Raw genomic sequence first — 111,783 nt, forward strand, 5'->3', positions numbered from 1 at the left:
ATGCAATTGTATTACAACTTTGAACTGTTTTATTTTTTTTTAAAGTGTTTTCTTTTCCATTGCTGTTGCAAAATTAGTAGTTGTATTAGTGTAGTTTTAGTTTGTAAATAAGTTTTGTAATAGCGTCGAGTCAGATTTTATGTCATTATCTCAAATATGTTTTATTTTCGTTTCAGTTTTTATTTTTCATTGTGTTTGTATTGAATTTTGTAATTGGTATGGACGCACCATCTACGCATGTGTGCCACTGTTAAAAAAGTGTTGTTCCAAATAAATATTATTATTATTATTAGTATTATTATATCGACCGCAGTCGACCATCTTCATCAATCAGACATCAGCATAGCTAGATTTCCAAGTTTTGCGGTCCTCCACACAAGCAAGTTCAGATGTATTTCTTAGCTGGTATCCTCAAGAAGGACCAGGACGTATGTTTTGTTTCGTGCACCTGGTGATCCATGTTTGGGTTCCCCCACAGCAGAAATCTGCTTGCTGCTTCTTCTGTGTGACGATAAAAATGGCCGGCAGCACCCAATCTGCGGTGTCTTATTTTAAAGGTGACTTTTGGAATGTTACCATACAGCTCCGAGTTTGGTACTTTGTCCATCCAACTGATATTTAGTGCAGCTCTGAGTAATCTGGTGTAGCATCCGTTCAGACTTCTTTCCAATTGTTTTGTCAATGTCCATGTTTCTGAACCATAAAGAAGTACTGGTTCGGCCAGTGTTTGGAAGACGTTGACTTTGGGCTGTCTAGGTAAGTCAGATCTTTTGCAGTTTATTAATGGATTTTCAAGCAAGTCCCTTTCTGACATGAATATCCTGGCTTGTCAATGCAATCCATGCACCGAGATATTTAAAAGTCATGGACTTGTTAAAGTTTACTGCCATTCAGGGTGGATACTGGCACATCAGATGACTGGTTAAAACTAATATACTGGCCTCTTAGTATTAGGATAGGAGGCGTTTTAGCCTTGCTTATGCCTAGGATTGTTTGGTCGTTTGTTGACATAATTAACACCACATGTGTGTTTATAAAATCCATATAAATATAATATTTAATTTATTATTAAAAACCAAATGTTACTGTTTTAATCAATGTGAATCAAATGTAGGGCTTAGGCTAGGCCTACCTTTTATTTGATTCAAATGACAGGAATCTATTTAGATGTTATATAAAACAAATAATGAATGTTTTATATTCGTGTAATTGTACAAATAATGGCATTTGGTGAATGATGAAAGGTTATCATCATTCACCTCATGCCAATATTTGTACCATTACACTTATAAACATTCATTATGGGTATACTATTTGTAGACGAATATCGTATCGTATCGATGTTGATGGGTAGGCCTATATTGATATAAATCGACCTTTTTTTTCAAGTGGAATAACACTAAATATTCTTAGATGAATATGGCGTCAACCCGTATTATATTAAGTGGTACTGTATTTTGATGGACTTGGTTACAAGCCTGTAATGATAATTCCAATGAAATCTGGCTACAAGAGTCTGTTTTTGATCCTAATAGTATTCTTCTAATAATCTTCTGGTTTGTGAAGGAGGCATGCAGAATCCAAACGCGTAACAGCCAGGGGAGCATAAATCAAAATATAAAGTTAACACATTTTCTATATAAATAATTTAAGTATGGAAGAATTAATAATACTACACATGGTATCTTTATGCATAATCTGACAATAGCTGAAGTAGGCCTAAATTATTTATTAATGAATCCGTAACTTTATTTTCTGTTAACATTATTGTGTTACCTCAATGTGAAAATAGATAACAAGAAAATAACACTTCAAATAAGCGATAACAGTAAGAAACATTAATCTTCGAAAGTTCAATGTGTTATCTAAATCCACTGTTTACTCACCTCACTATAGAACAACGTTCAAAGTACACAGCGTAAACATATAACTACGCGTCTGTCTGTGGTCTATACAGTTGGTATTCAGTTAATGGTATTCGCCATGGCAGTTACAACAAACGAGGAAGGCAATAACTACCTCCACGAATTATTGAGAAGTGCTAATTGTGAGGATCAAATCGAGATAGAAAATAAACTGACAGAATATGTTGTCGATTCTCCAAAGGAACGTATAATATCCCTAATAAACCAACGAAATGTATATGGAAACACACCATTGATGGAACTCTTGTTGTGCGAAAACCCCAGCTGTAGGCTTGTTTTACATACCATCAAGTTTGGTTGTGATGTTAATATTGCAAATCATCTTGGCCTGACACCTATTCATTTAATAGTCAGTAAGCAATATAAACCTAAAAGATTACTAGACGACGAGTACATTGGAGTAGCCGAGAGAAATATTGTTAGTGAAATAAGTCAAAACGAAAGGGCTGTTTTGAAAGTTATCATTGATGCAGGTGGTGATGTCAACAAGAAAGACGTGTTCAGGAGAAGTCCTTTGTTTTTAGCAAACAATTTAGAAGTTATTCACATGTTAATTCAAAGTGGCGCAGACGTAAATATAACTGACAGGTGGGAAAGGACACTGCTTCATGCTGCCTTATCCATGCCAAATTACAAACATCTGGCACGTTTTTACATAGAGAAACTGAATTCAAAATGTTTACGGCAAGTTGACGTATTTGATTCCACGCCACTTCACTACTGTGCTATCTTTAATGGAGAAGACATGTTTCGTGAGTTGAAGGAACTAAATTTACCATGCCTTAGTTTAGAAGACAACCAAGGAAACGCAGCAATGGATATTTTACAACGTAGGATGCAGTATACACGCGAGGCATCATCATCATACAAGAGCAGGGAAGACACTAAAGACGTGAGTGAAGTTCTTCACTACAACGACGTTATCGACAAAGAGGATGCACTGACCGGTGTCAAACAAATAAAAGAATCTTCGATAGAAAGTTTATTGAATTGTCCTAGTTATGGAGCACCTTGGGATAAAGGAGAAAGTTCTTTAATCATAAAAACGGTTGTAGACTTTGCACAGTGTTTATGCAGACGTATAGGTGAAATGGATGAACGGTTTAAATGCTCTCTTTTTCGAACTGGAAGTTCAGAGGAAGGAACTAAAGTTTCTGATCCAACAGAATTTGACTTCGTATTTTGTCTTACAAATTTTGCAAAACTTTGTCGAATCGTAGAAGTAGAAGACAAACGCAGTTTTGCTGAACTACAAGCTGATGGTATTCCAGAGAACTATACAAGCTTTTTTTGTTCTAATAACAAATGTAACGTTCCAGAAATTCGATGTGCATTTTTAATCAATTTGAAGCAATTATTACTTTCAGATGTCAATACATGGAACAGTCCACATCTGTCTTTTGATGGCATTGTGCATCATTCAGAAGAATACGATAGACCTGTGTTGACATTAAAACTTCGGTGGCTTGGTTGCTTGTACAAAGATGAAGAAATAAGTCTTGATATTGTTCCAGCTATACAAATAAAAGGTTGGTGGCCCTCTGATACTGAATTCGGAAAGCTTACTTTGATGACAAAAGAAATAAAAGATGAAGGTTGTTTACTACTACTCCAGAATCCATACTTCCAATCCGATACGTTATTAAGGATATCATGTTCGCCAGCGGAGATATGTTTGATGAAATCTCTACCCCTCTATATAAAAGAAAGTTATAGGCTGTGCAAACTACTCAAACACAAATGTATTTGTCCACGACTAGATCCTGATTCAGAATCAGACGAGTTTCCAATATTTGATCCAGATGATAGCATTACCAGTTACATGCTCAAGAACAGCTTATTCTACGTTTTAAGTACAAAATCCATTTTTCCACCAACCAAAGACGTAGTCGACTTTAAATTGGTAACTAAAATGGCTGCAGATGTGTTAACCTTTTTAGATCATTCTACAACGAACCAACACCTACCTGTTTATTTCATACCTAACCGTGAAGATGTCTTCAGTTTTGAATTTGAAAACTTAGAAGAACCTTCCGTTGAAGTTGAAAGATTAAATACGTTTCATTGTCAGCGTCGCCATGCTTTATTGAAGGTAATGTTGCATATCCTTGGACTGAAAAATAAATCGTTTAAATCTGAGTGAAGTACTCGGGCAAATACAGAGTGGTCAGGGTGCGCTATTCCGGCCTATATTGAAGATACATTACATAACTCAATATGTCAACATTAAGCTTTCATGACGTCACCAATATGATTATATTTTTTCATGATCTGTTTATATTATGAGGGGAAAACAATCAGAACGACAATTAGAAAATTTTTGACGTTATACGTGCACGCAAGAATATGAATACTAAGAAACAAATGAAACAATTTGCCTTTAAATTTATTTTCTAATACTGTTAACTTTTTTTCTTCATTCTTCTTAAATAATTAGATATTTTTTTGTTTGTCGTTTATATACATTCTATGTTCTGTTGGTTTGTTTTGTAAATATTTTGACCTTTAGTTTTGTTTCAACTTCAAGTTCATCGTATCAAAGATTTTTTGTCTTCAAGTAAAGCGAGTCTATATTTACGTAATTATAGTATAGCAAAAAACGGTTAATTCATTAAAGGGTTAATTCGAACCCTTAAAAATATATATTAGTTAAGATACCATGTTACTTCTTGTTAATTAAAAAAGCGAAATAAGAATTAATTAAATCTACTTTACAAATGCAATTTGAATTCATGTGGTTCTGGCACAACTTTCTCGAAAACAATTTTTCAAACAAATTAATAATTACATTTTTGCATAAACATCCGTCCTTTGTTTTCCAATGCACATGTGAAATAAAGATATCCATTTTACTTTTCGTATGAACGAATGAAGGCCTGGGACCTATGCAAATGTAAATTCATGCGATTTGAGTTATTTAATTTCTGCTCTAGCTATGTAGATATTGGATCACAGAATATGTTTAAATGGATATAGATATAAAGAAATCAATCTTGTTTTAATGCTGTTAAAAACATACAATAGTAACTTTATTTTCTTACAACAATCTTTTCTGTTATATAACACGATCTTTGAAATAAGACATTTGCCGTTTACACAACCTTTTGAAGAAAGAAAAAACACAATTATATACGTACATTCGAATTCACTGTATTGGAATCGGTATCATTATGTTTGTTTACATTTTATTGATATTAATCGACTGGCAAAAGTGAAATAACACTATTTTTTTCAAGTGAAATAACACTAATGACTGTAGAAGAATGTGACATTTATGTTGACATGTACGGTATATTGAAAAAATTGACTATATTTATGTAGGAAAGACTTGAATATAACATGAACAGGTACATATGTTAATGGGTATGATATAAATCGACTTTAAACAGTTAAATAAACACTACGATTTGTAGATGAATATTACGTAGACGTGACACGTTTAGAAATATACTATCGTATCGATGTTTCTGGGTATATTGATATAAAGCGACTTTTAAAGTGGAATAACACTAAATAGTCTAGATGAATATGGCGTCAACACGTATTATATTGAGTGGTACTGTATTTTGATGGACTTTGGTTACAAGCCTGTAATGATAATGCCAATAAAATATGGCAATAAGAGTCAGCTTTTATCCTATAATAGTTTAATAATCTTCTGGGTTTGTGAAGGAGGCATGCAGAATCCAAACGCATAACAGCCATGGGAGCATACATTAAAATATAAAATAAGATTAGAAGAATGAATAATACTACACATAGCATCGTTATGCATAATCTGACAATAAGCTGAAGTAGGCCTAAATTAATGAATCCGTAACTTCATTTCTGTTAACATTACTGTGTTACCTCAATAACAAGTAAACACTTCAAATAAGCGAGGTAAAGTACTGATTCATGAAACATTAATCTTCGAAATGTCAATATGTTATCTAAATTCACTGTTTACACACCCCACTATAAAACAGCGTTTTTTTTGTTCTAATAACAAATGTAACGTGCCAGAAATTCGATGTGCATTTTCAAGCAATTTGAAGCAATTATTACTTTTAGATGATTTGGTTGCTTGTACAAAGATGAAGAAATAATTCTTATACTAATTTAGGTATTTCTATAGCGCCAGAATAAACTAAACCGAAGTAAAAATCAAAGTCGCTTAATATTGGATGTTAAAAAGATGCGTTCTAAGTTCTTTAAAAAAAATAGCAATAGAAATTGATTTAGTAAAATGACAAGAGAGAGAATTTCAAAGAGAAGCAGCAGAGAACATAAAAGACCTTTGTCCAAAAGAGTTGGTGTTAATTCTAGGAACAAGTAGTAAGTTTTGATCAGCCGAACAAAGACAAGCAAGAGGGGTGTCTTGATATTGTTCCAGCTATACAAATAAAGGGTTGGTGGCCCTCTGATACATAATTCAGAAAGCTTACTTTGATGACAAAAGAAATAAAAGATGAAGGTTATTTACTACTACTCCAGAATCCATACTTCCAATCCGATACGTTATTAAGGATATCATGTTCGCCAGCGGAGATATGTTTGATGAAATCTCTACCGCTCTATATAAAAGAAAGTTATAGGCTGTGCAAACTACTCAAACACAGATGTATTTGTCCACGACTAGATCCTGATTCAGAATCAGACGAGTTTCTAATATTTGATCCAGATGATAGTTACATGATGAAGAACAGCTTATTTCACGTTTTAAGTACAAAATCAATTTTTACACAAACTAAAGACGCAGTAACTAAAATGCCTGCTGATGTGTTAACCTTATTAGATCATTCTACAACGAACCAACACCTACCTGTTTATTTCATACCTAACCGTGAAGATGTCTTCAGGTGAGTTTTGAAATTGACAACTTTTAGAAGAGCCATTCCGTTCAAAGATTAAATACGTTTTATTGTCTGCGTCGCCATGCTTTCTTCTTAAAGGTAATGTTGCATATCCTAAATAAATCGTTTAAAACTGAATGAAGTAGACCACTAGGGCAAAATACTGAGTGGTCAGGGTATGCTTTTTCGGCCTATATTGAAGATACATATAACTCAATATGTCAACATTAAGCTTTTATGACGACGTCACCAATATGATTATATTTTTGCATGATCTGTTTATATTATGAGGGGAAAACAATCAGAACGACAATTAGAAAATTGTTGAAGTTATACATGCAAACATACGATAAAAAGAATATTTTTTGCAAGTGCTTTTCAAGCAAGAATATAAATACTGCCAAACAAATGAAACAACTGGCCTTTAAATTGCTTTTTAACTTAAATTCTTAAATAATTAGATATTTTCTTGTTTGTAGTCTATAGATATACATTCTGTAGCTTTTTTTATAAATATTTTTTGACCTTTAGTTTAGTTAATTCAACTTCAAGAACAATAAAGAGCACAGCAGAAAAGCCAACGACTATGTTTTAAATGACCTTATGAAAGAGGGATCACATGCGATTGGACCATCACTTTCTTGAAAAAAGGCGGATCAAAAACACATTTAAAAAAAAATTTAAATCAGACTGATTGATTAGAAAATCAATTTATTTGATGCTCAACAATAAAATTCCATAGAGACAAAAGACAAAATAACGAGCATCAGGAACACCCATTAGGCCGGAAAAAAACAGCCCATTTCCAATGGGGTCTAAATTGCACATAACAAACAATAACAAATACAACATTTATAAAATATATATATATATATATATATATATATATATATATATATATATATATATATATATATATATATATATATATATATATATAAATCAAAGAGCTGCATAGGCAGGATATATAAAAAAATCAAGATCAAATAAGTTAAAACTGCCTCAATATAGATTTATTTTAACGACATGTTTCGGGCATAGCCCATCATCAGGTGAAAAGAATTGTAACAAAGGATAACATATGTTATCCTTTGTTACAATTCTTTTCACCTGATGATGGGCTATGCCCGAAACATGTCGTTAAAATAAATCTATATTGAGGCAGTTTTAACTTATTTGATCTTGATTTTTATATATATATATATATATATATATATATATATATACATTAAAATAAAGCCCAGTAAAACAGAAAAATATAAAGAGATGGCAAAAAAGTCATGAGTAAGATTGCCGTTGTCAAGACTATTATAGTTATCATAATTATCATAAATATTAAATATTGCGTTCAAAATGTTTTTTAATATGTGATTTGAAAGTAGTTAGGCCTATGTTTGAAATTAATTTTAATTTGTTGGAAGAGCGTTCCAGTCTTTGATAGCAGAGAAGAAAAAAGTAGAATGAGACTGTTTACGGTTTGATACAGTAGAAAATCCGACTGAAAAGTATATATTCTTGAGTAATTCGAACTGAATATGACGATTACTCGTTATTCATCAAAAAATATTTTATTCATAGAGGATATGATGTATAGGAACGACTCGACTGTACTGAAAATATCCACTTCCTTTTAACTTGTCATTGCTTTCCTTAGAAATTGTCTTGTATTGTCTTGTATTTTATTTGTATATTTTGACTGACATGTTTTTGACAATAAATTAAATTGAAAACAGTAATTAAAATGACAGGTGGCACACCGTTTCTATAGAAAAACAAAAAGCTATGATAAAATCATCGTGTGAATAGATGTCGTTCTATATTGACCAGTGATGCGTATCAACGTTCCGACGTAGTTGTTGTGGTACCATAGTTGCCATTTCTGGCATTATTATGCTTTTTGGCATTATTTAGAGGCCCACGGCATCTGGCATAATGCCGCGGCATTATTTAGCCGTTTTTAGCATAATCTGGCATAATTTTGTGGTTTTTGAACAACCAAAAAAATAATATACCACAGAACAAAAATAAAATATTTTGTTTAATCTTGCAATTTAATACATATCACCTTACACAAAATCATATTGTACAAAACAGATTTGTTCGGGTTTTCCGTACAATAGTTCTTCCATCCTTTTGTTTCGGACTTAAATAGACTCTTCGGATAGGAAGACTGCTCGAAAACTACCGTGTGTGCGATATAGGCAGCACAACAAATCTGAAGAGGCTGAGCTATTGGTCAATTATGTTGCTCTATTTCAGAGACCATGCATGTTATTGGATCCCCAGATATAGAGACAATTGAACGAAAACATTAAGAAAGGGGTTTTGTTGTTTCAGTTCATAATTATAAGTGGCCGCACCTCTACCCCAACCCTTGAAATGGCAATTTCCAGTAACTAATTAGAAGCTCTAATTTTAAAAAGAATTTCTTCTGGAGAATTTGTTTTCCATATTTCAAATTATGTTCCATTTGCATCGTCGTAGCAACCCTATTTTTCCAAATGTTCTTCACCTCTCAGCCCCAGTAGTAGTGACCATGTGGGCGAGGTAATTTTTATTTAATATTAAAGATGTATTGTCCCTTTGACTAATTCCAAAAAAAATAAAAAATAATAGATTTCGAAAAAAGGTGGGTCATTTTGAAGTATCATAATAGTTATTAACTATCACCAAAAATTTTTCCGAAAAAAAAAAATTTAACTGAAATACAAACGTTTTTTTGTTTCAAAAATAACTTTGACTTCCAGTCAAAGTTTTCAATCAAAACATATCCCATAATGAAACGCGCTTGTTTGGCTACTCTGTATGCATAATCATAAAACTTCCTCATGATCTGTGTGAAAATACCTTCTTAACTGTGACGAGTTGTAAACAATCCTAATTTAGCATGCATAATGCGTACTCATGGTTTTATTTTTAAATCTTTGTTTACTTTCGCTCGTGACGATTTTCCAGATGAAATGTAATCAAACTAATATACCTGTTAATTACGTAAACTTGTTGTTTTTGGCTCAAATTTTCGACTTAAAGTGAATAACTTTAATATTACTTTGATATGGCCACTTTAAATTTAGAATATTTTGACCTTCATTTTTTTGTGTTTCAAGGGACAATACATCCATACAGCCATTTCCGCCCATCGAGCAGCTCTATTTTTCCATTTTTTTTACCTCACCCCCACCAACCATGGTGGGGCTGAGGTCATGGAGACACTTAATATTTTTATTTCCTATTTTAAATTATAATTGCCATTTTCAAAACTATGATGGGCTAAGATCCTGGAGGTACTACTAAATATATTTTTATTTCAAGGGTTCGTGGGTTGGTGTTTGTTTCATTTGCAATTACCATTTTCGCACCCCAGATATTTTTAGAATTATTAGTTATTACTCACAAAACTAAAAATACAATTTTTGAACGACATAGGGATACAATTTAGGCCCTATTTTGTGTCAGTTGGGGTTTTACAAACGTTTATTAGACATACAACCGTTGGTGGCGCTGTTTAGGGCCAAATTTTGGGGATCTGGCATTATTTTTCCCAATCTGGCATTATTTGAGACAGGATACGGCATAATTTAAATTTTATCGCTGGCAACGCTGTGTGGTACGGTGTGTTCGTGGCGCTTTAGGGCCTTTTACTCTCTAGCCTAGGTACAGTAGGATAGTAAGGGCCTACCTATTTTAAATAAGTTATTATGGATGAGGCAGAAGATGAAAGTACAATTTTGTATGATTTATTTGTGTTGGCAGATTGGCCGCAAGAACCCGAGATTTTGGTGTCTCAAACTGTAAGTAGTAAAGTCAGTCCGGCAAACCAGCCACCATCCACCATGCATGAAAATAAGGCTGGTGGTAAACAGACTATCGGGCCCACCATGGACGATCGGACCCACCATGGACGATCGGGCCCATCGTATAGACAGTCTTATGCATTGGGCCCGATATAGGCCTAGTCTTAGATTTGTCTTGCCTGTGTTTAAAATTGGCCGCGTTTAGGCCTATCCTAGGCTAGTTTTGTTTTTATTTAACCGTAAACCATGTTGATATTTTTTACATTACGACCTGGCTGCCTCTCTACTACGCCGCCTAGGCCTACCTACAGTAGCCTAGGCCTATCTAGTAGTAGGCCTAGTCGTAGATCCAAGCTAGATTCTATATCTAGAACGTAACGCCCCCTATGACTTTTGATAAATAATGTGTTATGATGGTGCATTTTGTAAGCAGGTTGGATGGCTGAATGGTAGTGCCTGTGTTTCGCAATGTGATGCTGTAGCGTCAGGCTAGGGTTCGAAACTCATTGTTATTGTTGGTATATTTTTTTCGCTGTGGCTAAAGATACGGTACCGTACTCTAACTTCTGTTTACTAAAGGTACGGTAAAATTGCATTACGTCATAATCAGCCAATGGGGTGCTGGTACGTGTGTGACGTCATCGTATAAGGACTTGGGATTTTTTTTCATATCGCGTCTGTACAGTAGAGAATGCCTATCGGCGGCGCCACGCTGCATGAATGTGTGTGCGCTGATGAAGGTTTTATTTTGATTCGGCCTATTTAGGCCTAGGTCTATATTTTTTATTAAATTTTATAGATGGTGACCATAAACAACAAGCAAATGCGGACAATAAAGGGGCCCTCAAATACTATGATTTAGACAGTAGCCCCAGGGCTGAGTAACAGAAGTCAGCGCACACATGCAGCTGGCCCCAGCCTGGCACAGCTTTCCCTACACAAACAAACTCATATAATGAGGTTATAGTACGTAGTAAGTAGGCCTGGCCTCTTTTGAAACGGTTTTCTGTATTCTAGAATTAAAATCAACCTGTTTTGGCTTTTCAATAATAACAGACGTAGGCTACATTTAGTTTTTGACACACACGACGGCGATAATAGCGATAAATGAAGCATAATGAAAATGCGGTTGATCACTGTTTTCGCGATATGAAAAAAAATCCTAAGTCTTTATACGATGACGTCACACACGTACCAGCACCCCATTGGCTGGTTATGACGTAATGCAATTTTACCGTACCTTTAGCAAATGGAAGTTAGGATACAGTACCGTATCTTTAGCCACGGCGTATTTTTTTACTCACCATCTTCTTTATTGACCATCGTCTTTTCTCACCATTTTCCTAGAAGAGGGATGTTTACAAGGGCCGGATGCCCGATCGGGTCAATAGGCGTAGATATCTATCTATCTATGATTAGGCGTAGATGCAGCCACTGCATATTTTTTATTTGGTGGTCAATGAATATTTATTATTAATAATATAAATGTTGAGTTTTTTTACAATACAATATCTTGATTTATTAAATTACTTTAAAAATTAAATTGAAAACCAAAATTTACAAATACAAATTGAATTCAATTCATTCATGACCCTAAGTCATATTTTGATAATGTCAGTTGTTTTTCTACTTAGTGTTCAACTAACTATCTAAAATTAAATGTTAACTAGACATGTAACTCGTCACTTTGACGAGTTAGTTTTCCGCACGACAAACGCCACGTGTACGTCATACGTTGGAATATTGCACACAGAAAAAGATTATGGCATTTTATGACCTGAACTGAAGAATATGATATGTTGTTATTGCTGAATTTTATTATTTTGATTTATATACAGTATACACAGTATAATCTGTATCCATTTCACATACAGTGTAGAATAGGTGAAATTACGGGACCCGCTATTTATTGCAATTTTTAACATGTTGACGGTTTTAAAATGAAAGGTGTTTTATTTACGTGTAGAAGAAATTTTAATACGTGAAATATTGATGCGCGCTCTTTTAAATGTAATGAATTATGACACAAAAGATGAAAATACGACTTTTTTTATTTAACTGGCCATATGATGACGTCACAACATCCGATTGGCAAAATGTTCACATGATTTCGTATCTACAATCCAATAGCTTCCAGAAAACGTTTTAATTGTGATTATCACATTTTATTCTTACGAGCTATAACAGATTAAAATTTACTTTAAAGATGAAATTAATGCCACACGTAATTTAAATTTTTAGGTATGATGATGTCATAAAAATTAAAATATTTTTAACTCATGAGAAAGACAGTTGATTGACCTACCGGTAGACAATATCAAAATCGGGGTGAAAATGAAAAACGGATAAGTGGAAGTGCGCTCTATTAAATGTGATGAGCTATGACGAAAGATACAAAAATCCTAAATTTTATATTTACGATAATGTCACAATGTCCGGTTAGCCATATTAATGCATGATCCGATATCTACAACTCATCAACTTCCAGACTATGTAATGAAAATAACTTTCATCGTTTAGTTTAGAAATTACGACTGTTTGAAAAAAGGCATAATTTTGACAAATTTTTGAACTTTTTCATCAAAAACACGCGCAAATTGTCCAATTCAATGTGTTCGTATGGCGTTATTTAAAGTGGAAAAGGTCTAAATTATTTTTCATACTCCGTGCGCACTTTACGCGTAAATAATTTTGCCCGCGTGGGAATTTTTTGACATGCGCAAAATGTCATAAAACGTGTAAAAATGTGATTAGAAATTAATTTTGCGCATTTTGAAATTTTAAATGCACGTGCGCATGTAACTTTGTGTAAAACACACAATTTTTTTTCAACAGAAAGAAAGTTAGCGCATGATATAAATTAAACTTTTGCAAAATTTCAATTTAAAATGTTTTTTGACCTATGTTAAATAGGCGAAATTCATAAAATCGTGCGTAAGTCACGTTGCGCAATTGTAAACATCCTGAAAAGGTTTGCTGCACAACTTCATATGAATGACGATATGTTGGGAAAGTTACGAAATGTTATGTTTGCAAGTTTTACAGATACGCGTGACACAAAAATTACAGAAAGAAAGAATAATAATACAGAAACAAAAAGATGATGAAACAGGACAGTTATACAAGGAGTTATCCGCCATGAGCGGATAACTCCTAATAATAATAACTCCTAACAAGACTAAAGAAATGATCATTGATTTTAGAAAAGGTATCAAACCACATGATAAGCTATGTATATTAAACGATGAAGTGGAAGTTGTTTAGTAGCTTAAGTATCTAGGCACAGTAATCGAGGATAAACTTAATTGGAAGGAAAACACTAAGTTAGTTACCACAAATTGTTATAAACTAGATGGCACGCTCGCTTCGCTCGCGTACCATCTAGGTCGTGCCCACAGATGGTTCTCGAATACACAGTATTTCCAGCGAGAAAAAAAATGGAGATTTCAAATGTACGTACCGCAGGACTATAATACATTGTCGTTTACAGAAACGAATAAATATACACAATGATTTATGTAGTCAACCAAAATTAGCACCCTGGGAATTACTTCCGAGAGAGAAACAAAATGAGTCAAATTTTTTTATTTGGACTCATTTAAACAAACCCAATTTGTGTTTTGTATGTAACATTAAGAGTTGAGGGATGGGGGAAGAAGATAGGTACAAAGAGGAAACATTTTAAAATATATTCTTCCACTCAGTAACGAAATATTGTTTTAAATGTGTTATAGGCCTATAAATAATATACCACTAAATACAGTAAAACATTTACAATTTAATACGGTACTTTGTTAAAACTCTCACTGTCATAGTCGATTGAAATAGTAAAGTACATGTAACGATACACCACTACGACGTTTATATATTTTTAAATTATTAATTAATAGTAATACAAACGTTGAGAAGCAACTGTCAGTAATAACGTTAATTTATTTGTATATTATATGTTTATAATCTAACAGTAGGGCCTACCCACACTCACAGTAATAAAGTTTATTTGTATATATTTTTATATTACATCTAACAGTACCAACACTCACAGTAAGAAATTTGCGATTCAAATTGCGATCAAAAGTGGTTAATACCTTAACAGTATTGTACAGCATTGCAATACTATTTATGTTTATTCTCCAAGGGGGCCCATAAATCTAAATCTATACCTCTATGGTTAAACCAAATAATTTGGAATGTTTATTTGTATATTATATGTTTATAATCTAACAGTAGGGCCTACCCACACTCACAGTAATAAAGTTTATTTTTATATATTTTTATATTACATCTAACAGTACCAACACTCACAGTAAGAAATTTGCGATTCAAATTGCGATCAAAAGTGGTTAATACCTTAACAGTATTGTACAGCATTGCAATACTATTTATGTTTATTCTCCAAGGGGGCCCATAAATCTAAACCTCTATGGTTAAACCAAATAATTTGGAATGTTCCATTCATCACAAATCAATACATTTGTAAAAACGTATATTAAATGTATCAAAATAGTATTTTTTTTTAAAAATCGGCCTGTCTTCAACATTATGATGCTGTACTCGAACTGTTCAACCGGTTTTCAGCTATTAAAAACAATTATCGTAGGAGGAGATAGGAAAATGCGAAGCCTCCTCGCATTTTTGTGGCGGGTATTTTTCAAGATGAACATCCATTAGACAGTGTATACCACGATCGGAAAACACCCCTATTTGGGGCAAATCGTTGAACCTAAATTCGTTTTAATCGTCAATAAATAATTATCTAACTTAATTTAATTAGTAAACAGGGTTACATCAGGTGGTTAAAATCAGTACCGAAAGTACGAACCAACTTTATATACCATCGAGTAAAAATTCTAGAAGTAAGGCGCGATTTACCGAATTTTGCCCTTACGTAAATTTATATATAGATGACTGTACTTTTTGAGAAGATTAAAGAAATGTCATGTGTGCAATAGAATCTTGATTTTATTTTATGAATCTGTTATTTTATCTATTTTAACTTTTAATGCAATAGGTTGGTTCAACAATTTAAACCAGCAATTCATGAAAAAAGTACAAAGAATAAGTAAATCTGCCAAAAAGATAATAGGAAACGATATTAAGAAATCAGATGAAGTTGTTAACATTCAACGTACTTACAAATAAACTTAAAGTTATTATGTCAGATGTTAGCCACCCCCTTAACCAGTACATTACGTTAAGCCGGTCTGGGCGCATTACATATCCTCGCTGCTGGAACACTGAACGCCTACGTAGATCCTTTCTCCCATCTGCTATGAGGCATTTTAATTTAATGTTGAAAAGATAACCACAATAAGTATCTTAGCTGTATTTTTAACTCAATTTGTATTTTTTGTGTCCTCTTTTAACTTTTTTATATGACATCTTGTTCTCAGTTTTATGTGATTTTATTCTTTTTTACTGTTTGTGCGACAATGTTTTTAGACAATTTTAATGTGTGTACTTTCAGCCAAAGTTTCAAGCCATTCATGAGTTTGACAATAAAGTTTATTGAATTGAATTGAATTTGAAAAAAACCCCAACTTGCTGAGCAAAATACACTCCAATAAAAGTCAGTTATGTTTGCAGTTACAGTATAAGCATGACACAAATTATTATTTCACATACAGCAGCTTTACACTGCTATCACACAATTTATTTTCGAATGCCAACTGATACTGTTATTATTTTATTGTTCATAATATCAATGGAAGTACATTTAAAACTAGCATGAAAATATAAAAAAAAGTTATACTATACAAATTCAGTCTATTACAACAAATTACACAAATATACATTAAAAGCTAGGTTATGTATAATACGTAATACAGATTAATAGCTTTTATCATAAAATTATTAAAACTATTAAAAATACAATATTAAAAAGGAAGAATTGCACAATGATACGTTAACAGAACACTACAGTTTCCTATCTTTTTACTGTTGTATTGTGTGTTTTTACTTTTGAAAGCATGCGTATTTTCACAGTAATTTCATAAAAAATTTAAATACATACTTGCTTTTGTTTGCAAGTTATCTTGTATCGACTGGGAGAGGAATACAAGTTGAACTCATAGACAATTTCCATTTACACTAGCCAAAAAGAGGAGATGAACCCGAGTTGCGCCCATTTACTCTACATCAATCAACTCAGTGACTAATAATAACCTTTAGCAGCACGGTGTTCGACCACAGAAACTGTTTACACTTTGAGAAGATACACTGGAAAACATTCAACTTTGTTTTACCCCACATAGAGCACATCAGAGTGGTTTGATTTACACCAGTCAATAAAAACCACAACACCAGCGTTTAACTGCCCAGTATACTCGGCGGAGTTACATTGCTGTGGCGGTGATAGTGTAAAAGGGATATGGTGAGCAGTTGAGTTCTTTGGTCAAAATGTAACCACATACATTTTATTATGTCACATGCATTTATTTTCTATTTTGTTTTCACAGAGTAGAAGTCCTGATGTTTCTATAAAAGATGGAGAGCAAGAAAAACCAAGTAATTAATTAAAAATGTTAAATGTTTTACTATAGCTTTCTTTGTTACCAATAGCGATATTAGATGAATGAAAACATTATATTTAGCTCAATCAATATTCTAGTTAAGCCAACTTTAAACATTAAACATTACGAACGTCAGATTAAAAACATTATTTTATCTTCTTATTTATACAGAGTCCATGTGGTCATGGGTCAGAGGCCAAGCATTAAGGTATTGGATATTAACAACTTATTAACCTTTAGTATTTATTGTATCCTATTATTTTAGAGGGTTAGTTTCATAAATTGTTCAATGCCAGTGGTCACTAGTGTCTTCATTTTGATGATCTAAATATAGCTCAAAATCATACATTATGTTAATTTTTTATCATTAAAAACATTTTTTTTTAATATTCCTCATATTCTTGTTAATTTTGTTTAACGTAAGTTCCTGGCAACTATTTAGTGTACTTTTTTCTGGAAACTGTGAATTATGAAATAACCGAAAATCGATATGAAAAAATTTTAAGAAGTTAAACCACTTTTTAGGCTTGTTTATAATAATTATGTTTAGTTTACACTTTACACTTTGTTTTATACTGTAGATCACTTCCATCAATTGCTTCTATTCCTCAATCACTATTAAAGGTTATTAGTTCTCGTCTAGCATGGCAAGTTGCTATTGATAGGTAGGCCTATGTTTTTCTTGGTTGTCTCCTATTGTAATCATACTTTACTAATTAAATAACTCTTAAGCTTTTTATAATAAAACACAAGAACCTAACGCCTGAATTCTTAAATCAAACTTTAGTTCAAACCTCGACTTAAAAAAGGTCTAGTTCGAGCTATTCAAATTTGATTGATAAAAGAATTTTGCAGTTCAACTTAAGGAAATCGGGCTTTTAGTCGAGTTTCACACGTCTGGGTAACAAATGCTATAAATTGGCCAATGATAAGAGAGTATTTGAGGAGCAGACGGATTTTTTCACATTAATATCACTTTCCATTTTGTTACAACAAATCTTTTTACGCATCAGGAATATACATGAAAAAAATATAATCATTTATTATTGGAACAAGACCAGTATAAGTTTAAAAGTAAAGTACTTTTGATTAACAACAAACAAAAACTTCATAATGTGTGTAGAAACCTCTCGCCATTGTGGCGGAGGTAATACATAGGGGGCATTACACTTGGGTCATATGGTACTGTAATTTGTTTACTTACTACTGAATTGTATTTTTTAATCTGGTTCCTGCTCCATTGAGCTCCATGGCCCCTGGGTTTAGCAAGTGATAAACATTACAGTTATACTACTGAAAAATATTTTAAAAGCTTTTGTTGTATATTTTTGTTAAATAGTGTAGGTGAGATGCTAGCAGTATTGCAAGAAACATCAATTGAAATACATGTTGAGAGAGACAACTTTGCTGCAGTCAAAGGAAGAAGTACAGGTAAAAATTTAGCTACAGTACAGCTATTAATAACTGCTTCGTTCCCATACATAACCCTTTATAGCCTATGTGAGGGCATTGTCTTTTTATTGCGAACACACGCAATATTACGAGGGTTTGTCTTGCTATGCCTTCCCGACAGCTATCAAAGAGGATAATCCTAAGGAAGTAGGCACATCCTAAAGCCTTGCGGTTGATATTAAATATTAATAAAAATGCTTATCTTTCCATTTTGTTCTACGAGTGTTTCTCTAACAAACTAGATTAGCCTAAGCTCCTAAGCTATAGGTGTCTGTTTTGGCTACTGCATTGTGTTAGATTACGACCTCAAAGGTGTAGGGTGCGTGGTACTTTTTAATTGTTTATTTTTTTTTTACATTGAAGCTAGACTCTGGGCCTAGGCTAAATAAATATAACGGGTGTAACTGCTGTCCTCTTGATTCATTGATAACATTGGTGTTTACATTGTGATGGATAGTGTGTTGAAACAATGCCTCTCGTAGGATCGCATTAAAAAAATGTATTTTTATCGTGATAAAAAAACAATGCATTTGTAGGTTCGCAATTTAAAACAATATATCTACCGCATAGCAACGAAGCTGGAACATTGCAGTAATTTTTTGCTGTACTGTACATAAAACTGTATAATGATATTATAGAATCTCAATGAAGAACGACTGTGTTTGGTTGATTACGATATTATGGATAGATTTAAACTTAGCAATTATGGCAGTATAATCCCATACTTCAATTACAGTGCTAGCTATAGTCTAGTTTTTATTTATTTATTACACCTTTTTTTTCCTATTACTATATTGTTATTGTTTTTTGTCATCTGTTGAAATGTTGTATTTTTATAAAAAGTATTATTTTGTTTTTGTTTTCTAAACGATAATCACGGATTACCCCAAGGTCCTTAAAATGCTTCAGCAAAACTTTTTGATTTAGATAAACATGTTTTGTTATAATCTTCACCAACAAGCTTTGATCTATCCACATTAGGCCAAGATCAACTAACCAACACCTCATATCAAACTATTGATAATATGTAATATTTCCTAGTTCCCAAAGATACATACCCTCAATTCCGCAAGCTTGCTTGGAGTGCTGATTCTACATTTGTTGCCATGTCAACTAGCTACGGTCACATTATGGGCTTTGATCTTCTTGGAAACAAACTATTCACAATTGAGACGGTAAGGTTTAAGTTTTTGATGCAACTACTTATTACTATACTTATTAATGTTTTGCCAGCTTAGTCTAAAAATAGTTTTCTGAATGAGCATATAAAATAATATTTCATTTTTTTTATGATAATCATTTTAAGATTAAACAATGTTTTTTTACTACAGTACAGTATGTACCTATAAATAAAATACTTTATTTCATATTGCTCATTTAGAAAATGTATTTCTACTAGGATGGTCAATTAATTGATTGCAATGAAAGAATTTGAATTTGAACTAGGAATTAATTGGTACTCTCGATCAAGAGTCTGAATATCACTAAAAAGAGATTTTCAGTTGGTAATGTTTACAAATCAATTGTAATACTCATTTTAGGTTGCGGTTCCTGAAATTGTTGATCTTAGCCAGGCGTTATGTGCACTTGTATTTATTGACTGTAAAGATGATACACAATGGTTAGTACTATTATTTATAATGTTAAGCTCTGTCTACACTATCAAACTAATTTGACAAAAGAAATGTGCCCAAATATGGTAGTGATATGACATCATCATGTCCATTACATTTGTTTGTCACAGAAAGTTTGATGTGTAGACAGAGCTTTAGATGCAAGAATGATTACACCTTATAAAGACAATCAACATTTGGTCATATACCAAAGTATTTAATGGAGTAGCATTATTTAATAAATAAATTGTTCTTTTCTGATCAATATTTAATTTATAACAATTTTCTTCCAGATTAAATACATTTTTATTTAATAAAGTGTAGGAGTAATTTCGGAAATTTAAAACATCAGGTTTTGTGTGAATTTGCTCAATGAAATGAATTCAAGGAAATTTACTCTATGTTTCAACAGGTCCACTGAATTGCTTGCAATTAACTATCAAGGAAGGCTTCAAAGTTACCTTATAAGGTAATTTCATGATTTATTTGTACTTTTTATATGTAATTGATATAGTTTAACATTTTACTTTATTACCTCCGCCAGGGAGGTTATGTAGTCGATCGCATGTGTGTCCGTCAGTTTGTTTGTTAGCAGGATTAATACTCAAAACTTATTGTCATATCTTTACCAAATTGAAAACACAGATAGATATGCTCAAGGACTACTCCATTTTGGGGGCAATCAGGATCCCAATTCTGGAACACTACGAGAACCTGGTTACAAATTGTTACTTTTAGCTGAAACGGATATTATATATAGATATAGATATATATCTTGAATGTGTAATGATTGAATTAATTTAATATATTCTATAGCTTTTAAAAGAATAGTAATTATTGGCTGTTCTTTTATTTTCATAATAAATGAGAATGTACGTTTCTGTTTACTACCATCAGCATTACAGGAGACTATATCAAAAACTACAGCTACTCCTTCATCAGTGGATGTCCACAAGGAGTAGCCACGGCTACCTTTGATAAAAAGCACTCTCTACTAATCCTAGGAAGTTCAAACATACTTGAGACAGATACCAGGGAAGTATCGCAGGCTCAAGCACATGGTATCACGGCATGGAGAAAATTGTCAGGTCATCCGCATTTCCAAGCGTTAACCGATTTCACTACACAAATTAGTACTGTAAGTAACTATTATTACCTCCGCCAAGGAGGTTATATTTTCACCCCTGTATGTTTGTTTGTGTGTCTGTCTGTCAACAGCTTGGAGGCCACAGTTTGTATCCGATTCTCACCAAATTTGGCCACAATGATCTATGCCCCAAAAGCTCGGACGAGTTCGAATTTGAGGGAAAAGGTCATAGGTCAAGGTCACAACTAACAAAAAACTATTTTACTGCCTAGAGACCACAGTTTTTATCCGATTCTCACCAAACTTAGCCACAATGATCAATGACTCATCATACAATTGTGGTTAAATTTTGAAGGGTCACAAAAAAAACAGAAATAAAAAAATAAAAAAAACACAGCAGGCTTGAACCAGCGATCTCAAGTGTGATAGGCTGGATACATAACCATTACACCAACAACTTTGTAGTGTGCAGTTAGCCTATTTACACTTGCAACTAATAAAAAAAAAAATATATTATATATATATTTTCCGGGAACATTTTATGTAGGGGAATTTTACAGTAGGTGGAGGTTTGTACTCTCAGAGTACCCTCTAGTTGTGACCTATGTTAATATTAAATGCCTTCTATATTCAAGTTTTACTAATTTGCTTTTAGCATGTTTTCCTGTCCATGTTCAGTTGCAGTGGAGTTGTTAATTATTAGTATTAATTATACATAAATGTATTTTTTTAGGCAAGAAGAATGTCTCTAGGTATGAAGAATGCAATGAGAACCTCTGGATTACTAGGAGGACAGACAAAACAGGTATTACACAGCACATTTTGTTTGTTACAACTATGCATTTAATTACCTGCTTCAATCAAGTTCTTTTTGGTCTTTTAGCACTGAGAAATTATGAAAAAAAAAACTGCAAATTTACATAAAAAAAGGACAAATTTCAGTGCTTGGTACATACCCTCTAGTTATTAACAAATGATTCTTCTTTGTAGGATGGTATTTGTAAACTAAGTTTATCAGAAAATGAATCGGTTTTAGCAGCTTTACATTGGTCAGGTGCTCTGTCACTATGGCAACTACCATCTCTTAGACGAAAAATATATTGGCCAGTAGAGGAGCAGGTAAGAACGTTTTAAAATACAAAACCATATATACTTTGCCACCATCATCATCATTATCTTTTTTTTTTGTGGATATATAGACCCTATATAACATTTGGAAACATTTGTTTAACATTTTTTCCCAGATTGGCCCTTTTTAGACTACCTATAATTGGGATACTATTAACAAAATTGATAATTATGGGACATAAATTTGTATTAATAGATGTAGTTTATTCATGGACATGTTTAATCTGAGACAATGCTGCGGCCACACACGCCAATTGCCACATACATTGTGAAATACCAACCTGTGTCGTACAAGTACGATGAGAAATTCTCTTCTAAACACGTAACGAAGTGAATTATTAAAAATAAGTTAGATCTCAATGTGTTGTCCATTACTTAAAGCTTCAGAAATTAAAAAAATTAATAAATAAATTATTATTTAAATTTGAGATTTGATAATATTCACTAATTGTTTGTTTTAAATGAAATTGTGTTTAAACATTTGTCTTAGACTGAAAGCATCTCAAGAAGAGAGAGTACTTTTAGTAAAGGTAAGAACATTTTTAGGTTGCTCAGTATTTAAAAGTGTTTTGATGAAATTGCTAGCTCTTGACAAATAATAAAATAAAACTTTTTACAACCTAATTCTGTTTCCTTAAAGCAAGTAAATATATTATACAGGTATTGACTGCTTAGTGGTTTTATAAGACAAGGATTTTGAATTACACAGAAAACATAAGTTGCAAGTCGTGTTTCCATTTATTTCTCACAATACTGAACACATTAAGCCGTCTGTTAATTCAAAGTAGTCCTTCTAATGCATGTTAACAGGATAAAGAACACAGGTAACTAAACTCCTTCACGGCAAACAACAGGCTATATACAGTGCGTGTTAGTGTTATTTAAATTAGGAGATCGTTCAACAATACAATACTACAGTTGCATTACGTAAATACATAGAATCACTAATAGGGATTCTTACATATATAATATTAATATAATAATAAATATAATAATAAAGAATTTTTCTTGCAGAATCAGCTCGACAAGGTCTTTCAGATATCAACTTTTGGTCTAAATCTGTAAGATTATGATTTTTTTTTAATACATAATTGTTACAAAATAAAAGAATACTAGTTATATTTTGGATTCACATTTCAAATAAATAATAACAAAAATGTCACTTCTTTATATCTACTTAAAGGCATTGATTTTAGCCTGGTGTAACGGCAATGTTACAATAACTTCTGCAAATAGTATGAATAACCTGATTGGTGAGTCTCATGAGTGGATGCATCCTATGCCACAAGTCTTGCCAGCATTTAATGAAGCCTTTATTGCACTTGAGGTATAATTCTAGTTTTTCTGCAGATATTCATTTTAATGATTTGTTTCCAAAAACGGACGTTCCTTGTACTAGTTGATGTTCAGTTTCGGGTACAAAATGTATAATAAAAAGATTTCAACTATAATGACAGCAGTCTTTTAATGGCTGTTTATGGTTTTTTTTTTATCTTATCAAAAGTTACAGTCACAATAGAAGCAATTTTCTATTTCAACAACAAGTTTTGATACTGTTGTTAATATTCTTCATTGTAAAGTTGTTTTAATTTTAATGATGTTTAAAATATGGAATCACAGTGTGAAGCAGTGTCTGGTACCAAGAGACCACGAGATGACAGCCTATCTGGTAGGATGGAGTTTGTAGCTGAAGAAGATGAAGCTGAAGATGATGAAGATGAGAATGTTGGTTACATCAAACGGGGTCTCAACCTGTCTAAAAGAGTAAGATAACATTTGTAGTAATAATGTTTATATAACCAGAGAGTTGTTAACAACTCCCTGATAACATTCACAAATATATTTCAAGATTTAAAAAAAATGTATTCTTCCTACAAGAGGAATACAATTTTTTAACATTTAAAAATTTCTCATTGTCTCAACGTCTGAACATTAATTCTATGCTTAATCAAAATAATTAAACTTATTCTTTTTAAAATAAGGATGAAATAAATTGATTTTATATAATTATTTATTATTTTTGTATTTTTTAAATTTAGATGATGTATTTTGTAACTGAAAGTGAAAGATTTCAGCCACCAAGAAAAAAACCAAAGTAAGAAAGCAATAAAGTGCCATTTGTTTAAATGTATTTTGAACCTAATATACTGCCATGACATCAAAGAAGTTTAACTTCAAATTCTAAAACAGTTTGTCAATTTATTTTATTTACAGGTTAGTTACTAGAACCTATCGCCTTCTGCAACTTAAGAAAACAACTCCGGCTGAGTATTTTGCTAGAAAGGTTTGTTTTGTAATTATCATTACTATCTTCATAAATCTCGCACTCTGCTATGTGATCAACAACATTGTTTTCAACACAGTAACAATCCTCATTAATGTGGTTTATCAATGACTGTTTTTTATATTGTCTTTGTTAAATCAACAAATAATGTTGATACATTTGTAGAAATTTCACTCTTCCCTAGTGTAATTAAGTAAAACTTCAACGACAAGATCAGTCGATATGGTTGGCTGCTGCCAATACTAAACACTGTTTTAATATGGCGATCTGTAGATGGCCATGGCAGTTCACAAAAGAGGAGGTTCCGTAGTTGATGTGACGTAACAACTTACGAAACATGGCTGCTGAGATTTATTTTTTGCCTTTTTTCAGTGTTTTTTTTTCACGTACTATTCAGTTGTTTCGGAGGGGATACTTTAAATTACAAGACAAATTTAGTAGCGTTAATATATAGATACTGTGTATAAGGTGTAAAATTGATGTTTTTTTATAGATTGAGAATGAAGAATATGGTGAAGCCTTGATCCTAGGCCGACGATATAACCTAGACACAGACAAGGTTTACCAACATCAGTGGAGGAACAATAGGGTCTCAAAGGCTTCTATCTATGATTACTTAGTAAGCAGTTTTTCAGATGTTTTAACATATATTAAAATATGTTCTCTTTTGTCTTTAAAACAACTAAATTTAAAGACTGATTTAAGACCCTATACGCAGTCCGGTTGGATACTTGCTTGATGTTTATCGGTCGTTTAACAATCTAAATACATTGTATGACCCTTTCTTTCCTTTCTTCTTTTTTAATTACTGTATAGCACACTTGCAGAACACCACTTATTACATCCGGCCATTTACAATATTACAGAGTCCCATTTAACATTACTCGTCTTCTACCCTTTAAAAAATCCTGGATCCAATTATAGACATTTTCAGAAATACCATAAGCTTCAACCTTCCTTAATAGTCTTATGTAAGGTACAGAATCGAAGGCCTTTTGAAGGTCCTAATAATCCACATCAATATCACGCTAAAAGTTTAGACCAATGTTCTACTGTATCTAATAATTGCGTTGTTGTTGATCTCCCAGACCTAAAAAAATCATGTTCGGATAAATCAGTTTCGCATATTTTATTTGTTTTAAAATCAATTTTAATTTATATACAGATAGAACCCCTCCTTGAAATTCTTCCCATAAACCAAACGAAACGCAATAACAATATTTAGAGGAATCCCTATATTAAGTTTATACTAAATTTCATGTTTAACTTATTTCTGTTAAATTCTAGAATAAAGTTCAAAAGCAATCATGGGTTCTGAAGGAGTGCATTACCAGAGTTCCTGACAATTTGGAAGCCGCAGAAGAGCTCTTGCACTATGGTTTAAGTCGCACTAACATCACGACTTTGATAGACATGGATACCAAAGAATATCAAAGGTTTTGCTATCGATTATTTAATTTATTATTCCTTCTTGGAATACCATATTTAAATCTTAAGTAAAAACAAAAAGTTACTACATCACCTTCTTTAAAATCATAGTATAATTTAATGTCCTATGTGACTTGTTATGACCCCATGAAGTTTAGCCACAAAAAGGTGATGAAGTATAGTATTGCTTGAATCTTACATGAAGCATTCATTGTATTTGGTTGTTGACTGTCAGTACTATAAACTGTGCAGAACAGGTTAAGACTGAAAACATTTATTTATCTTTTACTTGACATACTGCAGTTTTCAAGAAGTTGATGAAAATAATGATGATTTGGATAACAGTAGTGACTCGATGGAAGAAAGAATTAAGAGAAAAGAAGAATGTTTACTTGAAAAGATTAATTTTTCCAAGTAAGTAAGATAACTAACAGCCCAACTTCCATCCTGTTTGTTTGTGGTATTCTGTAAAAGTTAAGAAAAATATACAGTAGGGACCATCATTGGAACAGATCTAACGCCATTTTCACTGATTTACATGTATCTTAATAAAAGTTAATAATATTATGAAAGACCCCACCCATCCATTACATTACTTATACAATTTAAATAGATCTGGAATTAGACTATGACCCCAAATGTCAATCTATGTAGAACTAGGAAGTCCTTTGTTGCATAAATAGCATTCATATGTATAATTCAAATGTTCTACGATAACTCTATACTGTAATTGTTTTTACAGAATTTTATCATTGGCCTATAGTATTTGTAGAATTTGATGTATTTTTCTTGTAGTTTTATTGTCTTTTATTGTCTTAATTATGCCAAGCAAAATGAATTGCAATTACTATTTTGATGTAAAGTGATTTCATACAGATTGAAATAATAATGTTTTTACTGTTATAGGTTAACTTTTGAACAACAAGATATTTGTCGTTGTCGCATCAAGCTGCTAGTGTATGTAGACCGCCTTAAAACGTATGAGGTAATAGATCAGCTTCTCTTTTTTTGCACATATTAGTTTTATAGTCAAAAGTAAGGCAAAAAAATGGGTTTGTTAATTAAGTATTTTCAAAGCATGCATCATCTGGCTTTTAAATTGCTGTATCTGCTCCTACTTCTAAATAAATTATAATTGTTTCTATCAAAAGGCTATCCTCGGAGGGGGTGAAACAGCTCTCGGAAAATATGATAAGGATTTTTTTGCTGAGTTTCGAACGAAAAATATAGTACAAGCAGCATTGGACTATGCGCAAGTATGTTATCTAAGAATTTTGTTGTTAATGTTGATTGATATAATACAAAACACACCATACAAAATTCCTGGTTGTTGTGCGATTCTGAGAAAGAGGGTAGTACAAGTTAGTAATATTTTCAGTAATTTTAATGGTGATTGAAGTATACGTTGTGAAGAGGGTTTTTAGTGATTTTTTTTCTTATGATGTGGATTTAAATTGTGATTGTGGCTTTTAGGTAACATTTTATTTTTTTTTTTATTTAATTGGTCATATTTGTTTTACAATAATGTTTCTTTTTCTTGCAATTGCGCCTTTTCAGAATTCTGACTGTGAAGCATTGCATGTCCTCTTCACCTATCATGGCAGTGATCTTCTGCCGCATCGTTTACTTATTCTTGGTAGCATACCAGAGACTACACCCCCACATGACTATCAAAGTCTGTTTCCAGTTATATGGTATACACTCTTAATTATTTTGTTTAACATGTGTGCCTGTGCCAAGGATATGGTTCAATGCATTTTATAAAGTCATAAATTGAACAATGACCTTATCTGAATCAAATGCTTGCCCTACTACTACATAGCAAAGAAATTCTCATGTTGAACTTGAACCAAATAATCCCACTCAAAGCACTGAGAATTCAGGACAGATACATCAGAGTAAAGCAAACAATCTGACTTACTTTCTCCCTGACACAAAGCTACTCTGTATTAGTTAAAATAATGATGCTCTTTATGTAGGTGTGAAGCATAATTTGCCTATTGAACTACATTTTTTTATCTCTGTAAAGTGGAGAGAACAGAGCAGTAGAATGGGAGGAGTACAATCATCGTGAAGAAGACTGGTCCGAGTCAAGTAGATGTCAGTCAATACTTAATCCTAGCCCAATAGATTATGGTGCATTTCTTTATGAAGAAAATGCAAATATGAAGAGGTTCAGATGTATTAGACCATCACATGATCTCCTGAGAGATTGGTATCTGTTGAGGTCACGAGAGATGGAAGAATTGTCTAGCCAGGTAGGATAGTGATCATAATCTTGGTTATAGCGTAGAAGAGGTTGAGCAATTTTAGGCGGTTACCCAATCTGATAATGGGAGTAGAATGGATTTTGTTTTTACTAAAACTGTACAGACTGTATATCTATAATTAGAAGGTTATGAGATATGTTCCTGAATGATAGTAAAATCATAATGGCTTTGGGATTACTCAACTAGCAATCATGTTTCCAACTTATAGGAAGTACTGATGAAAAATATTAGAATGTAGAATTGTTTTTTTTATTTGATTCCAGGTGGACAATGCTCTTGATCTTCTAAACATTGCGATAAGTGGTCAAATTAGGGTAAACATTTATGATTAAGATTTTTAAATGTTGTTTATTTTGAGTTACTAACAATATGAGTGTTTTAATTATTTTTACCCTTTATGTCAACTACATTAAACAACAATATAATGATTAAAAGTAGCAAGCATTTTGTTCATGTTATTTCAGGGATTAGAACGAGTGTATGATGACCTGCAGACTTTATCGATGTTGGTATATGAATGCCAGACAAACACTGCACTGTCATTGTCTTATCTACAAAACATGTCAGATTTAGACAAGATAAAGCTTTTCATGTCAAAGGTTGGAATTTTTTCTCTAAACTATGTATGCTGGTTAAATAAGTGACACCACATTTCTAAACTACAAAATAAATATTAAACTCGAATATATTGATAATATTGAAATTTCATATTATTTCATGTAATATATTTATTTTCCAGTCAACTAATGATATGTTTGTCAAAAATTACCGCAAGTGGATTCTAAGTTTTGTAGACCAATGTGAAAAGCGTCAAAAAGGAAGACGAAATCAACTAACAAAAGAGTACCTGATAGACATTGCCAAAGTTAGTTTTTCCTAAATCACTTAAATCAACTAACAAAAGAGTACCTGATATACATGGCCAAAGTTAGTTTTTGCCAATCACTTAAATCAACTAACAAAAGAGTACTTGCTAGACATGGCCAAAGTTAGTTTTTGCCAATCACTTAAATCAACTAACAAAAGAGTACCTGATAGACATGGCCAAAGTTAGTTTCTGCCAATCACTTAAATCAACTAACAAAAGAGTACCTGATAGACATGGCCAAAGTTAGTTTCTGCCAATCACTTAAATCAACTAACAAAAGAGTACCTGATAGACATGGCCAAAGTTAGTTTCTGCCAATCACTTAAATCAACTAACAAAAGAGTACCTGATAGACATGGCCAAAGTTAGTTTCTGCCAAATCACTTAAATCAATTAACAAAAGAGTACCTGATAGACATGGCCAAAGTTAGTTTCTGCCAAATCACTTAAATCAATTAACAAAAGAGTACCTGATAGACATGGCCAAAGTTAGTTTTTCCCAAATCACTTAAATTTTACATACGGGACAGACCAATAATTTAGGGGTTTTTAGATTTTATCACCTATTATAATTATTATAGAAACCGAGAAAGCAACAGCACTTCTCATTAACACAATACTATGTTTATTCTGCTTAAGTTTACGGACTTCTTTCTAATAAATAAAACTTGTTTGTTTCTAGGAGGATCTAACATTATGCAAATTGATTTTTGAAAATTCAAAACCTGGGGTATGTAGAATTACATTGTTTAGTTAAAATGCAAGTATTCTGTAAACAAAAGATTTTACTATATTATTATTGTAGTGGAAGTCAGAAAGTGGTAATATATTCTTTTTTTTTATTTTTCTAGGTTTCCAATCCAATTATCAGTGATTCAGCATTTTTGATAGAAGCAATTTTATGTACACTGTATGCTTGTGAAAGAACTGACCAGCTGAATATTGCCATACAGATTGCTCACTGTATACCCACCAAGCTAAAGTAAGCATGTTCAAGCCTAACTAAGGAGACATTTTAGAATGTGTCCTGCCAATTGCCCTTTTAATGTTGCAGATGAGCCAAGAACAATACATGCTTTGAACCTATTTAATTCACATATACCACTTCTAACTGCAAAAAAACAATATTCATTTAATCAAATTTAATGTTATCTTTTCATTTTAATCCATATATCCAATCCAATTTACTTCAAATAACAAATAAAATACTAATTATATACACAAGCACAACACACTATGCTTGGATTGGAACTTACACGACTATTCCACTGTGTACTGTGTAAAAATATATATACATTTATATAGCAACTTTTATAATTTTGGGGTAGTAGTAGTAGTATTCATTTAGCTTGATAGAACAATCTTTAAAATTCAATGGTGTCCTTAATTTACAAATCCTCAAATAAAAGATTTTATTATACTTTCATTAGAAGAAGTAAGGGAAGTGACATTGATAAACTTGATAAGCACCTGGAGGCTCAAGAACTCCTCCAAAGACATGAAATTGAGAAGCCGCTACAATTTCTAAAGGAAACTGAAAAGAACAAAGAAGAAGCTAAGCTACTTATGATAAGGATGACAAGACTAGCAGCTAAAAGGTAGGTTACTATCATTAGGTATAAACAAACGTATATGACTAAACACCAAAAATTAGTTTGAATTTTTGATGCAATGTATATTGTATCATACATTAGTGAATTTTTATGTATTGCTCCCTTCATTTACTTTCTAAGTTTAGTACTTTTTTACCATTAAACAGGAGAATTTTACCAGATCAAAAAGAGTGGCATCAGTTGTTGGAAGATCTTCTAAATCTGCAGAGAAATGTTTACAATTGTATAAAACAAGAGACATGCTATGAGGTAAAAAAAAAACCAAATATTAACTAACGATATTAAAATAAATTGACATTTTTTTTGCATGATAATAATAATAATAAAACTTAAATGTCTCACGCTAAAAGGCCAGCAATTGAAAAAGGTGAGATTTTAGTGTGACATAAATTGCTTTTAGATATTTACACCGACGGATGGAAGCATGGTTCCAAACCAATGACGCTTACTGTTTTTGGAATGGATAAAACAAAATGGTCCATTTTGAGAGTGAACCCCTTTTTGTGTTTGGACATGAAATGAGATTAAATCCTGCATATAAATTGGCGCAGATCCAGAAACTAGAATGGATATTTTGTTCCATTTTTCTTATTATTTTAATAATTCTTATATCTTCACTAGATTTATGTGCAGGGTCTACTTGGTTCTAATCATCTACCAGTTATTAGGCTAGCAGGTGAAGTTATTAGTATAACCAGAGAAGGTCCCGAGAGCAGAGGCAGGATTGGTTATGAGCGCTCATCCAAATTGATTGTTGAAGCTGCCAGAGAGTACTTCAACTCATCTGCTAATCTGATGGACCCATCAATGGATTTGGCAAGGTAAAGAACCTTTTTAGCACACGTACCTTCAACTAGGGGATCCTTGAAGAAAAACCTCTCTCACAATAGTTTCTGAGGCTTTTGTAGTGGTATTGTTTCTGCCATAAGAATTAGAATACGAATCTACAGCCACTTCCAGGATTTGAACCAAGAACACTGGGTTTGGCAAGTAAGAATTGGGAAGCTCTAATAATGAGCAAGGAATACATTTCAGTAATAAAAACATGTAATAAATCTTGTATACAAAATATGTGGAAGGTAAAAGGTTTGGTTTAGATTGTATCATTCAAGTAGAATGATGAATGAATCAATGAATCAGTAATTGAATCAGTAATTTGTTATTATTAGGTCTTGTCTACAGTTAATAAAGGATATACCAGACATCATTCAACAAGAACTAGACCTCGTGGCAGCACTCGCTTTACTTGATGATTTCAAAGTACCAATACTTCCATTGCAAGGTATGTACAGGCATGATAACAGAAAAATTGGGCCGGCCATTCCAATCCAGTATTTCACAAGAGAGACACTGTTTTGCTTTTTGCTGTTTTTATTTATTCTGGTTAAAATAAATGCAGGGAGGAATCACCAACTGAAAGGAAAGTGCCTTTTCTAGACCAGAATTTTCCGCAGATTAAAAATATGGTAATTGATCAGGATAGCAAGCGTTTTTGAGATATAAGGGGTCAAATTTCAAAATTGACCAATTAAAACAATTCATTGTATCGGTACCATCCAAAAAACCATGTACCATACCCATGCACAGACGAAATGCGGTTAATTAGGTAACAATAGGGAGGTTTCGCAACCTTACGAATACGATAACGAAAACGGATACATCATACATTTGTGAAACTTTTGAGCTGATCCCCATTTCATATTCATAAAGCGTATTCGTGTTGACGAATATCACCAGTCATATTAAACGAGTATAGTTTTTGATCTATTTTTCACATTTTGCATTTGAATCAGGAATGATTCATGATTATAATATAATTATAGATTTATTGAAAGTAATTTACTAAAGTAATTTACTAAAATGCCAAGTCAATTTTGATAAATAGCAGTTTTTAAAGTCCTCACTCGCTTTGATGTTATGCTAGGCCTAGGCAGCCAAGCACCAAGCAACACGTACCTGCAAAATTTACCACAGTCATATTTTGGAAGCGCCTCAATATTTCGTTGCCATGCGAAACAGATTTTGTTATGGCTTACGAAAACGAATACGTGTGCGTGACGTATCCGTTTTCGTTATCGTATTCGTAAGGTTGCGAAACCTCTCTATTATGACGCTCAACCAATACAGCGCTAAGTAATTCATTTTTCCGATGAACTGTCTATGGGCTTTTATTTTAAACCTCTGGAAGGAAATTTTATCAACAAGACAAAAAAATCGTATAAAACTTATTTTGTTTGCTTTTCAGTGCGTCTTTGTGAAAACTATTTGGACCTGGTAGCTGAGGCTTTACGGTCATCACCTAATGCTTACAAGGATTTAAGAAAGGTATTATCTAATATTATTTAATCTAAATCTTTGGGATACTGGGAAGCTAAGAGCCGAGAGAGCATAATAACTGCACGTCCGCGTATTCTAAAACTGTCCTTGTATACAAATTGTAAGAATTTCCATTTATCATTCTCTCTAAAACTAGTGTTAGTTTTTGACAAAGGGAGGTATGGGAATATGATTGTCTTGGAATCAGAGGGGCTGAAATTGAATATATATAATAAATAATCAGTCAAAAGTAATAATTAATAACTACTACAGTCAACTCTCCCAATACCGGACTCTCCCAAAACCGGAATTCACGGAAAACCGGACTTTTTTGGAGGGCCCAATTTGTCCCTATTCTAAATGTACTGTAATTTATTATGAAAACCGGAATACCCAATTCCGGAATCCGGACAAATTATGAAGTACAAAACACGAAAATTAGCGTCTGAAAACCGGACTGACAGTTAAAAAACTCAAAAAATTTACGAAAACAACGTAACATCGTCGTCGCTGACTCGGATTCAATACATTCGCAATGTACAAAAGCTTTTAACCATACCCTGGACCGGACCATGCATGAAGTGCGCAACGTTTCGCGGTACGATCAAATAATGTTGCCATGGAGCACTACACTGTGATTGACAGGTCAGTTCATTGTTAACCCACGAGGCGGCAATTGCTTTGTTGCGTATCGAACTGCGGTGAAGCGCTATGTCTTAATGTCTATTGTTTTTAGCAGGGAGTTGTTAACAACTCCCTGTTTTTTAGCATATGAATTGTTTTTTAATAAAGTTCAATTTACATTCCACTTTGTGTCTTTGTTTTGTTTAAATTATTGTTAAATTCACAATTGCAATAGGACTTTAAAAAGGAATGTTTCACTAAAAATGTGCATCATTATAAATTTGGAAATCATTATGGCAAAACGTAAACGGAATGAACTTGACTAGTGTTAATAAACTTTGAAATGTTACCAATTAATTTATTGTGTCATTATTGCTTGGCTCGTTTATTGCTATCAAATTACGTCAAAATAAAGGAGCTTAAAAAACATGTGGTCTAAGTGTGTGTTTTTTGATTATGACACCTCTGCACATGCGCATCAATGCTGTTTTTATCACCCATGCTGCTGCTTGCTCGCGATAAACAATAAACGACCAAAATTATGTTCACCGTACGTACGTAGGCCTAGCCTTTTTGCCGCTAAAAACACATTGAGAAACAATAATTTACTACTGTAACATGTTTTATTGGTACGGTAAATAATGTAACTTTTAAAAAAGGTAAATTTAATTAGCTTAATATTAATAAAGTAGGCCTAGGCCTATCAGTATTTATTTAATTAAAACTAGCTTGACACAATCATAGCCTAGGCCTTCCCTACGCTAGACCGTACCGGGCAGCATTCGGACCGGTGATTCAAAGCATTTTCAGTGACAACGTGATGACTTTAAAAATATGTTTTCAGGAGGAAACCGGACTTTCGAAAAACCGGAAAATATATGCCCGCCCAAGGGTGTCCGGTATTGGGAGAGTTGACTGTATTTTGAATTTTTTAACTTGGCATATACAAATTTCTTTTATGTTTAAATCAAATTTATTTAATTTTAGTTAACAAAATTAGCAAAGTATCTTCGAGTTTGTGGCACAAATGAAATGGCGCGGAAAGGACAGGTGTTCAGTCTGATTGCCAAAACGTCTATGAAGGTATGTTAAAATTATAACGAAATGTATGTATGCATGTCAATATATGTATGTCAATATATGTATGTCAATATATGTATGTCAATATATGTATGTCAATATATGTATAATGTCAATATATGTATGTCAATATATGTATGTCAATATATGTATGTCAATATATGTATGTCAATATATGTATAATGTCAATATATGTATGTCAATATATGTATAATGTCAATATATGTATAATGTCAATATATGTATAATGTCAATATATGTATGTCAATATATGTATAATGTCAATATATGTATGTCAATATATGTATGTCAATATATGTATAATGTCAATATATGTATGTCAATATATGTATGTCAATATATGTATGTCAATATATGTATGTCAATATATGTATAATGTCAATATATGTATAATGTCAATATATGTATGTCAATATATGTATGTCAATATATGTATGTCAATATATGTATAATGTCAATATATGTATGTCAATATATGTATGTCAATATATGTATAATGTCAATTATTATAAAGTTTACACATGCTTTATTCTATTTAAATTTCATGTTTATTTCAAAAAAATTCCCCATTGAATAAACAATTCCCTCAAATAAAAATCCCCCCATAGAACATCATTTTGAATAACCGCTCCGCCACGTGCATATATTGTATTGCAACATATTTCTATTTGTGTTGTAGAATTGTAGATTGACCTGATCTACCATTTACAAAGCAATTTTTACTGTATTTTATTACTTATTGATATAATAATTGTGTTGTATTTTTTTTATCTAGGGGGTATTTATTTGATATAAAAACCCTCCTGAACAATACATTCCTAAGGCATTTATTCAAATAAATATGGTACTGAAATCCTAATAAAGGAATTGACAAAACCTATTATTTTTTAGGTGAAAGATTATAAATTAGCATACCAGGTGTGCAGTGAATTAGTAGCAGATAACTATAGTGATATATGGCCTGTTTGTAGGCAACTGGGAGAGGCTTCAGACTTCAAAGAACTGGATGCAAGGTCAGTGGATAAAATACAAAAACAAATTTGACAATAACTTACTTGAATCATTGTACTAATATTAGTTATATTAAGTAAGGCAAGGCCAGTCCTCTACAATGTATACAGATGTTCCATCATGAACAAGAACCATATACGATCTGCCTTAGCCACTTGTCACCAAGCCATCATATTTTATAACAACTTTCTTGAAATGTTAATCTGTTAATTACTCGTTCAGACTAACAACAAATTGTTCTATTATTAAAACAGATCTGATCTGTTGGCATTTGCTGTGACTCATTGTGATCCTGACAACCTGTTGGATATTCTGCTATCAAAAACACAACTTGAAACACAGGTGAGCATTAAACATTTAGTCTGAAGTGCAATACATGGGTGGAACCAACAATAGAATGGTTTCTAATTATATTACATTGTAAAATAGAGAATGTGAACCAATTTTGTGTGGTTATAGATTTTGTATGAACGCCTAGGAGATCTTGCAGAGAAGCAAGAAAGTGGAAATGAAGAGGTTGACATGGAAACATCAGTATGTTCACTTTTAGTTGTTATCACTATATTCTTCTCAGATATATGGCCAGAACACATGACAATTTGACATGTACAATAAATACATTCAAACAAAGAAATGTGCAAAACACATTTTTAAACAAATAACTGAGAATTTTAATAATTTTCATTCATAAAATAATATTAATCAAGAAAAAAAATATCACTTTTAGAATTCTGTTTGTAACATTAATATGGAACATACAATAACATATAATAATTCCCAAATTCTCTATATCAGTACAGTAATACTAAGTATCAGAAGTTATCATTTCGTGATCATTACCTATATCTGTACTATTTATTTCTGTGCTATTTACTTATGATACTGATTTTGATTCCTTAAGATTGTGCCCCCTGCAAGATTAGCCAAGTCCCTTCTTTCAAGCGTTAGCCACATGTCCTGGGGCAATGTCAAAGGTTGGATGCGGCCACTTATGCATCAGAAGAGTAGCATATGTAGTGGTACGGATCTTGATGGTAATCAGACCATGATAAAACAAGGATGTCATCCATTCTATGAGGATGTTATCAAAGATGCTTTACTAGACAAGGTTAGAACGGTATAATTCAAATGTACAAAAGAAGTAGTGATATATACACTTTGATGATTTCTTAAGATAACTAACGTACATTTTAAAATGGTTTGTATTCATTTTTAGACATCCATACAGTATGATCGGTTTTTGACATCATCAAGTGATGCTTTCCCAAAGCTCTGGCAGCAGTCAATGCTGCGGGCAAGTTTGATGTCTGATGGCCAGACACCAACTCTTCCCGACAGTCAAGGTTGGTAACAAATGCCTTATATTTTATTAAGGTAATAGTGACACAGTATTGTGCTGGTTTCTTTCCAATTTAAATTTTGTTGTACAGCATTATGTACTCACTTACTAGTAAGTAAGCTCTAGAAATCTGGTAAATAAATAAATAAATAAGTGAAATTTCCATACAAATTGTACTATTATAACAAAAAATCTTGTTCAATTTGTTTCAAAAATTGTGTTCAATTACAGTGCTGCTTCAGCTTTGTTCAGAGTGGCTGCCATTAGATGCAACTCTTGCTCTGAGTTATTTACTGTCTCTTCCAAAGGTATCTTGATTCTATATTCTTAATATTTATATTAACCGTAATTGCTCGTTTTAATTACAAATTCTAGGTTAAACATTGTAATTTTTTTAATGAAAATTAATTATGAAAATTTAATAGTGCTGATATAGAATGATACAAATTAAAAAAACCAAACAAACTAAATATTTATATAGTACACTTTAGCAGAATTCGCCACTCTTTTTTTTCTATCAACTTTACACACGGTTGATTAAATTCTGAATGTTAAAGTTCTTAATAGTATATTGTTGTTATTATTTATTACTATATATTAGAATTATACATATTTCATTTCATTTTTATTTTCATTATATTATTATTTACATTTTTACAGGCCACCGATGCTGAACAATGTCTCTGTGACCTTCCACATTCTGTCCTCTCTCTCCAACTGGCAGCCTACTACTATGCCCTCCACATCTATAGCTTCCAACATCCCTGGCAAGAGGCCTGCCTTGATCAGGTTTTCTCCAAAGCCCCATCGGATCTCATTCTGGAAGTTAGTGAAGGCAATCGCTCTCAAGGTGAAGGAGTTGACAAACTATATGAGCAACTAGACTGGTTCTTGAAGCTTTTAGCAGATGTTGTTCAGGCAGAGATGCTTAGAGGTCTTGGAAAAGGTTAATAAATACTGAAAACTTTAAAATGTATAGTACTGTATAGTGTTGTTGAAGCAATCAATATGTATATCACTATACCTCATATAACTTAATAAAGTTTTTGCTTAATTCAGATGCGTTCATAATATCACATAATTTAATTCATATTTTTACAGGAGTTGATGTGGGTAGATTTAGTTCTGATGATGAATATAAACAAGAAACAATCCTAGGCCTTGTCATGTAAGTAACATCAATCTTTCAAATGGTTTTCTTTTTGGTTTTTACTATTGAAATATTATTTCTATCTTGCATCATGGGTTGTTATGGTTTTTTTTTTGTAAATTTATTCTGTTTTCAAATTCACAGGACCCTAGAGGATGAAGTGTATAATATAGCATTGTCTCTAGCTCATAGGTATAAGGTGTCAACTTGGGAGCTACATTGTACTTACCTAGAATTCCTGTTTACTGAAAGTGGGTAAGTACCATAGCATGTACAGTATTCAGAGCATTAAACATGTTGGAAAAAGTTTTAATAATGATAGTGATTCAGAGTGGCCATAAATGTTTATGATTATATAATGTTAAACACTAAGAGAGCATAATAAGGTTAAAAATTAACAGTAAAGATGGCAAAATATATATAACTTATGCAAATTTTCTCCTTAAAATGCTTCTGGAGACTAATTGTTATATGTATTTATGTAATCACATCACATTACAATTTTTTTCAGGCTTTCAATTGAAAAAGTAGAAGAAAAAATCCAAATCAAGGAAATCCTAGGCCCATTACTGTCAAAACCTGAGGAGTTTCATGCCAGACTAACAAGCTCGGTCTACCCTACAATAGATGGCCGGGACCATTCTAAACTTCTCTATTACTTTGGCCTTCTTAGCAGATGTGGGGTCAATGAAAATGATGGAGTTAATCCTGATACTCAGTTGAAGCTACTTAAGAAACTAAGGGCCGCTGCTTCTGGTATATAAAATAATCTTATTTTATCAATCGCGACCTTATGTCACATAATCAGAGTTTGCCTTGTAGAATATTATGCATGCTTATTGTGTTCTGAATAAATAAATTCTAAAGACGTCTAAAACTTGTTTGTAACACTGAATGGACATAAAACAAGGAATTTTACTCTAATTTTTTAAATTATTAATTACACATTTACATTCAACGGTAAATTGATTTTGATTTGATAACTTTATTGTACAACCCCATGCATGCATGATATTTCAAAAGAATCTAGGAAATAGCAGAAACTAATCAAAGTCTAAACCCTGCTAAAGTATTCCCACATATACTGGGATAACAGTAGTTTTTTGAGTTCCTTAGAAAAGACATTCCTGTTCATTCTTGGTCGAAGAGGAAGTTTAATCCAAATAATGGTGCTGGCAAATGCAATTCTAAATTTCCCAGGATTAATGCGACAAACAGAAAATCATAATTAATTCTTGTGTTACATTTCAATGTTCAATAATATCGAAATAATCACTTCACTTGTCAAATACACAAAACCTGACCAATGTGACCTGTATTTCTTAATACTTATTGATTCTCACTAAGCTACAGCGGAATTATTTTTAGCAATAATCTTTGTACATTTCATAATATTATAAGTAGCTTATGGTAGTTGAATATTAATGTATATTATGTGTGATGTTTGTCTGTGTTCCCACCTGTAAGTGGTGAACATTGAGTTCACTGTTGGTTCACAAAATAAATAAATAAAATTATCCAATTAAATTAATATATTGTTTGTCTTGTAGGTTTAGATTATAAAGCACTCATCGATTGTGATACAGACCCAATGGAAGTGATACAACCAGCACTCAACTCATCCAATGTACATGTGTTTGCCAAAAATGCATCAAAAATCCCAAAACCAGTAAGTTGTTTGCACATTGGTCATTTGTTGTCCATGTATTTATCTACATATCAAGCAGAAGATTTAGCATTAAGTCATCTCTATCAAATTATTACATTTTACATTTCAGCATCATCTCTGGATAAGATGTATATATTGACTCCCAGCATAATTAAATTAATTTACTGACATCATTTTTGTTTTTAGGGAGGAGGTTTTCTTGATCCTGAAACTGTATTTGCTGCCCTCATTTTGAAATTGTTTTGGGAGGGTGACCAAGGGGTGAAAGAGACGCCACAGAGCATGGTAGAATGGCTTAAACGTTTTGAAGTCGCTAAAGAATATTTTAATCGTGTGTCAACTAAAGAAGTTGTTAGTATTATTCGCAGTATTGTGTTTTCCAGGAAAAGTCTAGAAAAGGTATTGACTTAAACATATGTATTGTTATATTGTTGTGATGATGTTTATGTCATTATATTTTGTATTTAAATAATTATTGTGGACATGTATTATTAATCAATTAGGAGGCTGATTATTATTGTATATAAATTATTTAATAACAAACCTGGATAAAACATATTCCAATGTTATGAGCCTAAAACATCTCTAAATATATAATGCATCACATCTGATAATCTCTATTCCATTTATTTTGTACAAGTCATCAAAAGAATTTACCAAAAAGCAAAATGAATCACTGTCAAGTGACTCACAAAAGTGGAAAATTAAAAGAGATAAAAAAAAATATAATACAATTCTTAATAAATAACTTAAAATAAATTAATAGTTACAATTTTAAAATGCCTTAATAAGCTATTATAATATAGATGCTAAGATATAATGAAAAAATATGTGATTCAGCAAGATCTTTTTTTTTTAATTGCTGAATGTAAACTAATAAAAACATTTCAAATGTTTGTTTAATTCTTACTTTACAGCTTGACAGGGAATGTCGAGAGAATATTATACGACGTGGAGTGAAGTGTATTCAGCAGCAGGGAGGTAAGAGGAAGGGGCAAGTTTCAACAGGTTTAGAAGAACATCAACAATCGATGAAACAATACTTGAAACACATTAGTAGTTTGCAAGATCCTTCAATACAAGCTCTTGTTACATCTGATAAGGTATTTTATTATATATTTCCTAATTAAAAATTTAAATATATTTATTTATTTATTCAGGTTTATATAGTAAAAACTTGCAGCCCGAAGGCTGAAATTGTTGATTTACAAAAATATATATATGGAAACACAAATATTAAAAAAAATATATATACAGTAATGTATACAAAACATTAAAAAATTTGAATAAGTCAGTTAAAAAATAAATATAGCTCTCTGGAGTGCATTGCATCTCATGATGTGTAAAAAATGTTCTATTTTGTTTCTAAATGGTAGAGTATTTTGTTCATATTATATTATATAGCCTATGTAAATATGTGAACGTGATTGAAACTGCATCACAGGATTGCAATTGTTATATATCCTTGATCGGTGTTATTTTGACTGTAATTTTCATTTTTCATGCCCCTGTCATTAGAAATATAAAATCCACCAAATTCTCAAGAAGCATCTGCATTTTATTGTCTATAACTGTGTATACATTTTTTGATATAGAATAGGTAAAATATAAATAATCAGTGTTACACTTTTATTTCAATGCTATAATATTTGAACATGTTGTATATACATATTGAAGTGGAAGTAATTGTACTTAAGCTGAAAAAGCATTTTAAATAAAACATTCAATTACCTTTCACTTATATAATAGGCAGAAGCCAGATGAAATTATATCAACATATATAATTATATTGTTTTGTTTTTTATAAGGATGACGAAGTTGAATATGCTTTAGAATATGATTTGTCTGCTGGTGATGTAGACCAAGTAAGACATGATTCTGTTGCAATTATCCCAAAGCAGTTGTTGCATAATCAATTCCATTAAATTAAAGCACTTTATTTGAATAGTTTATCCAACAATCAATTGTTACAAATCAGATAAACATGAATATTTCTATCAAATGTATTAGTACTATAGGCACTTTATATAATTTCAAGTTTTACCTGTTAAAATATTATTTTTTTTAATTTAAAATGAACTGGACATCAATTACAAACTGCTTTCTACCATTTAACATTGTTATCTTTCTGTTGTTCACAGCTTGCCATTCTTTTAAGGAACATGGTCCTTAATAAATTAGATGCTACAATTATTAATGACATAATTAAACTAATTGATTGGCAGAAACCAACCAGAATTGTATATCAAGAATCTTTGACATATTTACTCAACTTGTTAAGGTAATTTCTTTTTACATTTCAATAACTTCTACAATTTTTACACATTTAATGATGTGTTTCGTTACCATTTATTTGTTTGATATATTTCTGTAAAGTATGGGTTGACATTTGTGTTGATTTGTTTCTTAATTTTACTTTACTTGATTAGATATGTAAGCTTATAGCTTCTACTTTTCATCATTTTGTTTAGGTCAGGTCAGAACAATTGTGATATAACAGATTACCAAGTCGATACCATTCATTACATAGACATCATTTGCCAATAAACTTCATTTAGTAAAGTCCTCATTTTGTTAAAGTCACCATGATAGTAACTTCTTTCATCTGGCTGTGATCGCTTTTTCCCAATTTTTAAAAACAAATATATCTAGGTTGGATGGTGGAAAACTTTGGCTAAACTCTAATGTTTATTTTTTATGTTACTATCAAATAGATTGTATTGATAGAAATATATGTATTTAAACTGAGAAATCTTCATTTTTTTGTATTAGGTGTTCCCATCCAAATGAATTTACTGAAGAGAAAGAAAACTATTCTACAAAACTTAGAAATATTCTAGATGCAGTAACAACTCATGAAGAGAATGGGTAAGAGCCATTATTATGTAGCTTTAACATCCAGAAGCAGATCCAGGATTTTGAAATAGGTGGGCACACACATCTTTGTAAGCCACAGAAAATAACGAATTAATTCCTAAATATTAACAACATGCAACAACACAACAAGGTGGAAGCCCTGCTGTTTCATCGTAAACAAAAGCTTCAGCCACTCAGAGAGCGTATTTAATCTTTATAGCCAATCACAGTCAAGGATTCACAAACTCTTGGTAAAAATTGTAGCAACCTAGCACCTTTCATTGGCCAGATTTTAAAAAATCTTTTGATATTTGAACCGATAGGTACCAAATATTACATGATTCAGGCTAGCGGTTTGTATAAAAAAGCAAAATAAAGAATAACGATTAAAAAACGAAAAAAATACAACCAGGGGTGAATCCCGCATATTGAAATAGGGGGCCCAGATCACACACTAAGTACATGAGCCACAGGCCGCCTACATGGTGAGGGCAGTGGTAAATGACACACCTAGATGGTCGGAAATGATAAATGGCACCTTCTGCTAGTCTAGTTGGCCCGAAAATGACATATGTATCACAAATTGATCATACTTTTTCTTTAACATTAATAAAAACAATAATTATCTATATTTATTGAAAATACAGAAGTGTGTAATTTTTATTTAAACAAAGATCATAATAATATATTTTCAACATTATTTATGATTTGCCATATACTTTAAATGACCGGGGTAATAATATGTACAGCTCTTTGAGGTTTCATAACATTAGGCGCTTTATAAATCCAGGATATTATTATTGTTGTTGCCGTTGCCATCGCCACCGCTGCTGCTTCTTGTATCACTGTTATTGATTGCATGTCTTAAGAGAAACAAATTAAATTGATTTAATTAAACTTATACAATAACAACTCAAGCTTGTTTTATATTTAGTGGTGAACTTATAAAACTTGATGACATTCTACCAAGGCTACGAAATTTTAGTGAAGATGTTAAATTAGAGAAAACAAAGAGACTAACTGTAATTGATGCTACCGAACAGGTAAGCATTGTAATGTTTGTTTTCTTCTTTTTTTCAGTTTTACATTTATTTTTTTTAATTGTTGAATTTGTTTATTTCCAGTGTATTGATCTTAGCTTGGAAGACATTGAACTATTTCTTCTTTATCGAACTCAATCTATTGTCTCGGAGATATGTCATGTAAATGTAAGTTCTATACCAAAGGTGTTTTTTATTTCAAAACCAATGAAATCATATGTAAATGGATTTTGCTCAAAAGAAAACCTTTTGAATAGAAAACATCAAACAATGCAAGCTTTTTCATTTAGCACAAACTTAACTCTCAAAATACTAAGTTGAATAATTACTCAACAGAAAAACTATACTCAATGCGGCCAATGAGATCTAAATTTTAATGGCAGAAAAAACATTTTGTATGAAATTAATGGTGTTGCCCTGAATTGTCAAATTATTCTTGCTGTTACAGGTTACTTTAGATGATGTTCACAGTCCTGAGAAGCAATGCCATTTATTCCAATCGCTCCTCAAGAAATGCAGCAAGTTGAATCATCTTCAAAGTCTTGCTAATCTTTTGTATCAATGGCCACCAATTGAAGACCATCAACAACAGTAAGCAACCAATTAGATTTTTAGCTATTCATTTAAAGGACTTTTAAATTGTTTCTAGTAATAAAGATTAAATACATTTACAACATAGAATAATACAGAAACAATTGTACAAAAAACAGGTCTTAATTACATGGAATGCCAAAGGAAAGTTAAAAGCTTATTTCCTATAACAAGGACGTGAAAAAATGTAAAATTAAATAGCAAAAATTATAAATGATGTAGTATAATTATATTTCAATGTGTGGATTTTATAAAAGACACTGAAATAACTAAACAAGCTTGACACAATATAATATATGTACAGTACTGTGAACTCATTTGGTCCCGAAATTAGGAAATTCTCCAAAAACAAGACTTTTTCTTTTGTCAGATCTTGAATTCTTTCTTGCCTTTCAAAATTCATTCAAAAAATTTTAAAAACACAATGACAACATCATCATTAAGTTTGTGCTTACAATGGTGCCTTATGTCAACACGGAACTGCATTAACATAAGCGCTACAAGCAACTCAACACAACAAACCACAACTCTAGGACTTTCAAGAAATAAATGCAATTGATGGTGCACATTAGCAGGGTTCTTTTCAGTTTAGTTCAGTCGCACGAAAGTCACCTTTAGGATTCTTACGCAACTAGTTATGGTTTGTTGAGATGAGTTGCTTGCAGCTCCAGGTCCACATAAACCTCCTTACTGTAACATGCTTGTATGTGAACCATGTTTATGTATGTACTGACACGTTTATGACATATTTATTGTATAGAGAAGAACTTTGGCTAAGTTTACTGTCTAACATGATAAAGCATGCTGAGGGATCACATGACATTCAGGAGCTAATCAACATCTTTAGGAAACTACAAAGTATCAACCCATCTCAACAAAATGTAAGATTTGTTGATTGATGCCATTTTAGCTAGGAATTAACAAGTTAACATGAGGTATACTGAATCAGTGTAGTTTTAACTATGTGCATACATTGGTTTGTCTGGTTTAATGAACTGTGAGAGCAATTTCTAAATATCCACTCCATATACAATTTGGTACAAATATAAATTGAACATAATTTAGCTGTTGCTGTTGCTACATAATGTGGGATGAGTAGACACCAAATACAAATGTTTGCTATACAATGCATTTTGAATGGAAAACTGTATTAAAATAGTATATGTGAGTAAAATTATTAGATTGCTCATGTTTCCCTACTAATAATAGGGAGCTTTCATACAAGCACATAAACGTTAACTTTAACGCTATATCCCAACTTGCAATGCCGCTTTATAAACAAATCGATCTGTGCGTGTGCGAAAAACGTTAACCACATGGTAAATTTAAAGTCCTGTTTTTATTTAAGCCCCACACAATAAGAATTGTTCATCGCAATATGCTATTTATCACCCAATACGCCAGTTTAAACATGCCTAGGCCTCCTAGTATCTAGGCCCAACCAACCCATTCTATGATTTGTTTTGAAAAAAGCGGCGTATGTTGCGTGCGCGACATGCACTATGCTGCAATTCTCATCGAAGCAAAATCTAAACGAACAAATATGTTAACGCAACTATTCGCTGAACTATGCTAATTTAAAAAAAAAATTAAAAAAACTATATTAATTTTCCTATTCCAATGTAGTTTGTAGAGAAAATCTATCAAGAGCTTAAGGAGCAGAAATTTAACTTAGCGTGTCTAAAGGTGGCACTCTTGACAGGTCATGAATCTGTCCATCAAAATGCTTTTCAATTCATGAGCAGGATAGAGGAGGTAAGTTAAAACAAGTCTTTCAATTCAAGGACACTTAGTGAAATCTTTTCAAATTTCAGTATTTATATTAAGAATTTATATTTCCTAACAATCAATGTTGTCCATATGTTCTAATATTAATTACTATTTTATATTTGATTACTATATTGATTGCTTTTTTTCACTCATGTTGAGCATTTATATAGCCGGGTTTAAAGTTTCTGTCTTCCATTCATAAATAAACTTTATTCAATTAAGTTTTGTAATTAACAGATATAAATTTACAAAATTTTAGTTTGAAATTGATTCTGTTTGTTTGATTTCTAACATTTTGTTTGCTTTCTGCTGTTTTTAGATAACAGATGACTTATATGACACGGAGTTACTAGATCTTCTAGTTAGCTGCAACAAAGTTGATTTGTTTGTAAACACTAAATACTACCCTGTATTAGTTGAACATATCACTGAAAATAACAGAGAAGCTATTCCAGTCCTAAGCAAACAGTTATACAAAGCAGGCTACAAAGGGGAGGCCGGAACGTTGTACATGTCTTACAAAGGCTCCAATAGTATGCTGTGGACACTCAATACTGCACTAGCAACTGTCTCTAACTTCATGACAAAATATGCAGATAGTTAATTAGTCTAATACTTAATTTATATTAATTTACAATTATAAATATTAAATTGTACAATTTTTAAATATTAGAATATAAAGGAAAAACTTAAATTTCTTATTATTCTGTGAAAGGATTATGTAGGCCATAGGTAAATTTTAGAAAATTTAAAATGACAAATTGTTCAATACTTGATTAATTAATATATATATATATTAATGTTCTTTGCCTCTTGTGTTTATATATATATATATATAAACACATATAAAAGTATCAGAGATCCCGCTTCATGAATAAAATACTAAAAGATGAGAGCATATCAATTTGATCACTGATGCGCGTACATACAATTGAGAAACTAGTGCTGTTCCGCCGTACCACAGCTGGAGTGTTAAAGAGTCGCTATCCAATTTGGTTCGAACAATACCATGAAAGCTCCAGTGGTCTAATGGTTAGGACATCTGCATATCAAGCAGAAGGTTCCGGGTTCGAATCTCGGTTGGGGTGACTTTTTTTCATTCTCACAGATTTCTTTATCGTTCAAATTAATTTATTAATTTTCACTATATTACCGGGCGGTTTAGAATTTATTCTGTGTCTGTGATGTTTATATATATACATAAAACATTAATTCTAAACCGCCCTGTGATATACTGAAATTTAATTAATTAATTTGAAACGATAGGTATATATATATATATATATTTCTTATAATGTTGTTAAATAAATTAGCTAAATCCTAATAATTTATTGTTTTTAAACACAATATGTGCAAAATGTAACATTCATCGACAATCAAAAAAACAAGTATAGAAACAGTAGTCATAATCGCTGCATGAAACATATCTCATTAAAAAAAGTTGGTTTTTGCTTTCGGATTGGATAGACATATTGATTAAATGGTAGGGTGTAATTCACCTTATGTTGATTTTTTCTTAGAGACGAGGTGGTGACATTGAGTTCATCTCATTTCCAGTGTGCAATTCTTTGTAAAAGAGATTCAACTTTGCATTAGACGACACGCACTGTATTAAACACACCTTTTACGATTGTTATTTTCAAATATAAAAAACATCTTGTGGATATAATTGGTGATCTTCAAGAAATTACTTTCACTAAAAAACATAATGAGGTTTTCTCAAAATAATGTAATCATTCTATATACTGATGTTTTTGGGGCTCAATTCGTGCCTGTAGATGAAGAATAATTAGTGTGCTTATTCAACAATAACGTGTAATATTAGTATTAGTAATTCTTAGTATTAAGGCAATGTGGTTAGATTGCTACTTGCTAGTACTGTACAACATTTAATAACTAAAAATCGTTTACAACAATACATTACATTATATTTGTTTCAAACAAGCAAGGTTACATAAAAGCAAAAATACATATTCACATATTGCATTTAGTAGGAAAGAGGAAATCAAGATATTATTAATTATTTTCCCTCGATTATAGGCCTAATTATCTTATTTCGTTCATCACAAGGCTATTATTTAGAACAATATTACATTTTAGTGTAGGCCTAACATGTTTTTAAAACCTTACATTATCTAGAGTTTCAAGAAAAATCGTCTACTGGTTTGTCTTTTAAAATTAACTTGAGTAAATGTAAAATATTTCTGCAGATTTGATGATGGCAATAACGGCTACTTTTATTTAGATCAATTCAACTTTCAAAATATAATTATCTAAGAAAGAAAATTGGCAATACAGTTATTACTGTTGTATAGTATAATCATTTTAATCATAGATATTGTTCACAATATCTCTATGGTTTAATTTATTTTAATTAATGAATTGCAATTTGGTACATAATTTGCATTTAATGCGTGGAACATTCCGCGCGCAATTAAATGTTCGTTTAATCCATATTGCGCGCGCGTATTTTAAAGTGAAGAAAACTTCAGTTGGCGATTAATTAGGCAGCCAAATGTATTAGCAATGTATGCTCAGAATAGGTTATATAGGCCTGTTCCATATCAAACGTTAGCCCGTGAGAATCGGAATCCTTACTACAACTATTCTCCGTGCACTCAATACATTGAGAATGTTATTGGAGGACAATTAAAAAATGCTGCGACAAACAAGCAGCGTACTCAGCAGCAGCAGCAACAGCAACATCATATTTGTGACGGTGATGGGGATATAGAGAGATGTTTTATCCCGCCAGAAAATAAATATATGCATTTACCTGACGTCAGCAATATCCCGATAAAATCATCATCTTTTTGTTTTCTACCAAACGGCAACTTGGACATTATAGCAACTGCTTTTAGAATCGCAGTGCTTGATGATGTTGATTCATACGGTTCAAAAATCGCACCAGAATGTGTTTTCCGACAACATATTGACACGGAGTTGATCAAAAACATTCCTAACATTGAAACACGAAGAAACTACCAAGAAAAGCAGGTTAAAATGACAACATGGAATAATTTTCATCCAAGACAACATCATCATCATCTTGATCCACAGTCCTATTTCTATTCTGATTCGTTGAGAGTCCCTGCTCAAATTTCGCAACACTCAAACTGTAGAGAAGTTCAGGATATGAGTAATTGGTTTGAGACGCAGAACTTCACATGCCACAATGTCAACTTTGGACATTTCAATCATTAGATTGGTGGTGTTTAAAATGTGACTAGGCCTAGGGGCATAGGCATATTTTAGTCTAGCCTAGTAGTAGATAGGCCTAGTCTATGCCTATGTAATTTTTGATAATCATATCAGCCAATAATACCATTACATGCATATCAAGCACTTTGTTTAATATTAGGGAGGTATGCTGTGTCGCTTTTTGGACACGCAACCAGAGAACCGGTTCTTAGATTGCCTCATGGAGTTAAGTAGGCCTATCTACCAAAATTGGTTTAATTTTACTTTCATATTTAAAGTATGATAAAATTACTGTAATTCATCAAAATACATATAATATAGTCTCGCATACATTAAAAGTAGTTATGCTTGGATTATTTTTGACTGTTAATTTACTATAAATATTACAAAAAGTCCACATCTTCAGGACTAAATAAAGTTATAATATTAATTTTTATTTGTGAGATTTGCTGTACTGTAACTTTATACATCTATGTACGCAGAAATTTAAGTACCTTGACATTTCAGGCAACAAAATATTGCCAGTTTCATGTTTAACGACGAATCATTGTCCAAATGTTAATGGCAGTAATGATTATACCTGTAATCATTGTTACAATCAGAGCTACGGTAAAGTAAATCACACAAATTATTATGTACCGAATCACGTGGTGGTTTATGCTAATTACAGTTTTCATTTGGAAAGCTTGTGCGAGATGTTCACTGCTCACGTGATAATGCATCGAAGAATAAAGTGGTGATTTAGTCATGAAAAAAACAATCCGCCAGCCGGTGCAGTTAATGTCATTCAACGTTTATATTAAACTATACGGCAGATCGATACGAGATCACCATATGCATTGAAAAGATGTACTTTCTTTAAAATAATTTATACTGAGTACGACGGTCTATAATAGCGTTTGTGTTTTTACCACTGTAGATAATATACTGAAATAATGGAAAAAGCAAATACAAAGGATGTGAACATTACGGATTCTATTCGAAAATATTCAACTTCGTCAGAAGGTGCTGTTGAGCCTGTGTCAGGGACAAGGAGGTTACAAGATCTACAATGTCAACTAAACCTAATTCCACACGGGCGAAGCTTAGATTCCGTCAAATATGACAATGTAATGAGGACTGATGATACTACTGATTCTCAATGTTCTGAGCCCGTTGACGGAATCATTGCAAAGAAACGAAAGCGACGCCTGGTTCGGAATCACGTGGTTGGAGTTGTCAAAGACCTATCGAATGTTCTGTATGATATAAACTCAGTGACATCAGAACTTAGAGGAGTTTTGAATCAGATAGAACGAGTGACTTCACATATTGAACATTCTGCTATGACGTCAAAGGCAGCATCTGAGAAAGATATATCGTTATTAAACTCACCGATATTAGTGGAGACGAGTAGGCCTACATTTCCGCCACGCTCATCGTCATGGTATGGTATACCATCTTCCTATTCAGTAGATGAACGTCCGAAGAAAACAACACTGTTGACAAAATCAGACCTGTTGCAAAAAATAAAGGTTTCAGAAGATCAAATAAGAAGTAAGAGTGCAATTAGTGAAACCTCGTCAGTAGTAGAATGTCACCAAACATGCAGGCGATCGTTTTCAGCCGATTGGTGTAACAGAGTGGAGACAGAATTACAAAATGGTAAATGTATTTCAGATAGAAGTCAAACCATGAAATACCAAGAAGGCACTCACCAACGATGGCTTAACAGATCAACTGATTTTAATTGTTCTTATAAAAGTGCTCTTAATAATAAGAGTGGAGTAGGTCTACAGCCTTTTAAGAATGTTACTCGCGTTCCACATGCAGAAACCCATTTGGAAAGTACAGACAAAGGAAAGAAAATATATGTTCAAGAACGTTTAAAAAAATACAGTAATTCAAACATTTTGGAAAAAATATGCCAACAATCAAAATATTGTCAACAAGACCAACTTAAAAGTAAGCAAGAAACATCTGCGAGGAACTCGATGTCATCGCGATATCGACATGCCAGTTGTTCGAGATCAAAGTCAATGCCGACAAGTTTAAGTAAATGTATCTTAAAAAAGAAAAACGATGACGTTGAAGGTGCCGATTTTTGTGCCGATTATGACCGTGAAATAAATACCTGGACGACATTTGCAATGGTACATATAGACAGAGAAGACCAGAAGTTTTAATGGCCAAGCACTTTGGAAAAAACTATGGAATTTAATTATAGGTGCTCAAAAAAAATCGAAATGGAAGGAGAAGTAGTCGTAAACATAATGTAATTAACAATATAGATACAGTAGATAATACAACAGCACAATAGATATAGATATCCTAGATCAGGATTCAACTCTGGACCTTAGCATTGGAAGGCAAGCACTTATAACCACCAACAAGCTACAGATCCACTGTGTTTTCTTGAGTGGTTTGTCTCAGATAGTAATTAAAATGGTGGTTTGAAAAATTACACATTTATAATGTTTGAATAGTGTTAACATTACGTAGCATGTACGGTGCTGATAGTCCCAGATTCCTAACTTACCATTATAATGTGAATCACTTGACAGTCTCTCTTTAAAATTAATATTTATGTCTACTTCCATTTAAATGATGTGCATTTCTAAATTCTTCATTAATTTATCGTCATTAATTTCTTTTATATGCTGTAAAATAACAAATCAATTTCTATAAAACCTTTAGCATATTGCCATTTCCACTACATCAACAGACATGAATATCGTTTGTTTTATAATCTAAACATTCTATGAATCTGCCGATTTTCAGAAAAAGCATACTAATACAGTGTATTATATTTCCTCTATTCTAAACCTAACTGGCGCTCCGGCGATTTGGATTTCATGCCATCTAATTAGGCTTTATGTAACTTGTTAGTGATATTAATTAATTTGTGGGGATAGCAATTCAGACCAACAAATATCAATAGACTGCAAAAAGAGTTAAATAACTGGACTAGAAGATGACAAATAAAAAAGCATATACGCACATTAACTTCTTTGAACCCAGAATAAATGTGACAGCGTTTTGTTTAATTCCGAAATGAATAAAATTTAAAAAAATTAATTAATTAATTAATTTGCAATATATAAATTAACAAAACTAAACCAGGTTGTTTTGAAAATCAACCAGTGATTGCTTCTTTTAAATTTCTTTGTTCCGGGCCCGGGAATCATTTTTTGGCTATGGCTATATTATTATATTTATATTAGTTTCATTAAATATCAAAAGAATAATAAAAACGTTATTTTATCCAAGCCGATTTCTACATTTTATCAAACTACTAATGATTGATTTTAATATTGCCATAGAAACGACCTCTCTCGGTCGTGCTTTAATTACTTTTGGCGTTTACATAATAGTGATAAAATCTCAAAAGAAAGTGATTTTGTTCAACTCTAAATCCTTGAGTATCCAATGAATTAGTTACAGTTCGCTAAATTTGTGTCATTTAAATTTATTTTCTTTTTTTGCAATGATTAAGATTCAACTATTGAGAGGATCAGGCAGCCTATACGAGTAATAGGCTACTCGTTTCCTCCTTATTTCACTTAAGGTCAGGTAAGAATCATACTTTAACTCAGATCAAGTAGTCTTAATTAGTACTTGTGAGAGGCTCTAACGATGTCTAATTTACAGTTCATTATGTTTTGGTAATTTCACATTAAATATAATAATAATAATTAATACTGCGTTCGCGTCGAGGGCATCTTCTCTTCTCTCATTATTGTGTGCCACTCGGGGAGAGAGATGCGAATCTACCATTCTTTAAAACACTTTTGATTTTAATAACCTAAACATTCTTAACCCCCGCCTTCTTCTAAGCATGGAGGTATAACAGGAAACATACAAGGCCTAAGAACTTACAAGCTCACTGCTTCTTTCTCAAATCGCCGACATTATATGCTTCCATAATTACACTAGTCCTATGAGAATAGCACATGAAAAAGGTTATTTGATTAATAGTATTAAAATACACGAAGAATCATTGTTTTTTAAATAATTCATATTCATCGATTTTTGTAATTGGTTAATCGTTATTTGCTTTACCGCTATATCGGCTTAAATAACTACAGTTGACAGTAATACAGAATGGTAACAATGCTGGTCGTTTAATTTGGTTAGATCATTACAAATAGGCCACGCGAATATAAATATTGGTTTCATAAGCCAATAAGTGACCAGATGTCACTTGTTGGATCACGATTGGATCACTGGTAAATTTTTAGATTAGATTACTATAAAATCTGTACAAGTAGGCCTAGTATGATCCAGTTTTGAGTCCAGGCAATTCAATTATGAGTTTGACCTACCAAATTGTAATAGGCCTAATCATAATAAAGTTGATAATGGTCAATTAATGACTTTGAAGGTGGCGCCCCAATAAAAAAAAAAGAATAAAAAAAATAGAAGAGCATCTTATAATAATTCTCAGGTTTGGGTATAAACACAGTCAGCATTACTTTCATTTTCTATCTGAATGTAGGCTATACATTGTGTTCTCAGCTACTGACAATGAATACAATATAGGCCTAAGGTTCTCCGTATAACAAAACGCCTGTTAAACCCTTTAAACAGATTGTAGCTTTCTAAAATGTTGCAAGAAAACGAAAAAAAGAAAGAGACAACTGAAAATGTCAATAGTCAGACACTTCTTGGTCAAGCAGTGTCACGTGCTGAAAGACGTAACTACAATAGGACACTCCAAGTGTCTAAAGTGACTATAGATGGATATTTCATGTAACATCTTTGTGAATTCTTTGTCAGGGCCACCAGAGGTCACATCCAGAGGTTCAGAATACCAAAAACAATATGTACAAGGGTATGTACTTTCCAAACACCATCCGTCTTTGGAACAATTTTTATCAGTAATGTTGAAATAAATTGGAAATCTGAAATTATTTTAAACATAACATAACATATGTTTAAACACATACAATTTAAGGAAAGCCGGATGTGACCAACCCATATGCACAATGAAGAAACAACATCGTAATGATACAACAATTGTATTGTTGTAATTGATCATGAGGTTACATTTTTTATATACATTTTTTCGTTTGTTTTCTTGTCCGTCAGCAGGATAACGCCAAAACTATCTGTACCAAATCCGATTGATCTTGTTTACTATTCATTCTGTACCTCTATTAAAAAAAATCATCGATATAAATGACTGTCCCGTGACTTTTAAGATTTAAATCCAACAATGTAATGTGCATGTCATGCAGAAAAACAAAAACACAATAGAACAATAACACATTCATTTTAAAGATATTGAATTTTATCAAAATTATATAAAGTACAAACTAATTAAGTATAATAGATATTCAGTAAATGCATACAAAACGTCATTTTACCTTTCAACTTACTTTTCAGAAATTTTGATAAATCGAGGTAAAATTAAGTTATAAAAGCATTAATGATATAACTATAATAAAATTCGACTATCACTCAAATTATATAGAAATGTTGCTTTTTAAAGATTCTATTTCATAAGTACTGTAATATCAGTTTAAAATGTTTTAAATACAAATTGATTTCAGCAATCAAGCAGAATTAGGAATTAAGACAGCTTCAAACTCAACTATACATAATTTATTTCATTTAGCCCACTAGTGAATCTAATCACAGTTCTATTAGGTGGAGTAAAATCTACTGCTAGTACTATTAGTGGGGAACCTAATGTAATTCCGTGAGATTCACATTGATTAGAAATCCCAGAGAGGTCCTATTTACATTATTCCTGCACCAACAGAGTTTGTTGGTACTCTTTTTGATATTCGTCGCTGCAGAACTGAATCTTCTTTTCAATATATCCCACGTGTTACCATAATTTGGAATAACTTACCCGGTGAAATTTGCAACTTAAATATTTCTGTTAGTTCTTTTAAAACCAAATTACTAAATTATCTCAATATTTATTTTTAAAATAATTTTGATATTGAAAATGTGTGTAGTTGGACGCTTTCTTGTAGATGCTTTAATTGTAGAACGTAATTTATTTATTTTTTTTTTATTTTTTTTTTTCTGTGCTCTGTTCTGGGTTGACCAACTAGAATAGGTGTTTAGCAACTGTTTGGTCTTTCCGTGCCTCCTTTTATAATTGTTTTGTCTTTGTATGTATATGGCAGAAATTGAATAAATAAATAAATGTTCGGCCGAATGTGACCTTTTCACTCCATGGACAAATGAATAAATGTGTTATTTTATCTATGCTCACTCTAGTCAACACTTGTGATGAAACCCTGATGTGTGCCAACCCTGCAGTTTTGTGTCTTGAGAGTGGAGTTATTTATATGAGGAAAAAACACCCCCACCCCCCTATCCCTCAAATAAATTCTCCCTTCACCAATAGAACATCATTTGGAATAAACACCCCCACCCCCTCAAATAAACACCCCCACCCCTCAAATAAACACCCCCACCCCCTCAAATAAACACCCCCACCCCCTCAAATAACACCCCCACCCCCTCAAATAAACACCCCCACCCCTCAAATAAACATCACACCACATGCAAATACAATATTGTATTATACCACATTCTATTTATATACAATTGACAATGCATTTTTGGTGAATAGACTATGACATCTTCAGAGTTCTGATTTGGGATTGTGTGCCAGAATTGTTACGCGTGTTAACTGTGACCGAAACATGTCTGCAGCATGGTAAACTGAAAGATAACAAAAATAATAATAGCAATAATTGAGAATGTCATGTCTTTAGTAAACGTATTATCCAAATATGAAATAAAAATAAATCAAGGCCATATATTTAGTAATTTGAATTTATTAAGTACACATTGAGAACATAACAAAAAGCTGAAACAGGTATCACCAATGGGGTACCAAAAAGCTAGAAAAAATGATTTACTTAATAGATTATGGTAAAGATCATTCAAGTCTTTTAGTTTAATATACTTTATACTGTAGTAAATTCATGCTAGGCTAGCATTTTTCATTGGATTTTCTTGTCACATTTTGCACTCACCCACAGAACAAATATTTCTTTTAAATAAGCAAAAAATAATGGAGATGACAATGATATACTGTACTGTCAACATACATGATTTAAAGCTCCTTTATAGTTTCCAAAAATAATTTAAGATACTAAGATATTAATTCTTATAAATACCCACTGTTGTAAACATAGTATATAAAAAATATTCAAGAAATTAATGACCAGATGCTTAATAACTAAAAAAACACATTTTTTAAATTTTGTTATTATTGGTCATAATAGAAAATCTTGGTGTTCATTGAGATCTTGCCTAGCTTATCATTAATCATTTTATTTTTGCAAATATTAAATTACTTTTTAAAAACTTCTTTCAAGTAACACTATTTTTAACAAAATGAAAATAATGAGTAGTGTTACTGTAATATATTCATTTCAATGTTGATCCCTATCATGATTTACCAACATAATAAATTGAATACCTTCTTGCAAATACAGTACTACTTTTTTATTCAAATTTCAGTGCACTATATTCCTGAAATAAAATCAGTCTCTGCAATGCACTCTATTCGTGAAATAAAATCAGTCTCTGCAATGCACTCTATTCGTGAAATAAAATCAGTCTCTGCAATTCACTCTATTCCTGAAATCAAATTAGTCTCTGCAATGCACTCTACTACTGAAATCAAATTAGTCTCTGCAATGCACTCTACTACTGAAATCAAATCAGTCTCTGCAATGCACTCTACTACTGAAATCAAATTAGTCTCTGCAATGCACTCTACTACAGAAATCAAATTAGTCTCTGCAATGCACTCTATTCCTGAAATAAAATTAGTCTCTGCAATGCACTCTACTACTGAAATCAAACCAGTCTCTGCATTGCACTCTACTACTGAAATCAAATTAGTCTTTGCAATGCACTCTACTACTGAAATCAAATCAGTCTCTGCAATGCACTCTACTACTGAAATCAAATTAGTCTCTGCAATGCACTCTACTACTGAAATCAAATCAGTCTCTGCAATGCACTCTACTACTTAATTCAAATTAGTCTCTGCAATGTACTCTACTACTGAAATCAAATTAGCCTCTGCAATGCACTCTATTCCTTATATCAAATTAGTCTCTGAAATGCACTCTACTACTGAAATCAAATTAGTCTCTGCAATGCACTCTACTACTGGAATCAAATTAGTCTCTGCAACGCACTCTACTACTGAAATCAAATTAGTCTTTGCAATGCACTCTATTACTGAAATCAAATTAGTCTTTGCAATGCACTCTACTACTGAAATCAAATTAGTCTCTGCAACGCACTCTACTACTGAAATCAAATTAGTCTCTGCAATGCACTCTACTACTTAAATCAAATTAGTCTTTGCAATGCACTCTATTACTGAAATCAAATCAGTCTCTGCAATGCACTCTACTACTGAAATCAAATTAGTCTCTGCAATGCACTCTACTACTAAAATCAAATTAGTCTCTGCAATGCACTCTACTACTAAAATCAAATTAGTCTCTGCAATGCACTCTACTCATTAAATCAAATCAGTCTGCAATGCACTCTACTCCTGAAATCAAATCAGTCTCTGCAATGCACTCTACTACTGAAATCAAATCAGTCTCTGCAATGCACTCTACTACTGAAATCAAATTAGTCTCTGCAATGCACTCTACCCCTGAAATCAAATTAGTCTCTGCAATGCACTCTACTACCGAAATCAAATTGGTCTCTGCAATGCACTCTATTACTAAAATAAAATTAGTCTCTGCAATGCACTCTACTACTTAATTCAAATTAGTCTCTGCAATGTACTCTACTACTGAAATCAAATTAGCCTCTGCAATGCACTCTATTCCTTATATCAAATTAGTCTCTGAAATGCACTCTACTACTGAAATCAAATTAGTCTCTGCAATGCACTCTACTACTGGAATCAAATTAGTCTCTGCAACGCACTCTACTACTGAAATCAAATTAGTCTTTGCAATGCACTCTATTACTGAAATCAAATTAGTCTTTGCAATGCACTCTATTACTGAAATCAAATCAGTCTCTGCAATGCACTCTACTACTGAAATCAAATTAGTCTCTGCAATGCACTCTACTACTAAAATCAAATTAGTCTCTGCAATGCACTCTACTACTAAAATCAAAATAGTCTCTGCAATGCACTCTACTCATTAAATCAAATCAGTCTGCAATGCACTCTACTCCTGAAATCAAATCAGTCTCTGCAATGCACTCTACTACTGAAATCAAATCAGTCTCTGCAATGCACTCTACTACAGAAATCAAATTAGTCTCTGCAATGCACTCTATTCCTGAAATAAAATTAGTCTCTGCAATGCACTCTACTACTGAAATCAAACCAGTCTCTGCATTGCACTCTACTACTGAAATCAAATTAGTCTTTGCAATGCACTCTACTACTGAAATCAAATCAGTCTCTGCAATGCACTCTACTACTGAAATCAAATTAGTCTCTGCAATGCACTCTATTCCTGAAATCAAATCAGTCTCTGCAATGCACTCTACCCCTGAAATCAAATTAGTCTCTGCAATGCACTCTACTACTGAAATCAAATCAGTCTGCAATGCACTCTACTACTAAAATCAAATTAGTCTGCAATGCACTCTACTACTAAAATCAAATTAGTCTCTGCAATGCACTCTACCCCTGAAATCAAATTAGTCTCTGCAATGCACTCTACTACTGAAATCAAATCAGTCTCTGCAATGCACTCTACTACTGAAATCAAATTAGTCTGCAATGCACTCTACTCTTGGAATTATTAGTACCATTGTACTTCATTGCATTATTTGTATAACATCCAAAAACGATTAAAAGAAATGTATGTTATGTTTTTGTAGCACAAATATATTATGTCAACCTAGTTTGTTATATTCTCTTAAAACTGAATTAATAAGAAAATAATATGTAGTAGAAGAATGGTGTTTCAGACAGGACAAAAATGACATTGTGAATTATGATATTATTTAGGCATGTTATCTACCTTGATTTTTCGTTTCATCCACTACATATTCTTCACTTCGTAATTGTGCTCCTGAATCTCCCTGAAAACATAACAACATTATATGTCACAATTAGACAATAGGAGGAATTAATCCTGAGATAACATCCCATCTGCTCTACATTTAGTTCTACTAGCACTCTTTTATGTTTCCCGATATCTCACTCACAGTGCTACGGGCAATCAGTGGTGGACAATTTTTGTTGGTAGCCACATTCAAGAGGAGCACCTGAAGCAGCTTTTATCTGTGTTCCGTCAAGGAAATTTATCAGGGGGAAAAAATCTACCATTTCAAAGGATGCGCGATGTTTCTAAAAGTTACCTGTGTCAGCAATGAAGCTTTAAATTGTTCTTAAAGTGTAATTTTTCTAATTTGTCCGAGTACTTTTTATCACTATCAGGGAAGAGTGTGCTTTTATTATACTTCCTCATCCCATGCGAATTAGTATAACCACACATTTAGGCAGAAAAAGAAAAGGGGTTACTGCTAGTTTATGGTAAATTCCTTTAATTAACAAAAAAAAAAAACCAGAGTGCATTCTAAGTGGGATGGATTCAATATAGGTTAGTGGGGATATATTCTAAGCAGATGCCATCTTAGTAGTGTAGTAGTAGTAGCCTAGCTAGGAGGAGGTAAATGGACTCGAATTTAGGGATTTTGAAAAACCTTATTTTTGTGACATTAACCATAACATACCATAACTTCTACTTCTGCTATAGATGCTCCTACAACAGCTAATTTGAATTGTTGAAAAAATAAGTAAGAGCGACCATCAGGTCTCTCAACACTACATACATAACCTTCTTGCTCTTTAGAAATTTGGAAAAGCCATTTCTGGAAAGCAATAATACAGTGAATACATTATCAGTATTTTATACGAGGACAAAATATTATATCAAAGAATAACTTCGCCAGTGTATCATAGCAACAAAACTATTCAAATTCTATCTTACTGTTACACATTTACATTTGTATAGAAAAATATACAATACAGAACTGTTCTGTTCAGTTTGAGTTTTCACTGTAAAAGGTACTAGATAAATGTCAAATTTATATTAATTTTGTGAATCTTCCTCTCAATGCACAAAATGGTACTCAATATACAGTACTGTACTTTACTTATATTAGGTATCACAATGAAAAAATTTAAATTATTATTATAAAACCAATTCTAAGCCGGGCTTAACTGAATATGCTTTAATTAAAGGCCTATAAGGCCAACAATAAATGGGTCAAAATAAACTCATTTAAAATTAATGTTAATTAAAAAATTAATTGTTTAAATATAATAACATTATAAAATTGTTTCACATTTTCAACTGCACGCACAATATTAGATTGAAATATGGGTTGAGGTTTAGGCCAAATTAGTAACCGCATAATTGATCACCAGTGACTTCTGTCAAAGCATTTCGGTCACAGTGAATGACTTTCAACCGCCGTATTACAGAGTCAAATTATGTTGGTAAACTTGCATGATAAATCAAGTGGTTAAATTGACGTCTAAAACAGATATTCTACAACGGGAAATGGCGTTCAAATCTCCGACTGCTGTTGTCACACATATCTCGAGATGAACTCGAGCGTGAAAACACTACAACCAACGTGAGCGTATTTTACAATAACATTTTATTCAGTACAATATTTACCGGACTATAATGGTTGAATCTATAAAATAACTAATAAAAACTTTGTGCACCATTTTATACACAAGATGTTTGTGGGTTATGTTTTATTTATCAAATTTTTTTCCACAATAAATCAACAAAAGACAATTTTAATTAAATCAAATTGAAGCTCATTTAAAACCCAATAATTAACATACAAAAGAAATTACTCCGCTAGCTCTGATGGCCATAGAGCAGTCATGTTTTGAAAACAGCCTATGGTGTTTTCCTAAAATTCGCCGGTTTGTGATCTGGAAAAATTTTAAGGTAATGTTTTTCGCTGGAAATACTTCGTCAATTTTAATAAATAACACATCTAATAAGTGAACAATAAAAAACATTCTTCTAATATATTTAATTTTTATTACATATACAATCAAAATTAGTGTAGTAATTTTAACATCATAGTCATATCACTTTTTAGAATTTCACAATGCGCATTCATTGGGATACCTACTTATATGTTGGGTTCAAAATACCAAGTGCTAATCTATTTCACTCATTAAAAAGTGCAGAAAACTAATTGGAAATAGCTTACCTCATTTGTACCTCCCTGTGCAGCATATGTAAAAATGCATCCAAATGTACCCTAAAATGCAAAAGAAATAGAGGCATGAATTTTTTATATTCCCAACAATAAGCATCATGATTATTAGGAAATGTTCTAAAACAAATTCTCCCTCACAGTTGCACTAGGCCTAAGAAAACAAAAAGGAAGGTCGAATGAGAAAAATCAATTACTGTAAAATGTTCTTAAAAGATTGGCCTACATTACTAAATGATAACAAAAAATTAGAAAAACGTTTTTGAATGGCTAAAATCCAACGGAAAAAATGATAGTGTTGAAGCAGTGCCTATGCTTTTATTTGATTTATTAGGGACACTCGCAAATATACATTATAACAAGACACACAATAATTAAAGAATCAAAAGGGAAATCAATTAAAACAATAAAATTAATTAAATTGGGCATCTCAGAGAGAAAAGACAGGAGATAGGAAGCAATTAAACAAGATTAGAAAAGGAAGAGAATTTAAACACGTTTGAGCATTGAAGCTAGAAGACTGAAAAGTTTTAAAGTAAGTCTGGGTATAAGGAGATCACTGTTTAGTGATCTGCCGTGTGGCCATGCGGCCATTAGATGTGATCTCAGCAAGTAATTGAGAGATAGATTGAGGAGCAAGATTATGGAGAGCTTTAAAAGTAAGACAGCCAAGTTGATATCGATATCTGTTATGAAGAGGAAGGGTATTAGCAATGGTGAAGTGAAAAGAAGTTAAATGAGTAGTAGGAGGAAGATGGAGAAGGATATGAATAGATTGTTGGATTCTTTTTTTTGGTAGAAGTAGGGTTTACAGACTCAGACAGAGCAACAGACAAGTTTGAAGACAAAATAAATATAAAAGGTGTGTTATTTTGTAGTAGTTATTCCTTCACTGAAAGTATTTTAGCCATTTCGTAGCTTAATATTCATAACATCAGACAGATATTTATATTTAAAAAATATATGCATTATAATAGGCCTAAATGTATGTATAGTAACATGCTTACAGTATGTTATGTTGTATGTCAGGGGCGCAGCCAGCAAAATGATAAAAGGGGGGTCAACCAATATGTGAGTATTTTGCGAGCGAAGCGAGCAACCATAAGCTGGGGCCAGGGGCCCCTTCGGTCCCCCGGTCGGGGTCCGGTCGAAGCCCACTGGAAGCATTGGCGGTCTAGGGCAATCTAGATCATTTGAATTGGTTTACGCACACACAAATATAACAATGTTAACACTAATAAACTGCAACAAAGAAAACAAAACACAACTCTTATTTTCATTACAGAACATTTTTATATTCCTTCAAGGCTGCCAGAGATAGCCTACAAACACTTTTTTTCTTTCTTCTTTGTTGATTTAGGTAGAGAGGCTCTAAACTCAATAGGAGGAATTATTTGGATTCCTCCCTTTTCACCAATACAAAAGTTGCATGAAATGAACGTAGAGATGCAAAAGTTTGAAAAAAGAAATTAGAATGAAAGCATGGAGTGATATCAGGACCCCCGTGACCCCCCCCCCCCCCACTACCACTACTGGCTCCTGCGCCCCTGTATGTTATGCATTAGGTTTACTTTAAAGAGAGGCAAGTATAAGTACTGTAGGTTATTGAGTTTAAACTTAATTAACTTTGTTCATTTGTCAAATTGTTCCAATTTCTTAATCATAAAGGAATTACAAATTTTTAAGTAACTTGTCCTCTGAAAATAAGGTTGTCGCTCAATGTTATTTTTGTTTTGTCATGGCATTTGTTGTCATCGATCAATCGTTATTATAAAAAATATATACAGTATTATGTTACAAAATCATTATCATTAATAAATTAACTACCAAAATAACCTAAACGTTATTCATAGACAACAAAATCTAAAAGTAAAAATAATGCATGAACTACAGAAATACGCTATACAAAATAAACGCGTGCGCCCTCAGCGTGCGAATTCTTTGACACAAAAATGTCTTCTAATCTTCAAAGCTGTAACTTTTTATATATGGCTCTGATAAATGCGAAGTTGGCAGTCAATGAGATGTTATAAGCTGAATGCTAAAGGGCGTACTCTAGAGTGCAAAGTAATTCCAACAGGAGGGGGAAACAACAAGATGGTGGTCGTAAATGTTTTCAAAACAGAGAGATGTTATAAGCCGAAAGCTATAGGGCGTACGCCAGACTGAAAAGTGATTCCAACAGGAGGGGGAACCAACAAATGTTCAAAAACATTAAGAAATATACAAAATAATAATCTAATATACTGTAATACATTAAGACCACATAAATTACACATTCTTGTTAAAGCACAGTTTTTTTTTTGAAGTTTTTATAAAAATAAATATATTGTTAATCGCAATGGAATAAATAATTTCTTGGTAATCTAGTTTTTTTGTTTTTTTGTATACGAGGATCATATAGAATGCGTTCATGTTTATAGCTTAACACATTGACTGCCAAGGCATTTTCCGTAATTTCTGTCCCAGTGCCAAGTCCCGTTTACATATTAAATTACAGTTTGAAAGTGTAACATCTGGTCACAGACTATCATGATGTCATTCAAAATATTTTTAGATTATCGTTTACGTACATCATTCATAAACTGCCATGCGATAATTCCTGTTCCAATCACCACTGCCAGCGATTCTACATACAATACAAAAGTGCTACGATTTTGACGTAGTATTACGTCTTGGCAAGTAGCGACACGCAATTTTTGACGTATAAATACGCCGTGGCAGTGAACGTGTTATCACGCTGCATTACGTATCGTTCTCACGCAGATAGGCTCAACACACAGGCGCAGTAGTAGTGGGTACTGCATACTGCGTAGGCCATATCTGATTGGTTGATTGCAGCCGCTATCTTGTTGGTTCCCTCTCCATGAAAAATCACTTTTTGAACTGCGAAAACAGCACTGGAGTTTGCAATCTATAGCCTTCGTCTATAAAATCTTTGGTTAATGTACATATTAATTAATTTATACGCAGTTGCTACGTCTACGTCTATATTCAGACCCTTTATTTTATTTTTAACCTGAAAAAAAAACATTCATTTAGGGAAATTGTGAGAAAAGGCGATGGAGAATATCGGCTATATATATTCAGCCCAACCAATGTTAAGACTATCAGGCCCAATGATTAAGGACTAGGCCTATATCGGGACGAACACCTAAAGGCTGGTTTCCTGTCGACGTAAGAAGTCGAATTTTGCAACGATTCTTGCGTTTCATACTTTTCTTACGTCTCTTACGAAAGTTGAGAAAAAATTGACGTCGTTGACGTTAGTCAAGATCGTATCGGGCCGCAAAGAAACATCTGTAGTTATGCTGCTCCCGAAAGTTGAAATTTTGGCTGTGAAACACACGTCGTATGCTTACGTCGATTTTAGTGTTGTTACGAAAGTTGAAATTTTTTTCTTACGTCGGTCAGATTTATGACGTATTTGAAAAACATCTCTGATTGGTGTTTCTTTTTAGAGCGGATTTTATAATTTTTCGCGAGAAATGTTGAATGATGTTATTGTACCTGTAGCTACTCAACAGCAGTGTCAGTGCAGCACACCAACATATTATTTTTAGTAGATAGGCTAGGCCCTAGTATTAGTAATAATACTTAATTAATACTGTACTAATAGGAATTGATTTGACCAAAATCTAATCAAACTAGCCTAGGAGCCTATGCTAGTAGGCCTTTGTACTATTGTATGAATCAAAATATGAATGAATTATCCTGGCCCTCTAGGCCTAGCCTTAAACTGTTTTCAAAATTTAAAAAAAGCAAATCATTTCGGGATTCCTATTATTATTAGACCTACCTAGGCCCTAGGCTAGGCCTTGGCCTATGGGCCCAGGCATACTCTAATCGATCGAGCATGAGATAGTAGGCCTACTACCGCAGTAAGATACCCATTATTTACAGGCCTATAATAAGAATAAATTTAACAAAACAATATAAATTATACAAAATCAAGCAAACATTTTTTTTTAAAGTTACATAATAATATTATTATTGCTTACAAAGAGGCTTTCTATATCTTATCTTGTTGCAAATATTCACTTTTCGCGACGTTTCTACCGACAAATAGAACAGAAGAATGTCGGTTTCTTTGAAATGCTGATTGTTTATTGCACGTCCATAAATAGGAGTATTACATTTTGATGAGTTGTAAACTCCCTGATTAGAACATTATTATATTGAAACTACTGTGCATTTGTAAAGTATGTACAACATCGTAAAGTGGGCTAAAATACAGTAGTAAATACATACAAATGTTATTGTCCGGCTTTATTTCACTATAAGGTCATACACATTACGTCATAACTCTTGTCGGTCATTGGTTGCTTGTTACGATTGCGCTTACGTCTCTTGCGAAAGTTGACTTCAAGTCAACTTTCGTAAGAGACGTAAGAAACGTGACGCAAGGGCGTTCATTCAAGCATAAGATAAAAAATCCCGGTTTCCTGTAAAATCGGAAGAAATCGTCGTAACGCAACAATTGTTAGGTCATCGGTTTCCTGTAAAATCGTTTGTCGTTACCATTTTTCTTACGTTGCGTCGATTTTATAAATTTTCGATCGTAATCGGTTTCCTGTAAAATCCGCATTTCTTACGACAAATCGACGTAGTCGCAACAAAAGTGATGTTCTTACGTCGACAGGAAACCAGGCTTAAAGACGATAGGGCCAGACGTACAAGACGATCCATTTCTTATGGGCCCGATCATTTCTATGATGGACCCGATCGTCTGTTTAACAGTCATACATAATAACCAGGGAAAAATTTCATTTGAAAATTTTGTTTAGCAAAATTGCTAATCAAACTGATTTTTTAGTCAAGAAACATAGTTTTGTATTGTATTTTTTCCTACACAATTTTAGAAATGTGTAGCAAAAAGGTTGTTTTGTATAGCTTTTTGCTATGCTACACTGGCGAAATTATTCCCTGATAATATTGGCCTAGGCCTATCTAGCCTAGGCTAGGCCTTGTTGTACCTAGTCCAAGCTAGGCTTACCAATTTCTTTTCAGTCACATGGACTTCCCCACCAGGTTTAACGTCAAACTCGTCTTCTATCATTCCACGGGTAGCATGAGCTGTGAAGTACAGGGTACACAAAAGTATACATAACTGATGGAATTCAAAAATCATTATTATCATAAATTGTTGCGTAGCATTACACCATGGATTAATGACACTATAATAACAAAATAAAATACACGCCGCCGCGATATAAAACTTGTAAAAAAAAATTTCCACCCGGTCCATTCCAAGTTACAAATGGGGTGGTCTAAAATAATATAAAAACTTCACCATACTTGTAACTTTAAATAGATACAAAATAACTTATTATAATGGAATAAGAATAAATAGAAAAATAAATAAAAAATACATTTATAGACATCTTCGTTTTTATGTTATTTAGGCCTACTTGTTTTAGATATAATAAAAAGCTGTCTCTACCCGTACTAGTAATGATTGAAACTGCACTGAACTCCAAATACGATGATGCCACGTCAATTAGTGGGATTCCCCAAAAGCATGATTCAACTAGTATTAGAGATATTCTTACCTTTAGTGATTCTTACCTTTAGTGATTAAAAGAGGCTGTGAGCTTAGTGCTCGTAAGTTGCCTCCTCTCCTTTTGTTTATGTGAAATGTCGAGGTTGTTTTTGAATGAATTTGTGTTTGTGCTGTTAATGACATGTTCTGGTAGTGTCGAGTTCCATTTGTTGATTGCTCTGACGTCAAAATAGGTATCTCTCCTGATGGTTTTGTATCTAGGTTTAGATAATGTAAGTGAGTGTCCTCTGGTTATAACCTCTGGGGTTCTGCCTTAGAGTGAAAAATGAATTTGCCTCAATGTTTACTATACCACGGATAATTTTGAACATTTCAATGAGATCACCTCTATCTCGTCTTTCTTCGAGTGTTAGTAGGTGAAGCATGGCATGCAAGACGCTCATCAGCGGGAAGATTCCTAAGTTCAGGTACAAGTTTGGTTGCTCGGTTTTGTGCTCTTTCTAAAATCTTCTTGCGTCCAACTTGGTTAGGTGACCACACTTGTACACAGTACTCTAAGAGTGGACGAATTAGCGTTTTATACAATGGGATGAACATCTCTTTATCTAAGTAAGTGAAGGTGCGCCTAATCATTGCAATTCTGCCATTAGCTTTTGCGACAATCTTGTTTACGTGGGTTTTGAATTTGAAATCTGTAGTAACAGTTATTCCCAGATCACTTTGCTCAGTCACAGATGCAAGATCAGTGTCACCAAGACGATATGTATGATTAGATATGTTCAAAGTTATAGAACATAAATCCAGAGTTTTTCGGAACTAGAGTTTTATGCCATGTCTTGCGTCTGGCCAAATCAAAGGGGCTACCTGTACATAGATGTTGTGCCGCACAATAATTAATATTGCACATTGTGGCTTATGCTCCTGTGCTTGAAGGATGACTGTTGTTGATGAAGCATTCTGGTGGTGAGAGGATGCCTTACCCATATTTTAAATAGTTGGTAATATTAATAAAATATGCAATTTTTATATTTGAATTATCATATTGGTCCTGCCATCTTCGGTCATTAAAAATACGGGGAATGCATCTTCTCACTTACTGATTTGATGTTTGAAGTGAATGTTGAATGGGATAGTGTCAGCTCTACTCATATTGGTCATCATGTATGTGGCATCGTTGTTATTTGGTCCAAAAAAATGGCACCTAACTTTTTTTAATTCAGCAACTCAAGAATAACAAAGTTAGCCAATAAAATCTATTTTGGCACTAATATCGAGCTGGAGCTAGTTTTCCTTACATATGTGACTATCGTCGATTCAATCAGGTTTTACTTTACATATACATAAGCATTTTAACCGACCAATCAGAACAGGGTTATTTATTATTATTGTCTCCTGGCAAAAAAAATTATTTACCTGAAAAAAATAGTAAAATTGTCTGGTTTTGTGTTAAATTCAACGTTTTATTTTGTTTATAAGCTAAATCATCATAACCTCATTAAAACTGCAAAATAGCATATTCAAAGTCTGATTTTATAAATCTTTACTTTTCATGATTTTGGGGGACAATACATCATTAAACTTTTGATTCTGTGTGGCTGGCTTACAAATCCTAACTTTGTTAGATTGTAATGCAATTAAATCAGAATGCTAATTGTTATTTTGCCCGAATGTATGCAACCTCCAAGGTGATCCACATAATAATTACCCTCAATTACTTGAAAGTTGATAATAACCACGTATATATAATTATACAGGTATATATATTTACCGTAATAACGATTAGCTCACCAGAACATGCTGGCCTAGCCTTGCATGATACAGACCACTAATTGGGCGTTATACAGGCCAAATGTTGAGAACTCCTGTTAAAGGCATTAACAGTAAAATGAACAAAAGGGCTGCAGTAATAATAAACTATTAATGAATGTGATGATTGAAAAAAAAGCAAGATGATTCAATAGTATATATTGATTTATTTTTACATTTAATATACAACTTTGCATACACCTAAAATAATTCTTGACACAATCTGGACTATTACACATAATATTTCAAAAGTTATTGGAAAGCTATGGGTCTAATTTGAAAATTGGTTAAATATAGTTACAGCAAAATAACATTGGCAGGATTACAGGCTTATAAAGGTTCTATTTCATACATATCCAACAGCAAGTAACTGTCAATTTCAGGATGAGTAAACCAAGTCTCTTTTGAGGCATGGAGGAGTAAAAACAGAGTTACATTACAATCAATTGAACCATGGAATTTTAAGGCAAGCATGGTAACCACAAGCTTTTCACATCTGCAAAATGTAACAAGCTGTAACCAGGTTTGCATACTGTGAAGACAATTTTGTGGAAAATCTCCCGAGATTTCACAGGGGTTCCTTGTAAAATCTCGAAGAAAAACATACCAACAAGAGGCCTGTGTTTTTGTTCCGAGTTCTTACTGCGTGCATGTGTATTGCCCTGGGATTAAATGTCCAATCATAGTAATCAAATTGTGCGCAACATGGTTACAATTTGTTACAAGTTGTACAAATTTATGCAGATGTGAAAAGGGTATTGACTATTATTGTAAATTCGTATGAATCAAATTCTAGGCAAAAAGAATAAGCTATATAAAAAGATACAATATATGTACTAATGGTATAACATAAACTGTACAAACTTACTACAATAATATAAAGATTATACAGAACGGTATAAAATAGGCTATATTTAAATAGAATAAAGGACCTAACAACAATTAAATTTAAATAATATCAAATATATGAATATAAAAAATATATATTGCAACAAAATAATAGATATATATTTCTCTACAATAACATTGTGTCAAGTTTATAACAGAACAATATGTAATTACAATGTATAGTTGGTAAATAGTTGGTTTGTGTGCAATTTTGCTGGATTCTAATGTATGTATCGGTTGTTTTTTTTCTAGTGTTTCCGCTGTATTTTTATTTTCTTATTACGTTATTGGAGGCAATTCAGTTTTATACTGCAATTTCTTTTTTAAATATAAAATAAATAAATAAATAAATATTAGTTTTAAATTAAAATATTGTATAACACCAAGTAAAAACAGCATTGTATTTTTAATTTATTGTCATGGTTTATCAATAAATACTGTATTAAATCATTACAATATACAAATTCTAAAGTACATTAAAAGGCCTACAACAAATGACCTTGTTAAAATAATGTAGTTACACCTCATTAAGACCATCAAATGTACCAACATAAATCAAAATTATTTGAACATTTATTGACCATATACTCATAATTTGCATGAATTAAAATAGACCTGTTATAAATTGTATACAAAATAACCTGAATCTGATAAAATATGATATATTTCTAGACATTTAAATACCAATAATTACTACTATTAAACTCCTAAATAATTTACATTACTGTATATTGTTTACAAAAATATTACACTTTCTGAATTCAAGTTCGATTTATAATTTTTTATGTGCAACATATATATATATATATATTTACAATACTGTAGCACTCTGCCATGATTTGGAACCAGCAATTCATGGCAAAATTGTACTGCACCACATAGTGGCAATGAATGACATGGTAACATGATAAACTGACAATAAATGGCAGGTTTTACATAAAGTCTGGCTTTTAAAATGTGTTTTCCATAGTAGGAAAGACTTGACCTTTATGACCGTAAGTACATTTTGATTTTCAAAGACATTCTATTAATCAAGGAGTTGGAAAGTGTATCACTTATTTTCAAATGTATATTGCACTTATTACGTAAGGCATTTAAAGAAAACTATTTCATTAGTAAATTTTAATCTGTTAGATTGGTACATTGCTTTGTAGGAACATACACACAGGAGGAGGAGGAGGTTTTATGAAAGACAATATCTGGCAATATGAAATGTTTGTTGGGTGGGTGAAAGGGGTGGATTGTCACTATAACTATATTAATCCTATGGTTGTCATGATGCTTGTTGGGTGGGTGAAAGGGGTGGATTATCACTATAACTATATTAATCCTATGGTTGTCATGATGCTTGTTGGGTGGGTGAAAGGGGTGGATTATCACTATAACTATATTAATCCTATGGTTGTCATGATGCTTGTTCCGTTTGTGATGGCATTCTACAATATACCATTTATAATTGAAAAATTCTTGTATGTTATTGATGCATAATTACAGGTCACAAAGAAGTTAATTAATTCTTGTGCCTCTGTGTGTATCTAGAAAGTTGTACAGATGTTTGAAACACAAAAAATGAAAAAAAAAATATTCTAAATTTTAATTGGCTATATCAAAGTAATATTAAAGTTATTCACTTTAAGTCGAAAATTCGAGCCAAAAACAACAGTTTACGTAATTAACAGGTAAATTAATTAGATTACATTTCGTCTGAGAAATCGTCGCAAGCGAAAGTAAACAAAGATTTCAAACCATGAGTATGCATTATGCATGATGCTAATTAGGATTGTTTACAACTCATCACGGTTGAGCAGGTGTTTTCACACAGATCGCGAGGAAGTTTTATGATTATGCATACAGAGTAGCCAAACAAGCGCATTGCATTATGGGATATGTTTTGATTGAAAACTTTGACTGGAAGTCAAAGTTATTTTTTGAACAAAAAACATCTGTATTTCGGTTAAATTATTTTTTTTTTTACTAATTTTTGGTGAAAGTTAATAACTATTATAATACTTCAAAATGATCCACTTTTTTTCCAAATTAAAAAAAAAAAATTTTTTTGGAATTAGTCAAAGGGACAATACATCTTTAATAAAAAGTGGCTATTTGTTAGAATGAAAACAAAATTTAAATAGGTAAATATTCAAAACCTTAATATTAATTGTAAACTATTTATTATTTTTGCGCAAATCTTGACTAGATTCTGTTAAAGTTGAAAATAAAACAGACCGTAATTTATGCAAGACTGATAATGAATAGTCATAGATGGTTATTACAAAATTCTCATGAATTATTGAATAAAATTCGGTAATGCTCTGTTTCAGAGGTGTGTAGTAGTCTGAATAAAAATCGCGTACACATTGTAAACTCCTGAAATCGCGTACTGCACTCAAATTTGTGCAATCAATTTCAAACAAAATGATTAGGACTAGTGTCAAACTGAAAATAGCAACACTGCAACAAGGAAGAAGTTTAACAAATATGGAAGGTTTGTTCTGCATGATCTCCATGTTGGAGTCTGACATTGAATTAGGTTTGAAAGATTTGTGCTCAACAAAGGAATGGTTGTTTGCTACAATATTATCCTCTTGAGAGTTGCAAGGCGGTACATCAGACAAGTTGCAAGGAGGTACATCAGACAAGTTGCAAGGAGGTACATCAGAGAGCTTGCAAACTTCAGTACATGGTGCAGTTGTAGTATCCTCAATGTTTTCATGATCAACAGGTTGATAGGATGGCAGTTGGTTATCATACCTCCGTGGGGTTGAATGATTGGAATCCGAGATGTTCGAAAAACCTACAAAAGATTAACATAATTAGCAATTACTTAAATTTATCTTTTTTTTAAAAGCAAACCTATTCAAAAGGATGAGTTATAAAAAGAAATTAAAATTGAAAGGAATTAGCTTGACAATTATCTTGATGATCGAAAATGGTGCTTTGATTTTAGCAATCAGTATTTAAAAAGTTGAAACAGTAATTTATAACTGTATCTATAACTGTTCACAATTGTCTTCAATTCAACCAATAATGAACTTACCATCATAAGCATGTACATCTGAACTGTAAAGATGATCCATAAATGACTTTGTTCTTCTTGGCTTTACTAGAGGTGGACTCCTGCATTATGCATACAAAAATAAAACACTATGATTGAAGACATTTCATTTATGTTACAGGTCACACTCAACATTGCAAACAACCAAAAATATCTCAGGGAAACAATCAGAATTGACGAACAGGACATGTTACATTTGATGGAGAGAATGATAGTTTGGGTCATTATTGAAAAGGACGCTTATTTGAAGGAGTATGGTATACATGTTTTGCGCTCATATGGTTGGTATTTGATAGGAGCATACATGTCATATTTGAAGCAGGCAGTATATAATTCAGTTCATTCTTTCTGTGTTTAAATTTACCTTGCAAAAATAGGTTCTTCTCTTGTAATGTTTGCACTCTGTTCTAACAATTCGTGTTGTGTTCTCCCACTATATTAATTTAAAACAGTAATTGTGTAAGAGAAGCAAGACATTTTCCATATACAATGGTATCTCTGAATACCAACCATCTGAAAACTTATATTAACATCCTAAACTTACTCACTATTCTTCTTTTAATCAAATACATTAGGATTTTCCTTTTACAATTCTGTATGATTTATTCAGTTCGTTGGTTGGTGTAAAATACATTTTTAAAAGTAAAAGTGTAGAAAATACCTTAATGCCTTGAGAAAAATAAGTTACTCACGAGAACCTAAACCGTGTTCCACGAAATAAACTACCAGATGTCTTTGTTGTCACATCTTTTGATCTTTGAAACCTGACAAGCAAAAGTTCAAATTCAATATAACGTATACAGTGACATTTCATATTTTCATTATCCATCCATATTAGTAGATTGATGTATCATTTACATTTGTTTCAGACAGGCTTTATTATGAAAGACCCCACTCATCCGTTACATTACTGTTATAACTTAAATAGATCAGGCATTAGGCTACGACCTCCAAGAGCAAATCTTTGTAGAACTAGAAAATCCTTCGTTTTAAATAGCATTCATATTTTTAATTCTAATGTAAGACGTTAATGCAATTTTTAATAGTTTTACATTTTTAACAGTATTTTTTAACTTTTTATCTTGTATTTTTAATCTGTTATTATACTGCACGTTTTTAAATTGTTGCAATATTGTTGTTTTAATCTACCAAGCAAAGTGAATTTCCATTTTTATGGACAAATAAAATTTCTTGAATCTTCTTGAATCTTGAATCTTTATTCATCCATTATAGTTTAGTGTGCTGCTGTGTTCATATCATTATATTTAAACTACATTCAACTATATTACAAAATTATTTATTAGAGTATTGTTTCCCAAGTTGTGCTGCTTATAATATAGCCACTATACTATGACAAAAGAATACCAGTTTGTATCCTGAAAAAGATGCAGCAAATCAAAATAAATGGGGCTATGTTCGCTGGAATGTTTCAACTAACGTCAGTATAGCTATGTTTTGCCTAGTTTACAACAGCCTAACTTGAATCATAACTCTTACAATTATTATTTCATACATTATTATATAATACAAAATATAAAATGGTAAATGCCAGGCAGGGACAGCTTAAGCAAAGTACATTTTTTAAAACTAAAATCAACCAGCTACCCCAATTTAAAAATGATTTAATAATAAATTACAATAATAACTACAGTAATTTCAATATGTCTATATATCCTCCTTTAAAATGCATAAAACAAAAGAATATAGTTAGAATAGGTAGAATCAAGCAGGTTAGACCATATAGAGAAAAGATTAGTGGAATCTCATCCTTTAAATATCACATCAAGATTATAAAAAAAAACTTACTTGAAGAAAGACTGATGATCTACTGCACACTTCCAGAGATGTTTACTAGCTGCAGATGTTTCTGAGCGAAACCGATGAATTACCTTACGCTGGACAAAATAAAACAAAGTTTCACATACATATACAGGTAGTAGAATTCATAACCACTATTAATAATAGAAACAATAATGGGAATATTCTGAAGAATCATATCAAAGCAATGTTTGATGTCTGTTTTCTCTGTTTAGTAGTATTAGCAGTACTTGACTGTGTAGGACAGGTAAAATACTGTAAAATGATACATCCTACTTAAAACTCACAGGTCTACAAGCTTCATATCTTTTTATATCAGCTGAATTTTAGCCTCTCGTATTTATTGGTACTATTTACTGATCTCTTCAAATGCACTGTCTAAGCTAGCCCTAATGACCACTAACACGAAGGATACTCCTGCCACGCAAGCACAACAACAAGACAATCAAAACAAACCTGTCCTGCCACGAGGGATGAATAAAGATATACTTATATAGAATGTTCCTACCTCATTCACCAAAGCACTTATATAGAATGTTCTTCCATCAAACGACAGTCTAGAAACCTCTTTCCATGTGAAATGCTGTAGCTCTTCCCGGCCTTTAAGTAAACTAATGCCTTTGTATGTCAAACCTATATACACTAATGTTCCATAGATATCCTGTGCAAAAAATATAGGGATATCTTTAATTGTATAATCATTAACAAATAAACTTTTGGGTTTCAATAGGTTTACATACAATAATGTATTTTTACTATTGTATTTTTATTTCTATGTCGGTCAGTTGAGCACTAACTTGAGCACGTATATGGCCTTGTTATCTAGAAGAACAGTGTTGATGTCAAATCGAGTGGTTATGGAGAAAAAGTCACTGATGTCATAAAGTGAACAATTGGCATTCAGTAAGAATATTCATAAAATACATCAATTTAAAACACATTCTAGTCTGATTTCCATATCATATTCTCCCTCTCTTTTTAAATACATCCTGCGAATAGTATAGGCTAAATCTTACTTACCCTGACTGGATGAGGGTCCACTCCGTAAGTGAGTAGAGTGTGGGCCTTTTTTATGAAATTCTTTTCTGCATTAGCTACACTCATGCCCCTGTAGATAACATGAAAACAAAACTGACATAAAAATAAATGAATGACATACCATATTTATTCGAATCATTTGAAATAAATGACTTTCTAAAACGCTATTGATTTTGGTTTTTAACCAGGTTTTTGAAAATAGTATTTGTTTGAAATATATTGGGGATAATTCATTCACAGACTTTAGTTATTAATAATTTTAACAATTAGACAGCAATAGGAAAGTAGGAGAAGCAATTGTTACTGTACCCTAAACACTTGTGCTTGTTTTCCACTGCCTTTTCAAATCTATTAGACTGTTTTGGAACCAACTTGAATCTGTTCACATAATCACCAATAGCAGACACATCATAATCACCAACATTTGCTGGATAAAAAAAGTAACGCAGTATAAATTGCCATACATGTCACATGTATGGCAATTTATACTGCGATGTCGACAGAAGTGTGCAAACCATTGCCACAACATTTACACAGGTTCAAGGCTCTCCTTGACCATAGGTCTGGTGGTAGTCTTTACAGATAAGGACTTAGACATTGGCCTTTGTACATCAGTTGATCTGTACTGATCCACCTTCTCAGCCCCTATCGGTATGTATACATAAGGACACCCTAATTAAAATTTCCTCAATGGAGGATGAATAATGTCACACCAAAAAATAAAATAAATTAGACAATCGAGTTTGAAATTGAGAAATTCTGTAATTTTAATAACTAATATTATCATCATCAAAATGATCTTACTACCTTGAATAATATAAGCTGCTAATATGACTAAGTCTTCCTTGTTGCATAGCAGACGACCATGCTGCAAATCTCTACAAAGCTGTAGGAATAGGTGGTATTGAGTTATTCCTTCTTTGATGGCCTGAGGGTTAGCTGGGTAAGTCTTCACTCTGAACACAAGGTTGTAAGGTGGCCCTCCTATAAATAAATTAAATAAACATACACTTAAAGCCCGATTTGAAAATTTTTCATATCAAGTTAACCATGTGGTTCAGTCTTTTCCAACCTTCCAGAAATTGGACTTTATTTTTGTTCTAATTTCAACTACAGTATGTTGATTTAGATGATGATATTGACCTTTAATCAATTTAATTGAACTCTCTATTTCTATTTTCAGTCGCATTCAACAGCGGGAAACCCGCCACTAATAGAATGGATTAAAAATATCGAAAACATTATGAAAACTTAAAACTATATATATATATATATATATCTATCTATCTATCTTTCTCTAAGTACCTTCACTTGCACTGATGCAAAGGCTAGTGTTGCCCGAAAGCTCTGCTAACTTTTCTGGCTGTTTTACTTTATCGTTTTGATTTAGCTTTTCGCTTTTTTTTTGCATCTCCATTGAGATCCAGCCACTGATACCCACAGTATTGTCATTTTTTTTTAAATTTATATTTTTATATTAGCCTAATTCGATCCGTATACAAATTAAATTATTTTCTTGGCACAAGTCCGACTTAAACAACGTCACGTCATAGCGACAACGAGAGATGCGGAAATTCACCACGCGATGGAATGTTTAGGAGGCCTAGCGCTTTCTGGGTACGCTATGAAGTATGTGGTTCGTCGTGATCATACTTTGTTGGAGGCCTAGAAAATATGAAAGTTACCGTACCGCCATGGTTCTTACACACATTTTTATGTTTTTGTTTGTTTTTAATCAAAAGCCCTTTACTTTTAAATTAATACACAATTATTTTTCATAAATAGTCCTGATACGTAAAAAGCTTTGTTGTAACAAAATGGAAAGTGATATTAATGGGCAAATACTTTCTTATCATTGGCCAATTAATAGCCTTTGTTACCCAGAAGTGTGAAACTCGACTAAAAGCTCAACTTCATTAAAGTCGAACTGCAAACTTCGACTACTTCTTTTATGAATCGAATTTGAAGTAATAGCAGGAACTACTTATTGAAGTTGAAGTTCAAACTACGACTAAATATGATGTTTACAGAATCAATCTGGAGTATGGAGTGCCAAACATAATATTGTCTGTTACTACAGCCTATATCTCACAAAATTGGCAACAGAACATTTTTACAAGAATTTAAACATTTATTTGAAAATGTTCCAATAAGGTTTTTGATAAGATTTGCACAGCGTAATTTATGCACGATTTTATGAAATTCATCATAATTCCAAAACCAATAGTCATATTTTATTGAAACTGAATACAATTAATATCAAGTGTCAACTCAAGGAGTAAAAATGGCGTGTTGCACAAGAAATTATATCGGTGACGCCTAGATAGATCAGGCGTTTCTCGTCTGTCAACCTTGTTAAGTGTTGGTTTAGTTATTTATACCAATAAATATTTAATTTATTTCTTCTGTCATGGCTTACTGTCATGCAGTCAACGTAATAAATAATTCAGACTCATGAAAACACATTAAACATGATGGGTGGTGTTACTTTTTATTTCAATTCTGTATTTTCCAACATATTAATATTAATACAATATCATAACAAAACTGAAAAAAAAATTGTTTGGGAGGAGCTGAAAAATAGTAAAGAACTAATTGTGATGATAGCCCTCTTTTACACACAATTAAATTTTAAATAAAAACCGGTAAATTTCCTTCCGTTTGGAAACGTTCCAATATTGTTCATATTCATAAGGGGGGACCAAGAAATTGATTTCTAACTATAGACCTATCTCTCTGTTGTCTACCATTTCTAAATTGTTTGAAAAAATTGTTTTTAACCATATTTCGACTCATGTTTCTCCTGCCATTGCTTCCTGTCAGCATGGCTTTGTAACTGGTAGGTCATGTGAAACAAACCTTGCCACCCTGTTGACCACAGTTTACGAAGCCATTGATGACAGGAAGCAATGTGATATTATTTACACTGACTTTTCTAAGGCGTTTGATCTTGTTCCTCATAATTTACTCTTATCAAAATTACAACGTTTTGGTTTTCATAATGATTTTATCTCCTGGTTTCGTAGTTATCTTAATGGTAGGTTCCAGAGAGTGGTCATTGAGGGTATATCCTCTGAATGGCTTCCTATTCAGTCCGGTGTCCCTCAGGGATCGATTCTTGGTCCTCTCCTTTTCAATCTTTTTGTCAATGATATCCCAAAACTCTTCACCCACTCCAGATGTCTTATGTTTGCTGATGATGTTAAGCTATACAGAATTATTGGTAGTGTTGAGGATGCTGACAGGCTTCAGGTGGATTTGGACAAGCTATGTTATTGGGCTGCTTTATGGGGTATGTCCCTCAATCCAGTAAAGTGCAATATTTTAACTATTACTTCGGAAAAGAACATTTTATTTTATAATTATTTAATTAATGACAATCCCATTAATAGGGTGCAATCGCAAAAAGATCTTGGTGTTTTTATTGATAGTTCCCTTTGTTTTTCTTTTCATATTGATTATCTTGTTGGCAAGTGCAATAGACTGCTTGGGCTGATGTGGCGTAATTGTAAACATTTTGACAGGCAAACCAAAATCCACCTTTATTATTCAATTATCCATCCCATTCTCAACTTCAGTTCTGTTATTTTTAATTCTATTTCGAAAACTCAGTCTACGCTCATTCAGCGTCTGCATAACCGTTTTTTACGCTACATCAGCCACAACCAGAATCCTGACTTTCATTTCCATGTCCGATCTCCTGAGTCTCGTAGAACCTTTTTTGATCTTGTTTTTTTGTATAAATGTATTAATTCTTTATTTGACTGTAACTTAGTTAGTAATTTTTATCTTAGAGTCCCTAGTCGTCGTCTTAGAAGAAATACTACTTTTCATATTCCTTTTAGTAGAGCAAATGTTTTTAAAAATGGTTTTATTAGTAGATTAAGTCAAACTTACAATTCTTTTACTTTAAGAAACCCTGAGTTAGATATTTTTAGTAATAATTTCCGTAAGTTGAACCATGAGCTCACTGTTGGTTGGGAAATAAAAAAATAAAATAAATAAATAAAATAAATTATTTAGTTATTATTATAAATTAATTATTAAATTTATTATGATTTAAATTAATATTTAATATAAATTAATCACCTAAAAACTAACTAATATATATATTTTTTTAATAACATATTATACCCTGAACAGAAATTGACCAATATTATTGTTAAACTTGGGAATAATTATTCTTGTTGCGTGGTGGTGTTGAACTTATTATTAAAACTTGAAATATTATTGGCGGAAGACAACAATTGTTGGCATAAATTTGTAAAATACCATCATCATAACTGAAATTTATATTGCTCTTTAAATAATGGTAATGTATGTCCTAGCCTCTGAGTACAAGTCATCATGTGTTGCCCCATACCTCCAATGCATGAAATATGTGGCAGAATTAAATTAAAAGTAATTAAAATCACTCCACTAAGGTCATAATGACACGCATACCCCACCAGCTATATGTGGGGATTAATCTAATCATGTGATAATTAAATACTGTCCCCTATAATTGTTACTGCCCCCTATAATTGTTATCAGTTCAAATTAATTGCTTTCTTTTGTATTCATGAACCGGTCAAAGAAGCAACAGATAGTTTTTGTCTTTTATTTAATTAAAGATCTTCACCATTGCAGTTGCAAGATTAAAGAACCATACTGATCTCTTTTTTCATGCTAAAAACAATTAAAGCCAAAAACACCACTGGACCGTGAACAAAGTGAGAAAAGGCTTGTCTTTCCTTTTGTGTTGTCGTTCACATCCTTACATATATATTACAATTAAAATAACTATGCATCTTGGGTAGGGACGTCACTCCACTAAGGTCATAATGACCCGCATACCCCATCATCTATATATTACAATTCAAATAACTATGCATCTTGGGGTAGGGACGTCACTCCACTAAGGTCATAATGACCCGCATACCCCATCATCTATATATTACAATTAAAATAACTATGCATCTTGGGGTAGGGACGTCACTCCACTAAGGTCATAATGACCCGCACCCCTCCACCTATATTACAATTAAAATAACTATGCATCTTGGGGTAGGGACGTCACTCCACTAAGGTCATTATGACCCGCATACCCCATCATCTATATATTACAATTAAAATAACTATGCATCTTGGGGTAGGGACGTCACTCCACTAAGGTCATAATGACCCGCACCCCTCCACCTATATTACAATTAAAATAACTATGCATCTTGGGGTAGGGACGTCACTCCACTAAGGTCATATTGACCCGCACCCCTCCACCTATATTACAATTAAAATAACTATGCATCTTGGGGTAGGGACGTCACTCCACTAAGGTCATAATGACTGGCACCTCTCCACCTATATTACAATTAAAATAACTACAGTATACATCTTGGGGTAGGGACGTCACTCCACTAAGGCCATAATGACCGGCACCTCTCCACCTATATTACAATTAAAATAACTACAGTATGCATCTTGGGGTAGGGACGTCACTCCACTAAGGTCAAAATGACCGGCACCTCTCCACCTATATTACAATTAAAATAACTACAGTATGCATCTTGGGGTAGGGACGTCACTCCACTAAGGTCAAAATGACCGGCATACCCAAACCACCTATATATTACAATTAAAATACCGTAACTGTTTCGACCAAACTATATTTGTTATGATTACATTATGGGCGCGCTCCTTAAAGCGTCGTAGATCCACATAGCGAGTAGTTAGCTTGCACACTGATGTTTTTGCTGCTGTTATTTCAGTAAAATACCTGTTTTTTTAAACACTGTCATTATATACCATTTACTGTGATGTATAGGGTAATGGATATGAATACTATTATTGGTTTTAAGATTATTATTTATACTTTTTATGGAATTAATGATGATTTGAGAACGCATTGGAAGAGCTATGAATATGTTATGTAGTGGCTAGTAAAGCCTTTGTTTGAGCCTAGCTATTATTTCTAGAAAATGTAACTGTATTTTGTTTTTATTTGAGAAATAAATTTATTGATTGATTATTATTATTATTATTATTAGCTTGGTAAAGCTCTGTTGGATTCGCTCAAGTCTTAAGCTTATAATATGTATGGTATAATTAAGTTCATGAGAATTTATGTTATATATATTTGGTTTCCTTCAGTTAAGTCATAATGGTTTTATAAGATGATATTATGTTGATTTATGAGTTTTTGCCAGTATAGACTAGTTGCTAAAGCATGTTACCTAGCCGTTTGTTCTGAATGCTAATAAATATTCATGAATTCTATTGTTTCAGTGACTATACAGGAAGTTGCCTGATTAGAACTGTTTATGTGACTTGCCTTTGTTTTCTGTTAAGCTTTTAATCATAATATCTAGAAATGTACTGTATGCTTTACTAGGTATAATTCTAAGTTTATTATTGTACATGCATTTAGACTTAATTATTAATATTTTAGGATCTACCATCCCCTGCTTACCTGTATGGTATTGATGCTTACCAGACACTGTTGTGTTGAATGTTTTATTACATCAGGTCAAAGCATTAAGTTTATTTACATGCCCTGTGAACTGTTTTAAACTGATTTATTAGTTTTTTAACTAATTATTCAATTTTGGGTGTGTTATAACAATTACTGTACGAGATTAATGATTACATGATTCATTATTGGAATATATCGCCATCACACTCACGTCTTTGTGTATTATAGTTGTTACAGTGCGCCACCTTGTGCCCTTTCGGGAAACATTGTTTTCACTTATTGTTAGTTGGTTCGTGATATACTATATAGGCCTAGAAGCCTAGTGTCGGTTGATATTATTCTTTATTTATTAAAAGTGTTCATATCTACGTAAAGTTGATGAGTCTTTATTGCCGTGGTGGCAGCGCATTCACCCACTACTGCGAAACCACTTCAATAAACAGAAAACATGTAGACACTTCATACATTTACAAATCAATGAACATTTTTTTGCCCCCTAGGCTACCGGACTCGATCCCGAAGTCTAGCTCGCATAGATAAATCAAACGCCCTCTCAGCCGACATGTGAGTAAAGCCTAGCCTTGTTACGTTACTGTCAGCGTCTACCGCTCACATCATAGCTATTGCGAGAGCCCAAAACAATGGCAGCTTACCAAAAATGAAACAGTTAACTCTTTTTAAAACTGGCGACAGAATTTATTATATATTTTTTAAACCTTAAATAGCACTGATCCTGTCATCTTCATTATACAATCATAACAGAATTTTTCTTCTGTTAACAACTAGTGCTCTTAGTCTGTCACGTACCTTATCACAGACATCCATGGCCTTGTACAGGGTTTGCTGACTAATTGTAAGTTGTAGCAGCTCATTTTCGGATCTGTCAATTCAACCTTGAACAAATGTTACTAAATTCAACCATTTGAGGTGAGGCAACTATAAGTTCACCAAAATCACTTTTTGACGTATCGTAAGCTTTGAAATGTGTGAACAAAAATGATTGATCATTTAAAGTGGCATCGGGAACTAACAGAGCCAATCGACACTGATTACAAGGACCAAGTGCTTCGTGGTAAGAGAGAACTACAAAGATACCCAGTAATATAGGCCATTGTATTTGCCTCTGGAAGATCAGGCACTATAGAATAGGTAAAAACTGCCTTTGGAAGTCTGCGACTGTGAGCTGTTGGAACAATATGGTCTATTTCTTTGAAAATCAGATAAGGTGAGCATAAACTTATCCATTTCAAGGCACAATTTTCTGACATGGCAGAAACAATCAACTGGGTGAGTCGTTCTTGATGTCCTTCCTAACACGCCATAATCTTCAAATCCTTCAATTCTATCATTACTCTCATCATAAAATAGCTGTGTTCTTAAACTCATCTCATCAAATGCAATTACACACAATTTATTCCTATCCTTGAAGTGTGCAACCTTTCGTTGCATTACGTTTAGGATGGTGTTGTTAAACCCTGGTTGAATTTCGCTGATTTTTAACCATTTATGTAATGATGATGGTGGAGGCTACTTGTCTGCTAACACCTTGTCACTGTATGACCCTCTTCTACCCCTGGCTTTAGTCACAAACATAGAATTCTTAACCTGTGAGGAGAAAAATGACAATGCTGGTTCTTTCATGTATTGTTTCACCCCATCTATAATACTAGCAATGTCATTCATTGCAACATTTGTCCCTATTTTTTTTTTTACTGTTTGTTTTAGTTTACGTATGCCATGTGTTAGTCTAGATGTTTATAACAATTAGTTTTCGTTGACGTTCTGCATCAGGTTGTCGGTCTTCATCACAATTATTTTCAGCAAATTGCACATAGATGTGATCATGAATAGCATCAGTAACTGAAATGTAGGAACATGACCACACTGTAATGTTATTGTATACTGTATGCTTTTTGTAGTTAACCATTATGTGTAGTATTTTTAATATACTGAGTCTAAAGCAAAATTGTTAATATGGAAAATTAACCTACCGAGCCATAAATATTTGTTACTGAGTTATATTGTAACATGACCAATGCATTTAAAATATTAATTTTTTAGAAAATGGTCATGTACTGTAATGCTTCATCAATGTCATCTAATGAATTGTAGTGTTATTTTAATAGTTTCCTAGAATACTTTTGTTACATTAAAATGTATTGTTTTTTTAAACACATTTTAATACTCTTCTCTTATTGTTAATGTTAGGTTACATTTCTGTATTTGTTCTGTAATTAACATTATGTAAAGGCAGTCTGAAACAAATTTAGTTAAAATGCTTTTTTATTCATTATGTATTAAAGTAATGGTGAGTATAGTATTCATTGTGTATTAAAGTAATGAGTATAGTATTCATTGTGTATTAAAGTAATGAGTATAGTATTCATTGTGTATTAAAGTAATGAATATAGTATTCATTGTGTATTAAAGTAATGAGTATAGTATTCACTGTGTATTAAAGTAATGAATATAGTATTCATTGTGTATTAAAGTAATGAGTATAGTATTCACTGTGTATTAAAGTAATGAATATATTATTCATTGTGTATTAAAGTAATGAGTATAGATTCATTGTGTATTAAAGAAATGAGTATAGATTCATTGTGTATTAAAGAAATGAGTATAGTATTCATTGTGTATTAAAGTAATGAATATAGTATTCATTGTGTATTAAAGTAATGAGATAGTATTCACTGTGTATTAAAGTAATGAATATAGTATTCATTGTGTATTAAAGTAATGAGTATAGTATTCATTGTGTATTAAAGTAATGAGTATAGTATTCATTGTGTATTAAAGTAACGAGTATAGTATTCATTGTGTATTAAAGTAACGAGTATAGTATTCATTGTGTATTAAAGTAATGAGTATAGTATTCATTATGTATTAAAGTAATGAGTATAGTATTCATTGTGTATTATGTGTATAGTATTCATTGTGTATTAAAGTAGTGAGTATAGTATTCATTGTGTATTAAAGTAATGAGTATAGTATTCATTGTGTATCAAAGTAACGAGTATAGTATTCATTGTGTATTAAAGTAACGAGTATAGTATTCATTGTGTATTAAAGTAATGAGTATAGTATTCATTGTGTATTAAAGTAATGAGTATAGTATTCATTTTTTTTTCCGAAATAAAAGATGAATGAATAAAGTAATGAGTATAATATTCATTGTGTATTAAACGAGTATAGTATTTTGTAATCAAACAACTAGAATGTAAAATGACTGTTCATGGTATGTGTGCTTACCAAATTGTGATGTAAAGATGAAATTACGACAATATAAAGTATTAGTTCAGTTACATTATAATCTTATTTAGTAGTCAAAAGTTTGTACACTTTTTAACACATTGTTTCAACTATTTATAGTATAATACCTATTTTCAATTCATGTTCCTTCTTTTCCTTCTTTATTTATAGACAATGCAGGATTTGGGAAATCAAAAATTGTTGGAATTGCATTGAAGTTTAATTTTTTCTTCTTGCTGCATGTGAATTCACTTGGTTGAAAATGATTGGATTCTTCACCTATCTTCGTGATCTACAGTATAATAATAATTAACAATGATATTAATAATATATATTTGGGAAATATGCCCAACTTTTTAAGTAGTTTATATCAGCATAACAAAATTAAAATAAATAATACATAATATAGTTTATTTTAATTTTTTTATGCTGTCGGAAGTACGGCAACATTATTCACAACATCACCTTAAACATTTCAGTGTCAATCAAGGATTTACGAAAGTCGGAAAAGGTCTCGAAAAAATCTGAAAAAGCCGCAGATGATATAAACTACTTAAACAAAATATATACTTTATTAATAATTTAAAAAAACAAAATTGAACTATACATTGTAATATTAAAGTAGAAATAATAGTACAGAAGAAATCTTATTGGTATATTATCCTATACTATATATTTCAACAATAAACTCCCTTTTTAAACTTTTAAATATAGGCTTTACAACCCTATACCTACCGTATATTATGGGCATATAGGCCAAGCTAGTGTTAACAAAAACCTAGAATTAGGTACTTTTCAGTAATCACTCTAGCTTATTTTAAACATTTAACAATATAAATTTACAATACAGTGTAGCCTAGCTAGGCATATTATTGAATACAGTATAGTTAGTTATATAGGGCCTGTCGCATACAAACTGTTTATAGGCCTATTATTTGTTTAGAATAGGCCAAAAGTATGCAATCCCTTTAAAACTTATAATGACTTATTATTATGAGAGCCTCTTAAAAAAATACACATTTGAGTTAATACTCACCAAATTTTACCTTTTGTGAATTGAAAAATGACATTTCTGGACATTTTAATTGGCGATTATATGACAGTTAATCGCTGAACAATGGCTATGCGACATGACTGCACCATATAGTGGTTACGAAGACTTTACGCGCGCCACATATGCCTTATCGCCTGCATACAAATGTAGCATACAATCAGTCAGTGCTAACTTCGTACCTATTTTTACAATTATATACGCCTATAGAAGTGTAATAACAAACATTTATATAAATATTCTTCCATTTTGACGCAAAAAATGAAATAAAATCCTACTCTTTAATCTTATATTTTTTTGCTAAATTCATTATCTTCCAAAATTGTCATCTTCAAGTTTATTTTGATAACGTCATCTTACCCAAAAATTAGAACATGATGTGGGTCCAATAATTTCACCTAAGCTACACTGTATACAGTATACTCAGGGAGGTCTTACACCTGCCTGGTATACTGTACATATTCTAAATGAAACATAATAGGCACATATAGTAATATAAAAAAACACATGATCATTTTGGTGATTGCTATACAATAAGAGTGTCATTTCTGACCAACTAAAGGTGCCATTTAATCATGAATTTTATGTGGGAGTACCATTTCCGACCATCTATGGGGTCTCATTTACCAAAATTCGCTCAAATATTTGGCGCCTAAAAAAATGTTAGACTCATTAAAAATGCAGTACAACAATCAGACATGTACTGTAAGAAGAGTAACCTACAGTGTGGTGTGGATAGTCTATCAGTTATTAAAATAAAATACAAAACAAAACTTTTTCAAATTGAGTTAAAATGTATTATTACCTTTCATCTGCTTTACAATATTCTTTGTAGGGTCAATCCAATGCTGTAAAACAACATAATTCAAATATCAAAATCATACTTATCCTATGTAAAATTCTGTGCATATTTTGAGTCTATAAATATAAGATTGTTTTTTTAAAGCTACACTTTTAATTGTTCCGTTTTATAGAAGACTTTATCGTTCAATCAATTATATACAGTATATAATTATATAACTAACTATGAAACTGAACAATTGTTATTATTAATGTTTTGTTCTGTTCCGATAAAAGTGGTACATAATTTATTGTCGAAACATGTTGCAAATATAATAGTTAACATAAATCTCCATTTGATTTCCTGCAGCAATTTTAATGTGAATTATGAACTGTTTTCTCAAAAACCAATCAACGAATCTTCATCTTCAATCTTCTTTATAATAAATAATAAATAACATTTATAAAGCGCAAGAGACAAAGGTTTCAAAGCGCTGTGTTTTCCAAGATCTGTGCAAGTAGTAGCGTGTGATAATGCTTCTCTGAAGAGATGAGTTTTGAGTTTAGTTTTAAATGTGATTACAGATTTTGATGAGCGTATTTCGAGGGGTAGAGTGTTCCAGAGTTTTGGGGCTGCGACAGCGAAAGCACGATCACCGTAAAACCGAGTTCTGGAAAGGGGTCCAGGTTTAAGAAGAAGTCTGCTGGATGAACGAAGCGTAGAGTTTGTTGACGGAGTAATGATGTCACATATGTAGGCTGGAGCACATCCGTTGATGGCCTTATATGTCAGCAACAGGATTTTAAAACGAATGCGCTGATCTACAGGCAACCAGTGTAAGTCACGTAAAACGGGAGAAATATGTTCATGTCGTTTAGTGCCAGTGATAAGTCTTGCGGCGGAACTTTGGATTCGTTGAAGAGGAGACAGGTAAGAAGTTGGTAGGCCGTACAGAAGCGAGTTATTACAGTCCAGACGAGATGAAACGAAAGCATGAACAAGACGTTCAGTTGATGTTTTGTCAAGGTACAGTACTTACGAATCTGGCCGATCTGGTAAATTCCAAAGGAAGCACCACGGCAAACATTACGAATGTGTTCTTTTAAACCGAGGCTGTTGTCTAGTTGGACGCCAAGATTTCTGGCTGAGCTGGAGGTAGAGACACTAGTATCTCCGATATGGACCAAAGGAAATGATGATGCCTCACGGAACTTTGAATGAAAATGGATCATTACAGTCTTGGAGTCTTTGAACATGAGTTTATTTTTAATGGCCCATGAGCGAACATCAGCGATGCATGATTCAAGGCTGTTAACAGATTCAGAATGATGTATAGGTTTCATGATTAAATATAGTTGAGTGTCATCTGCATAGATCATATGACGAACTTCCGGGTGGGAATCAATGATGTTGCTGAGTGGTCCAGTGTATAAGATGAAATCGAGTGGACCTTTTACGGATCCCTGCGGTACACCCCAGGGTAGAGCGAACTCATCAGACATCGAATCACCCACAATGATTGCTTGTCTACGATTCTCAAAATATGAAATAAACCATTTCAATGCGGTTCCGCTTATGCCGTATCTTTTCTGAAGACGTTGAAATAATAAATCATGATTGATAGTGTCAAATGCGGCGGAGTAGTCGAGTAGAATAAGTACCACTTCATTACCTTTGTCTAAAGCAAGTAGTAGATCGTTTGTAACACGCAATAAAGCGGTTTCAGTTAAGTGGAAGCGGCGGTAGGCTGATTGGACTTTTGAAAACAGGAAATGTTCATCCATATATGCTTTTATCTGAGCAGTTGCAATTCTTTCCAAGACTTTGAAAAGGAAGGGAAGATTTGCTATTGGTCTATAATTTTGTAGGACGTTGGGAGTCGAGATTTTGCTTTTTCAACAGTGGCATAACGAGGGACAATTTAAATGCAGATGGTACAGTACCTGATGACAGCGACATGTTGACGATTTTAGTGATATGCGGTAGTAGAGAGTCAATGCAGTTTTTTAGTAACCGTGTTGGAATTGGGTCAAGTCTACTGGACTTAGATGCGCTTTCAGCGATGACTTTGCGTACCGTATCTTCTGATGTTTGCTCAAATTCAGCGAAACTACTATTACATGAATCGTCGACGTTGACAGTTATTAGTATTCGTATTCATTCGTATTCATTCTGCTTTTATTCAATATTTCTCTTTGCAGTATATATAAAATAAAACTGAATTGCGAGAGATTTACATATAAAATTGGTACAAGCTTTCAAACATCAAAATTTACAACATTAAAAAGTTAAAAAAAATATTTTTAAAAAGGAGATATTACACATGGAAGAAACTGATGAAAGTACTTATTACTTATTATATTATTATTGTTGTGTTTATTTTGGATTATTAATTAGTCTACACAGTGCTGGGAAACATGAGTTGTTGAATCTTTTAGTATTGCCATATATTTCACTTTGCTTCTTCATTCCTAAGTATCCTGCCACACGTTTCGCCTCTCAATTTAGGAAGTGCGTTAGGAACGATTTTGTTAAGATTTTTAGCAAAATCAAGAAGAATATCTTCTCTTCTTTGATCTAAAAATTTAAGATTAAGTAGTTTAATTGCTTGATCATAGGATGCATATTTTTGTCCGAGAATTATTCTACATGCGCGTTTCTGTATAGATTCAAGCTCCGTGGATTGTGCTATGGTTAAGGCAGAGTGCCATACCGGACACGCATATTCAGTTACAGGTCTTATGTGGCTAATATACATTTGACGCAGATGGTTACAAGGCATTCCAAATCTTTTTAAACATGTCAACATATGTAATCTCTTACTGGCTCTATTAACAACATTGTGGATATGCATATTCCATTTCAGATCATTAGTGATCTGAACCCCAAGTAACTTTAAGCATTCAACATTGGTTATTTTTATATTATTTATCGTAAATGATTTAACAATGGGTTGAGATTTGGCAAAAGAAATGTTCATAAAGTTAGTTTTTTCAATATTAATTATCATATTATTGTCTTTGGTCCATTGTGATAGTTCGTTTAATTGATCTTGAACATTAGGCGGGGTTTTCTTGTTGTGAACTTCACATATTGACAAATCATCTACATACTTCCACCGATTTGGGAAGTCTCTAAGCGAATTGTTAACCATTACTTGGAAAATTAAGGGACCCAGTTTCGTCCCCTGAGGAACTCCGCAAGTTATTCCTTGCCAGTTTGAAAAACCGCCATTGAGTTTCACTCTCTGTTTACGTTCGCTCAGAAAATCACAAATCCACGGCATCAATTCAGGTTGAACTCCAATATCAATTAACTTCTTGACAGCGATTGTATGATCAATTAGGTCAAACGCTTTACGAAAATCAACTGCAATAACCGTTGCTTCGTGTCCAGGTTTATCAAGACCTTGAAGTAAATAGTGTAACATTAGTGGAGTGTTTATGGAGTTAAGTTTCTTGCAAATCTTCAGAGTCTTTTCATTAAAGAAACAGCCAAACTGGTTTGCAAGATCCATTGAAGATGTGTGTTTTGGCAGAATAGGAGAAGAATCGACCGAGTACAGTTTACTTATGATGCGGAAAAGGTTCTTGTCATCCGCATTAGCGATTTCATTGCGATGAAAATTGCATTTTGCTAGATCTAGCATATCTTTATATGCTTTGCATTCCAACTTGTACCACTGTTTGTCGATATCCAAACCAGATTTCAACATTCTGCGTTCTGATCTCCGTTTGACGCACTTCGCTTCACGGAGTTCATTCGTGTACCATGGTGCCCGTGGTCTAATGGTGACCAGTTTAGTTGTTAACGGAGCATGTTGGTCAAGGATGTACTGCAATACATTATTGTATTGGTCAGCGAGATCGGAGACATTATCTTCCGGTGCGCAGACGAGCGGGGAATTCATTATATCTTCCACAAAACAATTTAGATCAATGTTACGAAGTTTGCGGTAAGAGGTTGTCCGCGTTGGTTGTTTAGGATGTGATAAATCCACCAAGCTGATGACAGCCATATGGTCGGATGGTAGTCCTTGTTTGACAGTGGTTTGTTTTATTAATTGTCGTTTTTCCGAGAGATTAGAAGGTCCAGTGTGTGCCCGCTAACGTGAGTGGGGCCTTGGACATGTTGATGAAGACAACTCGTGTCAAGCAGTTCATCAAATCGCTTGGTGTTGTTGTCCAAGAGGTCATCTGTGTGAATATTGAAATCACCAACTATCAGAAGGTTTTTGGTGCAAGAGACTGATTCAAGAAGTGATGAGAATTCAGTGATGAACAAGTCAAAGGTAAGTTTGTTTTTGGTCGATGGTGGTGGTCTGTAAATTGCTATCAAGTTAATTGAAACATTTGGTGTTATTTGGAGTCCACGGTGCGAAATGATGCATATTCCACCTCCGCGTCCACCTGTAGGGCGTGGCGCATGTGACACGTCCGCGATAAAGTGGTTGACAAATCCGGCAAAGAATGTTGAATGAACCGTGGATACGGCTGACCGCGAAGGCTGACTGCACAGGAATGTGAGTAGAAAGGCAAACGAAACTGGCCTAGGAAAAACTGAACATTAGTTTCGCTAGTAGACCAACGATGTTATCTTCACAAATACATACAACGGTCAGTAATAACCAGGAAAAGTTCGATGTGGCATTAAACACACACATTTCAGTATACAGAAACTGTAATTTTACAGAAACTTGGAGAACAGATCAGACTGGCCGCTTGTATTGTAAGGCGCACACGTCAATCAATTATTGATTAAATTGAATCAAAATGTATTAAACTAAACACTTTTATAGCTCACAACATGGATAGCAAATCCACCAGATCCTGCAATTCCATTTCAAACATGGGTATTAATAAATGGGGAATAATAGGTGACTTGCAGCCTACTGTACTCGCACATGTGTGGACGACACATACCACTGAGCTTTCTTCTAAGGGTCCCTTCATGTCGAGTGCTGCAACCAAATCTTTTATTTCTATTATTAAAGTATTTAAATAATTTCTGTGTATATTTTATGCGAATGACAATAAATAGAAGTAATTTTCTGATGAATGAAAGTGCACACAAGCCACATGTGTACACTGGACCTACTGTACAGCCTTAATTCCTTATACGAGAACCATGGTGTCTTGAACTTGTGCCGATTGTATAGCTATGGTTTGCGGCAACCCTGCCTTAAACACTTGGCCACACAACTGATGTTTAGGTCCATGTCAAGAATATATGTCCGTGGGCGTGCTATTTAATATCTTGCATGAAAGATATGGGTAAGTTAAAAGAATACACATTGTTCTTTTTTATGTGTGAAGTTATTAATTATTGATTTTTGTTTGGGATTTTATTGAAATACATTAGGAATGTTCTGTAAATATATTTAACTATTTACACCGAATAAATCAGAATGAATTCAAAATAGTAGGTGGTATCACGCTAACATAAAAACACGGCATGAAGTACTATACTTGGCTAAATTTAGTCAAATAATAAATAATATAATACTAATAGGCACAAAAGAAACTCACGGTACCAATTATAAAAAAGTACCAATTCGATTTATAATTGATTTAAAATATAAATTATAAAAAAAAAATAAGGTGAAACTGAAAAGCATAAATAAATGTTTCCAATAAATGTAAAAAGGTCAATTTCATTAGCATTTCATGATTTGACATTTAGCGAGTAGTGTTAAATTTTATTAAAGGGAAAACTGGATGAACAAGCACATTAATCAAGGCCTGCAGTCGGTCACATGATAATATTAAGATAAGATATAAATGAAGAATCCTAAAAGCTATATTAAACAAGATACAAAAAACTTATTTAAAATATTGTTGTTTTATTTACATTTACATTTTTCTGAATTATTATTAATTAAAATCTATCCCAACAATTTTGTTTAGGGTTATTTTAAATGTCCAAGCAAGGTGTAAATTATAAAAAATCGGATATTTTAGGTTTTTTAACTGCATTTTTATAATGAAACCGTACTAATAGGAATGAAAATTATTTATTATACACAAGATAAATGCAGTTTTGGGAATAGAGTGTAACCACTGCAGTAGTAAATTATTTATCCAGTAAAATAGTACACCTCTAGGTTGATGCTATTTTTGGTATTCTACGACAATATATTGAGTGTGTTGGTCTCTGCATTGTAATGTGTATTGTGTTACAAAGTAGTAAAAGAAAATTAAAAAAAAAAACAAGTACCCTTTGTTTTTCTCCATCCATGAATCTAAGACTAAAGTAATCCTTCTCCATGATATTTAGCTTGCTAAAAACATAGTCCAACAGTACCTGACCTTTTGCATCTTTCTACAAAAAGGAGGGAAAAAAACATTTTCACAACCTATTATTAGTATTTATCAAACATCCATTGAGCATGCCCTATTGATCGTCATTGATCATCAAAGATAGTCACTATTTTTTATAAATGAATGTTTAATTCAGGCCTACAGTAAAAGTAATACATCAATTTTTGTTGAAATCATTTTATTTTACCTAACAGGTTTCAAAGAAGTACCTAGGTGTAATGTCAGGCCCGTAGCCAGGGGGGGTTTTTATGGTTCGGGCGAACCCCCCTTTACAGCGAACCCCCCTTAACCGACTGCGAACCCCCATCCCCGACATGCCCAATACCTCACCCTCATCTCCGAAAATCGTCCAAATACGTGCCCCACAGTACAAAAAGTTGTTCGTAAATTAAAAAATTCGTAAACTCGTTCGGAATAACTCATACAGTACCTTCTTCCCTGTATGAGCGTACTTCGAGCGATATAGTCTGTAAATTTCTAAGAGTTGCAAATGAATTGCCGATTTTATCAACATGATATTGACGCGTCTCACAGCGAGCTGGGGGACGAACGATTTGTACAAAGGACACCACCAGACAACTGCGTACCAATTGTTTAGATCACTGGCAGTCAGGCAGCATGCATAAAGTATATAGCCTTCCGACATACATCAGTATTTATGTGTGGCTATGAAGTATAATGTATCATAGAGGATTATAGTGAATATTAATATTTTACACTATAATATCTATGGTATCATGTACTGTAGTTCACATTATGGCATCCGATTATTTTTTTCTAGACCACCAGCCGATATGTACTCAAATGTATCAATATCACCTATTTACATTGGCATATTTAATTTCCTCAACAAATTGCTTTAAATAAATATTATAGATAGAGCTATAATAAGAATTGCATTTTCCTTCACCCAGTGTGCTTTTTTCGGGGCTTCTCCTAGACGTACGTTCGCATTGAACTTGAACGCAAAACCAAATATCGAGTAAAATGATCTAACAATCGGCGGTTCCGCACAGAGCACGCGCATCTAACATACGGCAACAAATGTTATCGTTTAAATAGTCCACGAGTCCAAGTACGATCGTTTTGCTCATTGGTAGCATGCTGCATGAGAGTGTCTTTTCCGGCCATCTAGGGGTGTCATTTAACAAAATTTGCTTCGCCGATACGTACTCAAATGTATCAATATCACCTATTTACATTGGCATATTTAATTTCCTCAACAAATTGCTGTAAATAAATATTATAGATAGAGCTATAATAAGAATTGCATTTGCCTTCACCCAGTGTGCTTTTTTCGGGGCTTCTCCTAGACGTACGTTCGCATTGAACTTGAACGCAAAACCAAATATTGAGTAAATGATCTAACAATCGGCGGTTCCGCACAGAGCACGCGCATCTAACATACGGCAACAAATGTTATCGTTTAAATAGTCCACGAGTCCAAGTACGATCGTTTTGCTCATTGGTAGCATGCTGCATGAGAGTGTCTTTTCCGGCCATCTAGGGGTGTCATTTAACAAAATTTGCTTCGCCGATACGTACTCAAATGTATCAATATCACCTATTTACATTGGCATATTTAATTTCCTCAACAAATTGCTGTAAATAAATATTATAGATAGAGCTATAATAAGAATTGCATTTTCCTTCACCCAGTGTGCTTTTTTCGGGGCTTCTCCTAGACGTACGTTCGCATTGAACTTGAACGCAAAACAAAATATTGAGTAAATGATCTAACAATCGGCGGTTCCGCACAGAGCACGCGCATCTAACATACGGCAACAACTGTTATCGTTTAAATAGTCCACGAGTCCAAGTACGATCGTTTTGCTCATTGGTAGCATGCTGCATGAGAGTGTCTTTTCCGGCCATCTAGGGGTGTCATTTAACAAAATTTGCTTCGCCGATACGTACTCAAATGTATCAATATTTATTGATTTATTTATTTTTTCGGGGCTTCTCCTAGACGTACGTTCGCATTGAACTTGAACGCAAAACAAAATATCGAGTAAATGATCAAACAATCGGCGGTTCCGCACAGAGCACGCGCATCTAACATACGGCAACAAATGTTATCGTTTAAATAGTCCACGAGTCCAAGTACGATCGTTTTGCTCATTGGTAGAATGCTGCATGAAAGTGTCTTTTCCGGCCATCTAGGGGTGTCATTTAACAAAATTTGCTTCGCCTCAGGCCCACCCCAGGGGGGGGGGAGGTATGGGGGTGGGGTGACCCAAATACTTAGTGTGCGAACCCCCCCTTGACAGATCCTGGCTACAACCCTGAATGTGCTCTTACAGAATTTGTGATTGTTAAATTAGGGATGTGTAACAAATTACTGTGGTTGAGACCTGTTGCATTTTGACTAAAACATGGTAGAGGCACGTGTATAATATGTTCTTAAAAAGTGAACACATAATTATGAATTGTATTATACCATATGGACAATTGTCTGATATAAAAGTTGAATTAAATTGAATATACCCTACCAATGTATTTTCGCGCGGCTTTAGCCAGCTAAAACCCCAGGGGACATAATCAATAAAACCTGTATCAACGCGAAAGCGAGTAAACTCGACGAATTGATAGGTCCAAGCTGCTGGACGCAAAAAAACAGCTGGGAGGGCTGAGTCTATAGTATGAGGGCTCACGGTTTAACGATTTTTTATTCTCGCCCTTTGATTGGTTGATGCGAATCAACAGACTACCGTTGTCTCTGAGGACTGCTGAATGTCCTGGCATGTCCAACACACATCAGGAAAATAATATATTAAAATTCTTTGAATGAGGCTAAATAAACACTCTTTTTATTTAATAAATGCAGCTTCCACTAAAACTAACAAATTCGGCATTCCCATTTTATGTAAATGGTAATGTTTTTTCTATATAAAATAAAAGCTATACATTTTAAAGTAAAACTGGTGTAGGGCTACGTATCAGTCGGCAAATGAGATTGTTTTTAATGTATCGAAAAGCGGGCAATCCTGCCGGGAAAGCAGTTGGTATGTATTGTATAATGCTTAATTTAGGCTAGTGTCTTACCGTAGTAATCATTCACAACAAGTAGCTGATAAATACCAAGTATTTATAAGAGACATTAGTTTTAATGTTTTGATTTGTCCACTATATTCTATTATGCGTATTATACTTTTTTTATTTCTGCATATTATTATTTAATAACCCAAACAAGGCTCATTAAAGCATAATATTTCCCTTTTTTTTCAATTGTATTTGTTTCATTTTAACCACTTGAGTTTATAACAAACAAGTTACCGGTATCTGTTTGACAGTGAGGGTATGGATTGATAGGCGCGGCACAGCAAAAATGTCCTAAGTTGTTATCGATATAAATAACAAAGTATTAATACTGGTAAATAATTTCTAAAATATCTAAAGTAATTTCGAACATTTAAATAATACAATTTGCAAAATAAAACGAAAACCCCAAAACCACTTTATTTTCAAAAAGCACACATACTTCTTCGCACTTGTAAAATAAATTGAGGGAAAAAATGTATTAGGTTAATAAAAATTCAAAGTGCAACGTTTGCTGAAAATATTAATATATTATTATTCACTGTAGTGATGGCGATGTGCACACCAGAAATATCACTGCTGTTTCTGGAATTGAAGACCGCCAATTCGGCTTCATAATACAGACGTATTACTATTTAGTAAAATATTAACATTTTAACACACATGGCGTGTCATACATATTCAAGAATAATTACAATTCTGGCGGCCAAAATGAACAATTCAATACATGTTTTGTCCTTTTTGGCGTTTAATGAATTTGGCAATTCCATAACCGGCGGCCGAAATGATCAGACACCCTACTAGGTCGTCTATCTATAATATAAGACTAGCCGGCGAGGCCTATTAAGTATAGGCCTACTACCTATAGGCCTAGCCTACTAGCCCTACACGCTACTAGCCTAGCCTACCTACTAGCTAGGGCATACTAGCTAGTACTATACTACTCATAGGCTAACCAGTCCAGGATAGGTGGTAGAGGACTCTAGGCTAATAATAAGGAGTAGGGAGACCGGCCGGGAGACCTGGGCTCGTTGGGGGAGGGGTTGCTTTGCACTCTACCTAGCTAGGCTACTCTGACCATACTGACACTCTGACAGGCTCTGTTTGAGTACGTACGTACCTCAAAAACGCATACGAGAGGCTCGATTTGCTCTTCAAGGCGTCGAATTTTACACTGATATCGATTCATTTTTTTAAATAAACCATCATCAGGTTAGAGAAATAGAATTGACGTTGTGTAGACCTAGGCCTACCGACAAGCAAAAATGATAAAAAGCCATAAAAAAAAACAATCTCAATATGTCTTAAACAGATGATATCCAAAACACAAATCGTCTTTTCTCGGGAGACACATCTTGTGTCACACCGCACGCGACCGTCAAAATAATATCGCACGATATTCTCTCGTCGTATGCAAATTAGATTAAGTTATTTGCACGTTTAACCCTATATCTTTATTATTTTGTGGAAATGTGCATAGTTTATTTGGCCTACGTTGAAGTTCCGGTGGTCGTTGAAATAACCACTTGCTTTCGGTATAGGAGAAGAAGGGATTTGGGAAAACATAAGGTAAGCGTTATATGGGCACCAGTCGTGCAGGTTATGAATATTAATGAGGAGGTACTATTTGAATATTCATTTGTCAAAACCCAGCAGACCAAGACGATTCTCAGCCTGCAGCTTCTCGATTCCGTAGGCTTACACAGTACAGTTACTAATAAATTCTAGACTATGGGATAGTTAACTATTATGTAACTATAATTAGCATAATGATGGTTTAGGGTTTAGTAATTTTTATTGATGACATTACGAAATATTGAATCCATAATTTACAATGGCGTGTATTTATGTAAAACAAATATAAATGACCCACCAATTGTTTTCACATTCAGAACTGCAGATATAGGACACACAGGGAATAATTTCGCCAGTGTAGCATAGCAAAAAGCTATACAAAACAACCTTTTTGCTACACGTATTTCTACAATTGTGTAGCAAAAAATACAATACAAAACTATGTTTCTTGACTAAAAAATCAGTTTGATTAGCAATTTTGCTAAACAAAATTTTCAAATGAAATTTTTCCCTGACACATAATTACTTCGTACAAGAATGGTGCCCAAAACTATATTATGAGATATATGTACACATTATTAAATGCACGGCTGGTGCCCATCTGCAGCACTGGTATAATATTAACTATTTAACATCAGAATCAGATAGATATAAAAATGCACGGCTGGTGCCCATTGCAGCACTGGTGCCCATATAAACTCTTTAACATTAGATAGATATAAACATGCACGGCCGGTGCCCATCTGCAGCAATGGTGCCCATTTTAACTCTTTAACATTGGATAGATATAAAAATGCACGACTGGTGCCCACCTGCAGCACTGGTGCCCGTATTAACTCTTTAACATTAGATAGATATAAACATGCACGGCTGGTGCCCATCTGCAGCAATGGTGCCCATTTTAACTCTTTAACATTGGATAGATATAAAAATGCACGACTGGTGCCCACCTGCAGCACTGGTGCCCGTATTAACTCTTTAACATTAGATAGATATAAACATGCACGGCTGGTGCCCATCTGCAGCACTGGTGCCCGTATTAACTCTTTAGCATTAGATAGATATAAACATGCACGGATGGTGCCCATCTGCAGCACTGGTGCCCGTATATAACTCTTTAACATTATAGATATGAACATGCACGGATGGTGCCCATCTGCAGCACTGGTGCCCGTATTAACTCTTTAACATTAGATAGATATAAACATGCACAGCTGGTGCCCATCTGCAGCAATGGTGCCCATTTTAACTCTTTAACATTAGACTCTTTTTTTTTTAACTTTTAAACAATTGATAGATATACAAATGCATGTACACAGTATACTAGACTCATTCAATTTAATTAATTAAATTCTTTTAATTGAGACGTAATGTAAGTCCATATTTATAGAAAACAAAACAAGAAAGTACAAAATAAATGAAAGTTATAATAAAGCCTGTAAAACAAAAGGACTAGTAACATATTTCTTTCTCAAATTACATTTTAGAAATCGGAGAAACAACATTTGCAAATACACATATATATGCATATATTTATTAATATGTAGTTATGCAGGGTGGAGATGGGTAAGGTGCCCGGCCTAAAATTCATTCACCCAGTTTGATTTCATTTGAAGGCCTTCCACCCAGCTGAATTTCAGCCTAGCACAGTTTAAGTACTTTTAGGCATATGTAAAATTGAGGTTCCACTGTACTGTATTTGTATATCATTAGTATTAATTTGATCAATAAGTAACTTGATACTTATTCATATTGGGCTGTACATATTGGACAAACGTAGCCACCTCGTGGTCTTGATTTTACATTAACACATTTAAAGTGACACCATCGGCCACATACATCGCACGCAACCCAATCTGCTGGCAACTTTGGCTTCATACAACCAACAATATCACACAGTCTCCGCTGTGATTTAGGCTTCAGGGAGGATTGCAAAAATTTTGCTAGAACATATTTCCTCATGGCAAGTGCATGAGCCTGGCCCAGACTGGTTGGTAATATGTTCCGACTTAAAGCAAGAGCATTCTGAAAATAAATAAAAAATTCAGTACATTTCAAAATATTTTATAATATTTATATTACATTTAATATATACATTAGAGCACATGAGTAGTGACTATTATTTCTTACCAACATGACAAATGCTCCGCAGGAACTTCCATCACTTTGCTTTCCTGATAGTAATTGTGTGTCATGTATCCATTGATCTTTTAACTCACCAGTTGCATCACTACGACATCTCATGTATTCTCTGTAGTGAACAAACCAAAAAGGTATGTACAGTGTTAAACTCAAACATTGAACTCTATGTGAATTTCTGTTTTTCTAAACAAATTAAAACACCAACCTGAACTTATTAATATAGATTGAGTTGTCTCTTCCAGGCAAGGAGTCTAACAATGAAACCCTCATAGTGGGAACATAAGCAGCCAGGAGTATCCAATGATTTTGGTTAATGTTAATTGGAAGAAAAATCCAAGAAAACTTGACCAACTTAACCTAATGTTTAAAAAATAACAATTTTAAATAATGATAAAAACCAAAATTGATTCAAGTGTGAAGGTTAGCTAACACTAGAGCATATTGAAGCTTATGTGGGTACTAAAAACAGTTAATAATTATTTACTAGGGACAATACTGTTTATGAAAATGCACTAATAATAAACTAACCTTCTTGAACAACCAGGGGGCTAAACTATCCACACTCCATTGAACAGCTACATAAGATGGCATTATGAAAATGTGACCATGGTCTTCTGTGTTTGTTTCTCTTTTTAGCAAATGCAAGTAAGCATTTATTACCTAATTTTGGATAAACAAAATGATAAAAATATTGAATGGCTGATATTATTTTTCAAAAATTTTCTTTTTAAAGCACTTATTTATGTGTATTTATTTGAGGCTATGAAATTAAATATCATAACAGAGAATCAGTACTATTGTTGCATAGTAACTGATAAAATGAGTTTATAGTTAACAGTATAGTAATCAATTCTTATTAAAGTAAATTTTTCTTAGAAATGATCCTTTTTGTCATATGTGTAGAAAAATTAAAACAAGTTTTGTTTAGGTGTGTTAAAGGACTTACTTTGTCATTTAACCAATTTGGATGAACTAAACACTTGAAGTCATCATGCTCTATTACATCTCCTCCAACATGATACCTCACTTTCTTGCTTTTAGGTACATCAACATTTTTTTCGGATGTTAGCTCAACTAAAAGTGTGTCTGTATTAAATGAAACAATGTTTCTATAACAGTCATAATAAGAACATTCAGTAACCGTTAACAGTAAAAATTAAAAATTATTAATTATTATAACATTATATTAATAACATTATATCATCAACACTTTTTTTAATCTTACTCAACTGGGAGTATGTCTGTAATACTGTGAAATAAACATAACATTTTAACAACAACAACAAACAAATCAATATCATAAAAACTTGCCTTTCTTGTTATTGGAAAGAAATGTTTGGCTAGCAAAAGAAATCGCTTTCTCTTTCTTCTGTGGTGATATTTTAGGCTTGTATGAATCAACTTCAGGTGCTGTAAATTGTAAATGTTATATATGTAAAATATCTCTTCGTGAATTAATATACTAAAAAGATTAAAAAAGGATGAAGGTAATTTCTCACTACATACAGATCTTTTTTAATGTACTTTAAAATTAACAAAATAAAAACATGCCTCTCTTATTATCAATCTATGCCTGAAAGTTTGATCACAATTAAAATATTAATATATAAATAAATCACTACTATTTCTTTTTCCAAAACTCTCCTACTTTTGTAGGAAAGGCCTCTATACCATTATGATTTACACAAAAAATATAGCAGAATTAATATTTAATTTAACTTGTGTATACTTTATATTTTTTTTCCGTATTTATTATTATACAATGTGAAAAGTCATAGTCATAGTCATATAGTCATATATACTTTATTGTCCATTTAAAAAAACAGAAATGTGATTTGAAAACTGGCAAAATACAAAGAAAGGTATTTGACAATAATATTATTATTTATTGGGTGCAAGGCTTTACCTGAATGCACAGGTGATTGCATTTCCGTATCTTGTTCAGAAGGTGAACAGGGAGCTGGAAATCATAAAAATAAAATGTGACATACACATAATAAGAGTATCATCTTGATTTTGAATACATTTCCATACAATTTGAGTACTATATAATCAAATATTACAAAGTAATACAGATGGCAGATGAAAATACTGTATAACAGGGCTCAAATTTTACTTTTGTATCAACTACCAAACATTTGCTAGTTGTAAAAATCTAACTAGCAAATTGAGCAACCCAACTAGCAAGTAAGATAAGGAAAATTAATCTATCTCTGGTCCCTCTACACATTCATAAAATGGTTTGCTTCAAATATACATACATACATACATTCAACATAAAATAGCTGACTAAATATAGAAATCTTTTTTTGTAATAAATACTTAATAGTAAGTTATATAATGTGATTTATGATAAGTACCTTTAAAATATCCATCAATCTTTGTGTTTACTAAATTCACTTTTCTGAAACCTCTTCTGGTCATTTTCTTTTTTTTCTTAATGACAGGTAATTCTCGATGTTGAGGACTCTTTCTCTTTCGCTCAAACAGTTTTGGCTCTGCATCAGGAATTAAGCCTTCTTCATTGCTTAAATGCTGCCTGATATACTCTACGGTGTTTAGTATTTTCTTTTCCATTTTCCTTAAGATTTCTTCTTCTTTGCACAGATAAGTCATGTCTCGTAGGAGAAGTAGTTTCTCTCTACAAGAAGCAGCTACTTGTTTTGCAAAAGAAGGTCTTAGAGGCAAGCTGCTATCATCAGGGGGTAAATGACACTCTTCTATTTCATGTTCTAGAATTACCTTTTCAGGTTCTCCTAGAAAGGTTCCAACTAACTTATCAAGCGTGTGAAGTGGAGATTCACGAAGACTTTCGGGAAGACTTTCCCAAGTCACATCTTCTATGTAAGTGAGAATTGAAAAAATATGTTTACATGGCATTCTCAACTTCAACCAATCTATACACTCACACACTGACATTGCACTCGGCGACATGTCTACTAAGTAACTTGATTGTCCTTGCAGACTTTGACTTTTCACCTGTAAATAAAAGAATATTAAACACAATTTAAAATTGTTTCTTTTTCTATATTTTCCCATAAATATTAATATTTTTACAATTTTAAATACTTATGTAGTTTTTGAAAGCAAGTTCTATCCAAACTTTTTAGCAACTGACATCTATTCCATTTTTTTATAAAATAATCATATATAGAATATCATAAATTATTTTTATTTAATAAATCAATAAATTAAATACAAAATAGATAGTTGTGGGTTTATTAATCATTTAAATGCAAAGTTGCAATCAAATAGAAGTAATCTGCAGATCATATAAAAACCACTCTTTTACCTTAAATTTATCCTTATCTATTCTTGTGATGTCCTTTGATAATATTTCTTGAGATGACTCGAAACGTGATAAGCAATGGCTAAGAAAAGCAGGAGGCCTGTTTTGAAGATAGTGCGGAACCTCTTGTTTGTATGTCCGACCATAAGTATCATCAGCCTTTACATTCGCTGTGATGTATCTGATAACAAAAAATTATGTATGAACTGTACCATTAACTTTTAAATAATATTTATGCTAACCAATAAAAAATGTAATTAACCTTACGGTAGATGAACATTTCTGTACAATAAACTATTCTTAGAGCCGCAAGAAATGAACCCAAATCCCTTTACTTTAATTGAGGGGTTTTAGTACTGTAAAAAACAAAACACAATTAACACAACGGTACCAAAATTTATTAAAATATTTTAAAATATGACTTTATACCGTACTTCATTTTTCTGCTAGGCAGGTATTCATTGTGAAGAGCTGATATCATGCCAGAAATTGAAAATGAGGCTCGGTCTACTAAAAACTTGTGTTTAAATACTCGATTTTGCCGCTCAAGACCATTGTTGGTATGTGCCTGTAGACCTTGGTCTTTTCGGTAGGACCATGCCCAGAGCTAAAAGTAAAAATTTAAGTAAATTATCATCTATAGAGTTTATGCAATATATTTTCTTTAATAAATTAGAAAATTACTCACCTCGCAATGTGGCAGCCATTTTTTGGATAACCATTGCTGAAGTCGGCAGTTTTTTTTCCAAACCTCCGACATTTTTAATGTGTTTACAGCTTTTTTGTACGCAAGAACCGTTGTAGCATGAGCACAGCGTCGTAAGTGAGCAAGAATCTGGTCCTTGGACTTTGTAACGCCATTATCAGTCTTGCTCACCCAACGGATCCAGGCTTGCTCCCGATGAAAGTCGCATATGTAAGTTTTTGTTTCTAGTGATAAAGGAAAGTGTAAATAAATCTCTGAAAACAATGAAAGTTCTAGCATACAATTGTAGAAAAATAATTAAAAAAAAATCAATATAACAAACAATAAATTACCAGGAAACAGTTCCTTGATAGCTGAGAGCTCCCTTTCACAGAAGTCTGTTAAGAAATTGGTGGGGTTCCAGCTAAGATTTGCCTGTTGCATAAATTGTTTGATTGTAGACAGACCCTCAAGAATGGCTGCTTTGGTTTCCATCTGAACAACAAATTCACCAACCACACTGTAACCAACATTTGTTTTTACTGCCAAAAAGAACAATGGCAAGGCATATCGTGTGGTCTTATAGGTAGCATCAAGAAAACACAAGTTTGTTCCATATCTAAAGTAACATAAATATAATAAATAATAAAAGAACAGTGAAACCATAAAAAATATGAGGGTGATGTAAAACATAATAATTGCCTTTATTGTCATCTTGGTTGTCAAAATATATCTGTCCCAAAGCTTCAATCACAAGAAAACAAATAACCTACCGGTTTAAAAGATGCCTCTGAAATTCTGTTTGATGAGCGAAAAAGAAAGCAGATGAACTTTGCGATGATTCAGCAGGAATCAATTCATCATCATCTTCATTAACATAAAACTCCTTTGTGGGCTCAGCAGAAGCAAGCCTTAAAAAGTAGTTATCTAATGGATGTTGCTTCTGCCACTCCTCCATTTGTTGTTTCAGGTTCTCCTGATCTAGCTTTGAATACCTAAAAAAGGTTAGAACATTGGTACATAACTTAAAAGTAACAACATTTTTCGGTTTTATAAATGAATAAGTTTATAGGAAACAAAAAGGTACTGTACAGTAATAGGTAGCAAACCAAAATGTGCACCCTGGTAGACACAGCAGAGATTTTCAATAATTCCCCATAAATGTTTTCTACTGTATATATATATTTTGTAAGAGTAGAGCAACAATATAATTATGGTTTTATAAGCTGTACATATAAAAAACAAACCTTAATGCCATTAAAGAAGTGTAAATATGGTTTCTCAATGTCTGGTCCTGCGGGTAGTAGGCTGTATTTGTCACAGCAGGACGAGTTTCTGCATCCGGAAACAATACTGTTTCCACATATATTTTTAAATGCCTCCTCATCTCCTCTGTACCGTTTACACCATGGCTGACCAATTCATGAATTTTGTCCTTTATTCCTTTATTTATTGGATTTAAAAATCCAGCAAGCTAAAAGAGTTTTAATAGTTTAGGAATCTCATATAAAAACCATTATAGTTTAAGTAAACATATTATAAACTTTAATTGTTTTAAAATAATTTACTTTTCACAATTTCACAATAAATGATCCATTCATCAAAATTAAGGACTTCAGAACATCACTGCTAATCCTGGTGTTGTAGTACGCCAAATGAGAACATAATGTTTTGTACATCTGCTGTGCCTTATATGAACTTACAAAAATTGAAAGTTTAAGTACTTAAACAAAATTATTTTGTTGTTGTTTTTTGTTAAACTGAGAATCAGCTTTTAAAAATAAATGCATTGCTATTAACAAATCTATTTACCGTGCCAATTTTGTGAAAACTGTTATGTTCCTGATCTGATGGTAGAGATACATAGATTCTTCTCTCTGCCTTTAGGTCTGCACCACTTTTAACAGCCTTCCTAAGCGCTTGACTTTTCTCGTCACAAACACACCTGTTCTGTGAAACTGACTATAAGAAGTAACAACAAAGAAATCAATCACTTATAAATAATCATAACATTATGATTTTTATTTATGTTTACCTAACACAGTGATTAAAAAACTTAAAAATAACAATAATAATAATAAAAATATTAATAATACAAATAATAATAACAACATAGACATAAAATAATTATTATTTTTGTTTTAAAGAAATTAATAATTACTAGATGGTACGCTCGCTTCGCTCGCGTACCATCTAGGTCGTGCCCACAGATGGTTCTCGAATACATAGTAATTTCAGCATAAAAAAACGGTGATTTATGTAGCCAACTAAAATTAGTACCCTGGCAATTACTTGAGTAAACAAAACCAATTTGTGTTTTGTAATGTAACATTAGGGTTGAAGGATGGTAAGAGGGTGGGTGCAAAGAGGAACCATTTTTTAAATATATTCTTTATCCGTAACGACATATTTGTTTTTATGTTTTATAAATAATAAACCACTAAACATTTGCGATACTTTATTGAAACTGTCACTGTCATAGTCGATTGAAATAGTTAAGTACATGTAATTGTAACAATACACCACTATGACTTTTATATTCTTTGTAATTATTAATAATACTATTAAGAAGCAACTGTCAGTATTAAAGTTTAATTATGTGTTTAAACAGTACCACCACACTCGTAAAAAGAAATTGTGCTTTAAATGGGACACAAATGGTTTATGTATTTAATGTAAAAGGTTTTTAATTTATCCCCGAAGGGCACGTAAATTTACCGTAAATTTGCCTACTTGTGTTATACCAAATGTGGGGAGAGATTGGAATGTTCCATTCATCGCCAAGCAATCCTTTTGTATAAACGCATATTTTAAATCTATCAAAATAGTATTTTTTAAAGAAAATCGGCCTGTCTTCAACATTATGATGCTGTACTCGAGCTGTTCAACCGGTTTTCAGCTATTAAAAACAATTATCCTAGGAGGAGATAGGAAAATGCAAAGCATCCTCGTATTATTGTGTGCGGGTATTTTTTAAGACGGATATCCATTAGACAGTGTATTCCACGATCGGAAAACACCCCTATTTGGGGCAAATCGTTGAACCTAAATTCGTTTTAATTGTCAATAACTAATTATCTAACTCAATTTAATTAGTAAACAGGGTTACATCAGGTGGTTAAAATCAGTAACGAAAGTACGAACCAACTTTATATACCATCGACTAAAAATTCTAGAAATAACGCACAATTTACCGAATTTTGCCCTTACATAAATTTATATATAGATTTTAAAATAGAAAATTTGAAGTTTAATTTAATTAATGCAAATAAAAAAATACAAAGTAATTGCTTTTTAAAATGCATTTATGTTTACCGTAAATAAATAGAAAATAAAATAAATAGACAATGCAGCTATTACAAACATTAAAATCTCAATGTCAGATTTAAAGTAAGGTACTGTAAACAAAATTGTAAAACTGTGAATTGTTAATAGTATTTTAATTTAAATTTACCTTAAATTCTGGAAATCTAATAATTTCCTTTAATTTTAGTTTTGCTGGGCAGCCTTTCTTTTTGGAACATTGCATCCTCCTTCTTCTCTTCTTTCCTGTTGGATGGTCACTCTATTATCAAGATTAACAAAATACAGATTGATAATTATATATCGATATTATAAAAATGAAATACTTCATTAGGGGTCAGAATTAATTACTTACAGCATATGTATACACTATATTTAAAAATCATAAAATGTACTGTATGGATACCTTGAGTTCATTTTCACGGTTATCTGCTTCTTTTTCTTGAGCACATCTGTGCTTATTTCGTCCATACATACACCCTAACGTATATGATGCTGTTATCATGAAAGGAACTCCATCAAAATCTATACCATCTTTCCTGCCTGAAAATCTTACCAAGTGTGATGCAATACCTTTGGAATGTAATATAGAAAAGGCATGTTAAGTATTAGTATTTTGTATTCCTAAATTACAAAGGGTTGTCAATTCAGTGAAATGTTTGTCTAAATATTCGTACTGTACCTTCCTAAGTTTGCCTGACAAGATAGCCAACCCTAGGCCTATCTATAGATAATTTTTTTTAAACCATATAAACATAAAAAAAAGTTGTACATCTATCCGATTTTGCACACAATAAGAAAGTTAGTTAATTATTAGGTTTTGGTATCTTAGGGAGGATGGGGTGGGGTGTGACAGCAAACAAAACACACTGATTTTAATATAACAGTAGGCCTCTAGGCCTAGGCCTATATTATATACTTTTTTTCCCCAATCATTAGGGTGCTAGGGAGAGAACAATACAACTTTTCTTGATATGTGACATTTTTTGAATTGAAAGTTTCATATAAAATTGAAAATTCACTAGGCCTAGATCTAGTAGTACTAGGTAGTAGGTCTATCCTAGTCTGGTCCCCTTTTTACAGTAGGCCTAGGATAGTAGATCATGCAAGGTATTGTCGAAATAAATCAAAATGCTCATTCAAGGTATTGTCGTAATAAATCAAAATGCTCATTCATATTGTGTCGAAATATATCCCAACATGATGCCATAAATGTATATTTATGGTTTACTTTCTTAAACAACGAATAAAGGGGCTAGGCTAACCTGGTGCAGATGAGGTATTGATAAGACCAATTTCGCCAATTTCAACGTTGTCCTCCTGCTCTTCTACGCCGTTGGTAGTACAATAGGCATTGGCCTGAGGCGGAAGCGGAGAAAACTTTATTTTTCCGAAGTCTCCCTTCTTGTTTCCAACGAAATGTAATGACTTCGCATTTTCGAATACGTTTCGTAGCTCTTCACAATCTGATAAACCACAAACCCATCCTTTTAAATAGTTTTCAGACGGAGAATTTAGAAATTTTGCCCACAATGGCAAACAATTTGTGTCAACTGACATGTTTTCAGACTCACACAATACACACGCCACACATTTCATAACTTCCCGCGAATCGCTGTATCAGGTTCCAATAATGAATATTCAACACGTCTGCTGTAAAGCCTAGGTTCCATAAAATCGCTACACGCGACAGAGCGTAGCGATTCTATTGAAACGCTAGAATTTATCGGGGATCTAGTACGCGAGAGCGCTAAATATTCTTTGGTACGCGTATTATTATACGATTCATCGCCGACAAAATCGGCAAAGTAAAGTTGAACATGTTGAACTTTGCTGATTTAACTGCGATTGCGTCGGGGACATCTGCGCGTGTAGCGATTTTAATGGAAACGCGGTAGCGATGGTGTGACGTGTAGCGATTTTATGGAAACCGGCTTAAATGCGCGCCAGTGCTGCGCAGTGTTGGCAACCGTCACGTCACGCGCATTTCATGCGCAGTGGAATTTTTTAGTGAGCTATCTGCTCACGTTCGGCGCACACTTGAGAGGAAAATGGCACGAGTGCCAATAAATATTAAACACGATAGATATTTTCCTCAGCGGCACGCATGGCTGATTCCTCATGAATTCCCCAGCGCACACTGTGAGGCTAGCCAAGTGTTACTCGTGCCTGTTGGCTCAGCCGGAAGCTTTAGTGTGCGCCGGGCTCAATATAATAAGGGCAGTTAATACGGGCACCAGTACAGCCATGCATGTTTATATCTATCTAATGTTAAAGAGTTAATACGGGCACCAGTGCTGCAGATGGGCACCAGCCGTGCATGTTTATATCTGTTATATCTGTTATGCGCGATTTGAACGATTTGCGCAATTTGAAATTGCGCAAAAAATTTCTTGCGCACTTTGAATTGAAACATGTGTTTCAAATTGCGCAAGCAACGTATTAAATTGCGCAAGTAATCTGCAAATTGCGCAAGGTTTTTCGACAGATTGTGAAATCATGCACACCCATATTTTTTTAGTAATTTCTAAGAGTGATTCAAAATTAAAGATAATATCGCATTTCCTTACCCTCCCGGGAGCCTCCCTCCCGAATTTTTTTTTCCGAATAAAAAAAATCTCGAATTCCCAATGGTTCTATAAAATACCATATTCACACATAATATGAGGAGAAGGCATAAATAAATACCAATAGTAATATAATAATTTCAATTGAAATATCAGTACTAATGACGATTAATAAGACTAATAACGATTGCATGTTTATATCTATCTAATGTTAAAGAGTTAATACGGGCACCAGTGCTGCAGGTGGGCACCAGTCGTGCATTTTTATATCTATCCAATGTTAAAGAGTTAAAATGGGCACCATTGCTGCAGATGGGCACCAGCCGTGCATGTTTATATCTATCTAATGTTAAAGAGTTAATACGGGCACCAGTGCTGCAGGTGGGCACCAGTCGTGCATTTTTATATCTATCCAATGTTAAAGAGTTAAAACGGGCACCATTGCTGCAGATGGGCACCAGCCGTGCATGTTTATATCTATCTAATGTTAAAGAGTTAATACGGGCACCAGTGCTGCAGATGGGCACCAGCCGTGCATGGTTATATCTATCCAATGTTAAAGAGTTAAAATGGGCACCATTGCTGCAGATGGGCACCAGCCGTGCATGTTTATATCTATCTAATGTTAAAGAGTTAATACGGGCACCAGTGCTGCAGATGGGCACCAGCCGTGCATGGTTATATCTATCTAATGTTAAAAAGTTAATACGGGCACCAGTGCTGCAGGTGGGCACCAGCCGTGCATTTTTATATCTATCTGATTCTGATGTTAAATAGTTAATATTATACCAGTGCTGCAGATGGGCACCAGCCGTGCATTTAATAATGTGTACATATATCTCATAATATAGTTTATATGGGCACCATTCTTGTACGAAGTAACATATTTATGTGTCCTATATCTGCAGTTCTGAATGTGAAAACAATTGGTGGGTCATTTATATTTGTTTTACATAAATACACGCCATCGTAAATTATGGATTCAATGTTTCGTAATGTCATCAATAAAAATTACTAGTTAAAACCCTAAACCATCATTATGCTAATTATAGTTACGTAATAGTTAATAACTATCCCATAGTCTAGAATTTATTAGTAACTGTAAGCCTACGGAATCGAAGCTGCAGGCTGAATCGTCTTGGTCTGCTGGGTTTTGATAAATGAATATTCAAATAGTACCTCCTCATTAATATTCATAACCTGCACGACTGGTGCCCATATAACGCTTACCGAAAACATAAACGGTAATCTCTTCTTCCTCGGTCACATTTGCCTCATTTTAATATATGTCACGCGCTAGGCTGAACAACACTCTCAAGAATAATAAACAGTTGATTAGGTCATACTATAAAACTGGGATTTAAGTTATAAGCAAAAATATCCTCCAGGGTGGATTTAAAATGCAGTTTTAAAACGCAGCCTGTGTTAAAAATTTGGGATTTTTCAGATTCCATTTTGGCCCCCATTATTGGTTCAAAGAAGGCGAATAATTTTTCAATTCCCACTTCTAGTGAAAATTTTAGTATGGTTTTTTTGGTT

General features: G+C 32.9%; 5 protein-coding genes across 6 annotated transcripts; 2 read left to right on the plus strand and 3 right to left on the minus strand.

Moving 5' to 3' along the window:
- Positions 1 to 10,382: 10,382 nt before the first annotated feature.
- LOC140052706 (NBAS subunit of NRZ tethering complex-like) lies at positions 10,383 to 48,404 on the plus strand. 2 transcript variants are annotated; one of them, XM_072098391.1, is made up of 57 exons: positions 10,383 to 10,551; positions 17,013 to 17,061; positions 17,238 to 17,274; positions 17,648 to 17,731; positions 18,406 to 18,497; positions 19,560 to 19,693; positions 20,060 to 20,139; positions 20,544 to 20,600; positions 21,029 to 21,269; positions 21,952 to 22,023; positions 22,209 to 22,337; positions 22,837 to 22,876; positions 23,361 to 23,407; positions 23,530 to 23,673; positions 23,967 to 24,110; positions 24,386 to 24,441; positions 24,561 to 24,630; positions 25,124 to 25,249; positions 25,918 to 26,066; positions 26,362 to 26,472; positions 26,965 to 27,043; positions 27,210 to 27,314; positions 27,616 to 27,752; positions 28,088 to 28,316; positions 28,592 to 28,642; positions 28,793 to 28,927; positions 29,068 to 29,193; positions 29,879 to 29,926; positions 30,048 to 30,178; positions 30,627 to 30,794; positions 30,956 to 31,058; positions 31,431 to 31,630; positions 31,979 to 32,091; positions 33,055 to 33,134; positions 34,737 to 34,832; positions 35,742 to 35,863; positions 36,116 to 36,203; positions 36,321 to 36,395; positions 36,763 to 36,969; positions 37,078 to 37,204; positions 37,432 to 37,508; positions 37,861 to 38,146; positions 38,302 to 38,368; positions 38,495 to 38,605; positions 38,862 to 39,106; positions 39,901 to 40,019; positions 40,206 to 40,418; positions 40,937 to 41,122; positions 41,828 to 41,884; positions 42,161 to 42,300; positions 42,792 to 42,887; positions 43,810 to 43,918; positions 44,000 to 44,083; positions 44,364 to 44,506; positions 45,267 to 45,387; positions 46,133 to 46,261; positions 46,596 to 48,404. In XM_072098391.1, the coding sequence occupies exons 1-57, from the start codon at positions 10,459 to 10,461 to the stop codon at positions 46,878 to 46,880; spliced, it is 6,843 nt and encodes a 2,280-aa protein (XP_071954492.1). In that variant the 5' UTR covers positions 10,383 to 10,458; the 3' UTR covers positions 46,881 to 48,404. The 2 variants fall into 2 exon arrangements, with proteins under 2 accessions (XP_071954492.1, XP_071954493.1); XM_072098392.1 differs by lacking the exons at positions 10,383 to 10,551; positions 17,013 to 17,061; positions 17,238 to 17,274; ... (7 more) ...; positions 22,209 to 22,337; positions 22,837 to 22,876 and adding an exon at positions 23,038 to 23,170 and having other exon boundaries at positions 46,596 to 48,401.
- Positions 48,405 to 50,412: 2,008 nt separating this feature from the next.
- LOC140051999 (uncharacterized) lies at positions 50,413 to 52,094 on the plus strand. Its single transcript, XM_072097368.1, has one exon. It carries the CDS (start codon positions 50,413 to 50,415, stop codon positions 51,640 to 51,642), a length of 1,230 nt encoding a protein of 409 aa, XP_071953469.1. The 3' UTR covers positions 51,643 to 52,094.
- Positions 52,095 to 55,959: 3,865 nt separating this feature from the next.
- LOC140052192 (myeloid-derived growth factor-like) lies at positions 55,960 to 66,906 on the minus strand. Its single transcript, XM_072097639.1, has 5 exons — positions 66,678 to 66,906; positions 61,676 to 61,726; positions 60,167 to 60,304; positions 59,452 to 59,512; positions 55,960 to 56,143 (listed from the first exon to the last, which is right to left on the minus strand). Exons 1-5 carry the CDS (start codon positions 66,819 to 66,821, stop codon positions 56,064 to 56,066), a joined length of 474 nt encoding a protein of 157 aa, XP_071953740.1. The 5' UTR covers positions 66,822 to 66,906; the 3' UTR covers positions 55,960 to 56,063.
- Positions 66,907 to 71,484: 4,578 nt separating this feature from the next.
- On the minus strand, positions 71,485 to 97,987 carry LOC140051503 (FERM domain-containing protein 5-like). The gene is made up of 12 exons (XM_072096743.1): positions 97,804 to 97,987; positions 93,541 to 93,645; positions 87,349 to 87,391; positions 76,597 to 76,773; positions 76,099 to 76,216; positions 75,772 to 75,859; positions 75,260 to 75,412; positions 74,740 to 74,828; positions 73,626 to 73,697; positions 73,298 to 73,366; positions 72,916 to 72,995; positions 71,485 to 72,672 (listed from the first exon to the last, which is right to left on the minus strand). Exons 1-12 carry the CDS (start codon positions 97,870 to 97,872, stop codon positions 72,044 to 72,046), a joined length of 1,692 nt encoding a protein of 563 aa, XP_071952844.1. The 5' UTR covers positions 97,873 to 97,987; the 3' UTR covers positions 71,485 to 72,043.
- Positions 97,988 to 99,663: 1,676 nt separating this feature from the next.
- Positions 99,664 to 105,831, minus strand: LOC140051421 (uncharacterized). The gene is made up of 14 exons (XM_072096633.1): positions 105,622 to 105,831; positions 105,148 to 105,369; positions 104,728 to 104,993; positions 104,378 to 104,619; positions 104,124 to 104,296; positions 103,693 to 103,870; positions 102,761 to 103,379; positions 102,307 to 102,360; positions 101,712 to 101,810; positions 101,347 to 101,486; positions 100,929 to 101,060; positions 100,606 to 100,757; positions 100,389 to 100,509; positions 99,664 to 100,283 (listed from the first exon to the last, which is right to left on the minus strand). The coding sequence occupies exons 1-14, from the start codon at positions 105,759 to 105,761 to the stop codon at positions 100,002 to 100,004; spliced, it is 2,820 nt and encodes a 939-aa protein (XP_071952734.1). The 5' UTR covers positions 105,762 to 105,831; the 3' UTR covers positions 99,664 to 100,001.
- Positions 105,832 to 111,783: the final 5,952 nt, after the last annotated feature.

The sequence above is a fragment of the Antedon mediterranea genome, chromosome 6, assembly GCF_964355755.1.
Source record: "Antedon mediterranea chromosome 6, ecAntMedi1.1, whole genome shotgun sequence".
NCBI lineage: Eukaryota > Metazoa > Echinodermata > Crinoidea > Comatulida > Antedonidae > Antedon > Antedon mediterranea.

Excerpts from the sequence above, each read along its gene's own strand:
- LOC140052706 (XM_072098391.1), top strand. The coding sequence starts at position 10,459 with ATGGATGAGGCAGAAGATGAAAGTACAATTTTGTATGATTTATTTGTG. Across the intron at positions 31,059-31,430 it reads AACAAGAGACATGCTATGAG|ATTTATGTGCAGGGTCTACT; the intron begins GTAAAAAAAAAA and ends TATCTTCACTAG. Across the intron at positions 38,606-38,861 it reads TTCCTGTTTACTGAAAGTGG|GCTTTCAATTGAAAAAGTAG; the intron begins GTAAGTACCATA and ends AATTTTTTTCAG.
- LOC140051999 (XM_072097368.1), top strand. The coding sequence starts at position 50,413 with ATGGAAAAAGCAAATACAAAGGATGTGAACATTACGGATTCTATTCGA.
- LOC140052192 (XM_072097639.1), bottom strand. The coding sequence starts at position 66,821 with ATGATAATAATGATTTTTGAATTCCATCAGTTATGTATACTTTTGTGT. Across the intron at positions 59,513-60,166 it reads TAGCAGAAGTAGAAGTTATG|GGAGATTCAGGAGCACAATT; the intron begins GTATGTTATGGT and ends TTATGTTTTCAG. Across the intron at positions 56,144-59,451 it reads GGATGAAACGAAAAATCAAG|TTTACCATGCTGCAGACATG; the intron begins GTAGATAACATG and ends GTTATCTTTCAG.
- LOC140051503 (XM_072096743.1), bottom strand. The coding sequence starts at position 97,872 with ATGAATCGATATCAGTGTAAAATTCGACGCCTTGAAGAGCAAATCGAG. Across the intron at positions 76,217-76,596 it reads AGCAGCTTATATTATTCAAG|CAAATGTTGGTGATTATGAT; the intron begins GTAGTAAGATCA and ends TTTTTTATCCAG. Across the intron at positions 72,996-73,297 it reads GAAGAACCTATTTTTGCAAG|GAGTCCACCTCTAGTAAAGC; the intron begins GTAAATTTAAAC and ends TGCATAATGCAG.
- LOC140051421 (XM_072096633.1), bottom strand. The coding sequence starts at position 105,761 with ATGAGGAGGCATTTAAAAATATATGTGGAAACAGTATTGTTTCCGGAT. Across the intron at positions 102,361-102,760 it reads GATTGATGGATATTTTAAAG|CTCCCTGTTCACCTTCTGAA; the intron begins GTACTTATCATA and ends TATGATTTCCAG. Across the intron at positions 101,487-101,711 it reads TCTTTCCAATAACAAGAAAG|ACACACTTTTAGTTGAGCTA; the intron begins GCAAGTTTTTAT and ends CATTTAATACAG.